At 32.9% G+C, this 144179-nt stretch overlaps 3 protein-coding genes across 9 annotated transcripts; 1 reads left to right on the forward strand and 2 right to left on the reverse strand.

Moving 5' to 3' along the window:
- Positions 1 to 1633: 1633 nt before the first annotated feature.
- Positions 1634 to 81426, reverse strand: LOC124354387 (casein kinase I-like). Of its 3 annotated transcripts, XM_046804798.1 has the most exons (10): positions 81247 to 81426; positions 81040 to 81117; positions 80815 to 80925; positions 44875 to 45023; positions 43972 to 44200; positions 41889 to 42059; positions 32240 to 32388; positions 13145 to 13280; positions 10483 to 10633; positions 1634 to 7480 (listed from the first exon to the last, which is right to left on the reverse strand). In XM_046804798.1, the coding sequence occupies exons 2-10, from the start codon at positions 81113 to 81115 to the stop codon at positions 7408 to 7410; spliced, it is 1245 nt and encodes a 414-aa protein (XP_046660754.1). In that variant the 5' UTR covers positions 81116 to 81117; positions 81247 to 81426; the 3' UTR covers positions 1634 to 7407. The 3 variants fall into 3 exon arrangements, with proteins under 3 accessions (XP_046660754.1, XP_046660753.1, XP_046660752.1); XM_046804797.1 differs by having other exon boundaries at positions 81040 to 81426; XM_046804796.1 differs by lacking the exons at positions 32240 to 32388; positions 41889 to 42059; positions 43972 to 44200; ... (2 more) ...; positions 81040 to 81117; positions 81247 to 81426 and adding an exon at positions 21449 to 24669.
- A 167-nt stretch (positions 81427 to 81593) lies between these two features.
- Positions 81594 to 102887, forward strand: LOC124354388 (meiosis 1 arrest protein-like). The gene is made up of 8 exons (XM_046804799.1): positions 81594 to 81839; positions 84020 to 84172; positions 89108 to 89209; positions 92486 to 92617; positions 92711 to 92794; positions 96240 to 96408; positions 99271 to 99428; positions 102731 to 102887. Exons 1-8 carry the CDS (start codon positions 81726 to 81728, stop codon positions 102848 to 102850), a joined length of 1032 nt encoding a protein of 343 aa, XP_046660755.1. The 5' UTR covers positions 81594 to 81725; the 3' UTR covers positions 102851 to 102887.
- A 14844-nt stretch (positions 102888 to 117731) lies between these two features.
- Positions 117732 to 141558, reverse strand: LOC124354389. 5 transcript variants are annotated; one of them, XM_046804803.1, is made up of 3 exons: positions 141215 to 141558; positions 124974 to 125108; positions 117732 to 119577 (listed from the first exon to the last, which is right to left on the reverse strand). In XM_046804803.1, exons 2-3 carry the CDS (start codon positions 125087 to 125089, stop codon positions 118155 to 118157), a joined length of 1539 nt encoding a protein of 512 aa, XP_046660759.1. In that variant the 5' UTR covers positions 125090 to 125108; positions 141215 to 141558; the 3' UTR covers positions 117732 to 118154. The 5 variants fall into 5 exon arrangements, with proteins under 5 accessions (XP_046660759.1, XP_046660757.1, XP_046660758.1 ...); XM_046804801.1 differs by having other exon boundaries at positions 124974 to 125113; XM_046804802.1 differs by lacking the exon at positions 141215 to 141558 and adding an exon at positions 140258 to 140536 and having other exon boundaries at positions 124974 to 125113.
- Between the last annotated feature and the right edge of the window lie 2621 nt (positions 141559 to 144179).

A 144179-nucleotide genomic window follows, 5' to 3' on the forward strand; every position in this document is an offset into this window, starting at 1 on the left:
ATATATATATGTATATATATATATACATATATATGTTAAATGTTCTACGAAAGTAAGTCTTCTAATTACAGTAATTCAAAAAGGAATACACACCACATTCTATTTAAATATGAGGAAAAGGTCTGTAATAAAAAGTTAATTATGAACTGAGAATTATTAGTAACTGTGTACACAGGTGTAATTTCACTCATCTTGTATTTTCAGTTCCAAGATGAAAGTTTGGAGAATTTAAAAGATAGAATGACAAAATCTTGTTTATTCATCGGTATCCAAAAAAATCTCTTCCCGAGTCTAATCAATTTTACAAAATGCTCTTGATTGCAATTAAATCACTGAAAACCACTAAAAATGATATTGTTATACATAACCTTGTCTGTATTTAAATATTCCCTAACAAGTTTTATCACAATTTACAGTATTTCCACATAACCATTCATGTTTCAGGTCATCTATTATTATTGTCTAAGGCGATGGGGAATTGATTGTATTACCCACTCACTATTAGTAGTTTCTTCAAGTAAGACATTCTCTCCTCCTGTACTGCTTGACCAAGAAACAGATCTCAACACATTATCTTACTTTAAGGCCATTCAATGTCTTCTTATGGTAAACTACGTATATGTATACCAATGATTCAATACTCATACTTCACACAACTGCTAGAATAATCAAGATTTAAATTTAGTTTGAATAAGGTTACTTCATGCAAATTATATTTGAATAATTGAAACCTACTTTGGTGTCACCTAGAACTCATATATATTAGTTTAAATTTGGCAAGTTAATTTTTAGTAGTCAGAGGATAAAATAACTAAATTTTGAAGAATAATAATAAAAACAATTAATTTAATGACCAAAAATTCCTAGTTAAACTTCAAAAGAAGTGGATATCTAGCCTGAGCACTATCTTTTATCGCTATTTAAATAGTTTTAAAAATTATATTTCTTTTATTCTGATTTTTAGTAAACATGAATATGACAGTCTTCTTAAACCTAAAATATTATTATGAAACATATTCTTGCTAAAGTTCTAACTTAAATCTGGACGAGACAAGAAGTGGAAGGATAGTTTTATGGAACACCCTTTATTTCATTGTCAGCAATTCATCACTTAATAGAAGAATACATGATTATTTATTACTCATAAAAATGTTGTTTGTTTGTATTATTACTTTGTTAATGGTTAAGTATGATTTAATTTTAACCTATTTCAAACAAGGAGAGTTAGTTGGCATAATTTTAGTGGATGCTACACGTGATTCAATTCTTTACTAGTTCATACCAAAAAGAACTCCAAGTAAATGGCCTTCAAAATCAGGTTATATTAGAATTGCTGACAAGAAATGTTATCTGAAGCTATATTATATGAATTAACATACAATGATGAAAGATTAATGAAGTCTAAGGTTCTCAATGAGGTTTTGTCTATAACAATTAATACACAACACATAAACAACTCTTAGCTTAGTAGGCCTAATGGACAAAACCAGAAATACAAACATCCAACAGAAAGCACGGAGCACCAATGGATCTCAAATCAAAATCTCCTAAGTGCTGATTGTAACACTCCTTTCAAAACTGTTTCTCAAACAATGAACATGAATATGTAACATGAAAAATAATTAAAACAAAATACACAATAAAAGCTAATTTATTGACCTACTAAATTTGACTTATGACTTAAATTCCTAGGGATATTTTGTGGTAAATATGCCAAACAACACAATGTAATAGTAAAAACTACTGTATACATGTCATCAGATTACTTTGAAGAAAACAAGTAAATAAGTCAGTTCATTTAGGATTCTTCTAACAAACTTTATTACAGTAACTTCGTGTTGTCATTTGTAACTATTCAAAACTATTCGTATAACATTATCATTGACCTTTGAAAACTGTTTAAATGTTTTCAAACTGTGGATATTGCTTGATTCCAGCCTATTTGTAATAAATATACAGAAATATTTTAGTTGACCAATGATAAGGTAAAAAATTATTGGTTATTTAAACTTTTTATCTAACACCTGGTTTACCTTTTACATTTATATATAACTGAAAATACAACAAAACACAAGATAATTAAGAATTTAGGTTTAGACCAACATTTTGTAATTCTCAACTGAGTGAAATGCTTGCTGCCCACTTGAGTGAGGTCGTTCATGTTCCTATCAAACCCTGTATGTTGCAATTACGAAACAGTGTAAGCGGTACTAATAACAATATTTTAGCATGTGCTGGCTCCGGCGTTATACGCTAATTCAGTCTTACAAATAATAGCATACACATTCACACACATTGCATTTAAAAATAGAAAATTCACACATATGGCCCAAACCTTTACAAGAATCTACGTTTAAGTATTTATACACAGATATATACACACAGGTTCGGTACTATACACGAGTTATATTAGAAAAACACGCAATATCTAAAAGGCAAACAAGTACCGCTTATTTCACCAAACTGACCCGGTGAAACGCGCAATATTTACACGGTGGCATGATAAACTGTATCAAAAGCTCTTTCTGAATCAATAAATCATGATTCACAATGTTGATATTCACAATTAATTATGAAACGCAATGAGTTGATTTGGAAAATATACACAATTTTAGTATTTAATTACTTTATGAAACTACGTCCATAAAGACGGCATCATTTATCATGCCTCCCATATTACCCTTACCAATTAAGATAGGATTATCAAATAATAATTAAGAAAATTTTACCATATTTATATCAACATTTACGATATACACCTCTTATTGATTTTATAGTTAAAAAATTAATGTCTATATTTTAATTCTAAAACATTAGCTACTATAATAGAATCTGTATTATTCAATATTTTATTTGTTTTTGAAAAGTAAACATAGATGAGTTACTTGTTATCAACTCCAAAGGGCTTTATTTAAAGATACTAAAATTGTTTGTAACAGCGTTACAATACCAATGGCAAGCATTTTTTTAAATTTACCTTTACTCATATTGTTCTTAAGGAGTTATGTTAAAAACATACATAAATAATGAAATAAAAGATTGTTTATTTAGATTGATAGAAATGTTTGATCTAATCCTCAATGGATAATACTCAACAGAATAAAACATAACGGTTCTAACAACAGATACTGATTTAAACAGTCAAATGATAAACAATCTAAAGATAATTATCTCAATTTACTTTAAATAATTAACCCATAACAATGAAAACACAAAATAAAACCATACATAATGCCAATAATTGTAGAGCAAGAGTCCGGGTCTACTTCAGAAAAGAATTTATAATATCAAGTTCCAGCGGAAACTTCTATCAAGGAATTCGCTAGTGATGTGTTATGTGAACAGTTTTCTAATAAGATTTCTGTGAAGCCCATGGATTTCTTTGCATCATAAATTCTCCTTTAGCTTCAACTTTCAGCAAAGGTTTGTCAAAGATAACAATCTAAAAGTTTCAGAAACCTAAATATTCAATTCAATGATCAGCAAAGCAAAATGCAATAGAAAATATAGAATAAAATTTCAAAGACACAGGGAGGGCCTGAGATCAGACTACCTTCATTCATAAAAAAAGCACACAAGAATATGTCAAAGGCCCAAGATTTAAATGCAGAATTTTTGACCATCCCTAATAAATAAAAAAATAAACAAAAATAAAGTTCAAGGTTGTGGACTCTTTACTCTATCTACAAAAACCAACAGACAAATTTAACTGACATTTTAGATTATTCAAATATTTTAGTGATTTTTCTAGTCTGTAAGAAATTAATTTTAGTTTAATTTGAATAATTATGACTCTAAAACACTAATTCAATCACAAAATTCCTCGATAACCATTTTGATACTTCTTATCTTTATTTTATCGAGAGCTAACAGTTAATTTTTTTATAAATAGACACATTGCCTCAATACAAGAAGGTGAACTCTACAAAGAATAATATGCAGCTAGCAAGAGTTTACTTCATACAATATAAAAATAACTTATACAGGTTTTAAATCTAGCGTGGATACTACGTAAGATAAATTTAATCAAAGAACATTTATTAACGAACTAAACTGATTATAATCACAATACCTAACGCAACTATATTTATATAATACACAGTTTAATATTTACACAACTAGTCTAACCTGGTATTAAGCTATTTGAAAAGACTTGCAACCAGGGTGAATTCAGAGTAGTCCAGTATCGTAACATGAACAACAGCCTCGCAAAATAGTGTTGTTAAATATAATGAGCTTAAGTTAATAGTTATTACAATGACAATTTACTCATTTGTATAATGAAACTTAAGATACCACTAAAAAAACTAGATTTCAATGCTGAATTGCATTAGTTAGTTTGGAATTAAAACAAACAAAAGAAAAGACTGTATTATTCTTGACTAATATGTATTATTCTACTGAACTTTAACTTTACATTTTTCTTATGAGCCTATTATGTATTTAAATAATTATGCTAACAACAAATCATCATTTCTTACAATAGTCTATAAAATTAAAATGTTCAACTAAATATTAATTAAGGTTTGTATATTGAGCTGATAGGCATTTTAAATGTGAAGCAACAACATTTATCCATCTTCAGTAAAGCTAAATTCTCTAGCACCTTCCTTTCAAATTTTGGATTCATCTGATTAGTGTGATTAATAATCTAGAATATGCCATGATCAAGAATTTTAAGTTGTCAACTTCTTATTCTTAACTTAGTTAAAAATTGTGTTTTAAGTGACAAATTTGAAAATTTTTTACACAGGAGAAATTTCATGGCACTTTTAAACTGGGGCATATAACTTAGACCTTCATTGGGATGAAAATTCATTTTCTTTCTGCAATTTTAAAACTCATCAACACAGTTAATTTGTATACTGGTCTAATACACTTAAATGATCAATATAAATAAGTCAGTTTTTTAACCGCTAAATTTTGAAGAGGTTTTAAAATCCTCCATTTCAGACACACATTCTAAGAATCCGGAAAAGATATCTTATCCAAAAAAAGTCTTTAAACTTCAAAATTACCAAGATTATTTCATCAACTGGGTAAAAATTAATTTCACATAAATAAGTAAAGCAACATTTTAATGAAAATTAACTTTTTAATACAAACAAGCTATTTATGCCCATTAGAAACATTGAAAACACATCTATGTACAAATAGTTTTATGATTAAATGGTTGTTAAATCAGTAATTTGTTAAGGATGCCTTGGACTCTCATTTGATATTGATAATGTGAGTGCATATTCTTTTAGCCCCATAAAACAGTGTGTATGTGCATGTGTGTGTGTGTTGATTTATCATATAGATTATTGAAGAAACAGATATTACAATGTATTTTGTACACTGTTTCAAAAATAAAGTAGACTCCACGTTGTTTAGCCACCTCAATACTAGTGTTTAGATGAATTAAAAATTGAAATACCTAGTGAGTATAGACTATGAGATGTACACTGGTATTGAATCACCCATACAAAATATCTGTTGTAACACCATTTTCACTGGTGTACTTACTCACCCTAATCAGATTACAATTGTACTTGTGATTTACAAAGCATAGAAAATTTAAGTAACCACAATATGATACAAGACAATAAAATACTCAAAATTTTGAGCTGATATTATTATATTTGAGTTAAGACCATAACTAAATAGATATGCAGTAGTTCCAAATTATTTGAGTGGAGAAAATGTAAAACTTACAAATTTAACAAACAAAAAATTACATCAAATAGTCAGGTTTATCATTTACATACTCTTGTTATCTATATTGTATCAATCAAAGTAATAGTGTAGAGGGTGGGAGGGGATCAGGGGGCAGAAACAATAAATTAGTCTTTGATGTATGGCTGCCTTTTCAGGTAATTCTGGATGTACCTGTTTTTTTTTTCATGTGTATATATTTTGCCAACATTGATATTTAGTTTCATTAAATCAACTCATTCTGATAAACTAGTTTTTGTTATAGCACAAACTGAGAATGGGAGTTGACTGAAAATGCTCATCGTTGGTATTTGATCACCACATGGCCAACTTATCACACCTGGACCAGATGAACTGACAAACTGGAATAGGAGTCTACTTTTTTATTTTACAATACTTCACAGAAAAATTCAACATGACTTTATTTTTAAATGTTATCTATTCCATTCACTTTTATTCTGTATTACACTTCAATAGGATTACTTTAACCGACTTAATGATATTAGTCTGGAGAGGCAAAATTAACACATACACAGTAAAACAATTTGAATACCACTAATAAAAACAATGTCATAGTTATTTAGTTTTGAACTATACTCATGCATTATCGTTCCTAATCAAATAATAATGGCTTACATTGAATTGCCAGAAAATCTAAAACAAAAACATAACAACAGATTAATTTCTTAAGAAGTAATTGATAAGGCTCAACTGCTGAGTGTTTCGGATCTGCATGACCTTCAGTTTTTAACACAAAATCTCTTTTCAAATGAGATTTTATTCTGAAAATTTCAAAATAACAACAAAACCGTATTTTAAACAACAAAACATCTTAAAAATAGCACAACAAGTTCGGAAGTATTTAATATTATAACTTAAGTCCAGTACAACAGTTACCTATAAAGATAACATTACTACTATCCTAAGACATTTATGGTAATAATTAAAAATACGCAATGCTAGCAACAATAACGATGATAAAAACTAATACACAAGAAACTGGTATTGTATTTCTTGATGAATAAGCGTTACTTTGACAAAAACCAATGATAATAGTGACTTTATTTATGATCTTTTATTTAAACAATATTACAACTCCTCAATATGGATTTAACCACAAAAAAATTAAACTAGATCACTTTCTTGATCATTCAAAATTATAAAAAAAACACAACTGAGTGTCGCTTTGCTAACAATAATGAAATTGATATCTTTAAAAAAAAAAAAAACAAACAATAAGAAAACCTCAAAAATTTTAAGTTAAATTTATGCATTTTAAGATCTAAAGGTTGGTAAAATAACAAGTTAGTGTGCTTTGTCTCAAAGCTTTCCTTGAAATACACAACACTGTTATAAATATTCTGACATACAGTGAAATATACAACCAGTAGTGTAACTGCAATTCATACGCACTTAGACCCTAGTCGTAGAAAACCGTTGACAAAAGGTCCATGTAGAAATTGGTAAGTTAGCAGTATTCATCGTAAAAAGCATTATTTAATTTTTACACTTTCACAACATAATAATGTATATTTTTGAATAGTTATCAGGGAAACCACAATTATCATTTTATCCCCCCCTCCGAAAATTTGACTGTTCAATCGACGAAATTAACTCTGCACGCCATGACTACCGAGAAGGTCTAGCGCACGTCACCACACGTTCAGACGCGAACACACTCACAGACTAGCGGTGGGGGGGAGAATGCCTTCATTTCTTGCGAGGCGTGTCATTAGGTGGGGCGGGGCGGGCTCGGGGTGGACCTGCCGTCTCCGGGGCGGGGCTGCACAGAAAGCACATACAATATGTAGATGCAAATACAACAATGTCGAATAATAAAACACATCTTTAACTGTCAAATTAATCTGAAATCACTCAATTTACAAATATTGTAATAATACAAAATAAACATGTTTAATGTTGATGTACAAGTATTTCAGTTTAAATTTTGTCAATAGTATAAAGCACTGCCTGTAAATTAACAGAAGATTAAGATGGGTAGGGCACGTGATTAGAAGAGAGAAAGGAAAATATGATGAATGAAATATAAAAGGGAAATTCAACAGCAATCAGAACGCATAAAAGATCCAAGATTGATGAAAGAACTAAGTAGAGATTGACAGAAAACTGGCAAGAGTGAACAATTCTGTAGACCAGCGGTTCTCAAACTTTTTACTTCAAGCCCCCCTTCAATAATCCAGGTGGTAGCTGCCCCCCCCCCCACATGTAACCGTACTTTATAAGTGAGTTTCTTTTGAAATTTTACAGTCAACTCAAAATTGGGTGTTCCTTTTGTACACCAATCCAGAAGGATGTGAGGGAAGATTCTTTAAACTTCCTTTCAAGCTCAGTGTCACCCTGGAGGTCAATGAGATTTTCTTTTTCTATCATGTTTAGGGAGCACTCATCGACGGTTGGTTTGAATGGGTTTTGAATCCATGCCAACCTATCCAAGTCCTCATCAAAATATTTTTTAAAACGAGATTTGAGGAATTCTAAGTGTTTAAGAAAGCATTTCTAAGGATTCGTTGGAATAGTTTTGAGATCTATTTCTTCAATCATAATTTTAAGATTAGGAAATAGCTCAATATTGTCACATTTAATACCGCCCTCGTACAAACTTAGCTTCTTTACAAAGCTGTTCATCTTTTCAGTCCATTGCAGAATGTTTGCTTCTTTTTTCTGTAAAGACTTGTTTAGTACATTTATTTTCCCGAATACATCTGCCAGGTACGCTAATCCCAGCAAAAAATCTGAGTCAGTGAAAAACGTTGAGTTTTGGTGATTTTCGTCAAGCAAAAATGCCAGGACTTCATGTCTAAGCTCAAATATTCTGGTCAAAGCCTTTCCTCTCGATAAACAGCAAGCTTCAGTGTGAAACAGTAAAGCTGTGTGTTCTGAGCCCATATCTTCACAGAGAATTTTAAAAACTCGAGACTTTAATGAAATTGACTGTTTTAATGACCATGTGCAAAATTTCATCAAGTTCTGGGGTCATACCTTTTATTGCTAATGCCTCTCTATGAATTATGCAGTGTGTCCATCTAGTTTCTGGAGCTACCTTTTTGATCAAACCTCGTTGTCCAGTGTATTTTCCTGACATAGATCGAGCTCCATCTGTGCAAATTCCCGTACATTTGATCTAAGATATTTCATTATCCTGCAAAAATGAATCAATCATTCGGAAAATGGTTTCACCAGTGGCATCGGCTGAAAACTTCTCACAAAAAAGCAACTCTTCCCGCATCGCATCACCATAGACGAATCTTACATAACATATTAAATAAGCAACTCCATGAAGATGGTAGCTTCATCAACTTGTAAGGCAAAATGAGCATTTTTCACCTTTTCCATTAATTGCGCTTGAAGATCTTCTGAAATGTCAGCTATACGTCTTGACACCATATCATTTGACATTGGTATGGACCTTCAACTGTTGCCCCATGGATTCTCCAAACATAGTTGAAACCATATCAATTGCTGCTGGTAATATCAGGTCTTCTATAGTGTGTGACAAATAGATATAGTGAGAAATCTGATAAGATGCCAACAAAGCCTTTGAATTTACACTTGTAATGTTGGAAAAAGCATTCTTTGTAGACTTAACACTGTAAAGTTTTCGTTCAAAAAACTCTCTAGGTTTGTTTGCGATATTTCTATGTTTAGTGTCAAGATGTCTTTTTAGTTTGTTAGGTTTCATGCTGTCAGAGGCCAGGACGGCTAGACAGATTACACACTGGGGCCGTTCTTGGCCATTTATGATTGTGTTTGTAAAACCCAATGATAAATAACTGTCATCATACTTGCGCACTTTGGCTACGCTTGGTCCACTCGGTCTTGCAGAACGTGTGTTTACACTTGCCATGTCACTCGGGTCCTCATTTTGACCTTGACTGTCACTGACGCCACTACTCGTACCTGCCTTCACGTATGCGCCTCCACTTCCATCACTTGTTACAGTTACAAGAAATCTTTTCATTTCAATGTACATATACACACTTGTACTCAAAAAACTTAAGCAAAACCAAAGTATCTACGAAAATAACCACAAAATATGGAGATCTGCTACTTTCAAAACACGGAACTGCCCAAACTGAACTAGACGTGTAGCATTGGTGGTAGGGGTAGGAGTGGTGGGGGCTTCGGGAAAGTCCGGGCCCGATCGGTCACGATCGTACTTCACGAGTCATTGGACAAGCAGGCACTACCACGGTAACGTTACCGTGGGCGCTACCGTGAGTCATCTTCAACGCTGTACTGAAAACATGTCGGTGTACACTCACAGTATTTTACTGCCGATAAACTAAGAAAAATAAAATATTCGGCACTATTACTAAGATGACTAAAAATAATACATACACTTGTTGTAATTTTAAAAATAAGAAGTTTTTCTTTATTATTTTGTAAGTAAATTAAATTAATATTTCAAGCAAGCATTGGCCCCCCTTGGGGGTCGTGCCCCACACTTTGAGAACCACTGCTGTAGACCAGAGGTATGGAGCCAGCTAGTTGATGAGACCATGGCAGTAAGAAGTCAATTCAACAGAGAATTCCCTGAACTATCCTTTAGATTTCTTTGATAGTTTTGATATTGCAATAAGTGAATTCTATACAGTAGAAACATAATATATTCTTACAGCCATATTAGTTCATTTATATCAATAAAGTTGCTGTTACTAAATATAAATTTTATTGTTTGAACTTAAAATGACGTAAGTTTAAAAAGTTATTTTATTAATTTTACGGAACAAAAAGTCTTATAAAAGTATGTAAGTGGTTACTGACTTGGCCTTGTCAGAGGTATTACGAGGCCCAGTAGTTAGGTCCAGAGTGGAAGCATTGGCCCCTCGATGTAGCCTCATACTGACTCGTCTCTCCTGCCCCGTGGCCGGGGGTCCGCCACGTTGCTCTGCCCCCGCCCGGTCCCTTGGTGATGCTGCACAAATACACAATGTTTATTATTTTCAGTCCAGTTCAAATTGGGCATTACCACTGAACAAGGCATTTTATAATGATTCATTAATATGTAATGCAACTTACATTTATGTTTAAATATAAACTTAACAATCAATTTAATATTACATTGTAATGAAACCGTCTCACATCCTATGGGACATGGAGTATAGCTAATAGTTTGTATTTTGTTCTCAAAGTAAGGTGCAGTTTCAAAATTTAAAAAAAGAGAATGAATGGACCAAGCTCTCTGAATTAGGGATAGTTGGATACCCCCTTCTCCCAAAACAAGAAACTAATGGGATTTGTTTTTTCCTGGGTAACCTAGTCAGACAAAATCAAACTAGAAACAGAATTTACTTCGAGCACAAAATTTTTCAAACATTTATTTTTTTATTAATTAAAATTAATACTTTGCTCGGCATAAATTTCATTCTCTATACCAATTCTTTATTCATGAAAATTTATAGGTAACAAAATTTGCCCAGTACTGATTCTTATTACTTATATGCCTCTAACGATTTGGAAATAGTACTTTTTGTAAAAAAAAGCCTAAGCAATGCAATGATTATGACAATACATTTCCCATTTACTTAGTTAATACTGAGTTATTACATGTAATTTCAAAAGTATCTGGATGGTCGGAAGTGCAAAGAATAAATAAAATGGCCAGTAGTAGTCTGATATATTGGTATTAAAATGATTAAAAAAGTAATTTTTTACACATCTGTACTAATTTCACCTTCCTTTAAATGAACAGAACAGTGTGTTAAAGAAATTTAAATGTGGAAGGAAATCTCCCCATTTTAACTTTGAGAGAAAAAGATTATTCCTACCTTGTTGTACCACAACCTCAATGAGCAACAAACTACTACTATGAATAAGATGTAGTATATAGAATCTCAGATAATAGTGTAGTAGATAATAATGTGACAATCTTGCAGCATTTTTAGGGTCAGTCAAAAACTCAATGCTAATCTCTGCCCAAAAGTACCAAAAAATAATCTTAAAAAACACAGCAGAATATCTCAAACTCTGTTATTGTATAATCCATGTCAAATAGATCTAAAAACCTCCATTCTTGTTTAATTTAATCCACAATAAATGAATAAAACAACACAGACAGAAAATCTTAAACTCATTTATTGTTTAGTTAACAACTTTTTACAAAATATAATAAACACACTAAAACCCTTTTACTGTTAATTGTAATGCTTCTATATTACTAAGATATTTAAATGAAAAATCACACAAAAATCAATACAAAATATTATTGAAAAGGTAGTATTAAAATCCTTTAATGCCTGTTGTTAAACATCATAGACATTAAAAAAATAAATAAAAATGTCTCATTCAAATCAATATAACATCTGTTGGAAATCAATATAAAATCTGTTAAATTTAAATATGAAATTGTTTCGATCTATGTCAAATCTATTGAGATTCAGACTTATTCGAAACAGAATTCATTTGATACATGAATTTTATTTATTTTAACAGAATTTTTATATTTGAAAATTTTTGTTTTTGTTATTCCTTTTATATTTAATGATACCGATCTAAACTACTATTATTTACATATTTTCTGCAAATTGTTCTAATTTTTATAGGTTGTTTTCCAAATTTTTGTCTCTGTTATAAATAGAACATATTAAAAAAAATTTGTGTAACTCCCCAAGGTTTTATAATTTTTAATCACAATTGAAAATATTTTTCTCTCTCCCAATGTTTTACAGTGTGATTGTGAATTCATTATCTTTCATTTCTTTATTCTTGATATGGTTCTTGGAGTTGTAATGATGATCATAGATAGTGTTTCTTAAATATTTCTCATTACAATAAGAACAATCAATATTTTTGTTTTGACAACATTTTCATCAGAATAAAATTTGTCACCAACAAAAACAGATGAAACTTGAATATCAAAACATTGTTACACATCTATAACAGATTTTATATTGATTCCCAACAAATTTCACATTTATATTTACAAAATTTTATGTTGATTTCAACAGATTTTACATTAGCAACAGATTTTTAATTTTAATTTAAAGGATTTTACATTGATTCCTAACAGAATGTTACAACATTCTCAATTTTAAAACTTTATATTGATTTCCAACAGATTGTACGTTGATTCAAAAGAGATTTGACAACATCCTCAAACAGATTAGATTTAATTTTGCAAAATAAAGTTTTTATGGCCTCAGTTTGCATATTTACTGAACAGACCGTGTATACACTCTCTGTAATGTTACAAAAACAAATTCATCCTCTGAAAATTTATCTATTTAAGTCCCAACTACGGAAATATTTGAAACCTATGTTAACGAACTACGTACATCTTTTGTTGTTGTTGTAACTATCTAGCAATATGTACCTTTAAATCGCACTTTCTTCAGTGAAAACAGTCTTCTCTGGTAACAGAGGAGGTTACTACCTCAACATAATAACCATATTACTGGTAGACAGTGAAAGTGAAAGTAGTACTCACACGTGTAGAGTCCCGCAGTAGGACTGGCAGTGTTGTGGGGTTGCACGCGGTTGGGACGGGTGGAGACCCAACAGCCTTCTGGCAAGCGCCTTTCTCCTCCCCTTTGCTCATCAGTGCCGCTGTGTCTCGTACCGCCCTGCACAATATATTGAAACAAGTTAGAGAGGTGTATTCACTAATTGGTTTGTACGCAAAAATTAGCATATTAAAGAAAAGTCAACCTAATGTTGAAGTCAAGTCATATTGTCTAACAATATTAAATACAAATTAAATAGGAAACCTGAAATAATTAATTATGACAACCACAGCAACCCCAGTCAATAACATTTGGATACAAAAACAATCACTTCAGACATTCAGAACAAAAACATAAGGCAGAAGGAAGGCCTCCAAAACCTCTAAGTTTTAGTCTTCCAAGTGCTATATCATTGATGTGTTCCAATGTCTTTCAATTCAATGTGCTGTGCAGTATGTCAGTATTCTGTAGTGGTATGGTTTGTACTTCTCCTGACTGATGCTTGTCTTCCAAGTGCTATATTATTGACGTGTTCCAATGTATTCCAATTCAATGTGCTGTGCAGTACGTCAGTATTCTGTAGTGGTATGGTTTGTACTTCTCCTGACTGATGCTTGTCTTCCAAGTGCTATATTATTGATGTGTTCCAATGTATTCCAATTCAATGTGCTGTGCAGTACGTCAGTATTCTGTAGTGGTATGGTTTGTACTTCTCCTGACTGATGCTTGTCTTCCAAGTGCTATATCATTGATGTGTTCCAATGTATTCCAATTCAATGTGCTGTGCAGTATGTCAGTATTCTGTAGTGGTATGGTTTGTACTTCTCCTGACTGATGCTTGTCTTCCAAGTGCTATATCATTGATGTGTTCCAATGTATTCCAATTCAATGTGCTGTGCAGTATGTCAGTATTCTGTAGTGGTATGGTTTGTACTTCTCCTGACTGATGCTTGTCTTCCAAGTGCTATATTATTGATGTGTTCCAATGTATTCCAATTCAATGTGCTGTGCAGTATGTCAGTATTCTGTAGTGGTATGGTTTGTACTTCTCCTGACTGATGCTTGTCTTCCAAGTGCTATATTATTGATGTGTTCCAATGTATTCCAATTCAATGTGCTGTGCAGTATGTCAGTATTCTGTAGTGGTATGGTTTGTACTTCTCCTGACTGATGCTTGTCTTCCAAGTGCTATATCATTGATGTGTTCCAATGTATTCCAATTCAATGTGCTGTGCAGTATGTCAGTATTCTGTAGTGGTATGGTTTGTACTTCTCCTGACTGATGCTTGTCTTCCAAGTGCTATATTATTGATGTGTTCCAATGTATTCCAATTCAATGTGCTGTGCAGTATGTCAGTATTCTGTAGTGGTATGGTTTGTACTTCTCCTGACTGATGCTTGTCTTCCAAGTGCTATATTATTGATGTGTTCCAATGTATTCCAATTCAATGTGCTGTGCAGTACGTCAGTATTCTGTAGTGGTATGGTTTGTACTTCTCCTGACTGATGCTTGTCTTCCAAGTGCTATATTATTGATGTGTTCCAATGTATTCCAATGCACTGTGTTGTGTAGTTTACCAGTATTGTTTAGAGGTATGGTTTGTACTTCTCCTGACTGATACTTGCCTGTCAAATACATGTTTTATATTTTTGTATTTACATTTATTTACATGAAGTCATCTGTTGTAAAATATGACAGGTGATTCCATAAACAGTGTTTTTAACCTTCAAAGCAATTTAAAATTTTTTTTAATTGTTAGTCATGGGAATTTTTGGTGCCCATGTTATTATATTTTGCAGCACTAAGCTCCAAGCTTCACCACTGGCTTTCTTAGTTGCCAGATGTCAGCTGAGGAATGAACAACTTTATTTGTCTTGAGGAGTAGTGAACCTCTGTGTGCCGTTTAAGGTTGTGGTTTTCCTTCTTTATTTTATTATATTGGTTGTAATTTAATTTTTGTGGTTATCTGTGAAATAATTTACATAATGGTCCAAACTGATTTAAGACAATTTTAATTGCCCATAAAAATTATACAATATTATAAAACCACGGTTTAGAATTATGTAGCCAATATTTTGATGGTAAACTTTTGCCTATGTTTGCCATTTTATGTAATAGAGGTCATAATTGGGATATAATAAATACATTCATACATTGTCTCTACATATAATAAAGTGTTAGCTACTAAATAGTTTGTAACAGATCAATATGATTCAAATTTAAATTTCAAATAGTTCGTGGCGAGATCAGAAAGTGGAAGTTGTCATGTAACAGGAATACAGTGCAGTCTCTATAATCCGGCCGTGTGCTAATACGGCACGTCCAGTAATCCGCCACTGTGCGAGCGATGACGGGTCGGGTCAATGCCCTTCAATTCATGTCACTGCAAGCACGGATGACTCACCGGCCCGCCGCGACGCCACTAGTCACTTGTCAGTTGCTTGCCTACTTGCGCTCTGGCTACAGTACTACTGTATACAGCTTCGTTCCATTGACGTGTTTGCTTGTGTTTGTGTTTCGTTCACGTGTGTGCTCGTGTGTGTTATTACGATATTTTATAATAGTTGAGTGCGATGTCGGAAAAACGTAAACATGTGACATTAACAATCGATAAAAAGTACGAAATTCTAAAACGTTTAGAGAAAGGTGATAAGTTGTCTCATTTGGCCAAAGAATACAACATTGGTCATGCAACAATACAAGACATTAAAAACAAAAAGGACAAAATTGAATCGTTCTTCAAAAGTAGGCCTAGTGAGAAATCTGCTGTTGCAAGAAAAACCTTGAAATCAGGTGAGTTTCCCCAAGTTGAAGATGCACTTTTTGCATGGTTCACGCAAGAAAGAAGCAGGCATACACCTATTTCAGGTGATATCCTTATGGAAAAAGCTAAGTTCTTCTACAACAAAATAATGAAGAAGGACGACTTTCGTGCCAGTGTAGGTTGGTTGGACAAGTTTAAAAGACGTTTCGGGATTAGACTGTTAAGTTTAACTGGTGAAAGACTGTCGTGCCAGGAAGAATCGGTTGAGCCCTTTATAGAAAAATTTATAACAACTGTTGAAGAAATGAACTTGACCCCAGATCAGGTGTATAACGCGGACGAGAGTGGCTTATTTTGGCGCCTTTTGCCAAAAAAATAAACGTTTATTCACAGAGCTGAAGAAAGCGCACCTGGCCGCAAGTTGGCAAAAGACCGAATCACATTTATGCTGTGCTGTAATGCCAGTGGCACTCATAAATTACCAATGCTCGTGATCGGTAAATCAAAAAACTCCAGGTGTTTTAAGAACGTAAATTTGCCCTGGAATACACAAACCAAACAAAAGGCTGGATGACAAAGACTCTCTTCAACGAATGGTTTCATAACAGCTTTGTCCATCAGTCAAGAAATTTTTGAAAAAACAGAAGTTGCCTCTTAGAGCATTGTTACTTCTCGATAACTGCCCTGGGCATTCTAATGCAGACGAATTAAGGGATGGCAACATCTGTGCACTATTTTTGCCCCCAAATGTTACTCCATTACTACAACCTATGGATCAAAACGTTATCCAAACCGTAAAGACAAGTTACAAAAAAACCCTTTAGTACAGTATTTTGTCAAAAGAGGGGAGTGTTGTTACAGCACTAAAGAACACTAACCTTAAAGACGTTGTTTTTAACTTAGCTAGTGCATGGGAAAAACTTTCAACGAAAACCATTATCTGTTCATGGAAAAAATTATGGAACAAAACGACGAAACTGAGCTAAATGACAAGAGAGGCAATTATTGAGCAGCTTGTGGATGATCCTAATGACCTGACGCAAACTGATGTAAATGACTGGTTCACCAGGGAGGAAGAAGAATAATTGTACCAAATAATGACAGACGACGAGATAGTAGCAGACATACTCGACAGCGGTGACGACGACGAAGGGGAGAGGGGAACTGATTGTGTTGCAGCTGCTCCACAGACAGTAAACACTGATCAGGCACTGCGTGCGTTCACCACGGCTACTTGGGCGGAGGAAAATAGTGCGCCAGCTTCTGAACTCCTTACCCTCAAAGGACTTCAAGAGAAAGTGTTGAAGCATTCATTTGATGCTAAAAAACAAAAAACTATCGGAGACTTTTTTCCTGTCTGTAATGAATAGGCCTATGCAGATTTTTCATTTTACGGTATGTAAGTTTACATATTGATTTTCAAATTTTTTGTACTGTATCCTTCCGTTGTTTATTTCACAGCCAGATTAGGCATACTGTACTGTTTGTTTATTACGTTTTACTGTGTGTTTAGTTATTTTCCAATTGTACTTTTGCGTTCTACTTATGTTAAACTATACTTTAACTGGTTTCTAATAAATTTTAATGTACATTTGTATGTTTTTCATACGTTTTTACCCATGCATCCATTAATCCGGCAATTTCGGTAATCCGACACTACTAATCCCGATATACTGCCGGATTAGCGAGAATGCACTGTATCTGATAGTTACAAGTAAGATTAAAATAATTAATAAAACAGATATGTCAACTTTATACTGGAATAAATTTGAGTTATTTATTTGCCATATTAACAAATATCAAGGTAAAACATACTAGTTTGGGTTGGAGACTTGAGAGCTCACAACTTCCTGTGTTTAGACCTGACAGCTAGAGCTATTGCCCTGCCTCTTTCTTGATGGAACAGTGATATGGAAAGGACGTGTGTTAGTAAGTAGTCCTAATGTGAGAGAGCACAGGATCATAAGTATATTTGTGAAGTGACAATTAGAAATTATACAAAATGTAGTGAAATTAACAGCCCAATTTGCTTGATTTTATTATTATTATGCAGTGTAACAACGCATATTATTCGGACTAGTAATGACATGTTTAAGTAAATCATATTGGTGAATAAATTTAAGGTAAAATAAATTTATATTAAATAAATTCTTTAAATACAAGGAAATTTATTAACCAAGAAATCGAAAGTGGCTATTTAAAAATATATCACGTTTTTACTGACTGAGCTAGGCCTTCATTAAAACCACTTAACAACCACGTTGGCTTATCTACCATCACACATACAAATTCTACACATAATTTGAACAATTACACACAGTTAACATAAACTATTTAAATAATTCAATGACATTTGATTTTCGACATACACAGTAACCATGCATACCGGCTAACACGACAAATGTGATCTACAATATATGACAATACCAACGGTGGGATATTAAAGAGCTGGCATGTTTGGAACCTCCATAAAAATACGGTGCACGAACTGGAGGGCTACGATTAACACCACAACTGTTTTCTAAGGTAAGATATTAACTGTATTATTGATTTTTATGTGTACACTTTGTTTACAGGTATTTCTTTGATTGAAGGTTATTTTTGACAATGGAAGGATTGTGAAGGAAACAGGATTTTTCCGGACATTTGCCATCGTTCAGTGAAACAATAAATCAGTAACACTACGTTTCGAGATCTGCAATCTGATCTCTTCTTCAGGTAAAGAACTAACCTAATACATAATTACAAACTAGGTTAAATTAAACAAATCTTACCCAAGCGTTGTGGCACGCCTAAGTCAGGAATCACAACCTACATGTTGTTTATCAACTTCACTAACTCTATAAACATCCACTTAATAAAAAACTATACAAAACACTAATCATTAAAACTAAACTACAGAATACAGGTCACAATACGTCTTCATTCGTCTACTAACCACTTACGACTGACCAGAGGGACTAACCAATGGTAATCGTGACGGCAGACTAAAACAAGATGGCGGATATAAAAAAGGAAGGGGGACAGGAATACGCAAAAAAGCTATTATATTTACAAAATATGAGAATGAGGTAAAATATTCAGTATTTTCTTATAAACATACTAAGGTACAGTCTCTTCAGAATTCTTTGATGAAATGTGCGATAACAGAAACACACAAAGCGGAACGTTGCAATCGCGGCGCTGCTGCTTGCAGATGCTGATCTATCTGCACACGAGGCATGATCTCTTCGGCGTGCCCTTCTTATCTGTAGCAGGCATGGTGGTGGGAAAATTCCAAGCAGTGAGTCTCAGGAGAGCATCTTAGCACAAATTTGTCTGTAAATCTATCTCGCGTCAGTTTACGTAATCAGTAATTACAAAAAAACTCACGTTTATTTTTTTTACGGTAAACAGAACTAAACATTTACAATCAAGGTAACCCAGCAACATAAAAATGAGGTTACAACCTGTATTCACTACACAAACAGAAACAGAATCAGCCGATTATTTGGAACAATTGATTGAATATCGTCACAGCTTGAATACCGCCAATTGGGTATGAAAGAAATATATATAAGAGTAACTGCGATCTAGTGGAAATGATGAAAACTACTTGAAAGTGTTTCTTATTTATTGCGCTGGATCGCATTTGTATTCAAGCGAGAAATTATTTTTCTACATTCGGCATCATTTCCAATTTAATTTCTCTAGAAGTAAGTAAAGTATGTTTATTTTGTTTAAATTCAGTAAATTTTTAGATTTGGTATAGTGCTAGTGAGACTGTTGATTTACCTGTTGTTTTTAAAGCTAAGAAAGCCATTGTATACTTGACAATTGAGGCGGTAGCTGCTAGAAGGGCCTATCTCGAGATGGGCCCTTTTTGCGGAGATCGCTTATATTTTTTATCCATATGTTTAAGTATAACCTCCATCTCACTCATTCAAATATTCCCCTTTGTTGTCAAGATAAAGCTATTTAAACGTCTATGTGTCGAGAGGCCCTTCTAGCATAGACAAATGGTGGCATCAGCTGGCTGTGTGTTTGTGTTTTCTGCTGTACAATATAACCTCACTTCTTGTTGTTTTGTATTGTGATTGTGTAGCTTACAAGTAGTATTTGAGTGTTTTATTTAGATTGGTGTTAGATACTAAAGATATGAGTGGTGAACTTCTTTTGAAATCTAACTCAAAAAGTGTAAAGAGAAAAGTAGTTGGCACTGAACAGTGGGGCCGTAATGTTCGGAAACAAAAGCGGCAGTCGGGCCTAGGTATACTTCCACTTTGGGAAAAGATGTTCCTCCGAAAGTTAATAATACAGTTCAATCTTGTTGCAAAAGGGATGAGTGCTACAAAAAGTTCTCATTTGATGAACAACTTGAAATTTTTAACCAATTTTTACGGAAATCCTTTGGGTAAAAGTGGTCAAGATTCATACTTGAGTAGTTGCATGACATTACAGGATAAGAAAACTGAGTGTAATGTAATTTATTACTGCTGGTAGTATGGTTAATAAAAGTAATTAAACTCAGTTACACTGTGGAAATATAAAAAAGAAATCTGTTTGTAAAATAAACAATATAATAAGTGAATAAATTATCAAAATAAATGGCTTTTATCCAATAGTAAACATTTAAACATGCAGTTTTCTCAAAACATGGTTTTTTTTCATTTGACAATTATAATATATATATATATATATATATATATATATATATATATATATATATATATATATATATAATTAATGGACCAGTTAAAAACGATTGTTCAAAGAAATTAGGTCACACTGCCTTCCTCCTTACAAGTTTTTTTATTAATAATTTTCTAAATAAAAATCAAGAGTATTTTGAAAAGTTCTTACTTAATCATAATAATAAAACTAAATACTGTACTTATAGATCTTAAATACTCTCTAATAGACCAATGTTATACAAAAACATGTACTATACATATGTAAATACAGATTAAAAGTATTTACCACATATTATAAAGTTTAGCTTAATTTTTAATAGAATGATAATTGATAAATAATATTGCTATATGTCTTGCCTACATCATTATTTGTTTATGATCTATTCCTTAAAAGAGATGGAAATATCTGAATATATTTGTACAAATTTACATAAACCATATACTTTTTGATTTTGATTTTTGAATTAAAAAAATGTAATGCTTTATTATAGAAGCAGTGTTTTATCTCCATCACAAGAAAAAAAAACTGTCTAGGTAGGTGGTCCTGCTGACTCAAACATAAAAAAGGAAAAGTTTTATTTTTATGATACATACTCTTATATCTTGAATGGAATAATTGGGGCAGTCTAAATGATTATTTTTAAATGATAAAAACTTGATGAGGTGGAGTAATGAGGAAGTCATAAGTTTTTATTCAAGTAAGACATTTCAAAGTAAGTAATTTATGACTTAACACCTTCATTGCGGCTGTATATATTAATATGACCTTGAGCACTCTTATGACACAACACGCACTAAGGAGTTTGCTGCATTAATATGTTAATGTATGTATTAAAATAAAACTTCTCACCTGATCTACATATTTATGACATTGTGTTATCACTCTGTTTAAATTGTCTTGTGAAAATTGCAATTCCAAAACATTATGTGATCTCCTCAAAGTATTGATATTGATGTGTTTATCTAGGACAGGAACTGTTTGAAATGATAATTCTTTAAATGGCTCCAATATCTCTCTTTCTGTTTCTTTATTTTGTTCATTTTTTACAAGAAACTCCACCTTTTTTAAGTATAATTTATCTTCTCCTTTTTGTTTATTACGGTAAATTAAAAATTCTTTTACACAGGATGGTTCATTAAATAATCTTAATGAATTTTCTTTTATCAACTTGATATTTTTAATTTTTTTCTCCTTTTGTAGAACCAGCTTTTTAAACAAAATTTGCGGGAACATTTCACGGGGGCCATTATTTCTAAAGCTTACTTTTAAAGCAGATTTTCTTCTTGACAGTGACAATTCATTACTTAATAAAAATAAACATTGGTCTTCCTTGAATTTACTTTTGTAGAACTTTAAACAAACCATCACTTTTTCTAAACTTCTATAAGGCATTGATGACACTATTTCAAGTTTAAATTTTTTTCTAACTTCAGAATTCACAAGAATGCTAGCCATATTTTCATGACTTCTGTGAATGTTGTTCAAATGTTTATTTATCAATATATAATCTTTTTCCTTATCTATAATACCATCCAAAACGCTTTGAGTAGTTGAAATAACAGTATTTTCTTTGAGATTGAATTTTTGTTGCTGTATACTGTTATCTAAGGTGATAATACGGTTTCTAAAACATGACATATCTAATATTTCTGTAGTAATTTGAATTATATTAATCTTAAGCTGACATATTTCCTCAGTAATAGTTAATAGCTTTTCACAATCCACCTCTAAATTTTCAAAATTAATGTTATTCCATTCAGTACTCACATCTGTTGGATATTCAACACATCTTTCTTTGTGCGTTGTTTGTGTTATCATTCTGTTCAGAGCTTTCATGTTCACAGAATGTTTCATATCCAATCGTATAAATGTTATTTCTTCATAATTTTCACTGACACAAATATCTACCACTTCAACTTTACTATTACAGACCTTGAGTTTGTCTTTTTCTTTTTGGAGTATTAATACATTTTCTGATGATAACACAAATATTTCTTTTTTTGAATTCAAATACTTCAATCTCTTGGAATAAGTATCATCAGCTGCAAATTCTTCCTTTCTCTCAAATTCATTTTGGATCTCCTCTACTGCACTCTCTAGCAACTCTTTATCAGCAATTTTCTCAGACACCGTGAGAAAGTTTTTGATAATCGGTTTAAATATTTTATCTCTGTTTAGTATGATTTCATAAGAATCCTCCTCTTTATCAAATTTTACATTCATTAACTCTACTTTGTCTAGGCCTACTTTTCTACTTTTATGTAAATCTGTGACGTAATCCGACCATGAGCTGATAGGTATATTCAAACATATTTCATTGATTTCACAATCACCTTTCATGGTTGTTACACAAATCACTTCAGATGAAGCACTTTTACTACTTCCATGCTTGGTCTTTTCTTGAAGTAGCTCAAAACACACTCCTAATGCTTCTGTATTTTTGTGTGATAAATCAGCCATATCTTGTTCTATAGTTCTATTTGTGCTGCTACAATATTCATCTTCATGAGTTAAGGTTTGCTTATATCTTATCCAACTACTTTTGTTGTTAATTTTTATTTCCTGGTCTGGTGGTATGTTAACATTTTTGAACTGGCATACCATGTTCAGATGTTCTCTGTTGTTCATTTCAATTGCTTGATATAGCAAAACTGTGAGCACATCTTCATTTTCTGTACATTGAACTTTTATTATTTTTGATGGGAGGGATACAAATTCTCTACAATTTTCATTTATCTTACTACTAAAATACTCCCCACATCGCGTAGCAAATTGTTTTAGTTCATTTTTAATTTCTAAATTTTTGTTGTTCTTTGAGGGCGATCTTTTCCGTTTCATGCCTCTTCTTACTTTTGATTCACAAACTTCAACACAAGGTTCCACAATTTTCTTTGAAAATCCACTTATCTCCTCTCTTATCACTACTTTTCTCTTCATTCCAATTAATTCTTTCGGTTCACAAACTTCAACAACTGGTTCTAAATTGTTCTTTGAATATTCACTTCTTTGTTCTCTTACCCTTACTTTTAATTCTTGTCTCTCACTATTTGAACCACGACACTGTTTGAAGGAAAAACTGAAACAGTTGTTCTGGTTTGGTTTTGATCGTTTTCTTAAATTGTTCTTATTACATCCACTGATCACATTTGGAGTCCTTATAACTTTTTCACACATTTCTTCAGGCAGTACTTTTTGCTTTTTTTTGTTAGGCTCTAAAAGTTTATTTAATAGATCTAGATTATCTGAAGTCAACTCCACTAAATTACATTTGTTATCAAATTTAAATGACCCATCATAAGATCGTTTCTTCCATTTCAAATCTGACTTCTCACTCAAATAATTCTCTTCAGCAATCCTAATCTCCATTTGTAATGCTTTTACAGATTCAAAATCCAATTTACCTTCTTGATTCTCAAAAAAACTCTCACCAACTTTAAGTGATTTTACCTTTCTGCATAGCCTGCTCTTCTTAAGTGAGTATACTTCCTTGGCAACTTTCAGTCTTTCATTTACCTTTTTAAGATCTTTCTTCTGTATTAACAACTTTTCCTTTATCAGTCTTACTTCTTTCTCCAACAACTGTTCTTCAGCCAGTACAGTATTCGGTTTATCTTTAGATGCCAGTCTTTTTAAAATCGCTCTCTCAGCAGCTTCAATCATTATATCGGGGTCCTTTTCTAAATCAGATCTTTTTAAAGACACTACATAAAATCTTCTGTCTCGCACAACATCCAACAAGTTCTTTTTTGATGTACGAGTAGTTTTTCTTGCAATCCTGTGTGAAAATAACATGTTTTTCATCACATTCATCTCGTCTGTTACTGCGCAAGTCAGTCCCATAACATCTTCCATTGAAAGCCTCACCATCTGGAACATGAATGGGAAAGAGGAATCAGGGAAATATTTGGCAGGAAAGGGTATTATTGGAATTGTGTGTAAAGGAAGTAATACTTCTAGTATAAAATTCAAAAGTTTTCCTCACCTACTGTCATTATTATTATTCGTAGATTCTTATTAGTTTTGTCCTTATTGTTAGTAATGTTTCAATCAAACCATTAAATAAGTGTTATTTTCAGGAAACTTGTATTAGTTACTAAATAATTTTATTCAAACTTCTTTGTGCAATTTTTAATATTCTGTCTCAATAACAAAAGACATTAATAAAATAAATGTTCATTATTTAGCTCTGAACTTTAGTGGTAACTTCTCACTTTTATCATTGTATTCATCCATTGGAATGTTGTTAGCTAGGACTGACATTAACCCTACGACTGATGACCGATGGCACAGACGTTCACCAATACTGTTTGTGTACTGATTAAGATGGCACAGCCGTCTGTCAACTTTCCGCTATTATTAAGCGTAAACCGTTTAAGTTATAAAGACATAACTTGCACCATTCGAATCCTCTAAACATTCATTCATTTTATATTTGTAATATTACTAGCTGTCAGCTGATATCGATCCAAAGGCTGCACGGCACACAGCTGATAAACTATGCAGCTGGTGATACGCTGCAAGTCCTTGACGTTCTTTGTTGATAATGTTGCTACATTATTATGCAAGACTAGTTGTTTATGATTAATTGTTACGTTGAGAAATGGGCAATACTTGTTGTTCAAATAATATACATGAACTATTTGGATTTTGAAAATATTGGTTCTGAAAGTGACATATCGGCAAATGAAGTGCATGATGATATTTCTTTGTCAGATTTGTTGTCGAGTAGCCTGGATGATTATGAACCGGTGGAATGTGAGTTGGGTCGTGAACAAATTGATAGTGACAGTGAAGATAATTCATCATTATCTGATATCTATCTCTCTTGCCCAATGAATTCATCAAATACCAATAAGGATATACATACTACCAAAAAAAGAAATATATTCTTTACATTTGTATTAAAAAACTTTGTTGTGTTTAAAATAAGTGTATATATGTATATACCTTTTTGTTCACTACAAAACTGTGTATATTTTGTACATTTACAGTATCTTACTATCTTAAGTCATATGAAAGTTACATGGCGTGAAACTTAAAAAATTTATATAATACACATAATTCAATTTGTGTACAAAAAAAACAATACTCTATTAAGTGCATATTTTTATTATTTTACATTTCTCTCAGGTTCCTAACTAAAACATTGATATATATCTACATTAATCAAATTTGTATAAATGGCAATAGCCTTATTTCATTTTTCATTAAACATTGAATTACAAAAAGTACTTGCTTCGCCGGGACTCGAACCCAGATCTCTCACTTGCTGGGTGAATGTACTACCATTACACCACAGAGCCCTTACTTTTTATGATTCAATTATATTGTATTTGGCCGTATCGTCACATATGCGTTTACATATATATATATATATATATATATATATGTATTACATTTTTTAGTTACTTTCTAATTAACTTTAACATACTTTACCTAAAATATTACAGTGGTTTTACATAAATTATGATTTTGCTAGACATTTAATTTAACTTACAGTAAAATTAGAAAATAATCCGAATAACTTTTATCCTGATGTTCAATTTCTTCATCCTCGCATAAACCGTGAATTGACAAATGATTTTTAAACGTGGGATATAACTACGTCTTCCACACGTCCATCACTATCATGATATCAGAATTGCACTCCTAATCACCATCTAATAACAAAGCAACAACAGAATTCCACAACTTTTTACAATACCCATTACAATCAATTTCACAATAAAAAAAATAAATAAAACACCTAACCTCGCATTTAGCAGCTGACAATATACAACAATGACTGAACGTTTCAAAAAACAAGTGGTCAATTCAGTGCTGCCAGTAACAAAACGAAATGCTTTATGTGTTATCTTCTTAGGAACCAGTAAAGACCACGGCAATAATATCTGTTTTATATTTTCAGGAATAGAACTGTCCATAACAATACTGAGTGTCACAACACATCTTGTACATTTCCTTTCCTCATTTTCACTTTTCACAATGCACACCGCACACGTCATTGCTTTGTCTTGATCCATGAAGTTCAAAGGGACATGTAATTGGCTACTGAGTGCTACCAATATATCAGAGCTACAGAAAATCATCCTCTTTTTTGTGTTTCTGATGTCACACACTTAAGAATAAACGGTTTCTCCTTGTAGCTTCTTTGTCTTGCACCTTGTAGAGGTCTAGCACCAGGTGGTCTGAAAATGTTCTTTAACATAAAAGAACTGCTATTCCCATAGCCCAGAACACTTTTCCCCACCATTTCACAATTTTTCTTGTAAAAGAATAGGATGAGATATAATAGGCGGTTCAATGCTCATCCCTTGTTATCATTGTAATGGTATTTAACAGTAAACTTCACAACAGTTTCTTCTCTTCTACTTTTGACTCTTCTCATTATTTTTTGTCAGGGAAGGTTGTTAACATTAGCACAGATCTCTAATTCTTCTACTCTAAAACTTAAATATTTTAGGAGTTGTTAGTGCTTGGATCTTGTCTAAAATACATTCTCCATTTTTCAATTTTAGCTTGGTCTATACTTATTTGGGAAGAAGCACTCTACCTCTACTGTTCGTGTCAGATGTATTCTTTGGTACAGTATTTTGCCAAATTCCACACTGGTGTAGTTAACGATCGGTGCGTGTGCATGCTTGTCAAACGCATCAATCAAAATTAATCGTGATCGGAATTTAGAGGTCTCCTAGTGGAAATGTAGACACTTTTTTTTCTAAATTCGAAAAATTATTGACATGCCTGACTAACCAACGTCAGGAATTTGTCGTGATGGGGGATTTCAACATTGACGCATTGGACAACACTCACCATTCCACAATTTGATTAGTCGATTTACTTATGTCATTTAACCAGGGGTTGCTAGTCAAAACTCCGACGAGAGTGACAGCTACAACACAATCTGCTATCGACAATATCATCACCAACCACTCAAGTGTCGCGGAATACAGCTATCTCAGACCACTATGGCCAAAAAGCCGTCATCAGAGGGGCACAACTCAAAAGGGAGCCCAAAATTAAGCAAACAGTAAGAGACATAAGGCTAGAAAACATCGCTCACCTCAACACTTCTCTTTCTAAAGAAAGATGGGATTTTCTAAATTCATTTCAACCTGTAGGGCAGCAGTTTAGATTGTTTAGCGACACTCTAAATTACCATATTAGCATTTGCTGCCCTACAAAAATTATCAATGTTTGTGAAAAATTCCAAAAACAACTGAATCACAGCGGGTATTTTAGTTTCTAGAGAAAAACTAAAATTTTTCTCCAAAATGTACAAAAACACTTCAAATGAGCAATTTAAAACTTTTTTCAAGAATTATAAAAAACATACAGGAAATTGATCCAAGCTGCAAAAGCATATGATGTCTCAAAATCTATTCTCTCTTCCAAAAACGTTTAAAAAACAACTTGGAGCATCATTAATAATAAAACGAAAACTCACAAACCAGTCAAAATTAAAATTGGGTCTAGGCTTGTGGAAGATGAAACGGAGATTGCTGATCAGTTTAATGACTTTATTGTATCCGTTGCTGATGGGCAAGGTCCTCGGCCATCTGAACCTCAAGTACACCCCTTGCGAAGACAGAGCCCCACATCTTCAATGGTATTGGCGCCTGTCATTGAGGATTAGCTTCACCGAATTATTCAGCAGCTCCCAGCCAAAAAAAATCAAACGATCTCAATATAATGTCTCCATGACTCATAAAAAAATGCTGCAAGCATTTAGTGAGACCCTTAATCCAATTAGTAAACTATTCATTCCAAAAAGGAGTGTTTCCCTCTCTCCTGAAAATTGCTAAAGTTATTCCTATTTTTAAGAAAGACGACCCAGCTTCAATTACTAACTATCAGCTTGTCTCAATTTTGCCAGTGCTAAGCAAAATTTTTGAAAAGCTTTTTCTTATAAGAATGCTTCACTTTTTGTACAAATACAATCACCTCTCAAGTGAATAATTTGGTTTCAGAAAGGGCAAATTGACAACAGACGCAGTTGTGAGTCTTGTCGATATGATTGTAGAGAGGATTGAATGTCGAAACCACACAATGAGAGTGTTCTTAGACCTGTCCAAAGCATTCGACTGCGTAGATTATGGTACACTGCTCGACAAACTTGAGTCCCACGGCATTCGAGGCGTACCTCTTAAATGGTTTAGCTCGTTCCTAAGTCAGAGATCCCAAGTTGTCCAAATATCAATTAAATCATCCAAACCAATAGACCTGAGAAATGAACTCCCTCAAGGATCTATCCTCAGTGCTGTGCTTTTCCTGCTTTATGTGAACAATATAAAATCATCAGTTCTGCATGGAAAATTAGTGCAGTTTGCCGATGATACGACTCTCTTTTTCAATGCAATTTCAAGTGAAGTTTTGGAACAACAGACTTTTTGTTGACATCATCAACTGTGTCCAATACTTCCACAGCCTCAATCTAACAACAAACTCTTCAAAAAAACAGCGTTTTAAATTTTGCCTTACGCACTGCGGGCAACCAGTGGGGGTCTGCCATTTTGATAGATGACTCCACACTGGAAGAAGTCAGCTCTTCAAAATTCCTAGGAATGCACCTTGATCGAGGGCTGACTTGGAATGAGCACATTGACCATGTTTGCGCAAAACTCTGCTCAGGCATTTTTGTTTTGAGATCTTTAGCCAAATACTGTCCGAGTCAAGTACTGATTACGGCGTATTACGGCTTGATTTACCCCCATCTGGCCTACGGAGTGGTCCTATGGGGAGCTAGTGCAAACACTCAGTTTCAAAGAGCATTCAGATTCCAAAAAAAGGCAATTCGAGTAATCGCCAAAATCAAATTTAGAGTCGTGCAGGGAAGCTTTCAAGAAATTGCAGCTGTTGACTCTGACGTGCCTCTATATTTTGGAAACAACTTTGTTTTGTATAAGTAAATGTGCCTTAACCAGAGGCCAAGACATACACATGTATGAGACATGTGGCAGAGCAAACTAAAGGACTGGGAGGCACAGAACGGTAGTTTATGAACGCCTACCCTCGCAAGCCAGTGTGCATTTTCTCAACAGACTGCCCAATTCAATTAAAGTTTCCCCAATGCCTAAGGCGTTAAAGACTCACCTCAAACGCTTCTTAAAGTCTCAAGCATTCTATAATGCGGGTGAGTTTTTGGCATTCAACTGGGAAACCGCCCAATTAGATGACTGACTCTGCTGTACTAAGTGGGTTGCATTGGCGATGAATGAAAGAGGCGTGATTGTAAAATTGTATTTATTAATGTGTATTATGTGTATGAATGCCTGGAATTTTAGAAACCCCGTATTGACGTTTGCCATACAACGTAAATATTGTCGCTGCAATAAAAGAGATTTTGATGTCAGCACTTCCTAGGTCCTCGTCATGAGTGATAGCATTTTTATGAGTTTGCTGTAGTCACACAGTGCAGACAGCTAACGTATCGTTGTTGCATGTCACCCATCCCGGAGTATTTTATAGTTTTATTTTCAGTGTTTATTGTGCTAAAAATGATTTTGTGGATGATATATAAAAGTATTTGAAAAGACACTAAAATAACTTTTATTTTACATTATTATATATAACAACTCTACAAACCTGTCTGTAAAACAGCTAAAGTACCTAGTTTAAGGTACAAAAATAAAACCTTAGGGGGTTAATAAGCTGATCCGTAAAACATAATTGAAAAATCTCAATTTCAGAATCTGTTAAAATTGGGTGGAGGACTAAATCCTAAATTGTTCTGAATAATATGTTGGGTCTGAGGAAAACTTACATAATTTGAACTCCAGGGCGCGTTATTGTCTTTTTGAAGAAATATCACCATCAGGATCATCACTGTCACTGTCATCTTTGAACACTGTAAGTGTCATGGACACTATCAACATTATCCAAGATAGCACTTGTTGATTTTTCTGCTATATCAGGATTTGTGGATTGGTCTTCTATACCTTCTAAGTTTATTATTGATGAAGGAAGGTTTGAAAGAATAACAGGATTTTGGACATTTGCCATCATTATATGTTACAAAAAGGTATAACACTATGTTTCGAGGATTGGAATCTATCCTCTTCTTCACATAGGGGTTATATACAGGGTGTATCAAAAAGAATCATCCGATTTGGCATGTCTATATTTCGAACAGTAGTAAACATATACAATTACTAATTTTTTTGGCTGAAAGGGAAACTCGAAAAGTTTTTTTCATACCTTTTCAAATGTGTTCAATATGTCCACATTTAGATACACGGCATATGTCTATGCGGTATTCAAATTCATCCCACACTGCAGCGAGCATGTCCTGAGTTACTGATTCCTTAGCTCATCCATTGTTGTTGGTAGCGGAGGCACATATACAGAGTCTTTGATGAAACCCCACAAGAAAAAATCAAATACAGTAAGGTCCGGTGACCTTGGAAGCCAGATGTGTAAGGATGCGTCATTTTGTCCAGTGCGGCCGATCCACCGGTCACGAATTCCTTGATTTAAAAATTGCCGGACTGCCAGATGCTAATGTGGCGGTGCCCCGTCCTGTTGGTAAATGAAGTCGTTCGAATCAGTCTCCAATTGGGGGAAAAGATAATTCTAAAGCATATCGAGATATGTTATTCCTGTAACAGTGTTCTCAGCAAAGAAAAATGGACCGTACACCTTTTCCCGTGAAACCGTGCGAAACACATTAAATTTTGGAGAGTCTCTCTCATGTTGCACAATTTCAAGTGGTTTTTCTGTGCTCCATATTTTAACGTTATGGCTGTTTACCTTTCCATTTAAATGAAATGTTGCCTCGTTGCTAAACACTATGCGCGATACATCGTCCATCATCTTATCAAGAATGAAGTTACAAATCTCCACGTGTCGTTCTTTATCACCCTCACGAAGAGCTTGCAGTATCTGAAGTCTGTATCCTTTCATGCGTAATCGTCAACGCAACACACGCCAGATGGACATAGGAGGCATGTTGAGCTGTCGAGCAGCGTGGCGAACAGATTTCTGAGGGCTGCATGTGAAACAATGGCGAACGCGCTCCACGTCTTCATTGGACACTCTGGGACGGCCCAGTGACTTGCCTTTACACAGACAACCTGTTTCTTGAAATTGTGCATACCATCGTCTAATGCTCTGTGATGTAGGAGGATCAACACCATACTTATTAAGAAAGTCACGCTGAACAGTTATTACACACTGCGAAAAAGTACAACACAAAACGCTTTTTGTGGTGCAGACGCCATTTTCACTAGAAATGAAGTAGGCATTCACTGAAGCGCGCTGCTGCTACCTAGCGGGAACCATGTAAAACTTTAAAAGATACTCTTTTCAACAGTACGTTGTTGGCGCATTTAGCTCAACTAACAGAATAGTTATGATTTTATTAAATCGGATGATTCTTTTTGATACACCCTGTATTACACCCCCTTAATACTACCCCTGCCTAACAAAGAGGTGGATTGGAATCTATCCTCTTCATCAAGTAGGAGTTATAGATTACACCCCCTTAATACTACCCCCACCTGACAAAGAGGATAGATTCCAATCCTTGAAACATAGTGTTATATCTTTTGTAACCTATAACGATGGCAAATGTCCGAAATCCTGTTACCAGTGTATACTACAATATAGGATAACAATGATACTAAGGCAAAAGCTACTCACAAACTTCAGCATGTTCCAGTCGAAGACATAATCGTAGGTGAAGCCCTGCCGATGAAACAAAGTTCTGAACAGCTGGCGTAGATACGAGTAATCAGGCCGCTCCTCGAAACGCAAGGCTCGGCAGTAGTTTAGATACGTGGGGAACTCAGCTACAACAAATTTAATATAGAATAGCAATACTTAGAATAGTAAAATATTTAGATTAGATTAAAAAAAGTATGAAATGGTTCAAAAATGTGTTATTTTTATTAGAAAATTGTTGTCTTGATATTCAATTTAATTGCAACTCTCCTTTACAAGCGATACATCTACTATAAAATTAGTAACCTTTTTAAATATTTACAATTCTGATTATAAATTCACATGTAGTTCTTCGCTATAGCAATACTGTTAATATCTTTATTAAACTCAATTTTACTTAGGGTTATCGTCCAATAAACACATTAATCTATTAATAACCTAAATAAGGAAAGTGAAAAGAATTCCTGAAATTTCTATTGTGGCCAGGATTTTGTACTTCATTTTAAGTATATACACATGTAAAATGTAATAACAGCAAATATGCACTCCAAAATCAGTACTGTTATTAAATAATTGATTTTGGGAACAGTAGTGGCGAATTAGGAGACAATGTGCAAGTTTCCCAAACAAGATTGTTATTGACAACACATTTTAATGTTCTGTTACTAGTTGATAGGAAAATTAGCAGACTTACTTATGTTAAAACAGTTAATGAAGTACATTTATTTTAAATCCACAACAGTAAATTTATTAACAAAAGACTGTAATCCCTCACAGTTAAGAAGATGGCAACTAGCACACCAATCGGTACCAACAAATAATAAATTCTCCAAAACTAAACCTGAGAAAAGTTCTTCCCTCCACTCCATTCAGCAGACTACACATTTTTCATAGATATTTAATGCAGTACTCAATACATTTTCAACAGTTATAAAGTGGTAAGTGTCTAAAAAAGCGAGTTGGCAACACTGCTTCCCAAATTGACTCTGCAACCTGAAGTGAACAGACAATTAGAATATTCTCTACTGGTTGAGAAAGATTGCAATGTAATAGAAAATTTCTTATTGTGTGTAAAATATGTGTAATATCATGTATTCTCTCAATAAGTGGACCCTAGTTTACAAGGCAAGTCTGCTGATTTTCCAATGCAGATCAACAAGTAACAATCCCTGGCTTTCAGCACTATTAATTCAAACCAAAGTTTTTAATGTTCTATGTACAATGAGATAATCATCACAATTACAGGATTCTCAGAGCAATTAGAATTATTTGAAACTAATTAAAAAAACTAAATTATTCAATGTAACTAATAATAACAATGTTTATAATGTAAATGCAAATTGTAAAAAATATACATTTATACAGGAACAGTTTTTTATTACATTGGGAGAAGTGAATAATACCTAGCAGGTCTAAGAAATTTCAAGCAACTGCTTGGTTTGAAGTGAATAAAAAGCTTACACTTGCTTAGGGCTAGCAACTGCTAGGAACTTTGTGGAAACCTAGCACTTGCTTTCGAATCCACGTGAATAAAGAAAAATTTCTATGTCTAAGAGCTAGCAATTGCTAGGATTTTGTTGTCACACTCAGGGTAAGCTAGTTTTTGGTTAATGGATAGTTTTACCTCAGATATGACGGAGTTCATTCATGTGCAGCAACCAAAACAGCATAGTGCTCGTAGAGAAATAATCAAGTGTAAAAAACTGTTAAGATTTGAGATGGAAAGTGTTGATTTTTTAGCCAGGGAATTTTAAATGCAAGTGATAATCAAGGGAGTGAACTTCCTTCTAGAAAACAAATGGAGATATTCCTACGTTTTAGGGTTGATCCTGGTTTTCAGACAGGCAATGCCAAAGATGTAGGTGTTCATCTTTGGCATTCATGTTCATGTTTTGTACCTAACTTTTGGAGTATATAAAAAAAAATTCACAATACACAACTGACCCCTAATGTTATGCTATTTTCAGAAATATATAGTTTGTGTGACTCAAACTTTATGTATATATATTTTTATGAAAGTTCAGGCATCTTGACGAACAAAAGTAAACACAATGTAAGTGAGCAGCTGTTGCTTTATAAACAAGTTATGTAATACTGCACATGCATTCTAGTGGAGGACTGTATTACTAACAATACAATAGTCATCAAATTAAGTAATACACGATTACGACATGAGTTTAGTAATATGCTTAAATTCCATAAAACTGCGGGATCCACACTCAGTTTTAAAAACCTGATATTTGAGAACTATTATTTCCACGCCTGATGGACATTTTTCCAGCAAGCCATCTATACATAAACTTGGCCAAACATTTTTGCATTATCAAATGACATGAAATATGAGTTGTAAGGGTAAGTTTTATCGAAGGAAAATTGATTAAAAAATCTATCACGCTGATTGAATGAAGTTACGTGATTTGGTTTTTACATACTGTAGGTGGAAAACCATCAAATATCTACTTGAGAATGTGTATGGAAAAAGTTGAATGAAATCTTAAGTATTACCTTGTTAAATCTAAGGACAACCACCAGAAGGGGTTACCTTCAATGTTGTGCTTCTCAGTATCCACATTAACTCATGTGTGATCTGTTTAAGTGGTTTCAGTTCAAGCCACTTTGCTGCAGTGAAAAGAGATTCGAAATGCTCTGGTGTGTTGTTTGATCCCCGTAACAGTATATGTGTTTTATTGCTGTTAGAAATTCTCCATGTATCTTTGTAAAGAGGTTTCATGTTTTATTTGCTATTTTCTTTAAAGTTTCCAGTTTTGATAGTTGGTTGAGAAGAGAAGGAGTTAAGCTAGAATTAGGCAATATCTCTGAAGATATGGATTGAAATTGATAACTTTCTTATTGAGCCAAAATGAACCATTATGAAGAGGACCATATCAGTAATTCAACCACAACACCAATTGGCAATGAGGAAGGAAATTGGATTTGCAATAGTAAAACCATAAGCTGCAAGACAACCTACCTATTGCTTGTATTTCAAAATATATCAGGAGCAGTGTGAAACTGGCCATAGATTCCATCCATAAAAAGAACTAATCCGCTGACTTGAATCCTAACCTGGTTCATGAACTACTCCTGACCTAGTTCCTGAACTACAACTAACCTAGTTCCTGAACCAGTTCAATCAGTTCAGGATTAAATTATATTAATAAAATTAAATTTTATAATTTAAAAACAAAAAGGACAAATACAAAAATATCTATAGATTATACTTAATACATTACTTTGAATACATGGTCTACTGTATTATATTACTACCCTCATTTTAGACCTCTCCTATTTTTGGACAAATACCAATCTATAGATGGCCATATCTCAAAAACGTACAAGCCAATTTTGATAAAACTTTCTATACACATTCAATACATGGTCTACTATACTAAAATACAAGCCTCATTCTTAGGCCGCGCCTATTTTCAGAGACACACCTATTTTACAGTCTATGTGCTGTCAAAAAGCAATCTATGGATGGCCATACCTCAAAAACGTACGAGCCAATTTTGATAAAACTTTCTATACACATTCAATACATGGTCTACTATACTAAAATACAAGCCTCATTCTTAGGCCGCGCCTATTTTCAGAGACACACCTATTTTACAGTCTATGTGCTGTCAAAAAGCAATCTATGGATGGCCATACCTCAAAAACGTACGAGCCAATTTTGATAAAACTTTCTGTACACATTCACTACATGGTCTACTATACTAAAATACAAGCCTCATTCTTAGGCCGCGACTATTTCCGGAACCACATCGATTTTACTGGCCTAGTGCTGACTTAAACCAATCTTTGGATAGCTATATCTAAAAAACGTACGAGCCAATTCTGATAAAACTTTCTGTACACATTCACTACATGGTCTACATAAAATACTAAAATACAAGCCTCATTCTTAGACCGCGCCTATTTCCAGGGCCACATCAACTTTACAGGCCAAGTGAGCTGACAAAAACCAATCTATGGATAGCTATATCTCAAAAACGTACGAGCCAATTCTGATAAAACTTTCTGTACACATTCACTACATGGTCTACAATACTAAAATACAAGCCTCATTCTTAGGCCTCGCCTATTTCCGGAGCCACATCAACTTTACAGGCCAAGTGCTGACAAAAACCAATCTATGGATAGCCATATCTTAAAAACGTACAAGCTAATTTTGATAAAACTTTCTGTACACATTCACTACATGGTCTACTATACAAGCCTCATTCATGGGCCGCGCCTATTTCCGGAGCCACATTAACTTTACAGGCCAAGTGCTGAAAAAACCAATCTATGGATAGCCATATCTCAAAAACGTACAAGCCAATTTTGATAAACTTTCTATACACATTCACTACATGGTCTACTATACTAAAATACAAGCCTCATTCTTAGGCCGCGCCTATTTCCGGAGCCACATCAACTGTACAGGCCAAGTGCTGACAAAAACCAATCTATGGATAGCCATATCTCAAAAACGTACAAGCCAATTTTGATAAAACTTTCTATACACATTCACTACATGGTCTACTATACTAAAATACAAGCCTCATTCTTAGGCCGCGCCTATTTTCAGAGCCACATCGATTTTACAGGCCAAGTGCTGACAAAAACCAATCTATGGATGGCCATTTAATGGATTAAACAACAAATAACAAGTATAACTAAAGAAAGAAAGAAAAAAAAAGTTGTATAAATAAAAAGAATAAAGAAGTAAAAAATTTGTTCACTTTACACTATTTCCCAACCAAACCCAAACTTCATTCTCATCTACTGCAAAACTTTCTGTACACATTCACTACATGGTCTACTATACTAAAATACAAGCCTCATTCTTAGGCCGCGCCTATTTCCGGAGCCACATCAACTTTTCAGGCCAAGTGCTGACAAAAACCAATCTATGGATAGCCATATCTCAAAAACGTACGAGCCAATATTGATAAACTTTCTATACACATTCACTACATGGTCTACTATACAAGCCTCATTCATGGGCCGCGCCTATTTCCGGAGCCACATTAACTTTACAGGCCAAGTGCTGAAAAAACCAATCTATGGATAGCCATATCTCAAAAACGTACGAGCCAATTTTGATAAAGCTTTCTGTACACATTCACTACATGGTCTACTATACTAAAATACAAGCCTCATTCTTAGGCCGCGCCTATTTCCGGAGCCACATCAACTGTACAGGCCAAGTGCTGACAAAAACCAATCTATGGATAGCTATATTTCAAAAACGTACGAGCCAATTTTGATAAAACTTTCTGTACACATTCACTACATGGTCTACTATACTAAAATACAAGCCTCATTCTTAGGCCGCGCCTATTTCCGGAGGTACAACGATTTTACAGGCCTAGTGCTGACTAAAACCAATCTATGGATAGCTATATCTCAAAAACGTACAAGCCAATTTTGATAAAGCTTTCTGTACACATTCACTACATGGTGTACTATACTAAAATACAAGCCTCATTCTTAGGCCGCGCCTATTTCCGGAGCCACATCGATTTTACAGGCCAAGTGCTGACTAAAACCAATCTATGGATAGCTATATTTCAAAAACGTACGAGCCAATTTTGATAAAACTTTCTGTACACATTCACTACATGGTCTACTATACTAAAATACAAGCCTCATTCTTAGGCCGCGCCTATTTCCGGAGGTACATCGATTTTACAGGCCTAGTGCTGACTAAAACCAATCTATGGATAGCTATATCTCAAAAACGTACAAGCCAATTTTGATAAAGCTTTCTGTACACATTCACTACATGGTGTACTATACTAAAATACAAGCCTCATTCTTAGGCCGCGCCTATTTCCGGAGCCACATCGATTTTACAGGCCTAGTGCTGACTAAAACCAATCTATGGATAGCTATATCTCAAAAACGTACGAGCCAATTTTGATAAAGCTTTCTGTACACATTCACTACATGGTCTACTATACTAAAATACAAGCCTCATTCTTAGGCCGCGCCTATTTCCGGAGCCACATCAACTGTACAGGCCAAGTGCTGACAAAAACCAATCTATGGATAGCCATATCTCAAAAACGTACAAGCCAATTTTGATAAAACTTTCTATACACATTCACTACATGGTCTACTATACTAAAATACAAGCCTCATGCTTAGGCCGCGCCTATTTTCAGAGCCACATCGATTTTACAGGCCAAGTGCTGACAAAACCCAATCTATGGATAGCCATATCTCAAAAACGTACAAGCCAATTTTGATAAAACTTTCTATACACATTCACTACATGGTCTACTATAATAAAATACAAGCCTCATTCTTAGGCCGCACCTATTTTCGGAGACACACCTATTTTACAGTCTATGTGCTGACAAAAACCAATCTATGGATGGCCATTTAATGGATTAAACAACAAATAACAAGTATAACTAAAGAAAGAAAGAAAAAAAGTCGTATAAATAAAAAGAATAAAGAAGTAAAAAATTTGTTCACTTTACACTATTTCCCAACCAAACCCAAACTTCATTCTCATCTACTTGCAGTGTTTCTGTTGTAACTTAGGCTTTCCTACCGTTTATATATATGTTACTAATATCCTACATTATGAAATGGTCAGAGTTAACACTTACCTCAAGATAAAACAAACAGAAATAGTAATACGTTTAAGAGATAAAACGTGTCACCCAATGTCACATGAAAATATGTCTCATTGTGATGTTTGATGCCTGACCTTTGTGGTACATTTAATTTAATAATAACCTTTTTGAACCGAAATAGATTGCTATTAAGTATACTTACATTCATTTGAAGTAACTGTAAGATAAACTTACTTGTAGGTAAACACTTTTTAACACTACTTTAACACACTAACTTTTACTTTTACTTTAACACACTACTTTTACGCTTTTTAAACACTACACTAAACAACTAATAACAACTATTCCATATGGTGCCAGTTTTCATTATAATATATTGAACGTGCTGAATAAATAGAATTTAACCTACGCCAGGGACGGTTCACTGATAAATGCCGGAGCTGCCGAACCACTAGCGGTGAGACGGTATTTCAGTAATCAGTACTTTGTAACGGTTACTTTTCTACAGTATCTGTAACGGTTACTGAAAACTAAAAATACAGATAACAGGTACTTTGTATCTAGTACTCTGTTACAAGGTACAAATATTTTCTCGTACAGATTACTTTACTAGTCCTGAAGTACTCATAAACTGTGTTTAATAAATAAACAGTGTTTATTAGGAAATATACTCAGTATTTTAAGCATTAAAAATACTGATTTAAAGTCTTCTAGTATTTAAAACGTTACAAATATGAAATACTGATTTAGAGTTCTAGTATTTAAAACGTGAATAGTAAGGAAATAATGCTGGTTTCAAGTATCCAGTGTTTGTATTCAGTATCGCCGAGTAACTTGATTTGTTATGTAATACATTAAATGATAAATTCAAGAATATTATCATAGCAGGAGATTTTAACATCAATGTTTTGAACAAAGACAGAACATAGAGGAATTTTGTTAGTATTTTAAATTCTTATAACTTAGTTTATAAAGTAAATTTTCCTACTAGAGTTACCTCCGAGTCAGAAACCAGCATAGATAACTTGATAGAGCCACATAAAGTTGATGTGGCTCCGGAAATAGGCGCGGCCTAAGAATGAGGCTTGTATTTTAGTATAGTAGACCATGTAGTGAATGTGTATAGAAAGTTTTATCAAAATTGGCTCGTACGTTTTTGAGATATGGCTATCCATAGATTGGTTTTTGTCAGCACTTGGCCTGTAAAGTTGATGTGGCTCCGGAAATAGGCACGGTCTAAGAATGAGGCTTGTATTTTAGTATAGTAGACCATGTAGTGAATGTGTATAGAAAGTTTTATCAAAATTTGCTTGTACGTTTTTGAGATATGGCTATCCATAGATTGGTTTTTGTCAGCACTTGGCCTGTAAAGTTGATGTGGCTCCGGAAATAGGCGCGGCCTACGAATGAGGCTTGTATTTTAGTATAGTAGACCATGTAGTGAATGTGTATAGAAAGTTTTATCAAAATTGGCTTGTACGTTTTTGAGATATGGCTATCCATAGATTGGTTTTTGTCAGCACTTGGCCTGTAAAGTTGATGTGGCTACGGAAATAGGCGCGGCCTAAGAATGAGGCTTGTATTTTAGTATAGTAGACCATGTAGTGAATGTGTATAGAAAGTTTTATCAAAATTGGTTTGTACGTTTTTAAGGTATGGGCCCTCTTATAGGGTTTCTCAAAACTTGCCTTTTAATTGAGTATAGTCTTGAAAATTGCTGCTATAAAAGGGCATTATTATCATAAAAGTACTGTTTGTTCATTTAAAATCTTTATTTGTAGTATTTATCTTCACGTTATTAATTAAATATATATTTTGTATGGTTTGAGTTGATGAACTAGGTTAGGATTCATGTAGGAACTAGTTCCCGGTACTCGTTCTTTTTATGGATGGAATCTATGGCCAGTTTCACGTCGGCTATATCAGGCAGTCTGCAAAGGAGATTGCACAAGTTCCATTGGAGGAAAGAAACAGTAATAAGAAGAAATGAAAGGGAAAGAGAAGTTCAATGCTTAGTGTGCCCAAGGAGCAGGGGCATAAAACAAGTGCTTCCTGTGCAAATGTATTAATGCAATATGGATAAAGCACATTAAAACCGCTTTAGAAGAGTGCTTGACACCTGTAGCTGAATCAGATGCAATAATTAAATACAACCTACATTATTATTATATCACATATAAACAGAGTATTTTGGTATATTTATTAAAAATGAACTAAAATGGGAATCTGGCAGACCCCATGCCAATAATGATGTAAAAATAACCAAGCCAATATTTATGGGTTAACTACAGTAACTTATATGAGTGGCTAGAGCAGTCCAAACATGGCGACTTAAGTGATTGATTAATATCATTCTGTACAGCCAGTTCTTTCAACTTTAAACTCGAATTAATAACATTATTTGTACATACAGTAAACAGCCAATCCAATTCACACATTCTTATGAACTCGGTAAAGCCAGCAATATGAGAAAAATGTTGTGGATATCACAATACAGGTCTTTACTATGAAAATGCACGCCCTCATACTCCCTCCCCTCACGTACTGCTTGACTAATGAAAAAATGAGCTGGGAGCTATTGCCACATCCTTATTTTGCACCATCTAATTTCCACTGGCTGAAGGATAAAAAATAATTATAAATCATTTAAGAAGAACAAACTCAAACACCAGCACAAAGTGCTCTTAACAACTGGTATAAAAATGCTAGTTGACCATTGAGATAAATACATAAAACACATAACTTCAGACCTATCTGCCTTTTCAACAAAGTTAATAATTCTTCTTGTATCTATAATATTTCCAAACAGAATTTTTTTTTAATATATCAAAATAAATGTAATAAGAGAACTGGACAACTTACTCAATGAAATAAACGGCCAACAAATAAGTGGGTAAGTCACACATGGTGGTACTGGAGTCAATAGAAATAAAGTAAATATTGTTACAAACTATGATTCTTGAATTCATTCAGTACTAAATCAAAATCATTCATTATACCACTCCTCTACAGATAACTTAAAAAGTCTACTTATTTAGTAGTAAAAGACATACTTGGATAGCCTTTGCACAACTCCTCTATGGGCGTGGACATTTTCTTCTCTGAAATCCGTTCATATTTCTGTCGTTTAGTCGCTGCCTTTAGACCTTGCCATGGCAGGGACCCACGGTTGAAGTACATCAGCACATAGCCTAGTGACTCCAGGTCATCTCTTCTACTTTGCTCTACAAATAGTTCACATGTTAAGACATAATAGTGACAAAACGAATCATTATCTTTTAATGAAACAAAACACTGTTTTAAAACAACTATGCACATTTAGTACAAAATAAGTGATGTAAAACATAATTGATATAGATCTGTTAAACACTTTAAACCTTTGACTGATGTTGGGTCAAAGTTTAGGAAACCAGAGCTAAGTGAATGCCCACACATACTATTGGGATATTTGTCAACTACATAGACATTTATTACAAATGGTGAAAATCATTACGGAACAGTTCCAACACATGATAGAGGCAGGAATTTCACGATGATGCGTTGATAATATTAATGAAACATTGCAATTAAAAACTTAACTCATTCAACAAAACTACAAATGAATGCAACTAACATAAAGACATCGGCTTACTAACATCATTTGCAAAGCCATGTGTAACAATTGCCAATAGCCATGTCGTAAACATTGTTTTAATGCCTTAACCCTTTCCGGACGAAATACAAGTGCTACCCGGTGTACTGTACTTCCGCTAGTGGACAAATCACAGGCACTGCACGCTTGGTGTACTACGTCTCATTTCATTGACATATGAGATTAGTTCGATGGGTTATACTGGCTCTGTGTTGTGCTGCTGCCTATCGGAAATAGTTTGAACTATTTTAAACAATATTGCAGCCTTTTCTTCACAGTTAATTAACTGGTTTGTTGATGAGCAACAAAAGTTCCAGCTGAGTGAATTGTCTGCCGATGTAAAAAAAAACTAGTTGAGTCACTGTGAATCGGGTTCTTTATACTTTTATTGTTGTTTTCATCGTAACACAAGTTTGTTTTAGTTGTTAATCTTTTGTAAATATGAGGGTAAAGTGCAATTAAATAATGTAATCAGTTTTAGGTCTCATTTTCATGTGAAAATATGTAACTTTGATTACTTTGGGTTGAGTTGCTAGGTTATAGTGTTGAAAGATTGGATGAATATTATTCATTTATAGTACTCATAGTATTATTAGTATATAAATAGTATTCATAAAAATTAGTATATAAATAGTATTCATAGTACTATTTACTAAGTACAAGTGGACTAATTTACTAATTTACAAGTACAATGAAATGAGTGATATACTAGATGACGATTTAACATCCAGTGATGAAAATGATCTAGACCTAGATATCCCTAACAGTAGCAATTTGTATAAATGTTATATTTTTTACAGTTTATTGAAGTAGAAATAATATTACAAAACAAAAGAAATAAGTTTAGATACACGTATTTATTCAAACGAATATGATTTTATGCACCAACAGCTTTAAAATATACATTAAACTTGGGATTTTGGTTTAAACACAAGAACAAAATATTTGTTTTAAGTATTAAGTAAATTGTAAAGTAAAAATATAATGGTATAAAAACTGTTGTTTTATATATTATTATACTCTGCATTTAAAGCCTAATCATAAAAACCCCATGTATTACCCTTTTTTTCAAAATGAAAAGTGTAACAATTGCCAACAGCCAGGTGTTATTGTAAACATTGTTTTAATGCCTTAACCCTTTCCAGACGAAATAAAAAAAATACAAAAATTTACTTTAAATGAACATTTAAATGCAACCAGAAAGAGAAATTAGCACTTTTTAAAGAGTTCCGAAAGGGTTAAATATATAATGGAAAACAGTAGTTTCAATCTGTTAATACAATGCAAAATTATACAGTTTGTTGACATAAAGGTGACAAAACAAACTTTAACCTACTTATTTAAATGCTCAATGTATCAGAATATTTACAGTTTTAGTGCAATAAAAATTTCTCTTGACAATTAGCTTGCAAATTTGAAATTCCAAAAATACATTAGTTATTCCTCTTTGATGTTAACTTTGCTAATCGTAAATCTAGAACAGCTTTTTAATAAATGAAACTTACCAATGCCCAGATGTGTGTTGATACTAGCGTACCGTGCCGTACCAGTCAGATTCTTGTTCTCTCGATAAGGTATGTGCTGGTGGGTCCGCCCATCTCGGTACTTCTTAGCCAGCCCAAAGTCAATTATATACACAAGGTTGCCCTTCTTACCCAGGCCCATCAGGAAGTTGTCAGGTTTTATATCCCGATGGATGAAATTCCGGCTATGGATATAGTCAATACGGCTTATCTAAAACACAACATGAAAATGACAATGATACCAAAGTTGAACCTTGTGGTACACCATATGAAGCACAATTAAAATAACTGATCATATCTAATAAATTTTTCAAAATGTACAGTACCGGTCTCATAAGATATAGCTATATATATCGTAAAGGTAGCGCACTCACCTAAAAAGTGAGAGATCCGGGATTGAGTCCCAGTGGAACAATTACTTTTCATGAATCAATGAAATTATATACAGTGTTTGTCCTGTAATTAATGACCAAAACTTTACCAAGGTATAACACAGGTGATAACAAACCTGTCCAAATTTCATATTATTAATAAAAATATATCCTTCCAAAGTGATTATTATGTATACAAGAAAGAAAAATAAGTACTTTTTAGTAAGTACTTTTTAGTACTCTTTTTTTTAAGTAACTTTTTTACAAAATGATCAATGAATTTTAAAATCATGACAAGATGACCTCTACTACTCCACCAAATATGCTAATTTAGAGTACTTTTGGGTGTTAAAAATTATTTTCCCGAATTGTTTGGGATCGAAATATGAGGGTTTTTGTTGAAACGGAAAAAAGTAAGTTTCTTTGGGTTCAGCCACTATACATCACGGACGAATAGCCTGCCTCACTATATATATCTAGCTACTTATTTATAATCCTACAGATTATTTCTCACCAATTGATCAGCCAAGAGAAGGACAGTCTTGAGGGAGAACCGGCGAGAGCAGAAGTTGAAGAGGTCTTCCAGCGATGGACCCAGCAGCTCCATGACTAGAACATTATAGTCACCTTCCGAGCCACACCACTTGATGGTAGGAATACCCACTAGAACAAAAGAGATTGTTGTATAATCTACAGTGCGTCAAATCTAATTATGGGTAAAGCTAAACCAACTTAGATCACTGTGTTTAGTTTGGCACGATCGGTATGGAAAGCCAAGCACCTGTTGTATCATTCTACTGGACCACAGGCCCAAGTAAAATTTTATCCAACAGAATAAGGGACATCATAGTTAATACAATACAAGATAGACAGCATTGATCATCTAAAATCCAGACAAAGTCTAAAACCACCTTGCGTACCTTAAAATTTACATTAAGTAAACTAGAACATACTTTCATCTCCATCTCCATTAGGAGCAGGTTTATACAGTAATCCCTTGATAATTCGGCAAGCTGGGGATATGGCAATGCTGGATTATCAAATCTGCCAAATTATCAAGGTCTTGCTTTAAAATATAGTTTAAACAAGGAAAATAAAATACATAAGTATATACGCATTAGAACATGATCTATTATTGGGTGTTTATTAGTTTAAGAACTCTGTAAGCACTACATAAACATTAGAAAACAAAAAAAAAATAGCAGTCGTGGGACTGCCGATAGAAGTGAAAACGGAACTATTAAGTTAAGAGTAATTAAAACTATATGCAAAAATTATATGAAATTTTTTATGTTTTATTTATTAGTTACATATGATGGGTTAAACAAATCATGAACAAAATATAAATACAAAGTGGTTGAAAAAATAATTAATATACAATTATCTTAATTATACATAGTATTTATATTTACACGAATTTCAATGAATTCAAGTTTGAACATTATTTTCATTATTTACATCATTGTCATCATTAATTTCGACAATACTTAGATTATCTGTTCGTTCAATCATTTCATTGTATTCTAAAAAAGATACAATAGGTTTATGGTAACTGAAATAAGAAATAAAAATGTTTGATTGAAATTTATCTAAATATCGTATAAAAACAGCATCGATAGTCGTTTTATACTTTGTTGTACTGACTTTTCGATCATTAGACATAGTCAAACCTAATGTTTTATTCAAAAATTCAATTAATGATAAATTTTTGTCATCTGCGAAGTTAATATTAAAGTCTCCGCTTAATATCAATGTTTAAAAATATATTCGTTGTTTTCATTATTCATTTATCTGTATAAAAATATTAATATGTTTCATACTCACTTTTATACTGAAGTCAATGAATTTAAATTCAATAAATAAACAGTAATCCTTCAATTAAATAATTACAATAATAGTCAAATTAAAAATTCACTTAAATAAACAAAATCCAGTACACACAAGTTGAACTTTCCACGTGGTCAATTTAACTTTACTTATGTATTCTACACTCTAATACTTAATGTACAACGCGTCACATTTACAATTACAGATGTACTGCTACTATAACGTATTGTTGACGTGACTCACAAAATTATACTTATCCAAAAAGCGTCCAACGCGCACATAATACAGTCAGAAATAGTTGATGTATTAGTGTATACGTGTACACAGGCTACTGCGCGTGTGCTAGTTTGGCTCTCCATAGCTATAGATATACTATTATCATTAGCATATTACATTGCGTAGATTTAGTATTAGGCATTTAATATATAATAAATAGCACAAAGTGACTAAAATAGAATAAACAAATTTTCCAAAGATTATTAACGTTTCCATGGAAACCACTTTAGCATGTCGGTGACGCGAACCGAGGATTTTACCCTCTACCAAAACGCTCAACGCGCCTAAAGAAGTTTTCACTTCAATTAGATAATTATACGACATTTCATAAACAAAATCACAGTACTGTACTTTTCAGTCAGAATCACCGTCTGTTATCGCTAACACTGGTGCTGTGGCAAAGCGAAAAGTCCCAGATGTTGAAGGAGTGGGAGTTGTCAACGATGTGGTATTGACATCACATGTCTTCTTTTGGGCTCTTTTAAACATTTTAAAAATATAAACCTGCTTTTTCCAGCTGTTGCCCTTTTGAACATTATTCTCTATGATATGAAGCTATATAACTTCAGTAGAATCATAGTGCTTGGATGTCTCTGCAAATTTAACAATTTTTTTTAAAGCTTCTGAAGCATCAGCCAATGTAATTTGAGTGGCAGCCTCTTCCTCATCACTTTCTTCTCACAAAACGTTGCTAAGATAAATATCTTACTGTATATTTATATGAGTTTTATAGTGGCTCACAAAGGGTCAATAGTGGAGTAGACTAAGCCTGTCTATATTATCTTGTTGTTGTTATCAATGTAGTGACATAATGTACCTTACTCAAATGAGCCTGTTCATTATCCAATCGGAGAGTGAAGGTAGTTTTATAAAATGAGCAAAATATTTATTCAACAAAACTAAATTCTATAAAACTCTTATGGTGTGAAAGGCCTATGGGGAATCTTTCAACCCCAATATACAAAACTGTTTGATTAATTTTGTATTGGCTACATGCTGTTTTTTAAAGTCAAATTTTAATTACAAATACAAAAATAATAGTTTAAGGCTAAGTTTTTTACAAACATGAGAACTAAAAGCAATTGTATTTTTTTAAATTACTTTTGATGAATTAACACATGTGTACTCAAGTTATACAGTATTGATTATACACTTTTTTGGTAATAGCAAAAGAAGTTTTTTTTATTGCTTAAGGTACTAAACATCACATTGCAATTGTCAATGTTGATTAAACCTAACATAACATTAAAGAGCTATCTACAGAATCACATTTCATAACATAAGAAGAAAAAAGAATATTAGATTCATTTACATTCATAATTTAAAACCCCCTGCCAGAGGAATTTATTAACACTATAGAATTCCTTACTAATAAGTACCTCCTCAGGTTCTTTTTAGGAATTGTCTCCTCAAAGAACATCTTTCAAATTTTGAGAAAGAGCATTGCAAGAAAAGTGACATATGCTTGCATCTCCCTGGTCTCGTGCAGGGACAAGCGATGAGAGGGAGTATGAAGCTAAGTGGCATGCTTTGTCAGGAAGGCATGAGTTCTTGCCTCTGATGGAATCTGACAGAGTTGTGACATTATCAGAATGTAAAGCTTCCTAAATAAACCACAGTATGAGTGAGAATTTGGGAACCTACATATGATCCGTACAGCTCTCTTTTGGACCAAAATGCATTTCTGCAGGAGAGGCGCTATCCCAGATTTTAATTCCATATGCCAACAAGGAAGCGAAGCACTCGTGGTAAGCAGTTTTCTTAGTTCATTATTAATAAGGAGGATCTATTTTTTTCTTCTGTCAAGTTCTGCGTGCTCAAGATGCATTAAAAGAATTATATGATTTATGAATTTTGCCATACACCATTTTAAAAGAGACTATTTATTGCTTATATTTTCAAGTGTGTACCATACTATAACTACTGGCATTGCAAACATTTTTGACGGTTCATTTGTACTTAATTATGATTTAGCAAATTACTAAGGAATGTAAAAATTACACATTCACATGTTGTGACAGTGACTTATACCCAGACATCTTGTTGCGACAGTTAATTTTTTCAAAACTATTGCATGTTTTGGCCCCACGGATGTTTTTGAAGCATGATTTTAAAAGAGTTAAAGTACTAGAGTTGACTAGTGGATCATTGCAGTATAGGGATGAGTGGCAAAGGCCATTCACTTCATGCAGCTTTATGCCATCCTTGTATTTGCCGCCCTACCATCCAATCTCCTGCCCATAAACAAGTTACAGATAAATGCAGCTAAAAAGGAACATGGGCCAAGTGACACAAGCAATCTAGCAGAGCCCAATTTGTTCTTTTGTATTTCGCACATGAATTCCAAACAAACACTGCTGAATAAAACTGAACAAAAATAATGCTAAACAAACCAATAGAACAAAATACAAATAATTCCACTATTCTTTGGCGTACAGTTCTAAATTAGTCTTAAAATTTATCAAAAACTACCACTTTCCATTAGAAACATAATTCCTGTAAACAAATTCAAGAGTGAACTCAAAGATTTTTTAATAAAAAAAAGTTATTACTCATTGTCAGAGTTTTTAACAGAAAGTTAACACACACCCCCCCCACCCCCGTGACCCTTTCCTAGGGCACTAATGACTCGTCCAACGCCATTACCAGGCCAACTGGACACGACATCAAGTACAAGTACAAGTAAAGTAGTGCTGCTAGTAATATTTGGAAAATTAATTCAAAACAAACGATTTAACTGGTTTTGCCTTATTTTGGGTGGTTCTGGTATAAAGTTGGCAGGACACATTTGTTTTTTTTTTTTTGACACCTGGAACATTAGTGCCAAAAAACCATTAAAATTAGCTAAACAAACAATTGCATTACGTTTTAATAGCAACACTCCTGTAGGTATAGGAAATATATAATGTCATTTGGAATAATTCATATTGTTTTTTTGACATTCTTGAAATGTAAAAATTGGTGTAAAGAATGGAAATTATGCCGATCTTGCAACGTCTGTTGCAACCAAATTTCAAAACAAGAATATGAATTAGTCCAATACAATGTTTGAAGCAGAAGAACTATAACTATAACCTGGCATTTACCATTTTTAATATGTTTGTCAATTAAATGGATCTTTTCACTACGTCACAATAACCGCCTGTAAACAAAAGGGTTTGCAGGTAGGCCTACTGCGATGACAACAACCATAAGCCTCGATGCGACTGTATCGAAATCTGTGCAATGGCTATTTGTATCAAGTCATCTCCAATGCTAATGCAAGGTTATGTCCAGCCTAGTCTTATGTAACTCACTGTTCGCCATCCACTGGCAGACCAAAACTTCGTGCAACTCGATCCTGTAACTAAGACAAGAACAATAAAGCTTATAATTAGATTCAAACAAATTCCCTACTAACTGCTCAACCTGTTGAAATGAAAATAACCTCAGAAACATCCAACAATATAATCCACTGAGGGCATTTGTTGAGAACAGCAGCACTAAACTGAAGCCAGTCGGGTACATTGTAGTATGAATTCATGTTTAATATTACACACTCTGAAGGCAGGACTCTGAGAAAAGCAGCACTAAACTATAGCTAGTCATATAGCCTACACTGTAGTATGAACTCATGTTTAGTATTACAAAAACATCCAAAAATATAACCCTCTGAAGGCAGGACTCTGAGAAAAGCAGCACTAAACTGAAGATAGTCATATAGCCTACACTGTAGTATGAACTCATGTTTAGTAATACAAAAACATCCAACAATATAACCCTCTGAAGGCAGGACTCTGACAAAAGCAGCACTAAACTATAGCTAGTCATATAGTACAAGTGAAAATCAGTACATACAGTACAAGGTGAGCAGCACTGATAAGTGGAAATCAGTACATACAGTTCAAGGTGAGCAGCACCGATAAGTGGAAATCAGTACATACAGTACAGGTAAGCAGCACCGATAAGTGAAAATCAGTACATACAGTACAAGGTGAGCAGCACCGATAAGTGAAAATCAGTACATACAGTACAAGGTGAGCAGCACTGATAAGTGGAAATCAGTACATACAGTACAAGGTGAGCAGCACCGATAAGGGAAGTCAGTACATACAGTTCAGGTGAGCAGCACCGATAAGTGGAAATCAGTGCATACAGTACAGGTAAGCAGCACTGATCAGTGAAAATCAGTATGTACAGTACAGGTGAGCAGCACCGATAAGTGGAAAATCAGTACATACAGTACAAGGTGAGCAGCACCGATAAGTGGAAATCAGTACATACAGTACAAGGTGAGCAGCACCGATAAGTGGAAATCCGTACATACAGTACAAGGTGAGCAGCACCGATAAGTGGAAGTCAGTACATAGACAATAGACAATATCCTTTATTTTCATATTCATCAAGAACAGAGACAGCGTCAAATACATTCTTAAAAAATATAAGTTGAAACATTTATGTTAACTTTTATTAGTAGGTGTTGATGGTCATAAATTCTTCTAGGCTGTATACAGTCTTTTCCACTAGCCACTTGAACATTTTCCTCTTCAAAACTTGTGGGCCAAGGTTCTTAAGTTCTCCTGGTAGCATGTTGTACAACCTGGCACCTGCATAGGTTGGCTTCTTGGCGAATAGAGCTGATCTGTGGGATGGTAGAATGAAGTCATTGCCATGTCTTGTTTGGCGTTCATGGATATCACGGTTCCTGAAGCAGTTATGTCTGATAGCCAGTAATATTATATCCGTAATGTAAATAGACACCACTGTGAGTATGCCCAAGTTCTTAAAAGCATCTCTACAGCTCTCTTGAGGATTTAAATCAGCCATGATTCGCACTGCACGCTTCTGCATAACTAGGACTCGCTGAAAGTTGCTGATAGAAGAGCCCCCCCAAAGCACTATTCCATAGCGAACATGTGTCTCGAAAAGCGCAAAGTAAGCGATTCTAGTAGCTTCTGGTGTGCTAATGTGTTTAACTCTCTTTAAAACAAAAAGAGCTGTGCTGAGTTTTGAATACATTATGTCTACATGTTGATTCCATGAGAGACAATTGTCAATTGTGACACCCAAATGCTTTGTAGAGAGCACTTGTTCTAGGTCCAGTGGCAAAGATACATAATCTTTATGTCTTCCCCATGATGCATTTGGTTTTGGATGCATTGAAAATCAGATTGTTGTTCAGGCAGTAGTGTTTAGCTCTAGTTATTTATGTGTAGGTGTCAATTTCCAGTGCCTGCACTGACTTGTTGTTTGTGACGAGGACAGTGTAATCCACATATGACACTGGATAGCAACCCTCCCCCAAGTGCTCCTAAAGGTCTCCAATGAAAAGCACAAACAGTACAGGCCCCAAGACAGATCCTTGAGGAACACCTCTTTTAATTTCCATCGGTTCGGATGTTTCAACTCTGATATTTCCCTCAAGAACCTGTTTGATCTCCACTATGTTCCTTCTACCCTGCAAGTAACTTTCAAACCACTTTAGTGCTGTACCCTTGATGCCTAAAGAGCTAAGTTTTGTCAATAATAATCTGTGGTTAAGGCAATCGAAAGCTTTGCTTAGATCTAGAAAAACACTAGAAACATTTTTTCCCTCCTCAAGGTTGTCAATGAGGTGCTCAACCAAATCAATGAGGGCACTGGTGGTTGATCTTCCCGATATGAAGCCATGTTGTCTCTGGTAGGTTGCGATTTATCTCCAAATGCTGTGTGAGACGTGTCAATATGACCTTTTTCATGACTTTTGACACTGTAGGAATTAAAGAGATGGGCCTGAAATTCTGCACTTCCTTTTTATTACCTTGTTTGTGCAGAGGGTACACTTTGGAGGTTTTTAGATTCTCAGGACATCTACCCTGAGGTAGGGATTTGTTAACAATACTGGCAATTGGTATACAAACTTCATTTCTGCAGAACTTCAATATTTTGGAATTTATCCCATCGACTCCAGTGGATGTTTTGGATTCCATAGAAGAAATAACTTTCAGTACCTCCTCTGATGTTACCAATTGGAATTCGTTGAGTGCTGTTTCGTAATGATCTCTTGGCTCCTCGATCACTGAAGTTCTGGGAGAATTGTTATTGGTCAGAGTATCCTCCGCTGTAGTCGCAAAGAATTTATTAAAGTATTCTGCCATTTCTTTCAGGTCTTCAAACTGTATTAACATTGGTATTCAACTGCCAGACTGTTTCTGAGTCCCTTTTTTTTCGATTTCCTTTCACTGTTGACAATCTCCCATACAGCCTTACTTTTGTTACTTGCCTCAACTATTCTTTGTTCACACTTTGTTTTTCTGAGTACTCGCAGCTTCATATCATATTCCTTCTTCTTTTGAAAAGCTATATATTTGTCCTCTTCCTTTTTGCTGAGTGCACATTTTTTATTAGCTCTTATGAAGTCTGCTCGCAGTTCATCTACTTCTGTGTTGTAAAGCGTATGTTTTCTTTTGTTAATTCTTGATTTTTTAAGGGGGCATGTGATGTCTAGTGCTGTTGTAATTGTACTAATGAAAACTGAGTATGCCTCTTCTACTGTAGGTGCTGACTCGACTCTTTCCCAGGAGTTTAATGCAAGGAGGTTTGATAGGTTTGAGAGATTGTGAAAGTTGAAAATCCGTCTGGTCATGTTAATAGGTCTTTTTGCTTCACAGTCTACTTCAAGCTTGCAGAGCTGTCCTGTATGATCAGAAAGCGAGGTATGGATAACCTCAACGTTAACCTTCCCCAAGTCCAGATCGGTGCATACTACATCTATTGAAGTAGCAGTGGTGGAGATTATTCTGGTTGGGGGCAGAGAAATCCTTGTTATGTTGAAAGTGGCAAGCATTTCACTTACTGTAGTTTTTTCTCTTGATTGTGTCAGACTATCAACGTTAAGATCCCCCAGAATGCAAATTCCACTGTTGTTATTTGGAATTTCTTCCAGCACTTGAGTCATCTGTGTAAGGGCCTCCTCAAGTGAGGCACAGGGGGGTCTGTAAACACCAAGCACATATAAGGTTTCCTTTTTGCTTAGACGTATTTTTATACCTGCAATTTCACATAATAACTCAATACTGTGTTTTTCTGAGAGGATACTTTCAACTTCATTAGCGAGGTTGTCTTGCTTGAATATAGCAGTACCCCCTTTGAGATGATTTTCTCTACAGAAAGCAGCAACCAGAACATAGTCAAGCAAACATTGTTGAGTATTAGGGAATTTAGGCCATGCTCAGTTAGTACAACTATATGTGGCTTGTTTATGTATAGAAAGTGGTTTAATCTATCAATCATGTTGTTCAGTCTGTCCATGTTTTGGTGAAAGATTACCAATTTATTTTTTGTTTGAGACTGTTTTGTGTCAGGTTTTTTTTGTCAGGTTTTTTTTTGTCACGTTTTGTTCTAAAAAATTATCAGCACTAATTTGAGATTTGGAGAGTTTTGAGAGCAACCTGGGAGCCACCCCAGGGATATCTTGTACTGATGTGTCATGTAGAGATACACTTGTTGTAGACATTATGTGTAGTTTGTATTCATCTATGTATCGGTTAAAAAACTCATCATAACTTTCACCTTCCTTTCGAATCTTTGCTAGTGCTGGTGGTGTCCTGTGAGGCAGTGAAATAACGATAGGAGCTTTAGTCATCACCACTGGCAGTGTAACTTTTTGTTGTGAAACTTAACGTTACATACAGTTCAGGTGAGCAGCACCGATAAGTGGAAGTCAGTACAGTACAATGTGAGTACAATAAGTGAAAGATTTGGTACAGTACAAGGTGGACTATATGGGTAAAATCACAAACAGGTTTTGTATCTATAGTATTTGATCTTAACCCTCATTCCCTGTAACCAAAACTCCAAGGTCTAGTACCCTAGAGAATACACGAGAAAAAAGGTACTGTTATTTGGCAGGACAAATTGACTATTAGCACCAAACTAGACCTATCGGATACTAACTTATTTCTGTTATAGTTAATAAAAATGTTCAATTCTGATTAAAGTTTGAGAATGCATGCCCCATCCAGAGGTATAACAAAACATTATTATAATTTTTTGCTTCCAATAACATTGATATCTGATGAATGTTTAAATGAAGCAAACTTAATTTATATTTCATCTAAAGAAACAAAAAAAACACCGAGGTAAATCTATGCATTTATAACAGAAATTGACAGAAATTGTACAGAGGTAAATATGATGTAATTCAAATATCCTATCGCTTATCGTAATCAGTCAATTAGTTTCTGTAATGCTGTTTCAATTTTTACATTACAAGATCTTGCATAACAAGATCTTGAATTGCCAAAGGCGGTGTGTTTAACTCCAGTTCTTTGACAACATTGCGTAACTAGGTTGTAACAACTGTACTGTGATATCTAAACTGTTTTGCAGTGTTTCTGAGAATTTAATATTGAATTTAACACAAAACATTTGCATAATATCAACCACAGTGTGATGGCAGTACAATTTTATGAGTGCAGTAAAATTATACTTATTTATTAGTTTCATAAAATGAATGGAATTAATATTTCTTTTTATACATATTTAATAATTATTATAAACGCAAAAACAAGTTTGTGTTTGTATAAGACTTTATAAAAGGTTTGGATTTGTACATATTTATAGCTTGCAACTTTAAGCTAGTGTAATTAAAATTTAGGAAGACTTTAGAAAATTAACTGTGTATGATGAACGTTAATTTTGTAATTTGAAAAAAGTGTATACATTTTGTGTTCAAAAGTTGGGCACGTATATCGTTTTAATCTTGATAACTAAAATATATGTAATTAAGTTGAAAGTCTTTTTCTAAACTTTTACATTTTGAACAACTATAGGCCTACTTGTTATGTTGTAATATTAATTGTTGTAATTGTAATAAATTAGAATAAATGTCAACCTCTGGCAAGAATTGTTGGTGTGAGCCGTGTTTTATTGCCTAGAAAAGGGTTTCCAAGAGATCGTAAAGGAACCACAAAGTGTATAACACATAAAATATGAATAACGACAAATAACTATTGATTTTATTATGTCTAGATGATTAGCTTATCTCACTCATTTTATTTGTAGAGTAACATTGGTGTTGACATTTCAACTCACCGCAAATAAGACACCAAAACAAACACGCCTTCCCAAAGATGACAGAACTAAGATCGTAACTTTGACGTTTGTCCAAGTACACAAGAAATCCTGCCAAAGTAAACATCACAAAGCTGTCATATATTGACGGTAATACTAGCAGACAACAAGCGTCTTGCGATGCTATACGATGTAAGTGGAACATCACTCACCACTACATTTGTTGGGCGCATTCAATATTTGTTGGGTACATTACATAAACTTGTATCCAACGTGGATGAAAATAAAGTGAATTATTTCACCCAAGAATTGTGTCTTTAATATTTTGGCTTTTTCCTTATTTTTTTCATTAGGCAGTTGGTGTTGAACTAACAGTTCCTTGGGAAACAAATATTCCAAATAATATTAATACCTGTTCAATCATTTGATAAATTTTCACTGTAACACTCATTTAGCAATGGAAGTGTAAGTGTCTTTCAGCAAAGTCCATAAACCTTTTCCTGAGTTGGGAAAGGTTTATTGGAAAGGTTTCCTTTTGGAGTTGGAGTTGGAATTGAAAAGGAGAAATATAAACTAATTTTTTGAGGCACATCTCTAAGACTTCAATAGAGCATCTTATTGTTTGTGGTACACTATACCTAGACCTTGGTATGAGATTAATAAGGGAAGAGTTGTAACCACATAGGAATATTTAACCCTGCATGTCAATGTACAAGAAGTCCTGGTAATTTTCTCTTCTTCATTGGTGGGTTCTTTATAATATAAGGGAGATCCAACATTTCAGAGTTTTGTTAATTTCCTTTCAAAATAAAGGTCACAAAATTGCATCATAAGAAGTTTAAATTGAAATATAGTGTTAAAAGTGTTATGGAAACTGGCTTGATATATTGATTTAAACAAAGAAACTTATAATCTATTAAAGCATAGGTGTAGCAAAATGAAAAATCAGTTAAACCAACTGAAGCAATTTGTGAAACACTGACTACACGGGGTGTAACAAACCTTATGGGTTAAAAAAACTAATGATCAAACAATCTTTGGAGCAATATGAGGTTAAATTAGGTGTAGCAATATACAGGGTGTTCACATAAGTGCGTCACAAATTTCTGTTTGTGATAGTATTTGCCATTTAAACAAAAAAGGCCATATATAGGAAGAGAAATGTCTTGTTTAGCCAATAGCTGCCATTTTGTATTTCTTATAAAAGATTATTATAGCAAAAACTAGTTAATCTAAAGAAACCAAATTGGCACTCAGGTTTGAACAGATAAGAGGAAAGTTTAAAAAATAATTGTGTTATTTTCTTTAATATGAACAAAATGGTGTCAGTTGAAAATTGTTAAAGCCAAATAACAATTTGTTTCTTAAATTAATGGAAATCTTTTTAGAATAAAAGGCAAAGCCCTCACCTTACTCATCACTAATTCTCACATATCTCAGAAAGTTGAAATTTGGCAAATGTATGCCTCTTGACTTAAAACATCTATATGGTTGAAATGGTGTTCCAACACCGAACACAGAACAACATTTTATTTCTCAACTACTCGATGTCCTAAAGATTAAATTTGATGTGCACACGTCTTATGCTCTCAACAGACAAATAAGATTTCTAAGATTAACCACTCATATGGGTTGAAATAGGGTTGCAACTCTTAAAAATAACTATATTTTTTTCCTAGAAGAACCATATTTTGTCTTTTTAACTCCCCAATGTCGCCCAATGATGAAATTTAACACACAAGTCTTATACTCTTGACTGACAAATAAAATATTTGTCATGAGGATCAGTTATTTAATTATAATATATTATTTAATATAATAATTCACTTGCAAGAATATTATATTTTATTAGGTTCAGTTCTAGTATGTACAAGGTAGGCCTAAATAATATCAACATTACAAAGTAGTATACAGTAGACTCCCGCTTAACCGAGTCCTGATCAACCAAGGTCTCTTCGAAGATAAAATTTTTATTTTATAGACCAAGCGTACATAAATGACATTTAACACTGTATTGCGACATTGTTAATTTCACTGTTATGCTGATGACTTACAAATCTACTCATACTTTTTCGTAGACCAAAACTCTAAAGTAGATGAATGAAGACATGCAATGGGCTTTAAAAAATGGACTTAAGCTTAACCCAGACAAAACCCAACCTATGATTGTCTGTCATCAACGACTTGCCAATTCAAATTACCTACAAAATAACTGTAGACGGAAAACTTTTAGATGCCTTATGGAGTAGTAGTCTAATCACACTAGTCTTTCCTTTTTGTGTTTCTAGTTGGAACTATCTTTTTTATAAATGTAGTTTATTCTGTATTATGTGTATTTTCTGAATATTTTGCCAACAAACCATTTTGATTTACCTCTGTTTGTTTTCAAGATATTTACATATTTTAAAACAATTTTAAGTTAACTCTCTTGATTTTATATTGTAAAAAAAAAACTATAGTGAGAAAAATAATTCAGTCTTTGCTAAACTTTGTTATAACTGACTAAGTACTGTGGGATAGAACAAAAATAAAAAAGGAGGTCAATGTCATGGAGATAGATATATAACAGTTAATCTATAACAGAAGGAGATAATAAAGTGTTTACATAAACATCTGCTTTAACAATTTAGGGCCATGAATTTCAGAGTGATGCATTTAGAATCAAAATGTGTTTCATTGGGAAAAGAAATATTAAGTATGAACTTTAAACAAATATTTTCTGATCATTATTTGTCTTAGAAAAAACACAATATATAAATTTCCTTGTATTTTTTACTACAATTTGACATGATAAGTGACTTATTGTACCTACAACATAAAGACCATGTTACTAATGTAGTTTTTAGAGTACGGTAACTTGAGTCCAAAAGGGACTTTATTTTAATTATTTGGCACTTCAAAGTACTAACTGTTAATTTAATTTCCATAGTTTTAAACAACAAACGTTTAATGTTTGAATTTAGTTTACAAGTTTAATATTGTTACTGATAACATAGCTAAGTTTACATAAATTAATTTTCCGAGTACCACTAACACATAAGAGTATCGGAAAGTAACTGACATTTGGTGATAAATAAAACACACAAAAGAACAATATACTCACCCACTCATCAACATAGACTTAGTACTTCCTGATGTACTAAGACATGCAATTTGTTACACTAGTTCAATTTAGGGTGTTTATAATAGAAATCAGAATTAAACATTTTTTAATTTGGAATCATTTTGGGAATTCAAAATTTGCAATAAGAAATACATGGAGAAACGTTAAAATTGTTATAAAACAGATTGTAAATGGAACAACATCAAATTTGGGAATTGTATCAAATGAGGCATACACAATCCAAACACAAACTTATATGGCCATGTGGAAGGGGGTTAAAATATAAAATTGGAGTTTGTTATTAATATTTTTACTAAGTAATAGCAATAAACTTTCACAGATTTGTACAAAAATAATCAAAGAGCACAAAACCAAAATCAAATAATTCTCAGTCACAAGATAGTCTTAACAAGAAAAATATCTGTGCCAAATACAACAGCGTATTTTAACTTGAGCTATGATGTTAAAAATGCATATAGGAATAGTGTTTTTGCTATATTTTTATCTGATATTTTATTTTCGTTTATATATATATATACACATTGAATCACAAAGAGTATTCAATGTATTCGAGTCCTGGCGGAGCAGTACTTTTTGTGATTCAATGTTTATTGAAGTTAAATTTGGCTATTGCCATTGATACAAATTTAATTAATGTATATATATAACAAGTTCTGAAATTCTCTGCATAAGTTATCAACAACATTTATAACTACAAATGAAAATACAATACGCTTATTTAATTTTGTATTAACGATAAATATCAATGTATAACAAGTAAAAATGCAATTAGTGGCAGGCCAATACAATAAAAAAAGTTACAGTTATAACCACTGCAGTTGTCATTGTTGACATTTGTTCCATTAAAAAATGTAATGGTGTCTGTCCGCTAAGTTTTGAAGTAAAAACTACTGGACCAATTTCATTGAAATATTACATGGACATTCTTAGGGCCACAACTGGGCAACTTAGGGCAACTGGTCACAAGAAATTAAAATCAAATGTGGAAAAGGGTCTATACTTGGGCCTTTGCTTTTCTTGATATGTGTTAATGATCTTACAAACTCAGTTACTGCCTCTAGTATTCTATATGCAGATGACACTACCTTTTTTTAATATTAGTGAGAGATTAAATGATCTAAAACTTTTGTTAGAGAATACAATGAAAGAAGCTTCTTTTTGATTTAAATCTAACGGTATTCTCCAATAATTATCTTGACAATAACTTATCAAACTCTGTAAAATTCTTAGGAATATATATATATATATATATATATATATATATATATATATATATATATATATATATATATATATATTGATCACTATCTAACGTGAGAATCACATATTGATTACATTTAAACAACAAAATTATCCAGAGTTGTTTATTTGCTGCGGCATCTCTCTCTGCCTTCCTGATAAGTATGTTCGTTCTGCCTATTTCACATACTTTCAGTCATCATGAGATATGGCCTAATCCTATGGGGAAACAGAAGTAAAATAGACAGTTGCAAAAAAGCATTGATAAAAAGATAAAAACAATTTTTATATTTGTTGTGGACTTTTGTAAAATTGTATGGATTTTGTTACAATCTTGTTGCTTTTTACAATTGTTAATGCCTTGTTCTGACTAGTTTTAATGCAGCCTGCTTCAAAAACAAAAGTAATAGAAAAATTGTCTCAAACCACTAAACTGATATAATGTTGCTGTAAATGCTACTGTTGGACCTCTGTATAATTTTTATTTTATTTATTTTGTAGAATAGTACTTTTCACTTGGCCATCTAGCAGCAAATAGACATTGTCAATACTTGTAGAAGTCTTAAGGCAATAAACTTGATTTGATTTGATTTGGTCTCTGGTTAAGATATAGGCCTATTCCTATTTCAAAAATCCTTCAAGGATACGCACTACAGTATCTAAAATTGTGAAAAATCCCATAAGAAATTAATTACAAGCAAACAAATGTTATTAATTGAAAGAACCCGTTAAATGAAATTAAATATTCTGTGTAAACATTTTTTATGACAGCACAACCATACATTTCATTAATGTAACTATTGTTTTAAATTTGTTTACACTTACAGTCTTGAAAGCAGAGAGTAAGCTTGATAGCAACAAAATTATTAAAATTTTTTTGGCATTGCTAATCAGCACATATTTTTTCCAGATAAAAAAATTAAAAGTTTTAAGAAAAATATATTATTAACTGCACGCTTAATCAAATACAAAGTTACTTTCTAACTTTTACTATAAATGTAAGGGGAGATGTACGCCCATATGAGCTACATGTTAAATGTATACATTTTATGTTCCTTTGTATTTTTATATACTGTTCCTTCTTTTCTAATTATTTGTACATCTCATAGCTTGTGTTTAGGTTTGTCATATATTGATATTTTGTGATAGAATATCGCCCATTTTTCTTTTTGAAAAATCGCCCATATTTTTTCTAAATCACCATTGTTGCATCTAATGGCAAGTTCATAGTAATTTTACAATGAATCTATTGCACTATCAGTCAGCCTCCCTGTTTTCCCACCAATTGTCAATTCATCACTCAATTTCTTCCCTTTCATGTCCCGCCATAACCTTCGAAGCATCCTCCAAATGCGCTCCTGAACATGTCTGACGCAATATTATTATGCATATTATGCTATTGACAATAAAGTATTTAAACAAAGCAGTTTAGTCAACATGAACAGTTAAATTACAAATTGGTTGAATATAGATATTACGTATAAAAATGATCAACAGGATCAGTACATTACAAGATTCAGAATCAATCAAAATCTAAAAAATGATTTTTGTTATTTATAGGCGTATATCTCCCCTTTTAAAGATTGTTTATAAAACCAATCTTAGTTGTCACATTTTCATGATCATGGCAACAAGGCAATCTCAATATTGACATTGAGAATATCATTCACTCGAGCCGGAAGTGTTTAGAAAGTCATTTTAAAAGAATATGCCCATGGTGTCCCCGTTTTTCAACACAAAATTGCGTGTGAAAGTCCAGGTAACGGCTAGTATAGAATAATTCTTCATTGAATTATAATCATAAGCCAACCAACAAACTCCTGCTATTCACTCCTGTTATTTTGAAGAATCTGGATTGAAAAGGCAACATGCAATAATAAGTACTACCGGTACTATAACAGTTTTATCTCTAGTAACGGCTAGTATAGAATAATTCTTCATTGAATTATAATCATAAGCCAACCAACAAACTCCTGCTATTCACTCCTGTTATGTTGAAGAATCTGGATTGAAAAGGCTACATGCAATAATAAGTACTACCGGTACTATAACAGTTTTATCTCTGCAAGCTACTGTATTAAAACAGGTAACAAGGTGAAATTGGAATTATAGATTGCTAAGTTTGACGACAAGTAGTTTGGTTAATTAGCACAAGGCACATACAGCAGGCATATCGTCTTGCCATGTCAGCTATTACAACACTAATGGTCTGTTTCACCATCACTACTACGCACACAACTAGTGTTGTATTGTGTGTGAAGTGGTCACAATTACTACTCCAGCTGTAACACTATAGCTGTTCCACTATCCAAATACAATTAATTAACTTTGAGGTTTTAAATTTAATTAACTATTTACACTACTTTCTTCATGTATTCTAAATAATTTGAAATTTTTCAACAAATCATTTAATAAACAAATTCATAATAGCTTAATTATTTAGGATAAGTTATTATTTTACATACACAGAGTTTTAAAAAACCTTATCCAAAGACATTAATTGAGTTTTGCATCCAATACCACATAATTACGTATTATTTAATAAAAGCTATGTTTCAAGTAATATAAGCATGAATTTTTTAGTTTTTCTAAAAGAAGTTAAATTATCAATATTCTTTGTTATTAACTTATTATATAAATTAATTATAAAACCACTATACTAGAAACAATATTAGATTAAAAGAAAAGGTGGCTACATTTTTCGTGTATATATATATATATATATATATATATATATATATATATAAAACAATTAAAATCAAAATTACTTGAAAATATGTACTGCATTTTTTAACTAATTTAATATTCTTGTTATTTTATTTAGAGGTTATACAGGGTGATTCAAAACTAAACGGCAATCTCTCGAGAGCTTATTCTATAGCTAAAAACAAGTAAAAAAGTTCATATAACCATATGCCCGGAAACGCTTCGTTAGCGAGTTACGCCTAGCGAAAGATTTCGCCCGGATTTCAGAACCCTTGGTGAAGTCAGGCCGTATAAAAATGGTAAAGGTAGTTACAAAGATACAAATACGATTGTTTTTTATGTTTTTATATCTGACAAATTTATTAAAATTCATCCCAGAGCTGTAAATGCAATACTTTCAGAGATATCTTACGTAAAACACAAGAATTGGTGCAAAGAAATAACACATTTTTGTGTTTAACGTAAGATTACTTCCATAAATGTTAAATAAAGGTCATTTTTTTCTTAAACAGATTTGTAGAACATTTAATTCTGAAAAGATTCATGTGAATTACTTAGGAAAAAAATTAATAATAGGTATTGAAATTTAGCTTTATTTAAAAATAAAACAGACGCACAAAAATGCATATTCTTATCTGCATAAAATATTAACTAATGTTTAGGTTGTGAGTAACAGCTGATCATTTATTCTAGACTGAACATTAACATAAAATGTATTTACCTTTATAAAACTGTAATAATCACCTATAATAGTTGCTCAAAGTGTCCTCCGTTGTTAGCAATGCAAGTTTTCGCACGACGAATCCACTCTTTTCTAGCGCGTTTCATAACGTTTGGAGCATTCTTGATAGTTTCTGCCGCCTCTGTAATGCGATTACGTAACTCCTCTATGGTGTTAATCCGTTTTGAATAAACAATTGACTTCATCCAACCCCATAAGAAAAAGTCTGCTGGCGTGAGGTCAGGAGAACGTGGTGGCCATTTTACTGGTCCATTTCGACCAATCCATTGTCTACCATATGTATCATTTAAATAGTTTTTCACATCATTAGAAAAATGTGGAGGTGCTCCGTCGTGCATAAACCATGCATTTATTCTGTTTTGAACAGGAATATCTTCCAAGAGGGTAGGCAGGTTTGTTCTTAAAAAATTTAAGTACTCTACTCCATTAAGTCGATTAGGGAGGAAAAATGGACCAATCAAATTATCACCCAGAACACCAAGCCATACATTGACTGAAAATGTATGTTGAAAATGCCTCGTCGCAGTTTCATGTGGGTTGTCGTACGCCCAAGTATGGGTATTACGAAAATTTACAATTCCATTTCTAGTAAAACCGGATTCATCAGTAACGAGAATACGCCGAAGAAAATACTGATGTCGTAAACAATTTCTTCTTAACCAGCGCAGAACATCTTCCGTTTATTAAGATCTTGCGGTAATAAGTCTTGAACACGTGTTATATGGAATGGGTACAACTGTGCTTCATGAAGTGTCCGCCATACGCTTGACTGGCAAATATTTAACTGACGTGATAATCGTCTGGTGCTTGTGGTTGGTGGTAATTCTACAGCATTTATTATTGCTTGTTCATTATTATAGTTCCTTGCGCTACGTTGACGACCAGTATCTATTCGCTTCGGTTTAAAGCTACCAATTTCTCTAAGTCGTCTCTCCACAGCTTCAAATGTTTTGCGATCAGGTGTTCTTCGATGTGGAAAAGTATATCGATATTCCTGAACTGCAGCTAAACCATTCTTGTTAACTTTGCCGTAAATCAGTATCATGTCCGTATACTCTTCAAACGAATACATACCATTTACATTATCTGCCATTATTTACTAAGATAATTACATACACTTTTATAAAAATATTTAATAAAATATTTTAAAAATAAATATTTAATAAAATATTTTATACACTTGTATAAAATATTTCCAAATAATCACAGGATCTCACAAAATAAAATCTTCACACGCCACAATACAAAAACCTCCATAACGGTTATTCAAATATTACTTCATGAACTTAATTGTTGATCAGCTGATATTGCCAACCTTTGCAAAGCAAATATGACGATAAAAAGTGTTCAATAAATGATCAGCTGTTACTCACAACCTAAACATTAGTTAATATTTTATGCAGATAAGAATATGCATTTTTGTGCGTCTGTTTTATTTTTAAATAAAGCTAAATTTCAATACCTATTATTAATTTTTTTCCTAAGTAATTCACATGAATCTTTTCAGAATTAAATGTTCTACAAATCTGTTTAAGAAAAAAATGACCTTTATTTAACATTTATGGAAGTAATCTTACGTTAAACACAAAAATGTGTTATTTCTTTGCACCAATTCTTGTGTTTTACGTAAGATATCTCTGAAAGTATTGCATTTACAGCTCTGGGATGAATTTTAATAAATTTGTCAGATATAAAAACATAAAAAACAATCGTATTTGTATCTTTGTAACTACCTTTACCATTTTTATACGGCCTGACTTCACCAAGGGTTCTGAAATCCGGGCGAAATCTTTCGCTAGGCGTAACTCGCTAACGAAGCGTTTCCGGGCATATGGTTATATGAACTTTTTTACTTGTTTTTAGCTATAGAATAAGTTTTCGAGAGATTGCCGTTTAGTTTTGAATCACCCTGTATACTACTGTGATCAGAGGCTTAGTCCCTGTGCATGTCAGTATTAACAACTAAAACGGTGCAATGGATTTTTTTAAATTATATATAATACAGTACTTAGAAAAATTACCCAAACATTAAGACAATTGCCAAAAGCAAACAAGTTGCAATAAACACCAATTAGGTTTCATTGATAATGTTCAAATTTGTTTTCTCTATTTAGCATCTGTCAGTGTATGTTTTTACTGTTATTTATCACTACATACAGATTTGGAATTACAAATATGTCAATAGTCAAATGAATATCACACAAAATAGTTAAAAACAAGCATTCACTATCATGCAACTCTTGTAATTGCAACAAAGACACAATCTAGATAACCTCTCCTGAAATAGCTCACAGTTTATAGGAGCTCCAGATTACTCTGTACATAGTACAAAACTAAATCTTTCTGATAAGGGTGACTCAAGTGATTGTTATGACTACTGCTCTCTTCAGATAACACAACACTGACTGGATTGATATACAAGGTTGCTTCCTGTGTCGCAATAAAATAGCCATCTGACCAAGCTAGTGTGCTCTGTGACTTCAATGTGCTGTGTTGATAGCAAGTTTTGACCTCTGGACTGTTTTAACTTGATACTCTGGAAAGTATCACTGCCTTGCTCATATAATCCCATTAATCTGATTTAATCAAGTTAAGAAGACTAAAAGCACATTACCAGCCCATAAGTGGCACTATCTGCTCTCTTTGAAAGCCACTAGAAATATGGGATGTATGAGGCAGCTCCTCCAAATTCAACATGCCAACGGTACTGGTGCTACAGAAAAATGTAATTCTAATACTAACAGGATTGAGAATCCTGTAGAGGTGCCTACGAAAAGCAAAGAATATCCCTGTACATCCTAGAAGTAGTTATTTATACAAGTTAACAAGACCTGACAAGAGGAGTTAATCACATTCCTACAATACAAGAGCAGCAGTAAATTACACACTTCCCACCCACCAGCTGACCCTTTTTGAAAAGCAACCCAAATATGCTGAAGCAAAATTGATCATCCTACCACAAGAGATCTGGTCAGAAACACTAGAGAACAGCAGCAACTCAGAATAAACCTCACTTCCTGTCTTCTTCTGAATCTTTCTATTCCATAGAGGAACTTTTGAATTAGATGACAAATTACAAATCTACATCTCTTCAACGATACTGAATTGTCTCTTTTTTGCTTATTATTTAAATTTCAATGTAATGACACACCATTCTCATCTCAAAAATTGTGAATAAAGAATATTCTATTGTCTACTGCCTAGCAGAGACAAAATTTGTTCAGTTGATGTTTTAGAGAAGACTAAAGATACTCAGTCACCTAATTCAAAAAAAATTTTTATAAGTTCTAGATGCAAAAAGTATTGACTTTGTGCAATCTTTACTTAGCTAGATCAAAGACAGCTTCAATCATAAAAGTAATTCAATAGATGTTGACATACGTACGCAACATTATTAAGAGGTATAATATTTAAAATGTAACTAAAGTAAATTAACTGTCTGTATTTAAAAACTTATCACGGTAAAACTAATTAAGGTTTAGTTTTATTATTATAAAATTAAAAAATAAACATTATTCTTAAATTTGTTTACAGACAATCTATAAAATAAAACAAAACAATAAGTTTATACCTTACTAATTACATGCAACACAGAAATGAATGAAACAAGCTCAAATTAATTTTAATTGGCTGTTTTCACTCAGTTGTGCAAGAACACAACCGACACTGAGTTGCGATTATCAGCGAAATCAAAACGGAAAAGAGAGCTAATTAGCAATGGACTACCCAAGTAACGAGGGGTACAGTGAGGAAAGGAGAGGGAGGCAATGTACACTCTGAAACAGCTGACTGGACAGCCACGACCTTGGAAACATCCTGAAGCCAATGCCCCTGCAATCACATAACTTGTTGATACAGACAGACACACATTATGGAGGTAATTCAATCCCTGCCCACTTCCCAGGTCAATAATCATATGGATGGCTGTTTTCTTACTAGATGAACAGAATATACAGGATTGTTCTGCTGCATACACACATCAATGTTGTTTACTTGCCCACTCCCACTTTCTGGACATTTAACAGTATCTTACAAGATTTAGGTTTTGTGCCAGAATTGATCTTTTACATATTATATTGTCTATGCCGACATTATTAGTAGCTTGATCAAGGTATAAGTCTATTGACTTGTTAATCATTTAAGGATGAAAATAACTTGAAAACTAGTTTTATTGGTAAAAGTTAATTATCTAGTAAATCTGGCTTTAAAAGAGATATAGAAGATCATATTCTAGAATAACTGATGAAAGTGATGAATTCTTCCCAGATTTGCCTGTTAGGAATGAAACATCGCCACCTGTCAGCCCATTGGTTAGTAGTCCTAATGTTGATGATATATCAGATTGTTGTTGAGAGGAGAAATAGGATCATCCTCTGCATGGTATTTGATAGATGAGCTTAACGAACCACATGATTTTTTGTTCTAAGGTGAAAATCTAAGTGTCAACATACCAAACTTAAGACATTTTGGCAAAGCTAGATATTGTCAAAGTATTTAATAACCAGTGAAACCTATTAGACAATACATAAAAAAAGACTCTGGCAAAAAGATTCGTGCATAACTAGTTACACACTTTTTGCACACGCTACAAAAACACTATTTATGATAATAAATAGGATTTGGATCTAGAGCAGATTAGAAATAGGTATGGTATGTCAATGAGTTGTACTACCCCTTCTTCACTTATGTCAAATGTTTTGTTCTGGCTTGTAAAATATAAATAATTTTAATAAACTGTGTTTTTAGTTTTCTGTAAATTTGACAAGTAAATTGTTGGTTTATTATTAATTCATTATCTTTTAAAAAAATAATTCTTATATTTATGTGAGTTTTGCAATTTTGTATTTAGAAATTGAGAAGGAAATTTCTAGTGTTAATCAAAACTAATTTAAAAAATATACATTTATATAAGTTTTGTACTTATGAATGGAAGTATTTACATTATTCATAAAAACATCCACTAAAATGTAATAAAGTTATACAGGGTTAATAAAAAGTCTGGAGACCCCCCGACTAATATTGTAACGGCTCACACGAGAAAAACTAAACTTGCCACACATTTATGTTATATTATGAGGTACTTTTTGGGCATAATTACTGCTTCATTCACAAACCCAAAATGGGGGATTTTGGGGGCAGCTCAAAAATTTTAAATGTAAAGCCCCATCAAGTGACCTGTCATTTTCAAGCCCCTGATAAAAGAAAACCAACAACGCAAACTAGAGGTCTCTATCTTAACCCAGTAAAAAATGACTGCCAATTGAAAATTGTATAAGCCAGAATAAACTAAACTACTTACAACATAGGAATAAGTAACTTTTGGGGCAGCTAAAAACTGTCACTTTTAAGCACCACTCTGTTGATCTCTCATTTGTTAGGTATTCATAAAAGGTACAAACTAGGAAAAATAGAGAATTCGAATGAAACCCGTATTTTTTATTGTTCCCTATAAAGGAAAAGAAGAGATATTTAAGTCTGGAAGACCGAGATCAGCAAGAACTGAAGACCATTGTCTGGAGGTGTTGATGTCTGTTGTTGAAAACCCGCATGTGTCAACAACTGCTTTGTCAAGAGAAGTGGGGATTTCTCAGACAATATTATGTTTGTCTCAAATTTATTTTCAAGTGTGATATACAAATTAATTTTAAAATCTAATGAAACATTATAAATAATTTCTATTGATCAAAATCACGTATCAAGGAATCATGTATATAAGAACTATAAATTATACTGCACTTGCATTGTATATATAAAAATAAAACTTGATTTTTTAAGAACTGAATCAGAATAATTATTTTGCATTCTGACAGATACCATATAACAAAGAACAATATCAAAATATAGTACTGATGAGTTGGTGCTATGCTCTGATAAACAGAATAACTATGGTTGTTAACTGAGTCTACATGAACTACCAGCAGAAATTATACTGTATCTACCATCGTAGTCTATTTTTAATTCAGGTCATATGACACTTTGTCTGTCTGTAGGCCGATTGTCATTTATGCATGTAAATTGTCAGTCTGTCTGTCACAAGATGAAGGCCAAATGTGCTGACCGATTGCTATGATTTTTGAAAAAGCATTCCTCAAAGAAAGGTCAGTTTGTATGTATGTACCTATATTGTTTGTCTGTCTACATGTCAGAAAAAGTAAAGCAAAACTGAAGCTTGAATTATTTATGTATAAGATTATTTCAATTTAAATTTAACCCAAGTAATAGGCTATTTATTTCTCCTGTATTAGTAGGCCTATTTCGGCTGATTTTCAAAACTTTGTGTAATTACTTGACCAAGGGTGTCCCGTAACTCTCTGGACAAAGATATACCACGTTATTCTTCAGGTTGAGACAAACATATTTCACCATATGAACATGGGTCTCCAATGCTTAGTTTCCCATCTGTCTGTCTGCATGGGTTTTTTATAAAAAAATTGATATCTTAAAAAGTAATAAATTAAACCAAATTTGACTCAAAAGTTTATGATAACAAGGCCAGTTACTGAAAAGAATATCATGAAATTATCTTTAATATTTTAAAAATGGTGGTCATTAAAACTTTTAATATTTTTAAAACTAGCATTTTTTCTTAAGAACTGCAAGAATAACAATTTTTGAGAGCTGCCGTTTATTCAGTTTTTGTATCGTTGGCTATTCGCTGAGAACCTCAATGTGGGCCATGTCTTGTCACAGTAAATCTGCTCTTAATCAGTTATTTATTATTCAAATTAAATAATTTTGGTGTCATTAGATTAGTGATACAATCCTCTAAAATGCAATACAATCCTGTAATTCTAAAGAAAAATTGCAGGTTTTTAAGATATTCAAAGTTTAAAAGTTTTAATGGCCACCATTTAAAAAAAATTAAAGATAATTTCATGAATTTTTTTCAGCAACTGGCCTTGCTATTATAAACATTGGAGCCAAATTTGGTATAATTTAATTTATAAGTTTTTAAGACAACAATTTTTATAAAAACACATACAGACAGACAGATGGGAAACTAAGCATCAGAGACCCATGTTCATATGGTGAAATATGTTTGTCTTGATTTGAACAATAATGCGGTATACCTTTTTCCAGAGAGTTACGGGACACCCTGTATATAATATAATAAACATCAAATGTTTATTTCTTAATAAATATGTTCATTGTGTACATAGACATTACATAACATCTTACATAAAAACCTACACTGTTTACATAAAACAAAGAAAATTATCGCATAACTATTGTTGCACGATATAATTGTATGGTAAATTAACCATTACAAACTAAAAAACATAAGAACGATAATAGGAATACTAGTAAGATGTTCAAAAAATTACAGAATCATAAATTGTTATCTTCTGGATAGAGATTTCAAGATTCTAATAATTACTTTATTACAAGCCACTTAATTATTGATTTTTCAAATTTAGAAGAATTATGTTTTTTATATTTTAAATTTGTAACAAATTAGTTGTGATGAGGAAAATCTGTTATAATTATTTTGTTTGTAAAGTCTACACAATTCAAGTATTTACATAAAGTAAAGTCATTATTTTTGGATCCTTATAATTTTCAGCATTGTGTACAAGCAGGGAGTCTAGCCAGCTATCCAAGGATACTCAGTCCCAGTCCAAACAACAGTGTTACATAACTACACACAATAGTCTGTTGTAAATTAATACCACTGTTACGCACACATAATTTGTCATCACTGATACCAGTGTAGAACTGTAACAGAACACCTAGCTCATTACTCTCATAGTTGATCACTCTCTCAATATTGTTTATTCAGAGTTACAATTGTTATCATTAATAAGCAAACAAGCTATTTATTACAGCATGTTTAACCCTCAGGCTGGCTGTGTTCTCTCCTGTACTGGTATAATATTTGCAGCCACTTCAAGCTTGTTATGAAACTGTGACATATAACTGACCACACGTTTAACCCTCAGGCTGGCTGTGTTCTCTCCTGTACTGGTATAATATTTGCAGCCACTTCAAGCTTGTTATGAAACTGTGACATATAACTGACCACACGTTTAACCCTCAGGCTGGCTGTGTTCTCTCCTGTACTGGTATAATATTTGCAGCCACTTCAAGCTTGTTATGAAACTGTGACATATAACTGACCATATACGTTTAACCCTCAGGCTGGCTGTGTTCTCTCCTGTACTGGTATAATATTTGCAGCCACTTCAAGCTTGTTATGAAACTGTGACATATAACTGACCACATACGTTTAACCCTCAGGCTGGCTGTGTTCTCTCCTGTACTGGTATAATATTTGCAGCCACTTCAAGCTTGTTATGAAATTGTGACATATCACTGACCATACGTTTAAACCCTCAGGCTGGCTGTGTTCTCTCCTGTACTGGTATAATATTTGCAGCCACTTCAAGCTTGTTATGAAACTGTGACATATAACTGACCACACGTTTAACCCTCAGGCTGGCTGTGTTCTCTCCTGTACTGGTATATTTGCAGCCACTTCAAGCTTGATATGAAACTGTTACATATCAGCCTGTATAAGTCTTTTCAAAACATTATTATTTGAAATTTGATCCAAAACACTGGTGTTATTGATTTGTTTGTATCCCTGAACAATAGCAAATGCCCATAAATCCTGTTTCCTTCACAATGCTTAAATCGTCAAAAACAAAGAAATAAGGCAATTTGTAAAATACTATTTTTATTGGCAAATGACAAAATCTTGTTTTTTTAACTTTAGTAAAATACATATTTTTTTTTTATTACCAATAAGATTTTACAGTTGCTTATTTATATTTGCCATATCTATTCATCCCTTGATTTATGCTTAAAAACCCTGTTTGCAGCAGTCAGGAACTTAATGTAAAAGTTGCCATTTACATAAAGAAATCAACTATATTTTTCAAAAATATGTTACTAACATAATTTGTTTACTACGAAAAGGTGAATTAGAATGTTAATATAGAGCACTGTTCTAAAATAGAATCTCATCAACTCAACTTTAAATACCACCACTTTTTTGACAACACACACGAATTTTTGTAACTTTCTTTAAATTTCCATATAATACATAATGTTAAAAGTAACTTAACATGACTTTAATTTATTTTTAATCTTCAATAGCATTCTAAAAAAACTTCAGGCCAAAACTCTAACCCCCTTTCAGCATGTCTTTATGCAAAAACAAACCTTAATAGTGTGAGTTTAACCTCAGTAATACTTCGATTCTCATACTAAAACTTTTATAGCACAAGTTCAGACTTTCCAGAGCTTATTTTCCACAATCATTGGCAATTTTTTTGGGTGAAACACATTACATGAAACCCTTTTCTCCTGATATTGTACATGCGATTTAAAACTAGTCTGTAGAAGTGTTTTTATGAGAAAGTGGGATTATATAAGGTGTTGTGAATCCATCTATTTCGTTATGCCTTGGAACAAATCCATGTAAACATTTTGCAAGACACAATAATTTTTTCAAAATACAGTTCAGTGCTCTGACAAGTTACTAAAAGGCCAATTTATATCAGCGTAGCATAATTTAGGTCTTAACACCTCTTCACACTGCTCGAAAATACAAAAATAAACTAATGAAAAATTAATGACTTGCAAGTATTTTGCCTTGAAGATGTGTGGTAGGTGGCTACCATAAAGTTGCTCCCACCTGAATAATTAAGACTTTGAAAAAATGTATTTACTTAAACCTTTTGCGATGGAAAAAACTTATGTCTCAGTCAGAAAAAATAGTCTCAGGTGGTTATCCTATCAGCTCGCCAGGCCACACATAGTGGCCGGCTGGTTTCTGCATCACCACTAGGGGCTTGCGCAACCATGTACATTATTTAGTTGTCACATTATTATTTATGTTAAGTTAACAATAAAAAATAGAGTTTTTGTATATTTATTTTAAATTTTTAGGAATTTCTGTTGAAAAATAGTAAAGATATTTTTTCTAGTCTGTGGCGAGGAGCAGTCTGCATTAAAAAATAACATTAAGAAATAAATAACACTTTGCACAATTGTTTATCTACACTAAAGAAACAAATGTATTTCATAAAAGAAACAAATGTACTTCATAAAATTCTGAGACAATAAGTGTTAAATGTTTTTTGGTTGATTTGGTGTGGAATTACCCCATTTGAAATTGCATTACAATTTTGTATACTAAAGACTAATACAAGTACTAACTTTTTTATCTGAAACTGTTTTCAAAATATAACTATGTAAAGTTTCCAAAAAAACTGGCCAAAAAAGACTTTGTCAACAGATGTTTTTGAAATTGCTGTAGGAGCTCTCCCTGACAACTGAACTGGTTTTGAAATGATTTTGATGTGCCTTAAGGGTCTCTCTAGTGACATAAAACACAACATGAGTTATAATGAAATATTTCTGTCAAAATATTATCATGAAATATTTTTGTCAAAATACAAATTTGATTTTTTTTACCAAGAAATACGTACTTCTTGGTATTGTTGCCCCATTTGTTTCCCCATGAATACTTGGTATTGTTGCAAATCACATATTAAATTAAAAATGTAGGATAATAACAGATTCATGGTTTTAAAAAATTATTTCTAACACAACTCTTTCACAAGAAGCCGGTTTTCACTGAATAACCATCTTTTAACAATAAAAGCAGCCAAATTATATTGAATATACATACTAACAATACCCTGAGAAAAAATCAAGTATAGAGTTAAAAGTAGTTTTTTCTTAAAAAATGTTGCTTACACTTTAAATTTAATATATGTGATTTGGGCTTACACAACTTCTACTGTATGTTCACCCAGTCAGTGAGTAAGATTTGAGTAGTGATGACTTCCATAATCTACACCCACAGATTATATATCTACAACAGATTATATATCTACAACACATTATAGTTTCCAGCCCTCATAGTTGCCAGCCCTCATGGTGATGAATGAAAAACATCTCTTGATGTACCGATCAGTGTAATATAAAATTCCAAAAGACTAATCCCTAACGCTTGAGTTTTAAAAATGTGAAATGTTATTTTTATATAGCAAGAGGACAATGGCCACCACACTTAAAGTACACAAAGAATTGAAATTCCCATTAGGAAGTAAAAGAAAACAACGCACGTCTTTTGGCTATTATATACTTTTCAGTCTATTCCGACACGAGAATAATAGTCTACTTTAAGTACACTCAAAGACACTAATTTCTATATGTAGAAAAAACTCATTAGTCACTAGAACGACAAAAGAGAAGGAACAGTGTATGTCTCTTGAAATAAACTACACAACAATATGTAACCAATCAGGAAATGCAAAAATAAATCAACACAGAGATATTAACATTGCCCATTGCCCATAGAGGTTGTACAATGGCAAAAATAAGATTGAAAGAACAGAGGAAAAAGTGATAATTAACCTCACAATACAGATAAGACAGAGGCAAAAATGATGAAAAACAGGTGAAAGTACTGAAAAACTCTAATTGCCCTCAAAGGTTGGTAATATTATCTCCCAGCTCAAATTCCCAGCATTCTTATGAATGTTGATAACCCTATTATCCTCACCTCTTAAACCCACACTTCCTTAGATTGTTACCTACATCATAGTTCACTATCATTCCAATCACCTATGAGGATGAAAAACTAGCATTAATCAAAACATATACTTCATCTTACCCAACTCTTTAATTACAAAATTACAAACTTACAACGATTATCAATTGTTAATGTCGCTGTTATCTTATCTTTCTCGAGAATCCCGATTACGGCAGGCCGCGCGGCATCACATGATTAATTAAGTTTTTTGCACGGTACATAATTGCCTTTCCATTACAATTAAATTTATATTTCTGATCAGCCCCTCTAGAATTTGATATTTTACTGATAGGTACTATCTCGAGGGATGTTTTTCTTTCGTTGACATTAGCGCGGAAGGTGTTGCCGAAGCCCGCGCCGATGGCTGGAGGCACTCGCATTTTCGGTGGCGGAGTGTGATCAAGAATAAAAACAATTTTTGTGTGTTTTTTTTTCAATAAAGAGTTTAGTTTTTGTTTGGTAATGTTTGTTTTTGTTGAATTTTTGTGTTTGGAGAAATGTAGGGGTAAAACACGGAAGTACAACAAAGCGACGCACCAGCTGAACGGGCAGCGAGACTCTGCAAACACGTTATCTACTAGACCGCTCGACTTTGACCTCTGTCTGAGGATGGGGAGGGGTTTGCAATAAGACAATTCCTGTTTTATATTGACGAAATATTGTTCTATGCTAATCTAGTAATCAGTAGAAGCAAAATGTCAAATAACGATTCATGTCTGGGTGTGGTCGGTATAATCCCAAAGTACCAAAAAAACTAATGAATTTGTGTTGTTTGCACTGATAAACCAAAGATAAAAAGAAATTAAAGTTTACTGATGTCCGAGTTGCAACTGTGGCATTCACCCAAAATGCTTCCAACAAGGCTATAAGTTAGAGCCCTACCCTAGTATTACATAAATTCAGAGAAGAGGTACAGACTTAACTCTAGTGATGACGACTAAAAAAAAAGCAATAATACATCAACTGTTATGAAAAACATGATTGTGTTTTCATTAAGTGTAGTATTTATAATATCTTGTTGTTCATTTCATTTCAAAATGTGGACAATTTGTACATTTGAAGTATTTCTCAATCTCAACAGGAAAACCAATTTAATAAATGTTTTCCATTTATATCAATATTTAAAAACTCCTCTGGTAAAATGTATACTTTTATTACTTTAATTTTTCTCTGGTTTATATATATACTAGCGGGCCCGGCGCGCTTTGCTGCGCATTTCAATAATTTTTTGCGAAAGTTGCCCGCGGCTTCGCACGCAATTTCCCGTTGAAAACAGTACACTATATTCACTTATTCTTTTTCTATCACATTCTAAACATTGCTGAGATAATTGATAGTCGTTCCATCGTGAGCCTCTTGGGCGTATTATGAAGGTATGTACCATATTCCTGCCTCTATCTAGCTGTTACCCACGGCTTCGCACGCAAATCTTAAGAACCGAAGTCCTTATATTACTTAGTAAATTTTTTTTTTACTATAATAAATTTTAGATTAAATTAGTTATATCTCCGATGCCACGATTGAGCTTGCTTTGTTGTCTCGATCGAGAGAATATGTACACACGGAGTTTTGAGAACCATACAACTAAGGTTGATTTTATAACATTCTTTATATTTGTAGCCAACGTAAGATAGTAATTATGATATCTGCATTACTCTTCTGATCAAGCATGAGCATGGTTTATATTAAATAAATATTGCAGTTAAAGGTGAATTTTTACGTCAAATTTGAATTGTATTATCTGGATAGTAAAGTCTATGTTTAACAGTGATTGCAAAAACAGTTTAAACAAAATTTGTCGTTTCTCTTAAGCTTACTCTATGCTTTAAAACTATAAGTGTAATATATGTTTACAAAGAACAGCTGATTAAAAATTTGAAAAGACGTTAACATATGTTTGCTGCAATGCATTTCTTATGGGTATTTCTGTAACCAGTGGGGCGGAATCCTGAATCGGGAAAGGGATGGGCATAGCTTATAAACCTTCTCCGTGGAAAAATACATATACGTACAAATTTTCATCATGATCGGTCCAATAGTTCACGATTCCATAAAGGACAAACATACAAACATTCATTTTTATATATATATATATATATATATATATATATATATATATATATAAAAATATGTATCACTTATTCCTTACCATTTAATATCTGAAAAATATGCGTCACAAGCACAAATACCACTGCATCATTCAATCAATCAATCAATCAAAATGCCTTTATTTACAAGCGTTTCTCAGTACATACACTGTTTTGCAGAACAACTCAAGTCATTTAATGGCCTTAAATACTAAATAACAAAGACTTGTGATTAAAACTAAAAGGAACAACATTGGATTATAATAAATACTAAAACTTATACACTAACAACTTAAATACGTTATTTATCACCACATATGTAGTCCTTAAGTTTTAATTTAAAAGAATTGCAACTGTATTGCTTAAGGCTAAGGGGGAGGTCATTGTACAATTTAGGGCCGAAATATGAAAAACTTTTCCTCCCGACTTCATGCCTGACTTTTCGAAAGTCAAGAAGGTAGCCATGGCGGGTACTGCGTTGCGAGACCCCCTCCCGGAACAACAACCGCTCGCTCAGGTACTGCAGTTCCTGGTGTGATAGGACCTTGTGGACCAATGAGCAAGTCAACATCCTGCAGACGGACTCCACTGGTAGCAGGCTGGCAGCATCTCGAAAGGGGGACACGTGATCAAAACGTTTCAAGTTGAAAATGAAACACACCGCAGAGTTTTGAAGTCTCTGAATACGTTCTACGTCTCCCCGCGAGATGCTGTTACCATAAGCTGGATAGCAGTAATAAATGACGGAAAAAACCATCGACTGCATAAGCTGAAGCTTCGCAAATTCCGGCAGTAGAGATCTGAATCTGTATAGACCTCTTAATCTGCCAAGTGCACGTTGTATGACATAAGTGACGTGTTCAGAGAATGTTAAATCGCTATCAAGCATGATGCCGAGCGTTTTCACCCTGTCACTCAAGGTCAAAAACTCCCCATCAAGAGCAATCCCCACACCACTGTCTGTCAAGGCCTGTATTGTGTTGTGTGGTATAGTATGAAGGACAGTGCACTTGCCAACATTGAGCTTTAACCCATTGTCTACAGACCATTTACTGATGTTTTCAAGATCAGAGTTTATATGGGCAAAAGCCACCTGAACTGCGCTAGGGTCATAGGACAAATGCAACTGGCAGTCATCAGCATACATATGAGCCGTACAATGTTTAATACACTTTGGGAAGTCAGAGGTGTACAGGTTAAACAGTACAGGACCAAGACAACTTCCCTGAGGCACACCTCGCTCCCTACTTAGAGAGGCAGATGTCTCGCCCTCAACCCTTGTCACCTGGCTTCTTACTCCAAGATAAGACTTCACCCACTCAATAGCGTTTTCTCCAAAGCTGTAATAGTGCACCTTGGCCAACAACATTTTGTGACTAATTGAGTCAAATGCCTGCGAATAATCCAACATAACAATGGAGTTGTATTTTCCACTGTCTTTAGAGTCAATCAAATCTGAAAATAAGTTCATCAGGGTAGTGCAAGTACTATGATTATGTCTGAAGCCAGATTGAGTTTTAGGAAGAATGTTCTTATCATCCATGTGCTTCATCAATTACTTAGTAACAATTTTCTCCAATATTTTGGACATCGCTGGTAAAATCGATATTGGCCTAAGTTGATTAACACTATGAGGGGTGGGTACCTTAGGTAGGGGATGAACTATACTTTCTTTCCATCTTTGTGGAAACATGCCTTCAGACAAGGACTCATTTATCAAATGTGTGATGGCATTCTGTTTGTTATTAGTAGTATCAGTTGGTTGGTTAATCACCTAACCCTAAAATATATGTATTCTTCCTTCTTCTTTGATTCAATTATTTTAAGAGTGCCAAGTTTTCATTCAACAATTACCTCATTCAATTTTCACACCTAAGTGTGATTTACTGAGTAAAGAATATCAAAACGTAAACAAAAGTGTATACAGCAGATATTAAGAGACACCAAAACGCGCACATGGTTAATTTTGTTTGTTATATAATTCCAGAAGCATATGATTGATATATTTATTTGAATACAGGCTATATGTATAGCAATAATATTTTGTGCAAATTTTGTTACAACAGTGTCACAAATGATGCAAGATACTCTCTCTTTCAGCCTTATACAGATTTCACTCAAGTATATTTTATTAGTAATATGACTAATGTAATTAGGTGCCTATGTTAGTCATTTATAAAAGTTCAAGATAGTGCTGTAATTTCGACAGGAATTGCCAAAAAAACAGCATAAGTGTTAAAATATATAGGCTATATACACTTGAATTAATGCCTCATCGGTCTTAAAACAAAGGATTTAAACAGGATAAAATACAATAATTCACGGCAGTGTTCTAAACACCAAATCAAAATAGTTTGTTCATTATATTTACTAAGCACCAATAATCAAACTATGTGAACCAAACCTAATTCATTTTCAAGGAAAGCCTTTATATTAATTACATATTTTATTGAGAGACGTCCTAACTACCTCTATAATCGCCTAACAATCTTATCTACCAATTAGTACTTGTACAGTTTGTAGGCCTTTTAATTTCACGTTACCTTGGACACACCTCACCAAATTAAATAATGTTCAATATACTGGGATTCACAGAAGAATACTAGCTTTCTCTTGGTCTATTCTGTTTTGCACTACGATACTTGGCAGCTTTATTGTACTCCAAATGTCGAGGTTTTTATGGCTGCAGTATAATAAGAGGCCACCACAACAACAGAATCATATTTAGAATTACCTAAACTAAAGAAACAAAAATGTTGACACAAATTACTTTATATAAAAACTATCTATGTAGTGTATCTATAAAATGTAACAAACAAAATAAAACATTTGGTTACTTTTTACTGTTCGAATGATACACCCTACTATGATTCTATTGTGGTGGTAGCCTCTTATTAAACTGTAGCCTCACTGTCATGAGTTTAGTGTGTTAGCTGACAGTGACGAAGAAAGTGAAGTGGATATTTTCTGTTGTGAAAGATGTGATGAGTTTATTTTTTAACGTGCTAGTTCGTGATGCATACTTCAGCTATGATTTAGGCTATCTCGATGAACCAATATTTTATAGCCTATATTCTAAAATTATGTATATATAAATGTAGAAACATCAATAACATTAAAAATTAATAATCTAATTAAATCTTATAGGTATATGATATTCCAAGAGCAAAATATAATAACTGTATTTAACAATAATGATGAAGTGCCGCCAGGGGAAAACCTGGTTCAGCAGGGATATCTCCAGGACTCCAACAGGTTTTAAGGGGGGATGTTTTCTTTATTTGCTAATTAGAACTTTCTTCACTTTTACCTCACTAATATTGGTATCAACATTTATTAAGCACTAAAACTTGAAATATCAGCAAAAACTGTGAAGTGGGTCTTTTAAACTAGTACTAAACATTACACTGGCTAATACAGCAAATAAGGTTCCATAGTACTAAATGTTTCAAGTAGAATGAATCTAAAGTTCTTCTAAATCCTAGATAAATGTCCAAAACTCCTGTTATTCTTTTAATATCCAGATACCAAAAGCCTTTTCAAATTTAGAAACATTTTGTAACTTAGGTATAAATAAGATCTCATTCTATCGCAGGTAATAGAAGCTATACACTTATTTGGTTCGATATTACAAAAATATCTTGCTGTAAGAACTAGGCTATACATACTAAAATAGGTTATTTCAAATGTTTACTCACATACATATGTAAAGCCTGGCTTTTGATCAAATTTTAAAAGGTTTACCCTGAATAATGTTGATTGATACCTACAGTGTAAGGGTAACATACATTCTTGAGCCTGTTATATATATTACAAAATAGCCTATCACATGCACTTAAAAAATTTTAATCCTATGAATGGGGGCAACTTACCTCCACCCTGCATCATTTTGTAGAACTTGGATTCTATGTGAAGTTGTGGGTGTCTTGTTTTGATGCATTCTAGCTTGATTGCTACTTCCTCACCAGTGGAAATGTTGGTTCCTAACAAATTAAAAATATATTACTTAATCGCCTTTACTTACAAGAGAAGAGGATGTGCCCTTGTGCATGCTCTACTGCTACGTCGAACACTTATGTAAAATCTATCTGACTTACCTAGATATATATCTCCAAATGAACCGCTTCCTATTTTTCGTCCTAATCTATACTTGTTGCCCACTCGGAGCTCCATATCTAAAAACGAACAATGATAATTTAGACAATGGAAACATAAACACCTTGCATTGTGTCAGCCATATTTGAAATTTCCTAATGGAGTATTGCTTTGGAAATACCGAAATGAGACAAATTTCATGAATATACCTGGCGCTCGAGTTGAGAACTTGTGTTACAGACGAACCGTCCGTTTTCTATTTTTGTTATAACGGCATTAAGTACAAAATTAAAGATTTATAGAGAAAATTAGAACAATACTTCATATAAAATCCCCGACCGACATTAAGACGACACAGATGATCGCGAACCTACGCTTTAGTTACAAAAGTGTCCGCATCACTATGAGCGCGCCATCTTCCAATTTGCCTGGAAAGGATAGAGGAGTCATCTGATTGGAGGATAAATTTGAGGGAAATTCAAAAACAGCTGTATCAACAAACAAATTTAATTTATTGATTTGAAATATTATACCTCGAAACCTAGAAAGACAAAAATATACGTTTTCTTTCTTTGAAGATAGGTCAACTGTAATATTTTTTTTTTACTTTAGTGATTTTTAGTTTTGCTGAAGTTATACAAAATATGGACACTAATTAATTTTAATTAGTAATAACTTAATTATTATCATGAATTTCTCAAATACTACCAGTAGTAGCTTATTTGGTTATTCTTTAGCTCAGTATGTCATTATAGATAATGGTATTCCAACACCTGCACATATTACTGAAAACATTTTGTCAGTGAGTATTAGTCTATATGTATTATAAATATTATTGAGATTTATCATTACAAGATTTATTTATTTTGTACCCTCTTCAGGTATTTATTTTCTATAACTATATGCCTAAATATTCTTAATCCATTATTTGTAGGTTACCAGAAATAAACTTCCTGGCAATGCCCAGTAAGATGAAAACATGAAGTATTAGTAACAGTTTGGGTACAGTATAGATTTAATGGTTGTGGTGTATTATAAGAAAATTATATATAATTATAACACCATTTCAGTTGGTTAACTTAATTATTTCTCATTAAGTACCATGGATAAATTTATTTTTGATCACTTTATATCCATTTAATTGGCTACATTTTTGCTTCTGCCCTCTCTGTTTCTCAGTGGGTATGTCCATACTACCATTCATGGCAGCGAGTTAAGAATTTTAGAATAAATGGAAACAAATCACAGTGCTAGCCATAACGTTAAAAATACTTAATCACTACATTTAGGACATTCAAACCAATACTTAAAACTTTTAATTTTAAGTACACAATATTTTCTGTGACGGCTGCAAAAATTTTAATATAATTTTTATTGTTGAACCACAGGAATAATTAATAAATTGTGATCCACGTATTTATAGTTTCCTATTATTGTTTTGAATTAACTATAATTGTGCTAGTATCATGTTGGATTTATTACACTAAATGCTGTTATGTTTATTTTGTTATACTGTCAATTATTTAATTTTGTTTAACAATTATAATTATTTTTTCATATTATTAAACATGAATGTACCTTATGTTATTTCGTTAAAAAATTTTGGAATTTATTCTTCTTATCATCTCTTGTAGTTATTGTAAAAGTTTGTTTGGGTAGGCCTTAATACATTTGGGTAGGGTACGATAAGTGGACACAGTTTTTTTATGAATAATATAAGAATATAATCATTGATACCTAATATTCACATCTTGAATCCTAGACTATCAATTGATGTATAAGTATCTGTAGTCCTAAATAGCAATCATATGTTTTAAATTAAAATATAAATATATAGGAAAACTCATAAATAATAATTATTAAGAAATGACATAAATAATAAACGAACCAGAACGAGATCGATCAAACATGAAAACTCATGGGTAGGGTACGATAAGCGGACCCGGTTATTTATATCGAAGAATTTAATCATCGATACCTAATATACTCACCTCAAACCCTAGACTATCAATCGATATAAAAGTATATATAGTCCTCAATAGCAATCATATACGTTTTAAATTAAAATGAATTTAATATTTACAGTGATCGAACAAATTATTATAACCAAATTTAGGAAAACTGAAGACGACCATATTTGCTCCTCTCACAGTTACAGTTGTTTCCTTCCCACAAATTTCACATAATGGGGTTTTTAGTACGAGTCCAACATGTTGAAGCCACGAAACACATGTCTTATCTTTCAAAGCAACTTCGTGTAGTTTTCTAAAATTGACTGCCATTTTTAATAATCAAAAATGGTACTTATCTAAAATTGAAATATTACTTTACGTGTATTATTTGAAAGTGTTTACAGCTGTTGATATAGATTATTATTTTAAGTTAAATGTTCAAAATAATGAATCAGTATTGATTGATTATATTGATGGTTATGATTAAGTAATATCTAATATCGGTTGTCAATTTTGATATAAAAGACCGGGTCCGCTTATCGTACCCTACCCAAACTCATAAATAGTTATGAGCCAAAATTCATATGGTTTATGTCATAAATATTGAATTATTTATAATTATACACATGTAATTATATATTATTACGTGTATGTATAATAATTATTATTATTTTTATATATAGGCTACACTTAATCTTATATATATAATAATAATACTATTATGTGTAGTATTTGAAAGTGTTTACAGCTGTTGATATTGATTAAGTTAATTGTTCAAAATAATTAATCAGTATCGATTGGTTATATGAATGGTTATGATTAAGTAATATTGTTTGCCAATTTCGATATAAGAAACCGGGTCCGCTTATACCCTACCCATACATTTAACGTGACTATAATGGCGTGTGACTATAGTGTATAAATTGGCGTATTCCTTAATATGTATTAATATTTGCATATGAGTTATCTGCCTGTTACTGTCAAAGTACTTCAAATTTACTAATCAAGATGTGATGTACCATGTTTCAAGGCTATCCAAAATGTAGTTTGTCTGGGACCTACTAGAATTCCAGCCGTAGGTGTTGCACTAGTCAACTCCACGTTCCAGTCTGTTGTTACTTTGTCTCCTACTGACACACAGCTTCATAGAATCGTCCATGCCCTTAAATCTGTGATGGACTCTGTAAGTAACACAATCATTGGAACTGTCCTTATGAATCATTACTTGTAACATATTACATGGAGCAGTTCATATTGATAGTATAGCAGTCTCACTCAGTACAGAACAACATTGAAGGTGTTAATGACTCTTCCTCAGCTTAGAGAAAGACTGTGATTCTGTATCAGAGAGATCATGAATTAAATTTAGTACAAAAAATAAAAAAAATTACTATTGATGGATTAAGATAGCTTTCTTTAAAGCGTTCAGTGTCAAATTTACAATAGTTTGGCTTCAATGTGTAAAATTTATAAGCTTAATAATATGAATGATTGTTGATACCAATTTGTCATTTGATCTTTATTTATTATTTCTGTTTTACAAAAAAATACTTGCTAATAAAACAAACCATTGTAACTTAATGTACAAATGCAAAATATCAGTAGTAATGCCAGTATTTACATAAGTTTCGATTTACAAGAAGTTGAATATTGAACAGTGCTGAAATATTATTGCTCAAAAATACTGTGTTAAACATTATTGGCCTGTCTTCTATAACATAAATACATTTAACTAACCTAACCAATTTCTGTGTTAATTTTGTTTTATTTAACAAGTTTTAAATGTAATAAAATGGATCACAATAGTTTAAGTAGTAAGAAAATATAAAAAGGACATTAAAAAATAATTTATGTTAATATAAATGAAAGAGATACACAATTTAATTTCAATATTATAAAAAAAAACTCTTAAAATTTGAAGTTACTATTCAATTCAATGAAAATTTTTTATTGTCACAATTTACATAATATATATTCTTTTAAACCAGCACAGCTGGAAGAACAGGTGACATTGTCAAGATATAAAATAGAACTTCATATTAATATCAATGAAACATTGCCAAAGTCAAATGTATGACTGAATTAAATATGTATAGTGTTATTAAATTATAGAACAGTCATACAGATAAAATGTAAAAATGTATGTATTTATATTCATAATGTCATTGAATTATTTTATCACACAGATATTCTTCAGTAGGGTAATACTTTTTTCTTTTAACATATCTGAAACTTTTATTTTAATATCATTGTCATTTTGGATTGATTTAAATCTAGCAGGCAACTTATTATATAATTTTCTTCAAAAATACTATGGTGAACACTCAAACAAGCAAAGTCTATGAATTGGAAAATGCAACATATCTCCATTTCTTATATTATAGTTGTGGTTATAGTGATTTCCAAAAAAGAGCTTGAAATCCCGCCTTGCAAACAATAAACATCTCAGCACATAAACCGATCAACAGGTTAACAGATTTAAATCTTTAAATATTCCTATGCATGAAGTTCTCCTTTTGGGAAATGTCATAATCCTTAGATATTTCTTTTAGATTTGGAAAATATCTTCCAACCTACTAGAACTTTCCCAAACTTCAATGCCATATTGTATGACTGAAGCAAACATAGCTTGATAAATCATAAATTTTGTTTTAAAGTCAACAACATATCTTAAGATTGACATCTGGAAACAAGCAGAGTTAAGCTTTCTTCCCAAAATTTGAAGATATTCTATCCATTTTAGATTTGAGGATACGTGGATCCCTAACAAATTTGCTGATTCAAAACTTCAATGCGTTGACACTCTAACTTGATCTTGAATTCAGGGTGGTTCTGGCTTTGAACAGTTTGGAAACCAACCAATTGAGTTTTAGTATAAGTCAATTTTAGACCATTTGCTGTAAACTATCTTGATAATTCATAAAATGAGTCTTGAATCAACATATGAGGGTTAATACTAGAAGTGGATTTGAGAATTGCTGTTTGTTATCTGCATATAATATTAAACTAGAATTTGTATTTGCTGGAAGATCATTAACATATATTCAAAATAGTAAAGGACCCAGAATTAATCCTTGTGGAACTCCACAGTTAAATAATTTCAATTCTGACTACAATAACGAATTATTTTTTGATACAACTGTTGGCAGAATCGAGGTGAAAGGTAAGAGTTTATCCAGCACTAACTAGAGAGAGAACAATTATAATAGAACATTTTATTGAAGAGGATTTCGTCTACCACAAGTCAAAGGCTCTGGACAAATTATAGAGCACAGCAGCTGTGACCCGTGACCTATCTAAACCCTCCTCAACTTTATACACAAAATCTGAAATAGCCTGAACTGGGTGTTGCCCTTCTCTAAAACCATATTGCTCATCTGCAAACATATTGTTGTGTTCAAAATGAGATATTATTTGATGTCACTACTTTTTCAAACACTTTGGAAAAAGAAGGCAAAATTGATACTAATAATTGAATTTTAATTGTATTACATACTGTGTGAACTAAAAAATGTTAATATTAAATTGCATAGGATTTTGAATTTTTAAATTAGACAAATACTTGGTGATTGGTTTACATCTGGATTCAGATTAATCTCTCTAGAATATTGACGAACTTCTTATTAAAATACTTAGAAATTTTCTGTCCCTCAGATGTTATGTCATTATTACATTTAAGTTCAGAAAAAGTTTCTGATAGCTTATGGCTACATAGTTCATATTTAAAAATTTACCATGCTGCCTTAATTTTATTTTCTGAGGATTCAGTAAACTTACAATTAACTAGTTTCTTAGCTTTATTAAAAACAGATCTAAATATGTTTCTATAGTTCTTTTAGTATTGTAAAAATGGATCAGAGATTTTGATTTTATTTTTGTTAAGTTGTCTCTTTCTTGCAATAGAAATTTCAACGCCTAAATATCTAAAGAATAATCTAAAGTTATCCACGTTTTTTTAGTTTTGTTGTTAATTTCTTTTAATGTTTTTCTAAAGGAAAAGAATTTTAAAAGGTCAATTTAAATTGTAAACAGAAGCTATTAAAACTCTCTTGAGGGTGCATGTACTTAAAATTCAAATGGACCTCACAAAGATTATTTAAAAATTTGTTTGTATTTTGTTTTGAAACATTTCTGTTAACAGAAGGGGCTTGTAAATATTAATAAATGTAAATAATACATAACATTTCCAATTTATTTATTTTTCGTGTGAGGCCTTTTGAAACCGAAGGTTTCCTCATCAGGCGACTCCACAAATAAATATTTACATACTGTAATTTTTATTACAATTAAAATACCATATGGTGTAAATATGTAAATACAAAGATTTTAGAAATATTTCAGCCAGTATGAAAATTAGATATGGCTACGGTGTAATTTTTGAATAAATTGAGAAGAAAGAAGACTGGAATTTTCAATTTTATGTCAAAATTAAGTTTTTTGTAGTTTGTTAATAATTGATTGCTGAGGATGCTCAATACCTGTTTTAGAAAAAGGAGTTATACTTGTGGGCTCTAAAAACAATCAATATATCTATGAAACCTCATGAAATTTAAAAACGTGTCCCTGAGATTAGGCACTCTACCACTAACCGTTCAAGTAAATATATAGTCTTACTTTTAGTTTCCTTTTCTAATAAAACAAAGAAAGATTCAAGTTTTTAAAAATCATCTCTCTCTCCCTCTCCCTCTCCCCCTCTCCCTCTCCCTCTCCCTCTCCCTCTCCTCATCTCCCTCTTCCTCTCTCTCATAGGTAGTCATTGTAGAGTATTCACCAAGAGGGGATGTAACGAGAAAAGACACTGTATACTAATGATACTTCACAACAAATATAAAAGCTAGAACCAACCCTTCAAAAAAGATGGCAGCTAAAAAGTGGCAGCAGTTGTTATGAATATATATAATATTTAATCAGTCTTAAGTCTAACTGTGCAGTGGATGTATTTTGCTTCCAGTGAGATAGATCAGTGATGGAATTTGCACAGCTGACGTGTCAGCAATAGCTCACTTGTCATCAGTATGTGTCAATTCAGTGTAAGTTCTAGAAAGATGTCAGTAGAGAATAATTATTCTCTACATATATATGCTTTCATTAGAATTTGTGTGTGTATAGTATTGTGAGAAATTAGTTACTTTTGAAGATGTTTAAAGTTATTGGCTTAATTCTTATAATATTTGGTGCTAAAGTGTCTGTGTGGCATTATCTTATATAACCACTTCTAATATTTATGTCTCTCTTTAGTTTTGCAGTTTTATTATATATTTTGGATTATATTCAACTAACACGTGTCATGCTTGAGTGGTAAGTGGTGTGATGGTTACCTACTAAACAAGGACAAAGCCAGTGAGGGGGTTCAATGGGTCCGGACCTCTCCCCAAATTTTCAATTTTTAAATTACTTGTTTAGTTAACAATAATTATTATTATTTAAATAACTCAGTATTACTGATATGTACTGCTGAAAGTCCGTTCTCAGCAAAGAAACAGGCCAAACCATTTTTAAGGAACAAAATGGGTCATTACTCTGTCCACTACAGGAAAATATCAGTTTGGATCCCCCAAAAAATTTTTCTGGCTCCATTATTGCTACTAAAAGTCACTAAAATAGGTAAGCACTTTCACAGAGAATGTTTTGTGTCTGTTATCTTGAATAGTCTTTATGTTTAAGATATGGCTAAAAACATCACTATGTACTCTCTATTACTACTAATGCATAGTGACAGTAGGAGATATTTTACTATCTTGTACATTGTGGAACTGATAAAATATAATTTGTGGTTAATTTTATTACTATGACATTGAGTTTTGTATAGTTTTATGCTTATGGTTGCATATTATGACAGTGGGTATTGTGGAAGGGGAAGCAGAAATGGTCTGTTCTGGACATTCAGTTATTTTGTGTTTGTCCCACATGTGTTTTATATTATTGCTCCCTGTGAAATAAATATTTTTTGTACATAAATCTTTAATAAAATATTAATAGACAGTAAAATATACATTACAAGATGTAGGATATTACAAATACGTGGAATTAACATTATTAAAAACTAATCAAAATAATGTGAACAATTAGCTTCTAATTATTAATCTGGATTTATTTTAATAAGCCTCAATGTTACCAGGGTAAATGTAGAGCAAGAATCTCTATGGAAGAGTTCAATGACAACATTCACATTGGTATCAAGAAAGCTCTGGAGGATTATGATAATCTTCTTTGCAAGATGGTAAATATTGTTTATTCTCATTTCATATCTTACGTGTGGAGCATAGGAGACAGTAACAGATTTAATGTTAGAGTTTGGTGTTGAAGCCCCTTAAAGACACACTCTAAAACAAGGAAAAAGTAAAATTACTAAACTCAATACAAATTTTTCAGACTTATATTTATAATTAGATACAAACACACAACAAAATAATGTGATGTTTAAAAACATAAAAAGCACAGTACTTCTTGAAAATGTTCCAAAATAATCCAGGTTTTACTATGTACTGGGTACACCCTAATTACCTATCTAAGCTTGCCCTCTAAAAAAGTCTTGGTTCTAATGTTGTTGTTAAGAAATGTGACAATGAAATAATTGGACTAACAGCATTGTCCATGCTATATTTGCTATAACATGTCAACAAACAATGACACAGATGGGTAACCAGATGGTGTTATTCTCTCCTCCACTATCTACAAGAGTATTGAGTTCCAAATTTAAATCAGTCTATTTTGAAAACAGTTTGTGATTTAAGGCTATTTTATAATTTCTGATCCTGGAGAAAGAACATTTCAATATTAAATTTCTTTAAAAAGTTCTACTGTATGTAAAATGTAAACTTTTACGGTTGTATTATTGTCATTGTTTAACACAAACATGTTTTTGCGTTATTTAGGTAGATTTAAAATTGCCAATATTACATTAATGATGTTTCATCCTTTGGCAGCTAAATTTCAGAGAAATCAAGAATACTGGAAATGTTGTAAAACATATTAATGAAAATCAATATATTTAAAGATAAGAGCAGTGTCCAATGTATAAATGATTAATCAAAATTAACACTCTCAGCCCCACATAAAGATTTATGAAAATGATTGGTGAAAAGTCATTCATAGGTACTAAAACAAAAACATTCCTAAAACAATGCCTGTTTTACAAATGATAAGTGATTTTTGTCCAATCACAACATTCCTTCTTTAGACCATATTCCCTATTTATTTTTTCATGTTGTCACATAACACCTTATTACAGTAATTAATTACCTTATGGCAGATGACTTGTCATTTTGTTAAAAACACCTAAGCTAAATAAAAAAAATATCTTGCATATAAAATATAAGTTTTATAGAAAAAACAAAATTTAAAATTTAAACATAAAATATTAAACACCAAGCATTAAATATAAAAATAGACAGCATCTCATCACTTTCGTTGTTAGTGATAGTCATGTATTAGTAACTTTTGTTAGTAATATATAACAATAGTGGCAGTAGTAGCAAAAAAATAAAAAGACAAAATGATTAGTTTGCTGATTTTGCTATTTTAAAATGTTATATTTCTTAAAAGTAATTTAAATTTCACTCGCTGTTATTGTTACACTTTTTGTTATTGTTTCAACTTACATTGTCTAAGACACATACAAAATTAGATGCTTTTATAGTTGACCTACCTATAAAAATAAAGTAATTAGTTATCAACCCATTGGCAGCGATTTTTTGAGATATCGGAAGTTATAAAATAATCCATTTAGTTTTATTTTATGACATATCTTAATAAAATGTTAACTAAACTGTAAGTTCACAACTAAGTAAATAAATATTGTAATCTTTTAAATAATGTCTGACAAAGTTTGTATTTTTACATTTTTTTATTTCACTCATTTGAACATGTTTTTCTTACATGAAAAAAATATAAATAAATAATAATACAAAAATTATAAACTAAATTTTAACCTTATATTGCTTGTATTTCTGCAAACATTAAAATGCCTTTCTGGCCAGACAACACTCTAATTTTGAAGAGTTAAATCATTTAGGACCAAAAAAAGAATTGAATTTTTATGAAAATGTTACTTCAATTTCTCTATTTTTAACTAATTTTAGTTTCTATTGCTGGAGCTATGTTCTGGAATTTTCAACAAATTGTTATTTCACCATACAGCATAGACTCAAATATTCTACCTTAAGTTTTACCCTGAGAGTCTTGTGGTCAACAACATCAAAATTCTTATCAAAAAGAGAGTAAAAGTGTGCTCATTTGACTCAATGGAAGTCACTGTTTTTTTGAACATACAAAGAAATGGGGGAAATTGTGAAGAGTATGATGGAGTCCAGATTGTCATGAACATATTATATTATTGGTTTCAAGAGAATAGTACAGTACAGTAATGCTCAGTAGATGTTACTACAGACAATCGGTTGATCTCTGTGATTTTTTGTTAAGCAAAAATATACAATTTTCTTAAATATAAAAAAATTGAATAATCAGCGTCAATCTGTTAGGGTTAAATTTCAAGTCTTTAGGATTAGGATAGCTTTACTAATCTTAAAATCACTTGAGAAAATATGTTGAGTGTTTGAGGATTTAATCAAAACGCTCGCCACTGTAGAGACCATCTCATTAATAGCATTAAGAGTTCCTCTTCCCTTAAGAGCATCAGAAAAAACATCATTTTTGAGGGAAGGATTTATTAAATGAGAATTTCCTGAGTAGAAATACAGGTATTTCATCCCAGCCCAAATATTTTACTTGTTTAAACTGCTTTAGTGTCTCAAAAACATTTATGTCAGTCTCAGACCCAAAAGTTGTCAGTAGGTTACTAGACCTATTCTGTTTTTGAAGAAAAAAAGATTAGGTATAATACTAGGAGACAGCTTAAGTTTTCTGGATACATCCAAGAAAATGGAGTTAAATGCATCAGCAATGACATTTTTATTACTGTATAAATTGATTATTTATTTGTATTTCAGAAATAAGAGTGTGTTTTTTAAAAGACCCTGTTTCTTGTTTTACAATATTCCAAGCAGTTTTACTTTTATTTGCTGGGTTTCTGATTTTTAAACTATTAATTTTTGAAGTACTAAAACACTTTTTATAAATGTGTTTATAATTTACAACATAAGCTTTGAAAATAGGATCACTAGTGTTTTACATTGCATATGCAGTTTCCTCTTTCTAGCCACTGACACTCACAAACCAGCTGTGACTCACCTACTATTTTGTTTAGCTCCTTGTGGCTCTTCAATCCAATCAGTTAAGAAAGGAATTTCATTTGAGTCTGTTCAAGCAATGGCAATGAAAGTGAGATACATTAAGAACATACTTACCAAGAATTACTTTCAGCAGTGTAAGTCATAATGAAAAATCTGTGTGATGCAGTGTAGGGAATCAAGCCTTGATCCAGTTGTTTTCTAGCCATTTACTGGGTAGATAATCAGATGTGATGAATGAATAATAATTGTATTTTTTTTAAGTTTGAAACACATGTCTTTTGTTATTCTTCAAATTTCAACATCAGAATGAAAATGGTCAAGCATCCATCGCAGGGCTTCAGATTATGATCTTTTCAATGAAGAATGGATTTGAAATCAAGATGAAGTTGGAACAGTCCTTCAATCTGCTTTCAACCAAAAAAGTGAAGAAAATCCAGGTAAACTAAATAATCCTCTGTACAGAAAAGTAATAAAATAATTTTGAAACTGAAGAGTTGTAAGTTTTAACTTATTGAGTATTTTTATTACAGATGATAGAACTAACTGAAGAATACATGCGGCCTGAACCAAACAGAAACTATGGTGGAATCTCAAGATTTGTGGAGTATATCCGTGTATGTGTTGATCTTTGATATGTACAATACTGATTTCCTTCTATCAAAATATTTGCATTTACTGAACAAATTCAAGTCCATGACAATCCATACTTCTTTCCATATCATAAAGGGACTATATTAGCAAACTTTCATAGCAGTGTCTCAATTTGGAAGGTAATGAGCAACAATGAATGAAGAAAGGATAATAACATACTTATACATGTTTGAAAAAGAACGTTACAGGACTGTTATGGTTCACATAATATTTTTACAAACCAATTTCTGTGAAAACAACTCTACAAATTAATGTTATAAAGTTACACATTTTTTTTTTAAATTGAAAATATTTGATTATTAAATCTTGTAATTGCCATATCATTTTTCCTGTGTAACTTTTTTTGTACAACTAAACAATTTTGTAATGACTAAGCTTATGTTATAAAATCATGAGATATATGAGGAAGGGGTGGTCGCCTCTTACCCCTACTGTAGTGAAATTCTAGATTTGCCTTTGTCATCTGTAATAGAATTGACAAGTTGAACCAATGTATGAGTTATTAAAGTGATTCTGTCTGAAACCAAACTGACCTACAGTTCACAAACAATTGCATTCAAGAAACAGTTTACTGTACGCAAATGAAAAAGTAGAATGTTTAATAATACAGTAACTACATCAGTATTTGTATAGTTACTCACTTCAGATATGTTTTTAATTGGCTAAGTGTTTCAGCAAATAATCCTTGGATTGGAAATTTAATAAATAACAATTTTAGAGGTTGTTCATCTGTGATGGTTAAAAAAGTTAAATGAGATAATACAACAAAGTAATAATTCTATTGAATTTTAGCCCACTATTCATATAAAGTATAATTCGTTATAAAGTTTAACACAAGAGATTCGGTTATCATAAATTTTGTTCATATTGTTCAAGAAAAGTGCCTCACTGACAATTGTAAAAAGTTGGGATCAGCGGCTAAATTGTATGAAGGTGTCTTCAAGTGGATGAATATTGTACAACAAATTAGATGGAGCTTTTATCTCAAGCTTGTTTAAAATAAACAAACTCATTTTTTGTGTTAAGAAGTAGACATATTCTTCATTATCTTTTCTGCATGGAATATATAAGGGCTGTTTATTTCAGCGTCCAATGTGTTTTAAATTAATTAAAACTAATGAGTGAAATTAAATAAATATATCATTAAAAGATACATACAAGGTCTGTAAATAAAGAAATAGGACAGATATTTTCCCTATCAAGCTATCACCATTCTAACTCTGATAAATAGTCATATGTTTAACCAAACAGCTTTTTTAAACACTTAGTATTAATTTCATTACTCTATACTATTACTGTCATGTGAGTTTTAAACAAACTTCTAGCAAACATGTTTTTGATGTGTGTTCCAAAAACGAGAAAGACAGTAGAATGGAAGTTTGTAGAGATCTTCTGGGACGAATCAAAAGAAATGCTGTTTTTCTAAAACACATTATCATCAGTGACAAATCTTTTATTTTTTAGTACGACCCAGAAATAAAACGTTAGAGTAAAGAATGGTACATTTCCAATTCACCTCATCTGAAAAAGGCAAGAATAGCAATCCAAAGTCAAAACCATGCTGATTTCTTTCTTTGATTCCAATGTCATTGCCCATAATGAGTGTTTGCCTGTAGGACACTGTAAATCAATAGTTTATCGTAAAATAATTGAAAGACTGCGGAAAATGTTCATAAAAACCAACCAGCCATAATGTTTAGACCAGCCATAAAAAACAACTGGATGTTGCATCATGACAATGTGCCTTGACACACTGCTTTCTCAATTACTGAGGTTTTATCCAGAAAAAACATTCCTGTCATTCCTCAACCACTCTACTCTCTTGATGAATCCTTGTGACTTTTTCCTGTTCACTGAGCTAAAGATTCGCATCAAAGGACATCACTTTGTAACAATAGAATACATGAAACAAAATGTCACCGACCAGATGAAGAACATTCCAGTTTTAGACTCCAAGCACTGCTACGAGGAGTGGGAAAACCGAATGAAATGGTGTGGTTTCCCAAGGGAACTGCTTTGTTCGTATATAAATATAATGTAAATATAACGTGTTATCGAATCAGTCTCATTACTTTATTTACAGATCTTGTATGTATGATTTTTTATGAAGGCAGAGTCTAGGATCCTGCACTTAGTCATAAAAGGACCTTTTTGCTCCCTTGCTTGTACTGAACCCTCAAATCAGTCTACTGGAAAAACCAATTAAATTTATGGACTCCATTCATCTAATGTCTTTTAGTCTCAAGAGATAAGCTCTTAGGAACGTTGTCCTATTTTACAGACAACAGGACAGATCAACCATATTGTCTCGGCTGATTATTCTGTCTCTCTAGTGTCTGCATTCATCAGTCTGGCTTAAACCAGAAACAAATAATAGAAGTAGACTGGCAATGGTATGTTGAAATTTGACAATTTGCCCTCCTAGCCAGTTCAGGAAAAATGTGAAAGTCGCTCAGTACTAGAGCAGGGGTATAGGCTGAATGGTTAAAAAATATCCCATTGAAACTCGTCAAGCACAATCCCAGAATGAATGTTCATCTTTTTTTGTTTTTAATGGCTTTTCACAATTATTACAATGCTTTACAGTAATCTTCTGTATTTATTGTGATCTCTGGCTATAAGGATTCGACAAGCAAGACACTTTTCTGGTTCAAACACAAAGAAGCTAAGATCTTATTTGTTGAAGGTTTTTTTGCAATTTTGGAAGTTTGGTGAATTTGAATGCATCCATAGTTGAGACTGTTGTTTTGTTTCAGAGTTTTCTCACAGAACCCCTGTCTCGTCTCTACTTTTGAAACCCATTGAGCAAAATGTTTCTTGTAGCCTAGGTGTTCCATTATTACAGTAAGAGGGCTGATCTTGTAATTTCAGGAAATTTATCAAACAACTCATTCCCTTCCAATTGCCTTTTTTGCAACAAACTTGTGTCCTTGGCTTCTGTCATCCTGAACATCAAGTTGTTCATTTTTCAATTTTCTGCACCATTCATGCACCACATCATCACATAGTTTTCACCATGTACTTGTATTTCAGTGCATTTCTGTTACACATTGCTGTTGCAAAAATCAAATAACACTTCACACTTGATGGGGAATCAGTCATAATAACAATATTTAGTGTCATTAGATTAACTACTAATATTGTCAGACACATGACAATGCATGATATGTTAGCAAAAGATTTGAGTGGTCAACTACTGCACATTTTTGCATTATACCATTCAACTGCTGGTTGCACACTATGATCGGAGATTTAAATAAATATGATCGGAGATTTGTTATAAGGAATGGCTGACTATTGAAAGAAGTTAACAGATAAAAAAATTACATTAAACAGACAAAATATTATTTACAATTTTGAATGTAACTTACTACAAAATAAAAGAAGTATTTACACGAATATGTTTAGATACCTGGATCCCTTTCAAGATTAGATGAGTTACTGAAACAGTGGTTAGTGCTTCGGGAGTCCGATCAGGAGCATGTCCAGATTATTCTCCAGGATTCTGTAATCCTTTGTGATATTCGGGAGTGTGTTGTTCTGCCTACTACCATGTTACAAGCTTCACATCAAAGTGGTAAGCATTTGAGCATTCTTACAACAAAATATTCCTCCTGCACCTTCATTACAATGCTTTCAAACACATTTAAATGTTTAAGTATGGTATAGAGTTTGGTAATATTATCACTTGTTATATTATTGTGAAAGTTTAAAAATGAGGAAATATATTTTTTTTACTTTACCATCATCTGAGAAGTTTTTTCACCTTCTGCAGTTTTAAGATGGTGAGAAATTTAACTCCTAGATGTTAAATGGAGAGTGGTTACTTTTGACTTGGTAGTCGAACAACTTTCACTCTTTACCTCAGAACATTTAATGTAACGACTGTTAAAGGGAAAATAAACTTATATATATTTTAGTATGCAAAATGTTATCAATATCTGGCAATTTGACAAATCTGTTTTGGATATGTCTGTTGTCTGATATTTTGTATGAGTTTTGTGTTCTATGTATAATAATAGTGCCCTCATTATTGACTTATATTAATTTACAGATGCATATTAATGTCAAGGAATACACTCAATATCCCTGTAATTGGTAATATTATTATAATAAAATTTCATTTATTGTTCTTATTGTATTATGTGTCTAAACTTTATTATTCACAATGGATTCAAATGAGTATGAGGTGATGAACATTTGCCATTGTTATAATATATTACAAAATAAACTTAAATACAATTTCATATTAAGTGGATTTCCCATTTTTTATGGAAAACGTGAGGCAGAACATTGATAGAAGTTAATATATGAAGAAAGATTACATTAAACACACAAAGTCACATTTCACATCACAAACATAACAATGAGCATGCCAGAGTCATGTCTCTCACCAGAAACATGATTTGTCAAACTCATATGTCCTTCAGATACATGGGTCTGAACATGGCCAAATTCATTTCTCACAACAGAAAAATTACAGTAACGTTCATAGAATAAACATGACAGATGTTTGTAATATCATAGATATGACTATGAACATAGCAATCACGACTCGCTTCTGATACAAGACTGAACATACCACACTCATCATACTTATGTGTCATTTTTAAAACAAGGCATTGAATGTATACCAGAGTCATGTGTCACATTAGAAAAGTTGTGTATTTAATTATTATCCTAACATTAAACACCAAAAATAGATAAAATATTAAAAGTGACCATTAACAAAACACCACATGATGAACATACATAATGTATCTAAACAATAAAGAAAAATGAGTTCTCAAAACATCAGGACATTAATAGACTCGAAACTCACAATTATACAGGGTGTAAATTAAATCTTTATAAGCCTGTTTATATTCCAAACAAATTGAGATATCGATGTACAACCTTCACCATACTTATTAAAATCCTTTTTTGGATTTTGTTAATGATATAACATAATGAATAAAACATGAACAAACCATCGCTAATAAGATCCATCCAAAAGTTATTGGCAAATAACGCATTAAATTGTAATGTCACCTAGAAAGACACCAAAATCAAACCACGCAAGAATCAAAGAACCAAAACTATGCACACCAGAAACATTAGTACTACGTAAAGGGATAAGCTGAGTACCTAAAAGTCTTACTAAAATATATCACACATACATTGTGTTGAAATGTGAAAGACATTGGCATTATCCCTGCAAATTATTATTATTTTTTTTTTTGTTTTATTTACCCATAACGGCGTAGAGGTGTTTTGTTTAAACAAACCTTTAAAATGACATGTCACAAGATAGTGGTTGCAATTTGAAAATTTAAAGTTAACCTCCCCCCGTACCACCCTTTGGAAAGGGGGAGGGGAATTTTTTTAACATTCAAAAAATTTAAAAAAATATTTTAAGTATACAAAGTAAACTTTTGTATTCTTAATAATTAATATGTTTTCTTTTTAGAACAGTGCAATAACTTATATAGAATTTTAAAGCAAAATGGAATAATATACTGTTCTAGAATGCTATTTTTTGTAATTATGTGTCTTTTGTCATTCATATAATACCAGTAATATTGTTTTACTTCTTGGATTGGGTTAACTGAGTTTTATTTTATATAAATTTACAAAAACCGCTACATTTTGTTAATTCCATTTAGTTTCATCCTATATATTTTGTTAAATTCTCATAGTTAGTTGAACTAGATACAACAATTTATTTATTTGCAGTAAACAGTACTTCATCATTGAATTAAGTTATTACTTTACTGTATTATTATTTTATTGCCAATACAAACAACATAAGTTTTTAAATATCATATGAACAGCAGCAGCAATTGAACAGTTCATGCATAACAGTACAGCTCAATCTCATGTAGGTGTAGAGAAATTAGTAGTAGCTTTGGCTTAGTTTAGATTTATTATTTGCTAAGAATTGTATATCATTTTAATCTTCTGATTTCATTTGTTGATTTACATTTAAGTAATGGGAGTTTTTATATATTGCCAGAATTTAATCGATATAACGTTTTTGATACTTTCCAGTAATATATATATATATATATATATATATATATATATATATATATATATATTCTGTTTCTTTCATTTACCTCAACCTGAACTTTTCGAGTGCAGAGAGTATTTAGAGTTTGATAAAAATATCTTTAGTGATATGGCAGTCAGTTGTAGGAGGGGGCTATTGCAGTAGCCCGAGAGCGACAGATTTTAAAATCTGCCTGTGGACAGTTGTCCAACCACATATGGACCTGTACTTCTGGTGTTCATCTTATTCTATCAACAAATTTCCAAACTGTTGGCTTCTAGATATCCATTTACATGCAAAGTGATTATACACAATAAAATATCATTAGCCTAAACAGTGGATTTTTAAAACTGAATCACCTTGAAGACAGTTTATTTAATTTTGAGTAATTGAACCCTTGCTCTCTAGAAGTGAGGACCTTGGCTGTAGAAGTACTGCAGTTGGAAGTGACACATCGACTCTCCTCTGATGGACTCTCTGAGACAGAAATGTTTGGAGATCCTATCGCCCTGGTGCCTTCTCAGTGCCGCCAACTTGACGGAGCTGACAAAGGACGCAATCAACAGGTAGGAGGTCAATACAGCTAGCTTTATTGCACAGGGTATACTCCTACTGAAACTGCTTTAGTTTCAAAACTCGGTGTGTTAAATTTTAAGTAAATAATGTTACACTATACTCATATATATTAGTTGTAAGTATAAAATTAAAATTTGACTTTGTTGAAAATGGGAAATAGGCTAACGTTAAAAAAAGAATTACTTGAAGTTTGGTTACAGTCATGATATCAGTGTAATGTGTACAAATGTATAAATTCTATACGAAATCACAAATTTGTTGTTATTACATACAGCAATTGAAAATTATAATCTTTTATTAATCTTATATAATAATAAAATATGTTCTCTTGTGTCAACATTTCAGAAAGTTTTTCAGTATATATTGCATTTATTTCTACGATCTTGTCTATAGAAGTACTCCAGGTTGTAACAGATCAACATCGATAAAATTCAAATTCAAATGGTTCACAGTAAAACGGTAAGCGGAAATTGAATTGTAACTTGTGAGCAGTAATTGATGTATAACCTGTAGATGCAAACAAGGATGTTTTTCATTCTATTCAAACATATTAGTTTGGGTTGGAGGCTGGGGAGCTAAAGACTTCCATTGATTTCCAGTGTGTGACCCCTGTTTTGTGGGCCTCAATGTTTGTTGGAGAAATCTCCCTTCTTCCTTCTTCTTGATGGCAAGACAGTAAAGGGGAAGGACATACTGGTGTCCTCTCTGTTTCCTTCCATATGCTTTCTAAATTAACCTATGAAATGTTAAATAGAGATGATTGATTATGTCTGCTTACTTCCAATGTGATCAAATAGTAACTTGAGTACAGGAATTTTTATCTAATTTGTGATTGGGGGTGATGAATTCGATTTTGGTGAATGTGCTCTGTAAATATGTTTATTTGAATAAAAAATAAGTTACTGATAATTTTTTACTGTTCATTAATATATTTCTGCTATTGTTTAAATTGCTTTTATTCTATTCATACTGTGTAAGAAAGCAAACTGTTCTTTGCAATTAACTATATTAAGCAAAGTAAATGTAAAGCTGGTCTTTAAAACAACACTCAAATAAATATCTTCCTGAAAATAGGTAATAAGGAAATGATATGATAACTCAAAGTGTCAGTAATATTTTCTCTTTCATATATTGGAATAAACTTTAATACTGTAGAGTAAGAACTCTCTATTTAAAATTTCAGTTAAAATCAGAGGTTAAGGCTCTACTATCACATCAATAATTTCTTTAATAAATTTATTAGAGAAACGGAAATAAATTAGAATTTTTTAATCAATCAGGCTGAAGACATATTTTATTAGATCAGCTCCTGCAATGTCTTTGAAAGAAAAGGTATCACTAATAATATTATAGCTCAGTATAAAATTATCAACAAAATCAATGGCAAGGTCAATATGCCATCATCTATGTCACACACCAAATCAATAAAATAATAATTACTTAAAATAATATACTTAATTTTTTGTTCTGATACTTTAGATTAGAAGTATGATTAATTTTTTTATTACATTCCAGACTGCTTTATATTTATTATCAAAAGTGTCTATGTACCTGTCATTGGTTACTCTTTTTTGTTCTTTAGTTTTATTTCTAAACATTTTTTAGTTTCATTGTAAATTTGTTTACTTCTAGTTTCATCTCTGTACTTTTATTTTTATCTAAACTTAATTATATAGTGCTGCCACTACGTATTTTACCCTATTTAATTCAGAAGCAAACCATTTTATTCTTGACTTGTTATTCTTGTTAACTTTAACATTTTTAATGTTGTAACATTCCTTTAATAAACTAAAACTCATGAATAAAATAATTCATTACAGAAATAATTTAGGTCATGTTGAGCATTCTGTGTCCTTATTTTCTAGAATTAAACTACCCCTTCTGGATAATGGTGGACTTCTACCGGCTAATGAGTATTCTACTGGTAAATATAGTGAGGTTTCTTCAAGATGTAACCAATGTTAACTAATTATTATAATGTCACTGTCAAAAATATGTTCATAGAATCTATCTGGTTTCTGATGGACTGAATGTTTAAGTGAATCACAGTTAGGTACCGTATGAGACTGCAGTTATAGCTGGTGAGGTTCATGAAGACAAAGTTCGTTTCACGACACTCTTTGCAAAAAAGGAGGTGGCTGATTGTTCCTACTGTTTCCCTTATTGATTTAATTTATGTTCTCATTTAAAGTAGAGGTTTTTACAAGTTTAATTGTTTCAGTTCCAATCAATTTTGAATCAAATACACTATTGAATTAGATACCCCATATTGATGAATCAAGTTTTTGTCAATTTATTGAATTTCATGTCTCTGTAGATGTAATGTAGTAGACCATTTTGTATTTATCACTCACCTGTAGTTCTGTGATTCAGTGTATATAGTTTATTTTAGTTATTACAATATTCCTTTTTACTCATGTAGAATCATTCCATCATAGCCACTTAAATTTTCTAATGTCTGATTTTCAATAACAAGGAAGACTAAATCAATCATTTTTCTTTTGATTTTGAATTTAAAACACTAATTTATTCACTAAAACCACCACTTCAAACATGATATATAGATTAATTATTAGCATCTCTCATAAAAATTTGCAACATGTTATTGGCGGAAGATATTTTCTCTTCCAAGCTGAAGACACCTAAAATCTACCAAAAACACTAACAAGGTGATCCACAGAGTACTTTTAACTCAAACTCATTTCACTGCTTCCAGTATATCTAAACTCATTGCAAATATTGTACCAATTAGGCTACAGGTACATATCAAATGAAACTAACCTGTAACAAGAAGCAGTAACATAGATTTTTGACTGACCCTATGTTACTACTATTTAGACTTTGCTGAATATTTAATTGAAAACTTGGAAGTTGTGAACATCATCACTAGTTTTATATCTTGACCTTAGCAAATGTCTTGCTGCTCGGGATTTTAAAAATAATATTCATACTAATTTTTTAATAATTATTAATAACAGAGAAATTAACCAAACGCTGTGCCATCTTTATCAGTTCACGATGGTTATAAATTAATGTTTCCTATTGGTCACCAGCCAGAGGATTAATTTTATATTTTTAATGTTACAGCTGTATATAACACTAAATACTTCTGAAAACAATAATTTTCTAAAAAGATGCATATGAGGCATAGTTTTATATTTAACTTGAACCAATTGCTTTTAGTTTTAGTTCTAATAAATGAAAAGTTGTGTGAAAAATTACTTCACAGCTTTGTGTACTAAATGTTTTTATTTTTTTAGGTAACGTTACATTAAAAGTTCTTCTTTTACAGTACTTTATAGCACTCAGCGAGAAGTTGATGACAGCCAATGAATATTTAGTGGCAAAAAGTGAAGTGAACAATCAACTAGTGAAATATTTCGTTCTCTTGCCAGGTGAGTGTCATTATTGATTACAGAAAATATATGAACGTTGAACAATAATGGCAAGATACCTAAAAATACATTAAATAAAACATTTTAAAACTTCTGTGTTGTCACAGCTCTTTGTTCTAATCCAATAAATAATAAATATAGATTTTTTTTGCTACTGGTTTGTGTAATTTATTTTAGTTATTCAAAGGGCCATAGTCAGACTAATTTTCTTGGATACTGTCCATGACAACTGTAGATGTTTCTTGAGGAGAGTCCCAGACATCTGCACTGGATAAAGCCAACTGGGTAAGGCCACATGTAAGGATGCTCGAACTATCTATAAGGAGTTGAAATATTGAAGATGGAGTTTGTATTAATTTTAATAACTACATTGAAAACACACCAACCAATACTAATCACGGTTTATTTTGTGAGGCCTTTCAATAGCAATACTATCTTCATCAGACACATCACAAAATTGAATACAAAAAGTATATTTGTAAATTTTTAATAATAGTTAGACATTTATGTTATTTTAGTATTAATTTGTCCTATGTGGCATAGTATATAAAATAAAATAATTAATTATGTGTATTTTACTACATAAATTTTGAAGGTTATTTTTGTAATATTTGTGAAAGTAATATTGAATTTTGTATTGGTCCATCTTCTTGATTTAATACATCTTCTGTATTTGCTTTATTTATGTAATAGGATTCCCATGCATTTAAATATCTAGGTGTGTTAACGGGTTTAATAATTTTCAATTTTCTTTTGATATGGTGAGTCTAGTATTAATATAGTGGTGTGTGATGGCCGATTTTAATTCTCTGTTGAATTTAATGTGGGAGCAATGTTCTTTATATCTTGTATGCATTTTTCTTTTTATCTGTCCAATGTATTTTTTATTACAGTCATTACATTTTATATGATATATACCTGATTTATTGATAATATCTTTGTCTTCTGGATTTTTCAATTTATTCTTAAAGTTACTTGTTTTAAAAGTAATGTTATTTTTTGTATGTTTATTTAATGACTTTTAATAAATTTGTCCATGTAGTGCTAATCCAATTTCTGTTTGTGTCTTGAATTATCAAAAGTATTGACTTCGACTTTTGTCATGTTTCTTTCTAGCTTTTTAAACATATATTCAACTAAATGCGTTTTATATCCGTTAAAAACAGTAACATTTTTTATATACTAAAGTTCTTTTTTAAATATTTCTTGTAGTAGAGGAGTATTTAATAATTTATTAATCAATGAATGGATGGCTGCTTGTTTTTGTGCTTCAACTTCTTTGCTTGTTAAATGTATAGATTGAAACCAATCTTGTTTTAAAATAACCATGGTCTTCATAGGTACATGAGGGTTTAGAGAAGTAACATAAAAAAATACTAAGTATTCATCATGTTTTAATTTCAATATTTTTTACTAAATTTAAAAATTCATATCTGCTTTTTATTGCCAATGAAGGAAATTGTGGTAGCTTTTTAAGTCTGGTTTGCAACCATTTAGATAGTAAAGATGTTGGAGAGTTTATTGATGAAACTATAGGCCTAATTTCCATTCCAGGTTTGTAAACTTTCAGTAAACAGTATAATTGAGGTATAATGGGATTGTATATTACAAGCTTTCTATATATTTCACTATTGATTACTATTCCACATTGTTTCATAGACTCTGAGTTGAATGGGTAAATTTTGAAAGTGGATGTTTTGTTGAAAGTTTGTTACATTCATGATCCTTTACTTACCATACTGTTTACTCTACCTTAATATCTACAAGGTGTTTCAAAACTATCACTACAAACTTTAGGATATTTTTCCATGGACCAAAAAGATCCAAAAACAAAATACAATGAATAGTATATATTTTTATTTTTTTAAATTTTTGTTAACTAATCAGAGGATGGATCTGATGGGGAGATGGCACAGTGTAGATAAATTAATACATTCCAAATCATTAGTTAGCTCATGTTTCACTGTTGAACACCTAACACCCTATTAATACCCCCACCCCCTTATTTTTGTTTCCTTTGTAACACCTTATTGTGAAGGAACAAGATTGGACATGCATGGTCAGACTAAACTTGCAATATGTCAGTAATTTGTTGTCCAAATTCAACAGTGTTATTTGCTTTATTGAGAAATCTATTATTTTTACCAGCTAGGTATGCAATCTGTGCTCTTATTTGTTTCCTCTTGATCTAGAACTATAAATATAAATATCATCTAATACTTGCTTTCATTAATGTGAATTATTCTTGTATAAATGCATTGCACTCACAAGCTAATGAACTGTAATTGTATTCTTCAAGACTTAATTGGCCCAGACGACCTTTCACTTTTGTCTCTATATTTTACTATTTTTGTGTTATTTCCTTTATTATTACTTGTTATTCCATTAATTACAAAACCGCCATAAGTATTTTTAACTTCAATGTTGTTATTTTATTGTGTTTGAGATATGTCCTTATAGAAGTGCATGTTTGTTTTTTTTTGTTAATTCATATGGTTGTTTGTTTTTTACAAAGGAACCCCGAATTGGAGGGCGGAACACCTTGAATCACCAGGAGAGTAATACTCCAGAATATAAATTCTCTCCTTTTTTTGGATAGGATGAAAAGTAAGGAATAAGAGACCACTTCAAAGCAAAATTATAAGTCTCAAACATTGACACTCATCATAAAATCTATCTATCTGAAAATTACAATTAATCTATAATTTATTAATATTTTATTGTTGCACAAGTAAATTCCGCTGTAGAGGTCACCTCACACACTAAAACAACTCCGTTCGCTCGTTTTATAATAAAATGAAGTTTAATTATCTGTAAGCTTTTATGTATAATGTTTCAAAGGTTGAATTTTTTCTTGCAAAAGTTTTGCTGAGATGAACTTACATTTTTTCTTCTGAGGCGACTTTATGTACATCAGATAGCTGGTCACCAGGATCAAGGCGTCTCGCAAAACAAGCAGTAGTGCCAAGATTGGCCATTGCAGACTGTAGTATGCCCATAATGCTTCTACCATCACCACTGTGCTGAAAATGTGAAAACTAGAATAGCACATTTCTACAATTCAGTTCTGGGTGAAGTAGGGGAGAGGAAGAATCTTCTGTTTTCCACATATTCAAATTCAAATTCAAATTATGTTTATTGCCGTAGACTTATGCAAGCATTGACAATGTCTATTTGCCACCAGATGGCCAAGTCAAATGTACATGTAACAATGTACTATTAACTAAACACTAAATAAAATAAAAATCATACAGAGGTCCAACAGTAGCATTTACAGCAACATTGTATAAGCTTAGTGGTTTGGGACAGTATTTCTAGTACTTTTTGTTTCTTTAAGCAGGCTGCATTAAAAATAGTTAGAACAAGCATTAACAACAAAATTGTTAAAAGTAACAAGATTGTAACCAAATGTGCACAATTTAAGAAATATAAAAATCAACAATAGGTATAAAATTCTACAACAAATATAAAAATCAACAACAAATATAAAACTTAATAATCAATATATAAAATTTAAAAATTAATATATAAAATTGAACAATTAGTATATCAACAATCAATCAACATTTTTTATTGCCATAAAATAAAGATCATTGACAAAGTCTTATTACAGCTTTATATGAATATAGCAATGTCAGTTATAAAACTCAGATCAATTATATCTTAAGTTATGCAAACATAAACCACAATACTCAAATACAGCCAGTGGCATTGGGGAATTTAAAATAAAATGTTTTTTAATTGGAAGAACTCGTCCAGTGCATAAAATGGGTTATCTAACAGCCATAAGTAATATTTATTCAAAAATATTTTTTTATTGTACTTTTGGACTAAGGGTAACAAATGGTTGTACACCCCCAGTGCAATAACAGAATGGCTTTCACGAGTTTTGCTCAATCTATTAAAATTAATAGATGCAGCATTTTTATTCCTGGTATTGTGGGAGTGTTTTATACTGTTAGGCTTTACTAATTGAGGATTTTGAAAGATATATTTCATAAGATCAAAAAGATACAGGTTTATTATGGTCTGAATTTTACAAATAGTGAAAAGAGGTTTACAATGTTGAAGTAGCTGTGAGTTAGTAATAACTCTTATAGATTTTTTTTGAAGGATAAGAATGTTATTAATTTTACTTGCATTGCCCCACACTATTAGTCCATACCTTATAATGGATTGAAAAAAGGAAAAATAAGCTGTTCTCACATAATTTGTGTTAACATAGAGTGTAAGCCGTCTGAGAAAATAAATCACTCTAGATAACTTAGTTGGAATTTAATTAATATGGGCATCCCAATTTTAAATTTCTGTCAATAATGATTCCTAAGAATTTAGCATGATTCGATAGATTGCTTTGAGAGTTTACAGATTTTCTTAAACTGAACAGGATATTTTGGGTTTTAGATACATTTAGATGGAAACCATTGTTTTTAAACCAGCTTAAAGCTTCCAATAGAGTATTGAGTGTTTAGTTCCTCAATGCTATTGCCTGTATTTAAAAATGTTGAGTCATCTGCTTACAAGATTGTTGTGGCAGAGACTGACAACGGCAAGTCATTAATACAGACCAAGAATAACAAAGGACCTAGTATGGATCCCTGGGGGACGCCATATGTGACATTTACTTCCTGAGACCAGTTACCATTGTTATAAACCTTTTGCTTTCTATTGCTTAAATAAGATTTTAAAAATGAGAGCGGTTCACTGCCCAGCCCATAGTTTAATTTCATTAGTTATAATTTCATGGTAAGATCATTGATATCAACACAATCAAAAGCCCTGCTCAGGTCACATAAAGTGGCCTGAGCAATTGCCTTTTCTTCAAAGGCTTGTGAGACATCTCTAACTAATTTGTCTAGGGCTTGAAAGGTTGATTTATTTTTCCTAAAACCGAATTGCATAGAATTTAGAAGGTTATTTGTTTCAAAATAATTAGAAATTTGCTTATAAACCAGGATTTCAAGTAGTTTACCAACAACCGGAACTATAGAAATGGGGCGGTAACTTTCAGGTTTTATTTTTTGAACCCATCTTAAACACTGGACACACTCTTGAAATTTTAAGTTCTTCAGGGAAATAGCTCTCATTTAAACAGAGATTAAAAACATATTGTAAGAGGGACAACAATACCTGGAATAATTTTCTTTAAGACATTATTGGACATGTTGTATATGTCAATACTGTCAGAGTTGCTTAGGTTTTTAACAGATTCGATTATATCCTCGGGTCTGATATCTGTCCATTCAAAGGTTTCTGGTAGTAGTTTAATGTTACATTTTTGTAAGCATTCTTTTGCAGCACAAGAGGAATTTCCCAAAGCGTCTTTAATTTCTGAGACAGAGTTAATGAAAAAATTATTAAAAGTATCAGGGGTAATGTTGATACTATTGCAATTAGTGCTTGAAAGACGAGTGTTGCTGTTGATAATTTTCCACGCAGCTTTACACTTATTACCACGCATATTACAATAATATACCCCACCTATGCTTCCATTAAACCACAGTAAAATTCGTGGAGAAGCCAAATTGATGACATTCTTTACTGATTAGGCTCCAGTAATTTATTCTCAAATAGCAACAAATTATTCTTAGTTGCCCTTTATTTTAAGCCAGCTGTTCATTTTGTTTTCCAAAGATTATGAGTTTTAAAAATGTTAAAATGAAGAAGTGTAAAATATACTAAAAAACTAATTTCATCTCCAAATTTCGTACCACACTTAACTTGTTGTGTATACAGGAAAGAAACATTTGTATACAATTATGTTTTCACCTTTATATCTACAAGAACTTCAATGATTTCATAAGTTACTTAGACTACATTTTAAATAACATAAAAGTGTAATTCCCAGACAAAAAGTAATTACTGAATATTTTACCTTACAAGTTGTATTCAGAAGTATTAGTCTCATTTGTTTTTGTAATGTTATCAACTAGTGAGATTTCACTTCCCTATTATAAATGCAACCAATGGCATTAAATCAAACATGAATTTGTGGATTCATAATCAATTCATACATTTCCATCAGCTGTTTGGTTACACAAAGCCTGACAGTTATAAACTGATAAACTAGTGCCTATAGTGTAGTGTTTCTTTGAACTACATATATTGTACAGTATTGCTGATTGGTTGCTACACTCAAGTAGCTATCAAAGCATAAATTACTAAAGCATGAGTTGACTTTTCACAACCAAAAAACAATGTAATCAAAACAGAACATTGCCGTTCATTATAAATTTTGCAAGTACGGTACCTATTGTGTGTATTTTCTTACATATTTTGAATTTGTGCTTTAGTCATTAAGGCAGAAACTACTTGTAATATAGATAATAAAGTATTATCGTTTTTAAATTTGTCTGGTTCTGGAATTAGGCATTTAACAGTGTGTTTTTCCTAAAAAAAAGACTAATGGAATGTGAATCCAATTTAACTATTAACCCAATTATTTATTATTCACAAAGGAAAGCAGCACATTGTAGAAATAGGGTGCGTGCCCCCCTTGGGTTGGCATAGAAGATTTTTAAGAGATACATCAGTATATTAGAATAATAGGAGAGTGTTGGGGAACAGAGCTTAGAAGTGATTCCCGTAATGTTTACATATAAATTTGTTTATTGTATAATTCTTGATGCTTGCATGGGTTATTAATAGTGTTCTGCAGTTTGTTGGATCAACATCCATAAAAAATGGGGCAGATAAGTTGTGTGTTGTAGTAGGCCTAAAAATGTTGAAATCACAGCAAAATAAATTACTGTATATGGACGATTATATTAAATATGGATTCATTTTCATTGACAAAACTGTTTTTAATTTATCCCAGTGTGTTATTTACAATGTTGTTTTGAGTAATGATGCTGTGCGGCCTGGACGTTTGAAATCCAACTCTACTGGAAGTTTTCGAATGGTAAAAGAGAAAGGTGTTGAATATACATCTACTTCTTGAAATAATCAACAAAGTTAAAGGCCTTGTATCATGACATTTGGTATAGCTTAAAAATTAAAGGAAAGTATTTTATAGATGTTAGGACAGCTGGCAATTTAAGTACATGAGATCCTTTTAAAAGCTATGTAGGTGTACTTCCTGACACATTCAGGAACAGAAAACTGACATAAAATGTGATTCTCAAGCATTGATATATGTTGAAGACATTTGGTTGAGTTGTAGCCTTGTTTCCCCGCAAGTTGATTTGGAAGCTACAAAGTCGTTGACACGTTTTTATCCACATACCTCTGTGTGTCTAGCTTTTCAACATTGGCTTATCTAAAGTTAAAATTTTTAATAAAAAACTGGACTTCATAAACTACCTGCCATGTGCTATGTGACAATTACAACCAGAAATTTTATCAATTATGAAAAAAAAGTGTCAATCTTCTAACTAAGTTACAAAGTGACTGACATAAATGTGTAATTAACTACCTTTTTTAGATTTAATTTAAAAATAGTTATTTTAGTTCTGTGTTACATTGATTTATTAAAAACACTTACCAGTGGCAATAAGTGTAGGCAAAGACTGTGTTCAAAAAGGCATTTGAGGTAATATTAAACATTTAGTAAAAATGACTCAAATATTTAATTTTAATCATGCAAGTCTAACTTATACCCTACCCTATAAATTGAAATTTTACTACTTGTATAGACCCAATAAAGTTGATTGAGGAGAGGCGTGACCAAATGTCAGTGTACTAAGGATGGCACAAATCCTTAACGGTTGAGAATCCCTGTTATAGACAATGCCTCGTTTGCAAAATGTGGTGAGAAACCACTAAATGCATCTGATTGCAGAGTAACTCTATGTGTAGCACCTTGTTCTGCAAACAATATGCTCAAAAACTACTAAACGGACAAGCTTAAAAGTCCTTGTACATATATAACATACTTTTAGTACATAGGAATTTTATACTCTGTCATTACAGTGTTCTTCAAATTACAGGACTGTGTAAACGCTCATGGGACATACAGTATTGTGTTTAGACGTTCTGCCCAAAACCTCTTAAACGAGCTTTACAATATTACTGACAAGTAACACCATGAATTTAAGTGCAGAAACTAAATGAAAGTAGCAAATAACATATATAACCAAATTTCTGAGGGCCTGATGGACTTTGGCAGCACCAGGTGTCTCAATAGTTTCCCACAATGCTGGCAGAGAAGGATATCCTTCCATATATTATCTAAATATTATGCTGGATAACATGAATGCCTCTATAAGTTGGATAAGACAAGAAAAAGCACAGTATGTGGACTCTGAACTTTCTCACACAGTAACATCAGCAGACCTCTCAAGTATTGACTGCATTAAAACAATAGTTAGTATTGCTTGTTATTAGACATGGCATTTGACAACTCTTGTATAATGATAACCAACTGAACACAATGTTTAAATACTCTTGAGGTGTATGTATATTAAGAGTAAAATACCAAGGTATATTTTGCACTGATACATGTAAACAGTAGTTTCACTCTAAATGCATTAACTGGACTGAAAAGAAACTCCAAAAGCAGGCTAAAGAAGAAATTGCATTTTGGACAAGTAAAAAATGGAAACTGAACAAATCTCAATCAGAAATAGAACTCCAAACTAAATTACATAGTTTATTTATACAAAATTATGTGAACCATGAAACATCTTCAACTCTAGCAGCAGAAGTTGGATCTGCTCTTGTAGCATAATAATATGTTAAAGCAATCCTTCATGATACTAGAGCAGAGAAATTTTTTTTATTAATTCGAACTGGAAGATAATATAAGAAACCTTGAAAGTGCCATCAAAATCTGTCACAAGAAAAAAATCTTACAAAAGAATTAGTTTTCATATTAGAAAAAATAAAAAAAAGAAACAACACGTAGAAAAGATCTTATCTCAGTCTGAAGAAGAAAAAATTACCATCTCACATGAAATAAAAGAGGTGCTTTTATAAAACTCTCAGATCAAGGAAAAATGCTAACGTTGTATCGCAAATAAAGGATGCCCTAAATTGGAAAATGTGACTGTTACAAAAAACTTTGCTGGCAGTACACTGATGGTATCAGTGTATTGCTAACGATCTTAGCCATATGAGGAAATGATGAAAACATGATGAGAGGTGGTGAATGGCAATGGTGTAACTGTTGTCTGACTGAATCACATTGCTCAGCATCAATCACCACAGCTTCCTGGTCCTACCACCTAATAGCGGCTGAACTTTTGTCTCACTCCCATAAATGTACTGGCTGAGTTGTCATCACATTATTGTACACTAACAAAATATGCACAGCTCAGATTGCTGATATATACAATGTGAGCTTAAGTATGGATACATTCTGTTTAGTTTCTTATAGATAAATACGGAGGAATGGAACTCAGGTTTAGGAAAGAGAATGGACTTTTTTAGTCACTGTTACAATTTTGGTCATTTTCCCAAAATGAAATTTGGGGGGGTGACTCAAAATTTTGTAGCTTTTATAATTTTATAATCTCCCTCTTAGCATAATCACTCTAGTTACAAACTTCTTACTAAATTTTGTCAAGTGTATCAAAAGAATAATAACAAAAACAAAACAAAATTTAAAGATCAACTTGTAAAAATAATAATTATGCAAAGCATCCAAACAAGTGTTATAACCAGTACAAAATGATAATAAATGAGCTAGTAATGTCATCTGTTAAATGCAAAAATCTGTTGATTACTAATAACCAGTTAAGAATAACAATAATAATAAATCGGTTATTGTATTTAAGTGAGGAATGGTGCTCAGTAATTTCTTTACTATTTGGATTCTTTGTCAATTTTTGCTTGACAATTTTCCTCATTTAAAAATAGTGAAGTTATCAGTGAATTGGGGTTTTACGAAATAACTGGTTATATACTTATTACTGACTTTGGTCAAGTATATAATTACAGTATACTGAAGTTATATACTGTAACATACTAATAAAGGATACTATATGTCAAGTTTTTCAAAATAACTAAATTATCATATCGGAATAAGGAAGGGATTTCAGAATACATTGTAGTCCATATAAATCATCACTTTTCACCAGACTACTTTTTTGAGTGATGTGGGTCCATACGCTGTAACAAAAAGGAATGCTACAAAAACACAACCTACGTCTGCTAACGTTGTGACAGCCCGGTTTGTCACGTCATGATGTATTGCGTGGTGTTGTGCAACAAGTGAGAATAACAAGCAGCATTACCAGATTTTACAACCCGATGATAATAATTGTACTTTTGGGTCAAATTATCGTACCATACTCACATTGGGAAAAACTGTCAGTCTTTACATAGTAAATAATGTTGCACTTACCAGTGGGGTTCAAATGCACCAACACTAGTTTATTTACAGGGAAAAACCCCAACATAATACATTATATAATGTATATATATATATATATAATATTTTGTTATCACCTACACTAATCAATGATTTCTTCTAATGTTTGTTAGTTCGCTGCTGCCGCTGATTCCACTAATCCCAACACTCCTCTGAGTGTGCAAGCAAGGTCAGCCTAGTCTGACCTTGGTGCAAGACAGAGACAGCTGCTTACTAAAACTGGCTTTCATTCATTACGTCTGTCTGTGCACACACTTCTTAAATGTTTCATAGAAGTACAGTTCAACCAATACCAGATAACTGGTATTTCTCGTGTTTTGAGAACAGCAAAATCTTCGTTCTGCACTACGAATTTATTTTATATGTGCACTGAGTAACATCTGTTTTGGTGTTTTAGCGTAATTCTTAATAAAACACAAGGATAAAGCAAAAATACAATAATGCAACTTGGCGATTTTGAAAAAGTTATTTATAAAAGATAATTTTTCAATATTCAAATTTGTAAAGGAAATGATCGTATTTTCACTGTATGATAACTACTAAGTAGGTATCTTAAGTTATCGTTTACCCTTAATTGTACAAGACTTTTACAATAACTATCGTATGGTGGGAAGTAATCCAATTCAATGTGAATGTTGAGTTTAGCTCCATTTCACCTTCCACTTAGTGCAGCATCTGAAATCTGACACTGAAATCTGACACTGAAATCTACACAATTTTGCAACTGACGGGACAATACAAATATTTCTTCTCCTAGATTACACTGTATGTGGGTAAATCAGACAAAGCTTTCTCACAGTCTATTTGTATCTGATGTTGAAACAAAGCAAGGAGTACATTTTAACTCCTTCGCGCCGACTGTTTTAATCTCTCCATACAGGCAGGAACTCCAGATTCCAGGAGTCAAGTCTATAACAGTCAATGTATGATAACAATCTTTACCTTCTTGTTGTTGCCGTTAATAAAATACAAACCTATCAAATAACACATTATTGTGAGATTTAACATAATTATCTATCTACAGCTTGAATTATTTTACCATAAATCAAACAGTTCTCGTAAGATAAAGGTAAAGTAGCAATTATGCAAGCGGCTTCTTGTTCCACCATATTCCGAAGCAAGGGGAGTAATTTTGTCAGATGAATCATTTTGTCCCGTTGTAATAAGATGACTTTCAAAAGATTATTTCCAAAATTCCACTCATTAAGAACATTACTTCCCACCAATACTAAATTGAGAGGAAGCCTTAACACTTCTGGTTGCAATGATCCATTATATACTACAAAAATTTGCAATCAATAGCATCTGAAATGAAACTATACACAACCAATCGACACTGTGCCATGTTCTATTTAAATATAAAAATATGAAATCAATATACATCACCGCACTGATTCTTTATTTACTAATTTCATGTGAATTTAACAACCTCAGTATAAAAGAAGAAAATTACATCAACTTAAATAATAAATAACAAAAATATAAAAAACTAAGATTTTTTGCTATTATTAAATTATATAATATGTATTTATTTATCCAATCGTACTGACTGTCACTACTATCAGTATTGGTAACACACTCATTAAGAAAACATTTATGCTCAAACATCCAGTCTTGCATAAGCATTAACTTCTTTATAGCAGTATAGACTACCTTAAAAGTACTGCAGTAGTGAATTTTGTCCATGCAGGTAAAATATTACTGAAAAAATGCCATCTCAAACTCTATTCTGCTAGAATTTTTTGTAGCATTAGAAATAAAATAGTTATTATCCAATACCGGCTGTAGTGATCCCAGTTCGGTAAATCGAACTTTTTAGACCCTCTCCCCCACTGTAATGGTAATACTAACCCCGCTCAGTAATTACATAATGCTGTCACCAACACTTCATCCCTTATTTATTTTATTATAAAAATTGTTATATAATACGGACAAGTTTTAAATCCAAAGTAAAACGTGATTTATTAATATCAAACTAGTAATTCTACACTGTAGAATATAGCTTTGAACTGTTTGCTGCTTCTTCTCGGAATGAGCATGTTTGTAATTTAAAATCAACAATTGAAACCATTTTTCCTAGTCTACATTTTTAGAACTTTTAACTAAAATTTAATTCCAACCATAATGTAGCAAGATAGTCACTACACAAGTACACGACACTTACCGTATTGTACTATTAAGGCAATACTACATGAATCGAAAGCCCGCAAATCTGACTGGCCGAATTGCATGTGAATAGATTTTCAGCACTTGTCAAACTATGAGAATGTTTTATAGACAAATGGAACGCTCAGCCATTTTGTTTTTAAATCAATGTCAAAAAGGTCGTTTGTGTTTTGAGGTGTTTGCATAACTTCTGCCCAACCTCTGTTGTCTTATATTTGATATCATATTTCTTACACCTGGCATTGTAAAAGAGCTGAACGGTATCGAATAAACTACATCACAACCATAAAAAACTATAACTTTCATCCTGTTGTTTTGGGTCTTGGTTTGATCCAAAACCGCGTGGGGCGCTTATGTTCTGATAGAATTCGGCTCATACAGTTAAATACATGGAATTTCATCTCACCGAATTTATGTGTCGCTTGGTGAAAATCTGGTCTCTCTGCATATTAACGAGTTTGTCTGCAGGAAAGTTTCTATTCGTAAAATATTGTTGCGGGTTTGCTTGAATGACAAGTTCGTCAAATATTGAATCCACTAAATATTTATTAATGTTACTATTTACAAAATTAAAACTAGGCTGGTTTTAAATAAACTACTTGTTTACAAAAGTCATTTGCACAGTCTTTCCGTTGGTAATAAAGATTGCTAAAGTTACTTCAATTTTCAAAAAAGACGATCCTTAAACCAAAAATAACAACTCATTTTCCTACCTTTCTGTTTTTAACAAAAAGCTTTTCTACATAAATTTGTCCAATTTCTTGACCGACACGAAGTTCTCTGTTCTGAATTGTTCGAGTTGAAGGAAAAATAAGTCGACAATCGATGCCATAACGGATCTCATTCAGAATGTATTTAATGCTTTGGAGAGGCAAGAACACGTACTAGTATATTCCTTGACTTCTCCAAAGCTCGTTATTTTTGCATCAAACGATTGTACCAGCTGTGGATAGGTGGTATTCAGAGTTTGCAACATGACTGGCTCACGTATTTGAAAGACAGAGGCAAGTGTGTGCAGTTGTGTTTGATCTGTCAAAGTAAATGCCCTATGATATCCCTAAGCCAGTCCTACGTTATGTGAACAGGTTGAAAGCATCAATCCAGAATGGAAATTTGATTCAATATGATGATGACACGACCCTGCATCAGATCAAATCAAAACATGATTTTTAAATGAAGTAATTCATTGATCTGAATCCTTGAATTAAGCATTTCTATAAAATCAATTTGAAAACGAATAGTTAAAAATCAAATGGCATGAATTTTAGTCTTTAGCAGCAACAACAGAAAAACTACTCATGGTATGAATAAGCTAAATCCACTAAGACCCTTGGAATGTACCTATATCGATGGCTGACCTGGAACCATCACATTGAACGCATTTGCTCTAAAGTTGCCTCAGGCATTTGTGTCCTCTAAAACCTTACAAATATTTTATATTATGAATATATTAAAAATGGCCTATTTTGGTCTTATACATCCAAATTTATAAACAAATAAATATTAACAAGCATTTATCAGTTACAAACTGGTTTTCAGGACAACTCAAGTTAATATAAATTTTTGACTGTGAATCACATTTTTTTTAAATTAACTAATAGAAAGTGACTTCAGAAAATCAGAGAGGTCATTGTACAATGTCGGTCCAAATTAGGAAAACCTTTTTCGGCCTATCTTGAGCCTCACTCAGGTACTGGGGCACCCTGAGTAGGAAGACATGCAGTTTGTCAACAGCCTGTAGAAGTCACCCATGCTAAGCATGTTAACAGCATCACGATACTGTGACACATGATCATTTCGTCTCAGAGAGAACGTTCCATCTGGAACTGTTCTTTGGATAACCCTGTGCATAAATTATTTTCCTTTATTACAGTAAATATCAAATTTGAAACAAAAAATGTCCATTGTGATAAATTATTCATCTTGAAATATAACCTTGATTTATACATTTAAACAATAGTGTTTTGTCATAATTTACTTTCATCCAGTTGTTTACAATTAATGCCATTCTCTCATATAAACTAAGTTAGTTTGGTTTGTCTCATACACATACAAATATAAACTTAAGGAACCTTACACAGTTAATAGTTTTAAATACAAGGCTAAATATGATCCTAAGAAGTGATTTTTTTATAATAAAGAGGACAAAATATATTTTAACTTATTTAAACGTACGTAAATATAACAATTACGATTTAATTCACTAATCACTTGTAGGGCTTCCACAATATAAACTGTGTTCTCTTTGTATTAAACTGTATCGCTCACACATTTCAACTGACCAAACATAAATATTCCTTGCTTCCTACTTTTTAGACCTCCTTATAAATAATATTTCAAATACAGAAAATACAATAAAAAATATATGATTAGTAAATGTGTACAACATGTTGGGTAGTACATGTGGGAAGACAATTTTATACGCTTTACTTGAAATAGTTTAATACATTTTATATCATCATCCTTACATTTGAATTGAGATATTGAAATAACCAACTTTTATTTGCAGCGGTATTTTCAACAGTGACTGAAATTTGTACACAGACTAGTACTCCACGCCCCAGACTTTGGTTATAAAAAATAATTTTGTTACTATGTTAAGCAACTACATACCATTTTGGAAATATAATTAATTAACATATAAATATAATTTGTTTAATACACACATCTCAGTAATAACTTGTATAAACACAATTATAATTTCTATGCATGTCGAGAAAGGTATACTAGCACGATTTATTACATAGCTAATTTTGGATTAGTAACATCTTGAAAGTTTGTAACAAAACTAATAATTTAAGAGCTTTCTAACTCTTTTACGAAATCCTGTTGCGTGCTGAATATCACCAAAAATGTACTATTTTATCAAAAACATGTATAAGTCTGGTACGAGCTGCATTTGATGTTCTATAATATGGAGCAAAATTTTCCAGTTTAAGCTTCAATTGTCTCTTTAATTTAAAATCTTCATCAATTTCCCATATTTCATTTGACCAACTGTCTAGGTTTTCTGTGTATAAACTCTGTATAAATTTATTGCACAAAATATGAAATGAACTTGATTTATTAATCACAATTTTGACAACTCCAGTTTTTGGATTTAACACTTTTAGAGCTCTATTTTGTCTGAAAATGAAATTATCATTCAAAATGCGTAGTTTATCAACATACTTATCTTTAAAAACCATTACTAAAGTTTTGTAATTATAAACAGTCATCCATCTCATACACCAGATTCCAATAAACTCACCAATGACAAAACAATTAACATCACTGATGAAAGTTTTTCTAAAAGGTAAATAGGTCAGGTCAGTTGAGTTATACAAAAGAACGCTGTGATTTTTGTTCTTTTTGTCTATAAATACTAAAATTAGGATATCTGTCCCTGAAGTATACATTTTGTTAAACTCATACTCATTTGAAAATGGGCAGACTTCCGCTTTAATCTTTTTTCCATTTTCAAAATTCCAAATATGCAATGTTGAATGGCCGCTTACAATCCCGAAGAGGTATGAATTTATCACAGCAGTGTTGTCATGATTATCTGCAAATGTAGGAGTGATTCTTTTTGTATATTCTGTTTTATTCACTGTTTGTCTGTCAGATTCCGCAACAAAAAATAAATGCTTAAGAATGCAGCGTTTCTCACTAACTTTTACTTCGTAAACATGTACCAATGAATGTAAAATAACAAAAATCATGTTTTTATTACATTTTATGTGCAATGATTTGTAAGAATTTTGTAGAAAATAGTTTGGTAAATGAATTGGTTCAGTCATGTTTACATAAGGAAATTCACTAACATCTAAAATGTGAATCCTGTCAAAAACTCGTATGAGCATCACATCATTTGAAAAAAACATGTGAGATGACTTAGTTGAAAGATGATTTTGTCGGTTGACAATTGTCATTTTCTCTTCCTTATATTTTCCCTGGATATAGTTATTCCAGAGATGGTTCTCTCTCATAAAGGCCATTCTCCAGTAACTGAGAGGACATATTGTGTTGGCTTCAGTCTCTGGACTGACAAATGGTGGCTCCACCCTGCATGGGGTTGTCCTCAGATATTCTGCCAGCTCCCTGTCACAGTATCTCCTCCACAAGATGTCGTCACCGAAGACTTCTCTCATCTTGCGACTGGAAGCACAACACGCTGCTAGGTCCTTGGCAGACAAATATTGTGTGATCATCTCTATGACATCAATGGGGAAAAGGTGTAGTGGTAATCCGTTGTTCTCTTCTGTCACTGAAGACTCCATTGTGTTCCTGTAAGTAAATCCTTAAATTTATTAAAGACTGGATTTATATGTTTAAAAGTAGTATAGGATCTAAACGTATATCATACATGTCTATAACATATTCTATTGATCAAATTTAATATAATAAAATGGGGCTGTACCATAGCACTATACAGGATTCGTCTGCAAAGTAATGAGACAGGATCTGGTGAAAAGAATTTATTGATAAGTATTTTACTGTTGGAAGTCTCTAAAATTGTCTTCTTTGGCTTTGGTACACCACTACACTTATACACTTCAATCCTGAATCTACAAAACAAATAAACTCTACGACAAATACTCAAAAACAGCTTTATTCTATGCACAATCCTCCCTGAATCAGTACTTGGACATGACTGCTACCTGATATGATACTTGGCAGACCGAAATTTCACTGCAGCCAGTTTCATCATTTTACAAACATAAGTTGAAGAAATATGATACTTACAAATTTTGGCTACTTTGAGGAAACCAAGATTTAAAGGAAGGAGGAAGTCTTCACATGTAACTTCCCCAGTTAAGAACTACCAGTATAACCTATCAGGAGGAAAGATACATAGACAAAACCTGCGACTGTTGATCAAATAGTGTAATCGCTATTTTGAAAAACATTAACCTATTTTCAAACATTCTAAGGTTTTTAACTCCTTAGGGAACAAAGGAGCACTAGCACAAAAACAGTTGCTAGGAACAAATCTTTCAATAAAATTCCAAGAAAATTAGGAGAAATTAATAAGACGGAAAGTTTGAAAAATAAAATAAAGATTATTTATTAAGTATATGTATCTTTCTTTATTCATTTGATGAAATTGAGGAAAACAAGTGAACCTGACCTAAAATCACTAGGAAGCTAGAAAGATTTCACTTTTGTCCATGTCTGTCCGCAATATATCCCAAAAACTAGTTGAGGTATAGACTTAAATTGTACATGAATCTCCCTTACTATATGGAACAAGATTGTTGAATAAACTTCCTGAGTATATAAGCAATTAATCTGCTGCATAAAAGTGAAAAACAAATTAAACAATTTTTATGTTACTCAGTGCAAAAATTTACAGATCAATAGTAAAAAACCCTACACAATGGCTGATTGACTACTGTCACAGTTAAGTGAATTGTAGGAGAAGTGAAACAGTGATGTCACAGCCAAGTCACAATTCAACAGTGATACAGTATACCACACTATACGGTGTTAGCACACAGCTGCTTGGTGACTAAACCATTGACCCAGACACCATGTCAGCATTGTCAACACTGACCTACAGCAATTCAGCCAGCTGCTGTACTCATGCTATTGACAGGGCACTTGATTGCCACTTAACCCAGAATTATGTATTTTCACAAATGCAATGGTTTTACTATCTGACATGACAGTTAATTAGCTCATATTCATAAATTATAGAATGCACATGTTTATCATTGGCAAAGAATTACAAATGTTACTGTTACATCTGCTTTAATAATCTCAACTGTAGTCTCCTCAATGAATTTCAAATATTAAATTTGTATATCACAATACAATTCTACTCCACAACCTATAAAATATTTTAACACTGTTAATCCTAATTGTTTCTCACGATGCTTAGACTACCCTGTGGCATTTGCTACACTGGAGTTATATACCAGTGTATATGCTATTCTGGACCCTGCAATATGTGGTATCATTCCAGATGCCTAAACTGGTCTGACAAAAAATTAAAAAAAAAAACTTATTTCAGAACAAATTGTATCTTGGGTATGTGACAAGGTATGTAAAAAAGACCTGAAAACAAATAAAATAGATATTGAAAATCTTAAACCAAAATACAAAACCTCTCACAATCTGAAAACTTTGAACATGAAACATCCCTAACCCTAGCAACAAAAGTTGGAAATGCACTGCTTAGTGAGAATTTACAACTCAATGAGAAACTATGCATGGAAAAGTTAAAAAATATGAGTGCCATCATGAAGTCGAAGACAAATAATAGCGAAAGAACTGATCAAGTTCCTTACAGTTGAAAATAATAAACTCCAAGCTGAACTTAGTCATCTGAAGAATTAAAGTGGATAGTGAGCACAAGCTCAAAAGTGATTTCATTGAGCAAGCTGAATTCGAAAAATCTCAATTTACAAAGCAGGTAAATAATCTCTTATCATGCAACTCAACTCTTAGAGAACAAATCAAACTTAAGGGGCAAATTAAATTAAAAACAAAACTTTGACTCTCTAAAGAAAAAAATATATGATAATAGATAGTATGGAACCCTTTGAAGAAATAAAAATAAAAAAATATTTGATAAACAAACTGTGTGAGCAAGAATTACAATAGAACACCTAACGGATTTCTTTAAAACTAAGCCAATCCCTAGTGCTGTGAGCTCATACAAGACAGAAAATTATTGTACAAACAAAACTGTCCTGTCAGGGATACTAATATTTGTCTGCTAGTAGAGCCAACCAAAGTTCCACACAAAAACTGAACCACTACCTGACCAACAGTAAATACAGTACATCTTATAGTAAATGAAATTTCACCTTTAAAAGGATATGAGAAAAAGAAAATTTTAGTGTTTCCCTCAAAGTTTCAAAAAGGTCAGCAAAATTCCATTTAAGAGAACACACTTTATCTGCCAGATCAAAATTAAAATAAATAAACTAATCATACAATAAAAAATTAAAGAACCACCTATGTATGCAAAATCAAAGTGTGAAACAGTTTTTGACCGAAAACATTGAATTTTACATCCAAATTATAACAAAAAAGCAAGACCATACAGCTGCCTCTTGCGTCAGCACTCCAGTTACACCCCTGCCTGATCCCTTTTGTCCGATATACTACCTCAGGTCCCATCACTACAGACCGCATCCGTTTTAAAAACTAAAACAGGAGATCCCACAGGCAGGAAACACTTTAAACTCACACCACCCTGTACCCCCAACATTCCCACAAGAATCTAGGAAACAGATCTTAATACAGGCTGACACTCACTCCTCTGATTCTCTTTCAGTCCACATAAACATGATAAACAGTAGGATAAAACCTCCTTCATAATTCAAAAAGTGTTCTCATTAGACCCAAAGCAAACATAATAATTGTCCACCAAAATGTTAACTGGCTAACCAACAAACTGGTAAGAGTGACACACTATTTACATGAAGAAACCCTGCAGACAACACTAACAAAGGGAGATGTAATCAAGAAAATAATGACAGCAATAAGATCACAGAGTCATTAGCATGCTACAACATTATCATACATAAACTTCCAGTAATACAAATAACATCAACCTCATCAACATTAATTGAACATTGAACATCAACTAGGTATGTACCAATCTGGAGCAAAATGAAATTATTACTACCATAGCTCAAACAGGCCTTTAAGATCATACGTCTCAAATAATAACCTTAAGTACGCAAAACATCTTCATTCCAACACCCAAAGAAAGAAGATTTTCAGTGAACAATCCATTAACTAACTTAAGCTCAAGCAATAAAGGCTGTAGAGAAATTCAGACAAATACATAATGTTAACACAGCATATAACTTATTCTAAAATATACTCTGATATCTCTAGATATTACCTGTCCCCATAAGTCACTTCAAACAAAACACATAAACAAACAAAGTATTTGCAGGACGATGAAAGCAAGCTGTTAAACCTAAAGATCAAATCTTTCATTGACCATGCAGACAAGAAATCAAAAGCATTAAGGCAGGTCATAAACCAAGAAAGAAAGGGAAAAAATTAAAACTAAACTAAATGGTACTTTAGGTGAATGGTAAAGATGTGAGAGAACCAAAATATATTGCAAATAACTTCAATCAGTTTTTTGCAAACACAGCAGAAAGAACATTGAATGAAAGTAACCAACAAAACAACTCTACCTCAAATTTCTACGCCCGACAGGCACAAATATTATAAACACTCTTCTTGTATCTAGCTACACCTGAAGAAGTCCAGAAAACTATAGATTCCCTCAAACAAATACCAGCAGTTGGAATTGCTGAAAAGTCAGCCAAACTAGCCAAGAGATAACCACTCCATAAACCACCCACAGAGACGAGCAGCTACTGCCCCATTTCTCTGCTAACAACATTCTCAAAATTAATAGAAAAGATTGTCTTAACCAGACTACTACTACACCTAGAACCAATCTAATAATGTACTAACAAATTACCAACATGCTTTTTTGAAAGGCAGATCAAATACTGCAGCACTAATACAGCTGATTGAAAATATAACTGACAAACTGAGCTTTATCAATGGTGACTAGGCTATATTTAGACTTCAGCAAGGCTTTTGAGTGTCTAAATCATGACTGATTACTTGGCAAGTTGAAATGCTCTTGGAGTCATGGGAACAGCACTAGCCTGGTTTGACAGCTATTTAAAGCCAAACTACTACACATCTGTCTGCTGGTATAAAGATTGACTACTGCTTGATACAGCAACGTCTTCAAGTGTGAGTTCTAGGTCAGGCTTTTATCTAAAAACACAATGCACTTAGTTTTTGTATAGGTTAAGTAGTTTTCTATTTAAAGTATAAGTTAATAATTTACCGCAATTGTATATAACTATTGTAAATGTACTACATATGATATAAGGTTGAGTGGTAGAGACGGCTTGATAGTTCACCTCTTTAATAAAATCATTTTTTATTAATTTCATTTCACCATATAGATATGACTTTGCTGAAGATGACTAAACTAGTATCCCCAAAAGATAGAAAATGTAAATTATGCTCTCTCTGTTAGGTGGAGGGAACTATAGTGATTTTGGAGGGATTGACACGTAGTCTCTCCTACTCATACCACTCCCATACCAGAATCAAGGCTTGGTGCATGAGTTTGATTAAATACAAGCACATGTTTATACCTAACTATAATTACAAGGTCATCTGCATAATCCTGTACTTCAAAGCCTTTCTAGCTGAGTCTAGTTAGTAGATCATCAGCAACTAGGCACCACAAAAGAGACGACAGGATTGCTCCCTGAGGACAACCTTAATGCCAACTTGGGACCTCATTAAGTAGTTTGAAATCCATACAACAAAAGATTACAGCTCGTCATATATCACAGTAAATTCTTAAATTATTCCAACCAAGTATATCTATAAGAGAACATTGTAGACAAAACAAAGAGCATATGTTGGGTGTTTTATTTTGTTAAATACTGTCACTATTTCACAGGTTTCTATCAGTTGATTGCAAATATGTCGGTGTGAGTGAACAAAGTGGTGTTATTGTCCTACCGAATGTATTGGTGAATTATTTACGTTAATACATTGCACCACAACCCAAACTGACTCTGTCAAAGAGATATTGTGAGCTTTAATGCTGCATAGGCTAATGTTTCAGATGTGGAATTTGCTCTTGTAAACGTTTGGCGAAATGAACTTACATTTTTGCTTCTGAGGTGACTTCATCTACATCAGATAGCTGGTCACCAGGATCAAGGCGTCGTACAAAACAAGCTGTAGTGCCAAGATTGGCAATAGAAGACTGTAGTATGCCCATAATGCTTCTACTATCACCACTGTGCTGAAAATGTGAAAACTAGAATAGCACATTTCTACAGTTCGTAACAGGTGAAGTGGAGAAGAGGAAAATCTTCTGTTTTCCACGTACCACGTATATTATAATAAGATGTTCCACACAGCTTTGCTTATATTAATCCACAGTACGATTCATGATAAAGCCCAATTGACAAGACATTCTTTACTGATTAGGCTCCAGTGATTAACCCTCAAGTGGCAACAAACTTCCTGTAGTTGCTCTTTATTTTAAACCAAATTGTTCATTCTTTTTTCCAAAGATTATTCTAGCACATTAAATGATTTCAATGTAATGTGTTATACAACATTTTTGTACTTCTAGTGAATTATACAGTGTATTATTACAAAGAGGTATATTCTGTAGTACTTGAGAAATGAGAGCGGGTAATTTTAACACCATGCCTATTCCACATATATACAAGAAGTAACACAAATCTAATTCAAATTGGAATCGTCTTATCAAAAATGTCCGACCATTATCCAACCACATTGAAATTAGAATGGGAGAGATGTAAAGAGAGAGTTGAAAAGTATATTTATAAGTACAATTAAACACTAGTTAAATCAAAATCAAACAAAGAAAAATTGGAGTGAGCGGATAGGAGCAATTATTATACTGATAGTGATAATGGTTGTTCCATTAAAAAGGAGGCCAATCTAAAAAGTAGACCTAAGAATTAAAACCTGGATGAATAATACCTTAATGAAAATGATACAAGAGAGAGATTGCCTGTTTACATTATGGAAAGGTGATCCCTTACTAATCTAATAAATAGGATATATATATATATATATATATATATATATATATATATGGCAATAGCTGAATTTAATTTAATTTCAATAAACATTGAATCACAAAAAGTACTTGCTCCGCCGGGACTCGAACCCGAATCTCAAGCCTGGGCTGCCGTGTAAAGTTGCATTCATTTTAACTGTGCAGTTATAATTGTTAATTATATTTCGTTAGTAACAAACTAACTTATGAATATATAACAGTGTGCCGATAAGTCTTTTATTAGTAATGATCAGTTGACGTTATATCAATCAACTCATGAACTGCATTGTAAGTAGTTAATGTCAAGACACGTAACTAACATCAAAGTTAGAAGCCTTGTCAGTCGGACATTGATAACAGAAAACTGCCTCTGCACATCTCTGCTGCGCCGCTGCCAACTGCAGGCTGTCAGACTAACATTTCCCGTTTCACCAGGCCAGACCCGCTGCACGGCCCCTCCATACGGACGGATTATTGCAGCGCCTTCAATTATTTCCATACTTCTAGTTCTCTTGTCTGCGTTTGAACTGCCAGTGACTTTTTGAAGGAGTTCATGCCGTTGTGTAATAATATCATAATTAGTGTGAGTCAGACATTTTTTGACAGAGCAGGATCCATTGCTTTTATAATTTTATTTTTATTAATCTTAGCATGCAGACCATTTAATTTGTGTTGTAATTTGTTTGTTGACTAAGTATTTATATTAATTATTTATCTTTGTGTAAAAATAATATATTTACGTGTTTTAGTAATAAGAGTGTAATATTTTATTTATTGATAGATATTTGTTTTACTCTATTTTATTACGAGAAATTTATTTATTTATTAATAGTTTAAGGAACACAGTTATCCTTTCTCTTTATTTAAAAAATGGTACGAATTACAAGATCAAATGAGTTGTTAAAAGGGATTGAAGGTCTGCATTATTTACATCAGGATGTAATAGATTTGTCAGCTTTATTTTTTAATGAGCTTAGGTCTATTAGGGCAACATTTGGCGAGAACGCAATAGATAACCTAATCCCTCATGTTTCCTCCCTCCTCTCTAAACTTAACGATACAACAAAATCCAACGAAGACCTCAAACGTGACATCGAAGATGTTCGCCTGGATTTGGTTGCAGCCGAAAATCGATGCACTGACCTCAACAAAAGTTTTAAAGGAATATCCTTAGAATGCTGCGAACTTGAAAGGAAACAAGAAGATGAAGTTCGTCAGCTTAATTTGCAGATTGCTCAATGTAAGAAGGAAAATGAACAACTTAAGGAACAAATCGATCGACATGGGACTGTGAACACTGCAAATATAATAGCTGAACACCAACAGAGAATCGAACTTCTCTCCGGTGAGCGCAAGTGTCTTCTTACTACCATCGAGGTCTTAGAAGCTGAAATAGAGAGTATGCGGTTGGAACTGAAACGGCTTGAGATACAAGTGTCGGAACAGCCTATTGTGGAAGATGATGAGAACGCTGTACTGGCTGAACTGCCTACACCAGCTGCTACCGAGGCTACTCTGATCTTACCAAGTGTGACTGCTCCCCCCACCCCCGCCATCAATCCCACCCCTCAGGCAACACCCCCACCTACCTCATCTGACACCTCTGATCCTCCTTGCGTCTCTCACCATACCAAAGACTTTAAAAAAGTGCTTCTTATTGGTGACTCACACTTAAGACATTCTTCTTTTGAAGCTGTTGTAAGAGGTGCACATCTAGAATGTTGTCCAGGTGGAAAAGCCTTAGATATTAAGAACAAACTGTTAGATTATATAGACTTAGATTTAGATGTAATATATTTTCATGTAGGAGCTAATAATTTGAGACAAGGTTACCGGGGCAGGCCGGGCTACAATGGAGGACACGGTAAACGCGAGGCCCTTCATAGTATTGCTGACCTCCTCTTCACTGCTAAAACCCGATTTCAAAACACAAAAATATTTTTTAACAGTGTTTTGACTAGGCGTGATATCACATACAAAGCGTTGTTCGATTTCAACTCGCAAGTCGAGTTGATGTGCAACAGCTTTGATGTCACCTTTGTGGAGGCCAACTGTCACGTCAGTAAACGAGACCTCTCTCGAGATGGCGTACATTTTAACAGGAGAGCCGTAGCACGTTTGGGCTCTCTGTTTGTTGATGTCATGGCTGCAGCTTTGTATTCACCTCCTCCTTGCTCAGAGCCAGCGTCCAACGAACAGCTGGAGAGTTCTCCCGAGCAGGGAAACTAGCAGCGCGGGGGGGTGAACAACAAAGTCGACGTCTCAAGGTTGCTCATTTGAACATGCGATCCCTGAACACAGGGTTTGATGAAATGTGTTCTTTATTGAGCGATTTTGACTTTGACGTTTTTTGTGTGTCAGAAACTTGGCTACAACCTAGCACCCCATCAGAAAGTTATGGTATACCAGGATATGTCTTGTTGCGAAGCGATCGTCACTTCAACCAAGTTCTTGACAGGCACCAGATGGGTGGAGGAGTGGCTCTTTACATCAAGGAAGGCATTTCATTTGAGCAACATTTCTTGTCTGAAGACATAAATCCTGGAGTAGAACACATCTGTGTAATTCTAAAGTGGAAAGGAGTGCGGGTTGGGCTTTGTGAGGTGTACAGACCTTCTTATGTGAGATCCTCCAGCCTTGAGGAACTATTTCACTCGCTGTTTGTGGAACTGGCAGTACAAGTCAACACTGTGATTTATTTAGGAGACACAAACATTGACCTTCTCTCTGCCACAAGCAACGATGCAAAGTATCTCCGCCGTCTCCTGAAGGACTCAAATGCAGTTCAGATGGTTAACGAGCCTACAAGAGTTACAGGGACTTCAACCACATTAATCGACCATATTATCGTGGACAAGTCGACTGAAGTCAAGAGAACCGGTGTAGTAGACACTGCAAGCATTAAAGATCATCGTGGGCAGGTTATGACAGATCACAAACTTGTTTTTTGTGAGATTTTTGTGCCTAAAGTAAGGCCAAGCTCAAAACTGATCACATACCGAGATTACTCTAAATTTGACCCCGAAAAGGCAGTAGAAACTACTTCAAATGTTAATTGGAATATTGCTCTAGGCATGAAATTGAGCAGTTTATTACTAGTAATATTAAGAAAATATTTGATGAACATGCACCAGTTGTCTGCAAACGGGTAACAAAGAAGAAAGCCCCTTGGAGAAGTGATCAACTCAAAGAACTCACTAAGACTAAGAATAAACTTAGAAATCAATATTGGAGAACCAGACAGAGAAGTGACTGGAATCAATACAGAATTGTTAGAAACAGGTTAAACCAGTTAATTTGGAAAGCTAAAAAAGACTATTTCTCTGATAACCTTACTTGTACTAAGTCTTCTAAGAAATTCTGGAGATGCCTTCGAAAGTGTGATATTGTTCCTGATAAGGCGAATAAAACTCTTCAAAACAGCTTAGAGGTTAATGAAATGAATAAATATTTTGTTGAGATGGGCTCAGGGTTGGAGGTAGATAAGGATTTAGTTAGATTCTTGGAAGCTAATAGAAGGGGTAATGGAGAAACATTTAAATTCAAGACTATTACCGATGATAACGTCAGATGGGCTATTGGCGCAATAAAATCTCACGCTACTGGAACGGACGAGATCTCCATCCAAATGATAAAAGCTGTTAGCCCATATGCAATTAAAGCAATCACCCATCTTTTGAATGAAAGCTTTAGATCAGGTACTTTTCCCAATGCTTGGAAATTTAGTGTTATTCAACCATTGCCCAAAAATACCAACCCTACATCTGTACAACACTTGAGGCCAATTTCTATCTTGCCAGCAATGTCAAAGGTGTTAGAAAAAATAGTTATCGCTCAAATGAATGAATACATTGCAGATAATAAGTTGCTTCCTAAATTGCAGTCAGGGTTTCGCAAAAACTACAGTACCTGTTCAGCGCTGACAAATTTGTTCAGTGACATGTTTCAAGCCAAAGATCGTGGACTGCAAAACTCACTTGTACTTCTAGACTACTCCCAGGCCTTTGACTCGATCAACCATGAGATGATGCTGGCCAAAATGTGCTATATGGGCTTCGACGATAATACTGTGAGATGGGTCAAATCATACTTGGGTAGTAGGCAACAAGTCACTAAGCTGGGAAGTGACACTTCTTCGCCACTCTTCAAGCAGCGAGGTGTCCCTCAAGGATCCTGTCTGGGTCCACTTCTCTTCAATCTGTACACTTCCGATATGGCAGACAGTATACAAAGCTGCACGGCTCATTTATATGCAGATGACAGTCAACTGCACTTGGCTTACGAACCCAGCAAGATAAATTTAGCTATCAACAACATAAACACTGACCTTCAACAAATCTCCGTATGGTCAGCGAAAAAATGGGTTGAAGCTGAACGTAGGCAAGTGTAATGTCCTGCATGTGGCACCACAAACTGTTACTGACATGATGGATGACCAAGGTTTAATTGTCAGGCTTAACGGAGAAAGCCTGGCTATATGTAACACTGTAAAGACCCTGGGTGTTGTGCTAGACAGTGAGCTCACCTTTACCCATCATGTCACTTACGCCATTCAACGAGCGCTTGGTCGTTTAAGAGGTTTATATAGGTTCAGAGATCTTTTACCTGAGCGTACAAAACTTCGTCTCATGCAGTCGTTGGTTTTGTCAGTATTTCAGTACTGCTATCCTGCATACGGTAATAGTATTTCAAGGGAAAATGTCACTAGAATACAAAAGATGCAAAACACTGCAATCCGCTTCATTTTCCAACTGAAGCGTCGTGATCACGTGACCCCTTTCAGAACTGCTGTTAACATGCTCCCCATGGAGGACGTTTGCGGGATACTCACCGGCTGCATGATACACAAAACTCTGAAGCTCAAAGAACCGGAGTACCTCTGCGAAAAGCTCGTTTACCAGGATGAGGTCTCTCAGCGTGCAACTCGACAAAACAGGACCCTCCACCTGCCTAGGGTGAGGCTTGAAGTAGGGAGGAAAGGATTTTCGTACTTCGGTCCGAAGTTGTACAATGGTCTCCCCGGTAACGTCAAAGCTTTAAACTCAGTTACCAGTTTTAAAAAACGACTAAAGAGCTCTTTCTGTGATTTGTAAATTCATGTTTTTTTTTTGTAATTATGTTCTATGTGCATGTAAGTTATTGTCAATATAAGTTATCTATTTAATTAGCTTAGGACATATTTATTGTACTTGACTTGAGTTGTACTAAAAACAGTGTAAACTGAGTATCGCTTGTAATAAAGGCATTTTTATTTATTTATTTATTTATCTCTCACTTGGCAGGTGAATGTGCCACCATTACACCACAGAGGCCTTACTTTTTACAATTCAATTATTTTATATTTGGCCGTATTTGTTACATATGCATTTAAAGCCATTACACCACAGAGGCCTTACTTTTTACAATTCAATTATTTTATATTTGGCTGTATTTGTTACATATGCATTTAAAGAAACAAACTAACATGTAATCGGAAGACCAAATACCTGTCAAACGACTTTTATTTACATTAATTAAATTTGTATAAATGGCAATAGCTGAATTTAATTTAATTTCAATAAACTTTGAATCACAATATATATATATATATATATATATATATATATATATATATATATATAAAACAGAGATTACTATATAGATATATACATAGACATTTTAGAAACGAGTTAATAATGCTATTAAAAATCAAAAAAATCTTTACTGTAAATCAACAATTTGAAAACGTTATATGGGATACCACAAAATTATAGTCCAATGTTAATAAACTGCTTGGAAGTAAAAAAAGAAAAATGTAGATGAAGTCATAATGGATGCTATGAAAAAACTATTGAAATCACATGAAGAAATAGGAATAAGTTAAGTTAAGTTAGCTTAAATCATATTTAAAAATACTAAATTTAATGTGAAAGTTGAAAATGAACAAAGTGAACTAAAACCCATAACATTAGGAATGCCTCTAGATAATTTACTTAAAACAATAATCTGATTTATTTATATAATTTATGTATATGTATATATATATATATATATATATATATATATATATATATAAAATGTATGTATAATATATTGTAACAGGTCAAATTACGACATTTGAATATTCGCGGGGAATTGGCAGACTGTGACGTCAATGAATCGGCAGACTGTGACATCAGTGAATCACATGTTGTCGGAATTGAGATTTATTTAATAACGAAGACATTTATTGAACTTTATACGGGAAAAGATTTGATTAATTAAAATGAAGTAAACATAACCAAAATTCGTGTTTTACAAAAACATTAAATAGAATTACGCAGAAGAGCCAATTGTGGTATGAATGACTTGTAAATTTATGACGTCATAAAGCACATGTTGCTAAAAATTTAAATAAAAAGCTTTGAAAAATTAATAAAAAGAAAATAGAAATACTTAAATTGATTAATTATAGTAAACGTGATAAATTTTGACAATTATAAGAAAGAATTAAATTAAATTTATTCGTGAAGACGCTGATTTGAACGAGAGAAGTGATGAGTGTTGTTTTGAATCAGTATCCGTCGTATTATACGGAGATTCCTTCTTCTACCATCAGACTCGAAGCAAGGAGGTTGTGTTAGTTCTCCTGGGAAAGTAATGATCTGTTGTATAGTATATTGAAATTTAATCAAGGATGGGATATTGTTTAGACTTTTAAAATTATCAAAGCACTGCAAGGTGAGTGAGTTTATAATATTGTTGAGAGTGTGACATTTAATAAACTAATCTCGTGGTCACTTGCTTTGACTTTCTTTAAATATCCCTTTTACAAAAAGTGTGGTGATGTTAAATTTTGTAATTATTACTTAATATATTTTGGAACCCTGACATACACACAGACTTGTCTCTGGTGATAACACCAGAGACATTCAAATCTAATAATTTTTGAGTAATACGAGGAAATACAGCTAGCATTGGGCAAGATGGCGACCGATACTATGATGAACAACATGGTATAACAACATGCCACTGGTGACAAGGCGCGTACAACTACATGGTGAGTGAATAATTCTAAAGAACTGACTTTCAGCAAATTATCGTAACCAACGTGGGAGTGACACATAGCAAATTGGTGTTATAACCTGGGACTCTCATCAAATTTACACTCGCATCAAATTTGACCTACATCAATAGGCGCAGCAACGAGGGGTCCTCATCAAAATTGACATCTCATCAAATTTGGCTTACATCAATATATATACATCAATACATCATATACATCAATATATATCAATATATATATATATATATACAGTATAAAATTACATGTACAGGGTGTTTCCTAAAGGTGTTCCAATATTTTGGTATTTTGTTCTAGACGTGAAAATGAGCAAAAAACTTCATATGGAGGTATGTCCTAAAACGTTTAGTTTTCTGTCTATCTGTCTGTATGTGATTTTTACCAAAAAAAATTATATCTTATATACCAGTAAAGATAAAGTTAAGAAACTTTGCAGTTGTGTTGGCCTTTTTTTATGCCCATTTGAGAAAAAAATATGAACAAATTATCTTTACCCATTTCAAAATGGCAGCCAATCATAAATTTTGATGTTAAATTCTGCAAAATCGATACCCTGTATGAAAATTTTATAAGAATATTACAATGTTGTAAACTTTATTCTAAAATCTAACAGTGGTTGTTTCATTAAAATCGGATAAAAAACAACTGATTGGTACTATTAAACATAATACCATGTTTTACACACACACAACAGGAAGTATAGTTTTCTAAACTGTTTTACTCTGAACAGCTGATTTAAAGTCAATGAGCTGATTAATGTGAACAGCTGTTTATTTCTTCTGTAATGTAAAAGTTGTTTTGTCTCCATTCCAAATTACTTTAGTATAATGTATTGTTTGTTTTAATTAGTTTATTTTCATTAGCAACAGGAATGGCAAATAATGATATTACCAATTTTACTCGTGGATACATTTCCCTTTCGTTAATAATGCGAGGGTTTTCTGAACCCCAGATACGACAGTTCTGTTTATTAACAAATCCATTCAATTGGAAGTGCGCTTCATCACTGAAGATGATATTCATTACAAAGTTTTCTTCCTCCTACGAATTTCTCAATACCCAATCAACAAACTGTCGTCTCTTCTAGTGATCTGCCACTTTCAATTGTTGCGTCAGCTGAATTTTATACGAGTGATATTTGAAATCGTACCAAAGAATTCTCCGTACAGAAGAACATCTTAAACCCAATTGTTGAGAATGGCGACGTATTGATTTCGCTGGGCTAACAGCTACACTGTCACGAACCACCTCAATGTTCTGTTCAGTTCGGGCACAACGATGATGTCCAGAACTTTTGAGGTCAACTGTTGAACCCGTTTCTTGAAACTTTTTCACGAGTCTATGAACTGTTGATTCATACGGTGCTTCATTACGTCCTAGAGTACCGCGAAGTCGCCAAACAGTAGCCGCATAACTCTGTCCACTCTGATAAAACGTTTTCACTATTAACCCTTTGCGATCAGTCGTCGACTATAGGTCGACCGCCGCAGTTTCGCTGAACGCTCGCATGTCGACAATAGGTCAACCGGATATTAACTAACAGAAATTAAATACGACCTGAGGACTGCCGAAGCAATTTTTATTGAGACCTCAAAGGGTTAACATAGTCAGTTTTATAAATATAGTCACAATGGAACTGAATGCCACCTGTCCACCAAAGTCAGTAACATTAAAATCAGCAAGAACATCAAGGAAGTACTCAGATCCAGTAGCAATGCAACTAAGACGAGACTATCTTACAGCGTTTGAAAAATATGAGTTTACAGGAAAAGAAGAAGACAAGGCTACCATGGTGGAGAAAAAGATACGACCTCCGATTGAAGAAAGTGCGTCATGAGGCCTCATCTGATCATATTAACCAAGCTGACAATAAACCAAAGGCAATTTGGGAGATCATCAACCAAGAAAGAAGAACCAAGCGTAGTGAAAGAGAAGATAGACCAATTCAACTTTTCATAGGTGGGAGAAAACTGAAACAACCTGAAACTATTGTAAACGAATTCAATAGTTATTTCTCTACAATAATTGCTGACAACACCTTGAGAGCTACAACTCAAACATGCCACAAAAAAAGAAACACACCACCAATAGCAGTCCCTTCTCAGCAAACACTCCTGTTAACTCCAACTAATGAAAAGGAAGTTAAGGACACCATAGCCTCCCTGAAAAACAAAACATCAAGTGGAACTGATGAAATCTCAGCTAAACTGGTTAAGCATTGTGCTGACAGCCTTGCCTACCCCCTGCAATTAATCATCAACAAGTCTTTTCACAGTGGCGTTTTCCCATCTGCACTCAAGATAGCAAAAGTGTACCCTAAACTTAAGAAAGGAGACCAAACTCAGCTAAATAATTATAGGCCAAATAATTATCAATCCTGCCCACTTTCTCAAAAATTGCCCGAATAAGACTAGAAGAACATCTCACTCGCCTTAACCTCCTAACTCCAAATCAGCATGGATTCATCAAGGGCAGGACTACCAGCACGGCTATCATAGACCTGGTTGAGTATGTCATTGACCAAATCGACAACTGCTAATACACCTCAGCTGTCCTACTGGACTACTCTAAAGCCTTTGACTGCCTAGGGCATGATATTTTCCTAACTAAACTTCAGTCAATGGGAGTTCAAGGAATTGCAAACAGGTAGTTTGACAGCTACCTGACTGGCAGAAGTCAGCTAGTGGAGCTGAGGCACAATATCAATGGAGTCTCTCAAACTACAAGGTCTGGGTTACTTCCCCTAACAAGAGGAGTTCCCCAGGGATCAGTGCTTGGGCCTGTACTTTTTATTTTGCTGACCAATGACTTCCCCAATATAATTAAGGACTACAGTACAACAGTAATGTATGCGGACGATACAACACTGCTTTTTCACAATGACGATCCTGAAGACCTAAGCATAAGCGCATATATAGCATAAGCGCATATATAGCATAAGCGCAATGATTTGGCTGCAAACCCATCCAAAACCAAACAAATAAACTTTGGAAGACGGGGAAGCCATATTCCTCCTCTACCTGATGTTACTCAAGTAAAAAAACAGAACTTTTGGGAATTACCTTGGATGCCAATCTCACCGGGGGACCACACATCAATGCTCTCTGCAAAAAAAATCAACTCTGCAGTCTATGTAATACGCAGAATTAAGCATATATGTAGTCTTGACTCAGCAAAAGTAGCCTATCACGCTCTCTTAGAAACTCATCTAAGGTATGGCATCACAGTGTGGGGCAGTACATCAGCCTATAACCTCAAGAGAGTGTTGACAGGGCAAAAGCTAGCAGTCAGAACCCTAGCCAACCTGGGACCACGTGACAGCTGTAGAGATGCTTTTAAGGATTTAAAAATTTAAACTGCCACAGCAATCTACATTCAAGAAGTCATCCTCCACGTAGACCGACTTGGTGTCCCCAACAACATCAGAAGACACCATTACAACACCAGACATGCGTCAAGAATCCCAGTCACCAGACACCGGACGGCCCTTCATGACAAGAAACCCACTTCTATCGGTGCCAAACTGTACAACCTTCTTCCTGCAGACTTTAAACGAGTGACAAGTGATGCCTTGAAACACAAGCTTAATGCCTGGTTGACCGAGAATCCAGTCTACACAGTGGAGGAGTTTATAAGAAAACTGCCATAAAGACTATATCTTTTTATTCTGATTTCCATTGGGAAAACACGTACTGTCATTGTATGTATGTGTTTGTATTAACTGACACTATTACTGTTCTCAAAGTCCATGTAATAAAGAATTTTTGATTTCTGATTTCTGAACACTCATTGTGCACAAGTAAACTTCTCAATGGTTAGACACAGAATGCACTAATGAGAGAAATATCACCTGCTTCAAAAATCAGAATGTAGTCAGAAATAGAATCAAGGTCAAACATTGTTGCCAACCGATAAAATAAAATTTACCGGTCTTTTCAAAACCAGCGCTCTTTTTTAATCACCCATTATATTCTAACCCATTCTGTCACTGAAATACCTGTACAGGCTTACCTCAAGTCAGTGTATTAAGTACTATTTTATTTAGAAAAATAGGGTAGAGTATGATAAGCGGACCTGGATTTTTACACTGATATTGAAAATTATATTAATTAATTGTAACTATCAATATAACCAACCGATACTGATTTTGAATGATAACTAACTTGTATAAACATTTTTCCATATAATAAACGTATTATCTTTTGTAGACAATAACATACAATCAAAAGCTTGTGTAGGACCATGAAACAAAGTTTAAAAAGCCCTGCTTGCAGATCATCTCTGTATTTGTACAAAAGAGAAGTACGGTTTTCTAGAGAAGATGATTTCAATAACTTCTTCAGTGTTTAATCATTACTACCAAGGAGAAAACATATAAACAGTAAGCATATTTTGTATTTTTTGTTATATATGTTTGTTATAGTGTTATCATTTCGTTATTACTTATGACTTTTCCTATTTTCAGTTCTAATTGCTTGTTTGATGATTATAGATCGTTTATTCTTTACGAGATTGTTACTATGTATATTATATTAATTATTTTTATTTCAAATATGATTGTTATTAGAAATAGATATGGTGATATGATTGATGTATTCGTATGTATATATTTAATCTATATAAAAACCTGGTCCACTTATTGTACTCTTCCAGAAAAATACATTCTTAAATAAGTTAAAACATTGCAATATGCAGGCAACATTGTTTTACACTGTGCAAATATAAATCCATAGATATAGCCTACAAACACATGAAAACAGCAATGGAATAATTAGAAACATTTCTTGATAAACTGAATTTAGATTGTAGCTATAATGAATGGAAAGTAGTGTTTAAAACAAATAAAAGAACATTTTCTTCTAGAAACATGTTTTTACATACAAATAAGCAAGTAATCCCGACAGTATAAAATATTAGACTACTAGGTATAATTTTTACAACAAACTAACCTTTAAACCTTTTTTAATATGTTCCATGCCCAATGTTTACAGGACCTAGGCTAAATATGGGTACCCCAGGGTACGATAAGCGGACCCGGTTTTTTATATCGAAGAATGTAATCATCGATACCTAATATTCGCATCTCAAATCCTAGACTATCAATCGATATAAAAGTATCTATAGTCCTCAATAACAATCAAATGTTTTAAATTAAAATAGAATTTACAAATATTTACAATGTATCAAACAAATTATTATAACCAAAATTAGGAAAACTGAAGACGACCATATTTGCTCCTCTCACAGTTGCAGTTGTTTCTTTCCCACAAATTTCACATAATGAGTTTTTCGGTACGAGTAACATGTAACATGTTGAAGCCACAAAAAACCTGTCTTATCATCTTTCAAAGCAATTTCGTGTAGTTTTCTAAAATCTACTGCCATTTTTAATAATCAAATGTTACTTATGTAAAATTGAAATATTACCTTAAACGTGTATTATTTGAAAGTGTTTACAACTATTGATATAGATTACTTAAGTTAATAGTTCAAAATAATTAACCCTCCATCTGATAAGATCGCATGGTGCGACTCAATTAGACCCGTCTGTACTGATAGAGTCGCACAGTGCGATCCTTAGTTAGTGTCATATAACAACTATAATGAGATATGCGATAAGCTGATTATTTATATAGTACGAAAGAGGAAGAAATGCCCTTTATTACTAGAATCGATATTTGGTGGTCTTTGGAATGTAGCCTAGTGGGATGTAACAATCAGCTGATTTGCACCACGCCCGCACCTTTACTGTTGCGTTCAGCTCTTGCGTTGGTTTGCTGTTATTGTTCTCGGCACATGTTTGTTTACTGTCTTCCCCGTTGTAAATCGTTTGCAATACTAGTTTATGTTTTATTATGAGTGAACTTGGCCGTTCTAGTGCGATTAGGCACTGTTTAGATGAAGAGATTAGATGAAGTGACGCTTAGATGATTGTTAGTGAGAGGAGGAGAAGAGCAGAGGAGTCAGGATCTGAATCGGACTATGTATTAAATGTATTTTGGGTTATATAATTAGTATATAAAGAGTTATATGTTTTTTTTCTCATGGTTTAATTTTGTTATACATTAGATATTTTTAGGATTGTATTTGACATTTATGAGTGGTTTATTGAGAAAAAAATCATTGAAAGTTTGAAGTATTGCAACAATAGTCAAAATTTACCTAAGTTACGTACCATTTTTTTATTTTTAAGTTCTTAGTGTTAGTGTTTTTATTTTTATGAAGTTATGTGATGTGTTTTCAACTCAACATTAAATTTGGAACATTTTGTTTATTTTGGAATTTAGAATACAACAAGTTAGTGTACATATATATTACCTCAAAGTTGAAATTTTAATTTTTTTTATCATTATGCCCAGGTAAAAAAGAAAAAAGTTTTTATTTTTGTTACCAGCGGGTACGGTCCAATAAGCGGACCCGGTTTTTTATATCGAAGAATATAATCATCGATACCTAATATTCGCATATCGAATCATAGACTATCAATCGATATAAAAGTAATAACAATCATATGTTTAAATTAAAATGTGAATTTAATAACAAATAATAAATGAACATAACCAAAATCAGGGAAACTCATAACTTTAACTAAATGAAACAGAACGAAAACGTTTTTACTAAAGTTGTGTCCACCATTACCTTCTTTTTTTGCATCTGAAGACGACCATGTTAGCTCCTCTGACAGTTACATTTGTTACCTTTCCACAAATATCACATAATGGATTCTTAGGTACTAACCCAACATCCTGAAGCCATAAAAAACATATTTTATCGTCTTTTAAAGCAATTTCGTGAAGCTTCCTAAGATTGACGGCCATTTTAATACACAATGTTACGTGAAATTTAAAATATTACCTTAATTGTATTATTTGAAAGTATTTACAGCTGTTCACATACATTATTTAAGTTGTTAAAAATAATTCATCAGTATCGATTGATTATATCGATGGTTATGATTAAGTAATATCGTTTGCCAATTTCGATATAAAAAACCGGGTCCGCTTATTGGACCGTACCCTTACCAGCTTGTATAACATATTCTTACAAATAATTTGATGTACATCACTTGATAATTTCTCACTGTTTTCTATTTTCTTATAATGTTTTAAGCAAACCATGCAAATGTCTTGAAAATGCCCTATCATTTTAAAGTGAAATAGTCATCAGATGGAGGGTTAATCAGTATTGATTGAATATATCAATGGTTATGATTAAATAATATCGTTTGCCAATTTCTATATAAAAAACCGGGTCCGCTTATCATACCCTGCCCCTAAATATTACTAAGGCAGAATAACTTAGGTACTCACCCAGATTTTTCCCTAATAATCTATAAATGTCCAGGTAGCTGGACTATGCTTGCTACCTATATGGCCATTTACCAGGACATCCTAGAAAAGTTACTCAGTTCAAAATCAAGCCCCTAAGTTAAAAATAGGTGCTTGTAAATCATCACCTATAATTTCATTACAGGTGGAAACCGTCACAATCATCATCCCTAAGTCTATGAAGGGAGATGATCACTGACAGATTAGTGTATAAGATCATAAGTAATCCCAACCACCCAGCGTATTGCCCTTTATTGTACTTTACGTGGGTAGGGTCCAATAAGCGGACCCGGTTTTTTTATATCGAAGAATATAATCATCGATACCTAATATTCGCATATCGAATCATAGACTATCAATCGATATAAAAGTAATAACAATCATGTTTAAATTAAAATGTGAATTTAATGATAACAAAATAATAAATGAACATAACCAAAATCAGGGAAACTCATAACTTTAACTAAATGAAATAGAACGAAAACGTTTTTACTAAAGTTGTGTCCACCATTACCTTCTTTTTTTGCATCTGAAGACGACCATGTTAGCTCCTCTGACAGTTACATTTGTTACCTTTCCACAAATATCACATAATGGATTCTTAGGTACTAACCCAACATCCTGAAGCCATAAAAAACATATTTTATCGTCTTTTAAAGCAATTTCGTGAAGCTTCCTAAGATTGACGGCCATTTTAATACACAATGTTACGTGAAATTTAAAATATTACCTTGTATTATTTGAAAGTGTTTACAGCTGTTCATATAGATTATTTAAGTTGTTAAAAATAATTCATCAGTATCGATTGATTATATCGATGGTTATGATTAAGTAATATCGTTTGCCAATTTCGATATAAAAAACCGGGTCCGCTTATTGGACCGTACCCCTTTACGTTATTACAAGATATCTTAGATATTGGAATCAAAATCGATTTACCTTAACTCAATTAATAATGTAGATGTGGCAATCTCCACCTCTTGATATTAATTTCGGCAATGACTGATGACGTAGTGATTTATGTCCGTCCTGCAGTAAATTTATGAACACTGAAGTTAAAGCAGTTCAATGTGAAATGTTTTGTAAAAATTGGTTTCACTTTGATTGTGTTGATGTTAGTGAAGATGAATATGAGTGTATGAAGGTATTGGTTGAAAAGTCCAAATGGATCTGTAGACCATGTGATTTTAGGTTAGCCTGAGTTGTTGACAAGATTGGAATGTTAAAAATTTCGCTGTGGCTATATATGGCCGGTTACCATCTGTAGATTAGACAGACTGGCGATGAGTGGTGACGTCAACCGTGACGTACGAAAGGGCAGCCATAACTGTCACCTTTACACCACTGCCTTAGAAATATAAAAAACACAATTTGTAGACTATTTTATTAATTACATATTATGCATTGGTAATGTATTGAACGGTAATGTAATAAAAGTGTACGCTTAAGGGCCAGTCCGATCCATAAGAACTAATGTTAACTTGGGAACCTATATGATCTCTGTAATGGTTATAGATAGAGTTCTTGATTTTTATTTTACTTATTAAATAGCTTAATAATATAGGTCTTATCCATGAGGTTTTTAAATAATTGAAAAAAAAAATTAAAGTTATAATTTTCTTTCATAATTTATGTTTTTTAACTAACTTTTTTATAAGTAAAAATGTTTACGTGCCTTCATTGACAAGAGATATTTATAAATTCACATACGGGGGAGGGGAAAATAAAAAAAAAAGAAAGAAAAATAAAAAATAAATAAAAAAAAAAAAAAAAAAATAAAAAAAACAAAAAATACAAATAAAAAAAAATTAACTCACAACTACAAAAAAAAAAAAAAAAAAAAACTAGAAAAAAAAAAAAAAAAAAAAAAAAAACTAAAAAAAAAAAAAAACGCAAAAAAAAAAAAAAAAAAAAAAACCAAAAACTGAAAAAAAAAAACTATAAACAACTGAACATAAAAAAAAAAATAAAAAAAAAAAAAAAAGAAAGTCAAAAAAACAAAAAAACAAAAAAAAATTAAAAAATAAAAAAGAAAAAAGAAAAAACTGAAAATATAAAAAGAACAAAAGAGAAGAAAAACTAAAAAAAAGAAAAAAGTAACTAAATACACAAAACAAAAAAAAATACAAAGACTAGGCAATAGTATAGTAGGAATACTGTTTAAAAAATTTGACTGGGGTAGGGCCTAGTAGTTGTTGAGTTATGGGCCCCAAAGTTACAAAAAATAACAAGTTTCGGCAATCAAGAAAAAGCCAAGAAGGTTGCAATTTTGGACCTCATACCTTGGTTTAATGATGGCCCTGCACTGTAGGAAGGGTTGTCTGGATCCTTGCTTCTTGATACAGATCCTCAGCTTCATTTTGGCTAAATAGTCCTTGATTGCCTGATTTTTTTTTTTCAATGTTCGGTAGCCGCTTTATTGCTTTGCGTATCCGTGGGTGTCGAGGACGTTTTTAAAAGCTAACCGCTATTCTGTCCTGGCTCTAGCCCTATGTGCTCTAAAAACTTTCACTTTGGCGTGTACGCATCATTGAATGGACTAGGACTTGCCTCATAGAAACTTTGCCTAGGAGCCACCTAGGGTAACAAACGGTGCGGATTGGGGAGCGAGCCCCAAATGACCATTATTCATGACTCATTAGGATTTTGTGGATTTCTTTGAGACAATTTTCTGAGTAGTTCTTAGGCTGCACAAAGATTTTAAAAAATGGTTTGATTGCTTTCATTAGACAGGTGAGAGGTTTGAAATGCTGGCGTTGGTCATATTTAGTTTTTTCTTTGGACGGCTTCTGTTATACTTACACCATGTGTTTCGGTTGTCTGGGCATAAAATATGTAAAGGCGTATCGTTAGTAGACCTGAACATGCAGTACAACGCCCAAACTGCTGCCTCATAGGACTTCACGCTGTGTGTATTCCTACGGATGGCTTTGTCCATTGTATATTTGGATTTGTTTGGATCGCCCCTTCCTGTTAGCCTACCTTTCCCAGAAAGAGATTTTTCGTCAGAAAGCTCAAGCCTTTATTTTTCATGATAAATTCCCTTATTCTTGTCCCCATCCTCTTTTGGGACGTGTCCTACACATTCCAACTTTCTGAAATGGACACATCTGGGCCATATGGTTTGCTTCTGCCACCAACTGCTGCAGTAGCCATTGGAGTCACCCATCTCCAAGGTATCACATTAGCGAAACACCGTATTTTGTCTGGGCATCTTTTGAAATTGCAGTCGCACCTCAGCTTCCTACCTCCAATGTTACCTAATAATTTGCCTTGCCATTATTTCTATGTGTTGGTTGCTTTGTTCTCTGAGGGCAGTTACAGTCTTTTGACATTGAATAAATATCATTACTTTACCGTTTTCGCTGAAGTAATTGTGACAACGCCATTTAGCGAGGTGTGGCTCGCTTTTTGCCAGCTTCCGTCAACCGCAACACATAAGTCCTTAGAATTTCATTTTCATATAAACTGCTTTATGTCACGGCTCTCTTCATAGAGTTTTCACACAAACTTTCTACATGGCTGGGACAAAAAACTGTTCATGTTGATTGAACTTGTGGCGGCATGCGGGTAAAAATTCATCATGCCGCAAAGAGTTTGGTCAGCAGTATAGCCCTTTCCTATATCACGCAAGCCGATTCGGGTATACTAACCTTTGGTTCATGTTCATATTAGCATCTGTGATCTTTTGCTTGGTGGCCTCATAGGCCTTGGCCTAATAATCTGTGCTTTGGGTCCAGTTGTCAAAAAGCTTTTGTCAGCCACAGCTACAGGAAGACCGGAATTTGTACTGCGAGCCATGCTAATGGTTTTCGACTAAAATGTTAGGTTGCCATGACAAACCTACCACACTGCAAATCTTTCAAAACTGATTCTAAGGTGTACAATGTTTACTATGTCATAC

This window comes from Homalodisca vitripennis, chromosome 2 (assembly GCF_021130785.1).
Source record: "Homalodisca vitripennis isolate AUS2020 chromosome 2, UT_GWSS_2.1, whole genome shotgun sequence".
NCBI lineage: Eukaryota > Metazoa > Arthropoda > Insecta > Hemiptera > Cicadellidae > Homalodisca > Homalodisca vitripennis.

Excerpts from the sequence above, each read along its gene's own strand:
- LOC124354389 (XM_046804803.1), bottom strand. The coding sequence starts at position 125,089 with ATGGGCATACTACAGTCTTCTATTGCCAATCTTGGCACTACAGCTTGT. Across the intron at positions 119,578-124,973 it reads GTCACCTCAGAAGCAAAAAT|GAACACAATGGAGTCTTCAG; the intron begins GTAAGTTCATTT and ends ATTTACTTACAG.
- LOC124354387 (XM_046804796.1), bottom strand. The coding sequence starts at position 24,475 with ATGTTCCAGATGGTGAGGCTTTCAATGGAAGATGTTATGGGACTGACT. Across the intron at positions 10,634-13,144 it reads TACTGCGGGACTCTACACGT|CATCACCAAGGGACCGGGCG; the intron begins GTGAGTACTACT and ends GTATTTGTGCAG. Across the intron at positions 7,481-10,482 it reads AATACCTCTGACAAGGCCAA|CCCCGCCCCGGAGACGGCAG; the intron begins GTCAGTAACCAC and ends CTTTCTGTGCAG.
- LOC124354388 (XM_046804799.1), top strand. The coding sequence starts at position 81,726 with ATGAATTTCTCAAATACTACCAGTAGTAGCTTATTTGGTTATTCTTTA. Across the intron at positions 89,210-92,485 it reads ATAATCTTCTTTGCAAGATG|AATGAAAATGGTCAAGCATC; the intron begins GTAAATATTGTT and ends TTTCAACATCAG. Across the intron at positions 96,409-99,270 it reads ACAAGCTTCACATCAAAGTG|AAGTGAGGACCTTGGCTGTA; the intron begins GTAAGCATTTGA and ends CTTGCTCTCTAG.